We start from the raw sequence: 104713 nt of genomic DNA, 5'->3' as shown, positions 1-104713 counted from the left end.
GGACTCATGGGGTGGACTCACACAACAGTGCCTTCCAAATCACAGGGAGGTTTTTTAGAGTGACCGCTTGTGCACTGTCAAAAATGAGGACGTGACTTCGCACAAAATGTGCATTTGGTAATTTATACGTACATATAGATGCAAAATTGCTGAAGATTTAAATAGAAGTGCAATACATCTCGCCATAGTGGGAAGACTGTGGCCAGGTGAGCTTTGTGCAGACTCACATTGCTGTCCAGCTGCTAATGGCTAATGGGCAGCTTCAAGGCTCCTCCTGCTTTCCTTTTTTGGGCTCTTTACCTTTTAAAGTAGGCTTGCCTTGGACAGCTCTTAAAACAGCAAACTGTCCTTTGACAGCCCTTCAAAGGGAGGAATGTCTTCTGCTGAGAGTTGGGCACATGGCCACTCAGAGGTTTGCCAAACCCATCTTAGCCCATATCTCACTGGCTGTTGGGCCTGCCCTACTGCCTGTATTTATCTGGCTCTCCAACCAAAGATAACCTGAAAACATTCCCTTACAGTAGTTTTGGAGGATAAATTATAAAAAATCTACCGTTGGCTTGTTTAGGCCTGACTTCTTGCCTGCAAAACTGGGAAGGCAAGGGAGGGGGGAATGTTTCTTAAAGTACCCGGAGAGGAGCAGAGAATGTCAAAAGTTTGCATAATAACTAATTAACTGCACAGGGAGGACAATTAAAAACAATTGGGAAATTGTTAGTGACCTGCTAAGTGTTCCAAAACATAAGAGTGCCATTAGATGTGCTGTACAGTTCTCACTACATATGAAGCACATGGGAAGATGAATTGTCATTGCATTGTTGCATGTATTTATTGTCAAAATAATAATAATAATAATTTTTTATTTATACCCCGCCCTCCCCAGCCAAGGCCGGGCTCAGAGCGGCTTACAAGCAATAATAAAAACAAGGTTGCAGTTTCACGCAACCTTTTTTGGTGCTTGGGAAGAAATGGTTGCTATTTCTGTGTGTTAATGTCCCACAGGTGACGATGCAAAATATGACCTCCTTTTTTACCTGTTGTGGCAAAATTTTAAAAAACCAGTTGAGTTGTCAGTTTAGGGGTAGGAAAAGATGTTAGAGTTACATATAGCCTTGAGGTGTTCATAAGCTTCTCGAGGGTGAGGGGTGTCTTCTGTTATAGACCCATTAGGGCAGGAGTGGGGAACTGGATCTGTCTGGCTTGCCACATCTCCCTCACCACCACAGGCCAAGTTTGACAAGTCAGTCACCTGACATCATTGCCCCATGTGGGCAAGGGCACATTGCTTTACAAACCCCCAACAAAAAGTGGATTGTCAAGGCTTGCAAAGTGCCCTGCATGGGACTTTTCAGGTATTCCGATCAACTACAGTCCCCCTTTTAGCCCACCTGCATCTTTTTACCTGCCCCACACTTGATGTCCTATATGCTTACTTGTGTAGGGCCAATATGTGGCTTAACCAAAACAGCCTTGCAGGCCAAATGGAGAGGGCTGTCAGAGCCCTAATGATTAGGGAGTGTCTCTCAGTTATAGTCACATGGAACCTTTTTGAGCCTGATGGTGATCTCTCACTGGATCAGCTCAAATGGCAATATGTTTAGTACACTTGGAGAGAGAATCCTACTTGGGCAGACTTCTACTTGTTGCCAGCCTTCTCATAATAGTCACAGAAGCTTTTGCTGAGCTGCTTTCACAATCTTTGCTGCCATATTAATGGAGGAATACACAGCAACCTTCTTACAGGAATGCACTAGTATATAGGCTCTCAGGAATCAAAAGGAAAATATTTCACTAGCCTGTATCCTTTGCTGTTCTTCCCCATCCCTTCAATCTTCTTTGGTTTCGCAGAAATTGTCTGATGTTTCCGGTGATGATTCGACATCTCTGGAGACACGCTTCATGACCGTCTTGTGTACGCAGAGCTACCCCCAGCTCCGGAGAGGTAAATAGGGAGGGAGTGGTGTGTTTGTTGAATGTTGTGGAGCCCGTGCCTAGATGCAGACTCATTGACCTGACCTTTCTCAGGCCGTGTTATTGTAGTTTGGAAAAGGGCAACTATTACCTCCTCAGGGGCTTTGAAGGAAAGAGGCTGCTGATGCAATTGTTGTGCTACAAAAAAGAAAGAAAGAAATTCTCCTTTAGCTCAAGAACACCTGCTCCTCTGATGGAATTCAGGGTTAGGAGGTTTGTTTCCCTAACTGTACTTTTCTGTAGAACATCTTGATATTTGATACTTCCCTGTGGCAGCACCTAATCGCCCTTGAACATACTTGACCTTGCCTAACACACTGTAGAAGTGGACTAAGGGCATAGCAGTTTTATGACCCTGCTGTTGCCAGTCCCATTCCTCACTGAGGACAGTTGGCTAGTTCCCTAGCTTAGCTTTTAGGTCATTCCAACGCCGTAGAGGGTTCTGATTTCTTATTCTCTACCTTCAATCCTTGTAGTCTTCCAGGAGTTCGTTAAGATGACGAACCATGACGTGGCACATGCCATCAACAAGCGGATGTCTGGAGATGTGCGCGACGTCTTTTTAGCCATTGGTGAGTGTCTCTTGCACGGGCATAAAAGAAAGAGGCTTGTGCTTTCCTTGCACATTGAGTGTGGACTTCAGCAAACCTTGCCCTGCCGAACTTGCTCTTGCAACTAGTCCACCTCGACAGTCAACCAAATTTTTATAATATTCCTGAGATGAAGAAAGCTGGCCTTGGTTAAATTTCCTGTTGTATTCCACTTGCAAAGAAATGTGTGGGGTGGTAATTGTAATTTTATGTTGTGAACTGCCCTGAGATCTATGGGTATAGGCCGTATACAAATTTAATAAATATAATAAAAATAAAGTATTTCACAGAATTCAGCTATTCCGGTGAATGGTATTAATGTCTAAGAGAGGCTATATGGGCGACCTATTATGTATCCAGTGGGGACTTAGCTGTTGGCCTGTTGGGGAAGGAGTGGTAGGTGGAATGCCTCCTAACCAGCTGGGATCTTACGTTGGTGCACTATGCACCTTTCCCAACATTTGTCTGCATGTTTTCAGTCTTTATTTGTACAGCTTTGAGAGCTAGAAACTTGCTATTGGTGATTGCTGTGCAGATTTCAAACACCTTCGGCTGAGACTTGGCTGTTAGATAGAATCAGTGAATAGGATCTCACTGACACCGTAACCCTTGGCATGGCTCAGCAGTATGTCATATAGGTCTTAGAGGCTTCAAGCACTATCTCTCTTTATCAGCGATTTTCTGCTTGGTTGCAGTATGTTGATTCCCTCAGGCTGGCTGACCTGCCTGCTATCTTGTTCTCCTGAACAGACTTTTAAAAATGTACCTTCACCAAGACTAACAGGAAATGGCTGCCACCCGCTGCGAGCTTTGCCACCACTGAGCTTGAATGTGGCTTCTTCAATGGCTGCTTCTCTAGTCATCTTGTAGCATGTCAGTGGGCCTGTTGAATTCACTGCAGACCCAGAGATCCCCTCCAGTGGTGTCCAGAGAAGGACGCTGGATAGACAAGAAGCCTGGAGAACAGTCATGAGAGAAGCAACACCTGCTGGATGCATTGCCCCTTGCTGCATAGTTAAAACATTTTGCAACATCCTTGCACACTTAAATTTTGCAATTCCCTCACAGAGCAGGAAGTGGCTACCCAACCATCCATATGGCTTTCCTCCTACTGCAAACAACAGAATCATGTGCAGTTTTTCAAAAAATATCTATGGCTTTTTTCTTTAATGGAGATGAGGCAACCACACTATACATTTAGAGCCCTCTGCTTGCAAACTTGGGCTCTAGAAACCTACATCCATCTGTGATTGACCCAGACAGCAAACATGAACCATTTCTCCCACCCTGTCAACCAAATCTGGACATTCAATACAGTAATTGGGGGGGGGGTGCTTTCCAAGAGCTGTCTTTTCCTCTCCACTCCTTTCTTTCTACACACAAACTAAAAATGCAACTTGAGACACCGTAGCTCTTTAAAAACATGGGTGTGGGGGTTGACTGAGATGGGGCTTCCTGTACAATGTTTTTATGTTGCACTGCTCTTTCTTTCAAGTGCGGAGTGTCAAGAACAAGCAAGCTTTCTTTGCCGACAAGCTGTACAAGTCCATGAAGGTAAAAACTACACTCCCTTTGCTGTTTTGACTCTCACCAGGGAAGGGAAGGCTAGATCAGTAGCTTTTTAATTACGATAATAATCATCTGATTGCAAAGTAGGAGCTTGGGGTGGTTTCCTGAACAGGCCTGCATTTGAGAAGGCCAGGGATGGCTAATTCCTGCTTGTGATTCACTGAAACAACCAGGAGGCCCCTTCAGCAAATAGTGTGTTGCTTGAGTGAAGGGAGTCAATTTGGAGAATTTGGAAGTGAAACAGATGCAGCAGTGAGAGTCACAGTGCTCAAGGCTTGCATCGTTCTCCCATTTCAAATATAGAGCTTTGCTCCAAAGAGGTTGAGTGGGGTGGCAGCAACAACTGAGTGAACCAGCTACCTGGTATGTGCCCAGCACCAGCTCATCACTCAGTGCTGATGTGCATTAGCAGAACAGATCATGAAGCTCCCATTCTACCATCTGCCAAGTATCACTGTAAACAAAAGCACTCTACCTCTGGTTGATAGAGCTTGTTGCCACCTTTTCAAAATATTTTGCTGATAGCAATGTGCGGGAAAGTCCCCTCACTTCCTGCCCTTGCTCTCTCTTTTAAAAAATAAATAAATTCTCACTGGTTTTTTGATCTCCCAAGGGTGCTGGCACAGACGACCGAACTCTTATCAGGATTATTGTCTCAAGGAGTGAAATTGATCTGCTCAACATCCGGCGTGAATTTTGGGATATTTATGACAAATCTCTCTATCACATGATCGAGGTAATGAGAGGTTCTGGCTTTTGCCAGCACAAATGTGCCTGTTTGTGTGCAGTGAGCTGTGCTGACCTTTATGATTTGTTTCATGTACATCTTTGACTGGTTGTACTCACAGCAGCCTGTTCATACCAGGTGAATGTTCCACCCAAGCATAGGTGGCAAAAAGAATGTGCAGTCATAGTAAGACTACTTCACACCATTAGAATTTCCTCCATAGAGATGTGTCTTCCTGTAAGAACAACCGTAGACTAAAATTTGACGCGTATGGGCATATGTGCTTTACCACGATAGCATCTAATCAGACAGCTGCTATGAGTAGCAGGTGCCTGATCAATGTACTTGTACACTTCCAAAATTACCTGGGCTTTTTCCTAGACAGAGAATGAGCAAAACTGTAACCTTCAAAAGCAGCCCTTCAGGTTTCTTTGAAGAATAACTCATCAGCAAACGACACTAAGGAGATGCTAAAGGAAATATAACATCCACATTAAGAAATGATAGCATTTTATTCTATCTTAATAGTTATGGCTTATGCTAAAGAGTCCTAGTAGTTTGAGGCTTCTCCGGCACAAAGTAATGATAGTTAAATCCATTTAAAGGCTGCAGTGTAGATACATCAAAAGACACATGTTGGAATTGCCTTAAAAAGATCATTTTTAAGTTTCTGTATCCTCTGATTTACCAGTGAGGCTGATCACTTTCTGGTTTTCATTTTGTCTTCCTTTCTTTTTGCAGAAGGACACCTCTGGAGATTACTGCAAAGCCTTGCTAGCCATTTGTGGGGAAGAAAAGTAACCAGCAGGTGACTCTTGTGGAAGCTCGTCCTCATGTCTGTGCCGGCGTCACTCACATATGTGTAGCCTAGATATATCACTGTTGCTTTTAGAAGCATCAGGGGATGCTTTGGATCCACTGAGAAGATTCACATTGGCTGGGAGGGGGGGAAGATATTGCAGAAGAGCTGAACACTGCAAACAATAAAGACCACGGGGGATTGCTCAGTCCAGTGGTGGGGGAGTTGTCTAAACTGGTGCAAAACTAAGTAATGTACACAAGTCCAATGAAGTAGCACTGTTATAGGTATTTTAAACCAAAGAAATAAAATGTTACACGTTGCTGGCCACCGGAAGGCTCTGGTCTGCTTTTCCCCTCTTCTGTTGTAAGAAGAGAATATGTAAACAAGAGACACTGATTCTCAGTAAGGTGCTGGGCGTGCAAAAAGCTCTCACATAGTTCCTATGTAGCAGTTCACAACTGTGTAGTCACAAGTGGTGACCCTCTCTTGAGTTAGGCAGCTGCCTGACACAACACAAAATGAATGATATTTGGGGTCTAGTGGACTTCAGAGAAACTTGGAGGCAATATGGCTCTTCTCTGCTTTTGAGTCTCCAAAGCTTAGTGTGGCAGAGGTGAGACCTGACCTGTCTCCTAAGCCTGGAGAAAAGAAGAGCTCCGCCCCCATCAGCTTGCATTGAGCCAGTTGGTATGTTTCAGTTTCTCGTTTTTTCATTCTTTTTCCACATTTCCATATCACTTTTTTTAAAAAAAATCACCAAGTCCTCATGAAAATTCATCAGCATCTTTGTGAGAATTAAGAAGACTTGATTATTATTGTTATTTTTAGTGCCTCTCCAGTTAGATTTTGTGTGTCAGGTAGGGCCGGGGAATAATAGTGACAGACCCTCACAGAATTGTCGTCATAAATAAGAACTCTATATTTTACATACCCACATTTAAACGGTTGCTTTTAATGAGGCCGTTCTAAGCACCAGTAAACATATTTTGCTTGTGTGAATTCAGTTCACCCAAGCAAGTAGCTGGCAGGGCTCTCATTTAGCAACAAGATAAGCATGATATTCAAGTTACTCAATAAAACAGCAAATGTATAGGAGCTTTCCAAAGCTAGGAAGAGTCAACAAAGAGGCTTGTAAGTGGCTTGCTGATTATTTTATCTGGCCTGAGGCCCAGCTGTAGAATCACTCACAACATGACCTCAGTTTCTACCAGAAACCATAAGCTTGAAATATTTGATCTTGCACATGAGGATTTTCCCCAAGCTGCATGCATAATAATATATTCAGCTCATCCTTATCCATTCCCGGTTTTCATTTGGGCAGAAGGCTTTAGAAAAGTTACTTAAGACCACGTGAAGGCCCAATGTGGAATACTTTTGTTTGTGAAGGCCTCTAAATCTGCTTGCAAGAACAACGGGGGGATCACAGGCCTCTCACTGAACTAAGGGGGCTTGAAGCATGGGCCAAGATGGTCTCTCGCTCACTTCTTCCTCAGCTTCCTAGACTAAGGTGGTCCAGAAAGGGGACCATACACCACTCTCCTCCCAAATACCACTCCCTCCCCATTTTATCCTCACAGCAACTCTTTGAGGTGGGTTACGCTGAAAGACCATGACTGGCTCACAGTCAACAACTTAGCTCCATGGCAGTGTGGAGATTTGAACCTGGGTCTCCCTAGCCCAAATTTGACGCACTTAACTTAAGAGACACATGGTGCTGAATTTGTGGAGAGCTAAAAATGTTGTCATTTTGATACATCCATCTTGATCGTATCCTGCTGTTGAATAAAAGGTTTGTTCCAATTGTCTGTTCCTCACACAGCTTTTCTCCCTCAGCTAAGCTCCGATATGAGAAGAGTCTTGTGTAGGAGAGAAATAACAGCAAGGGGCTACAGAGGGAAGATAACGAAGGGGAAAGGGTCTGCATTCCTCACCCACATGCCTATTTTGTTGCTAAAATGTGACCACCTCTAAGCTCCTCACCTCTATAATTGGGCCCTTTCTATATTATTTCACATGGATCTGCTGCCGGACCCTTCGCTCTCATTGTAAGCGGTTGTCGTTGATGTCAAAAGTGACAACTGGGGTTATTGCTCATGACTTCCCCAAATTGTGATCTGCCCATGGCTTTCTCAGCAGTGGCCCTGTTGCTTTGGAGGTACAGTCTCAAACCCTTGCAAAGTTGAATAGGACTTTTAAGACTACCTCCTTTCAGTGCCTGGGTTTTCAGGTTGCTCTGTTGCCTTATTAATTAGATTATGCAATGATTTTTATTTTTAAAAAAAATTGTAAAAATTTTAGTTACTGTAGAATTTATTTTGTGGAGAATATTTCTCGGGAAGCGGGGTATACATTTATTAAATAAACTTTTCAAATCCGTTGTTCTCAGAATGGACCGTTTCCTGCAACAAAGGGGCCCCACAGTGATCCATGAGGAATAAAGGCCTCTCCCACTCACTCAGTCACAGCACGTTTGAATCTAAAGATGTTTAAATATGGAAACTAATTTCTTGCAACATACTGGGAAGGACCACCTAACAGCTGCATATAGAACTGCTTTAGGGACCACATCTGAGCTGTAGGTTGCCAGCTGGCCGTCTCTGAGTTAGAAATGGAGCAATATTTTTTTTCTACCCCCATCCCTATCAAATATGAATTGAGGTGTGGTGAAAACATGTTGCTCCTAAGGAGTGTTTTGGAAAGGGTTGTGTGTGCAAGAAAAGCAAAGCTGACAATCCACATTTTAACATTCAAAGGGCCCTGCCCTGAAGAAAATATCAATGCTCCCCTATAGTGAGGTGCCAGTTCCTCTTTCCTGGTTGTACCTCCTCTAGTCCCTTCTTTTCCCCAACTCCTACCTCTGCTAAGGGCTGTGCTGTGTTGAAGCGACACAACAGGAAATAATGTGTTAGTGTTTAGGAGAAATGAGGACAGCAAATAATGCATTTTAAGGAAGGCAAGGGAAAACTGAAGTCATGAGAAAAACAATACCCTAAATAGTTCCCACAGGAAAAACCACCATTGCTAAAGGTTACAGGTTCACAATTGCATTCAGCTGCGTTGCATGTTCTCATTTCAAATTGGGCAGCCCAGAGAAAACTTCCAGGAAAAGCTAAATTATTATTTGTGTGTTGCAACATTTAAAACAAAACAAAAAACCTCCACCAACTATAATTCTTCTCTTCATGCTGCATCCAGATGTCTGGAGCATATCCTCCCTGATTCAGCGGGCAACAATATTTCACATCAGTTTTGCCACTAGCAGACTCTAGAAGGAATGTTTGCTATGGGGCAGGAATGGGGAAGCTGCCACCCTCCATATGGTGTTGGACAACAACTCCACCCCCGCCACCCTTAGGCCAAGTTTGCTGGGATTGGAAACTGATTTACCAGAGGAAGAAATAGCTGGAACCAGTGCTCCCCCCCCCCCCCAAAAAAAAATGTTTAGGGGTACTCTCATTTTCCTACTCATTGAAATACTGCCCCTCAATGAGGCCAAACTTATATTCCCTCCAGAAAAAAAAGCACTGGGCCTGGGACATAGGTAAACCAGTGACACTCTTGGAACTTGGGTGTTGCAAAAGTACTTCCAAGGTTGCAGGATACGGCATATCCTTTTAAGTATATGCTAGTCACGCTTTCTGGTTTCTCTTCCTCCTCACCTGTCTCGAGTTCTGCCATCATCTGTATCAATCTGTAAATATCAGCTCTGATGAGAAAAACTTGGGAGTTATCTTAGCATCTTCTTATTTGATGAGAGCAAACAAAACATATAATCCTCACAAGATAACGTCATCTTTGCACAGGAGCCGAAACATAGCAAAGATACGCATTGTTTTGGAATCTTACTACAAGAGTTGTCACCTAGTCATGCCGGGGGTGGGAGGGGGGGAGTTCAAATGCTATTTTTAAGGTGTTCAAGACACATATCTTGCCTGTAGGGTTTTACTATGTATGAACCTGCTCACCCTGGCAAATGCATTCCAGCCACTGAATATACCTGCTCAGCCCAGAGGGTTTCATCTTTCATGCCTTGATGATACCAAGCATTAGGTCACAAAGAAGCCAGATTCTGAAGGTGTGTGAGCTGAGCCATATTAGCAAGTTGAATTCGATTAGAAAGAAAGAGATTGTCAGGAGGCAGCATGTTCTAGCTAATAAGTATTTAGATGGCGTGGGGGAGAAGTTAGGGCTCCTGTGCCTTTAATGCTTCTGTAGAAGAAATGGGAACTTCATCTGGGGTTGCTCCCATGACAAATAGCACCGGCTGAAATTCCCTCTCCTGTACAGCTGTTCAAGGTCCTTCTCCATTCCTTTTACCTGGCCCCTCTAATAATGGCTGCTGCATGCACACCCTACATTTAAAGTATCGCGATTCCTCCAAAGAAGCATGAGATTCACACCCTAATGCACAAATAAAAATTATAAAAAAATCCTTCTGAAAATCTACTTTGGATGCTAAAAATGACTTTTAATTTATCTACAGGGTGGTGCAATACCCAAGCCAATAGACTTTTGGTTACATGGATTAATTTAAGAAGTCCAGAACACACTTTTTTAAACGAAGAAGAAGAAGATCTGTGTAGGCCCAAACCTTCTTTTCTGGTTAATTTGAATTCTGTCATGTCATGAACCACATCCCAAGATTCCTAGGTGCATCAGGAAGCACCCATAGAGTCATAGAATAGTTGAGCTGGAAGAGACCACAAGGATCATCTAGTTCAAACCTCTGCAATGCAGGAATCTTTCACCCATTTTGCATACAAAACAGGCGCACTCAATTGGCTTGCCATGCACTGCTTGTGGGTCATCATCTGCAAGCCTTTCAGGCCTATACCATGCAGATTGATAAACATTTTAATAGGCCCTAAATCGGGGTGTAGAACCTCCCCACATCCTGTCCTAATAAATACAGTAAAAGAAGTTGAGATGCAAAGCCAGTGAGGGATGGTGCCTGAGGACAGAAGGCGTGGCTAGGGGAAGTCATGGTGGGCCAAATCAGACCCCCATCCATTAAGTTCCATACCCCTTCCTTAAGTTGAGCATGGGGTGTCCTAATCAGTAACTAAACCTGTGCAATTTTAAAAAACAGCATGATACTATAGGGAGACATTGCAATAGAGAGCTGGCTTATACTGAATCAGGCTATTCCTATCTGCTCCAGTTGGCAATAATTCCATGAGATATTTGGCAGATAGATGCCTTGTCCAGTTCTGCTGTCTGAAACACTTTTACCTGGAAATGTCAGTGGTTGAAATGGGGACCATTTTCTGCCACCCAGCTATGTCCCCACGATGTCATGATGGCAACACAAGCCTCTATGCCTGACTGTGCAAGTATTGAGGGTTTGGGAGCTGATGAATTTTCTCAAGGCCTATGTTTCTCCAGAAAATGTGAGTAAGGTTTCCTGCAGAAATGCCCAAATGGAATGGTTCATCTGTGGTAGCCATAAGCTTTTGCATAGATGGTTCCTCTCAAGTGGGTCTGGTAGTGATGTTGCCTTTAGTGCTTTAGGTTCTGATTTCCCCATTCTTCTCCTTCCTTGGACTTCTAATACTGCTTTCGCCTACCTCAGTGGTACTCTTTTCATTCCCCTGGGCCACTAGACCACCTTCTATAAGTTCACAAGAATCAGTTGTATTGGGCCTGTTCAGAATGCACTCAGGTTAACCCAAGTACATGATTTGCATATCTCTGTGTTCTGGAAATCCCCTTCTCTTGACCAAAACTTCCTCCCTAGGCTCAGAAGGCGTCATCATTTTGTTTCACTGCTTTCTTTCAGACCAGAGCAACCAAACAGAGCAAACTGAAGGGGTAAACAAAACCCACTCCTGATGTGAACTGGCAGGCAGTGCAAACAGCTTCCTTCTTGACTTTGTGGGTTCAGCCCCTTTTTAGTTACCTAACATCCATCCTGTTGCGCAGAAGACAGCTTTTCTTTCCAAAATCAAACTGATTACGAAGGATGTTAATGCTTCATTCCATAGTGGTGGTGATAGCATTATGGCAAATTTGTGCCACCTTTTGAGTTCTGAATTTCTCCCTATATATAATAAAAATGTAAGACTGTCATCACGCAAGCCCCATTGGAGGATTTCTAGTGCCACATCACAATCCTGGAGTTGCATAAAGTCAGGGCGGAATTGGGGAGCAAATGCGAAGGCAGGTTATACTACAGCAGTGAGTATAACCTGCATGAGATTGAGAAGGGAGATTGAGAAGGGAGAAGGGAGATTGAGAAGGCATGAGATTGAGAAGGGAGAAACACTGAGAGGGGGAAAGTGGTGGTTATAAAAGTTTGAGTAAAGTAGGAATGGACAAAACTCAGAAGAAAATGACAATTGTAAGCAAAGACATAGGTTTGAAATAAAGTACTTTGGAATACATCAGGGATCTGCATCCTTCATCCTTCACATGAGGCAACTGAGGATGAAAACCTATATTTGTAATGAACTGCACCATTTTGAAGGGAGTAAAATTTTCCTTTTACAATCATATATTTTAATCTTATATTTTGCGTTTTATTTAATTCACCATTACATTTATATCCTGCCTTTTCCTTCAAGAAACCCAAGGGGGCAGATATGATTCTCCCTGTCTCCATTTTATCCTTACGACGACGATCCTGTGATGCAGGTTAGGCTAAGAGACAGTGAGCAGCCCTAGGTCACCCAGAAAGCATTGTGCCATTTTATGTTTCAGCAGTATGCACCACCTTGATAGGTAAGTGGAATGTGGCGGCGTCTTGACCTGCCACCTGAAGTGCACACATTGCCCTGTTCTTCCTGCCTGCTCCTTTTACCTCAGAGCTGTTAGGCACAACACTGTCTGACATTGAGAAATAGGAGCCAATGAAAAGGTCAAACAACGTAGCTTTCCCCCACTGCTTTCAGAGACAGAGCTAGACACACGCCTCAGTGCTTCCTTATAACCTACCAGGAACAGGTCTCGGTTAATTCTGACAGACCAGATAACTGAGAGCTCTGTGCTGGTTACATCAGAGCATTCACCCAATCTGGCCTGCTGTGGTGTGTGTGTGTGTGTCCAACAACTGGTGTTTCCAATCTGCCTCTGGCACCATAGAGAAGTTGCAAGGCTGCATTCAGACTGCACTTTATTCCATTTCCCCATTGTTTCCTTATCCAATAATTTTGTATTTTATGTGATCTTTCCCGCAACGTAAAAGCCACTTCTGGGAATCTAGTGGAAGTTTAGTGCTCAGAACTGCTTCCAGAAAAGAAAAGAAAAAGATCTGTTTGCCTGGAGTTTTGCCCAGTAATTGCCCCCGTTTCCATGGATCATGCCATGTGATGAAATTGGGGGCTGTATACCACAGCTGTCATGAACTGGTTGGACACAGAGGAGTGGTGGGTGGAAGCAGCTGGGGAACCACAAAAGAAACTTCAGAGTCCAAGGAGTGGTGATGGGACAACAATGAGAGGGGGAAGAGTGGGAAGAGGAGGTGTCAGAATCTGAAGGGGTAACAGGGCTCAGTGAGTTAGGAAAGTCTATGACCGAGAGAAGTCCAGAACCAGAGGCAGGGAAGCTGAAGCAGAAGAGTGGGAGGGAGGGAGACCAAGAGGCAGAGATGAGCCAGGCTAGTAAAGATGCATGGGTGTCTCCACCTCCTGTCACAACAAAGTCCCCTCCCCCTAATTCCCAGGAGCAGGAGAGGAATGAGATGAGTGCAGCAAAGATGGGCTGCACACAGGCACAGTCTCCAGTTCCTTGTAAGAAGCCCTGGAGAGGAGGAGTCATGTCCAATGGCATCTGCTGCTGTGCCGTTGGTGGCAAATGAAGCTTAGCAGGACAAGGCAGCATGTTCATCAAAAAGCCACAATTCCATAATGCGGAATAGAAGGAATGTTAGCAACCAGGACAGAAGTGCTAGCATTATAACCAGGAAAGCTAATGTAATAATGCCCATGTCTGAATGCATAGAAAGGTGTGGGTAGCCAGTGTAGGCCCTCCGTATGTTGTAAATCTACATCATCCATGACCATGCTGGCTGGGGCTGAATTTTAGTTTTCAGCATTGGGGGGGTGGGTACTGCTGAGCTAAAGCAGAGTGGGTGCCACTGCCTTCATTGTTGTCCCCCTGCCACTCAGGGGTACACCAAGGCTTCTGCATACCACACAATGGATTGGTAAAAGGGCTGGGTGTTGTGAGTGGTGTCCTGTAAACATTGCCCTGTATAGACCATTGCCCTGGTAAAGGCATATGTAAGTAAGGTTGGTCCCAAGGACATTTTTCTATATGACGCTAAAACCACCTTTAGGTCTCCCTTGTGCTATTTGTGTTCCTGTCTGACCTTTCTTAATCTGGGAGAGAAAGCTGAAAAAGAAGACAGGAGAAGGCACCTTTTATCATATGTGGTGGAAATGTAAGGCAGTAAAAGAATTTTGGGAAATGATATATGATGAGTTGAAAAAATGTTTAAAATAACATTTCCTAAAAAACCTGAAGCTTTCTTTTTAGGAATTCTAGGTGCCAAAATCCCAAGAGATCATAAAAAACCAGGTTGCGCAGATGTTATTGGCCCAGAGATGGAAGGAAGATAAAGTCCCTACCAGAGAAGAATGGCAGATCAAGTTGATGGGTTATGCTGAAATGGCTAAAACGACTGGAAGAATCAGAAAGACCAAAATTTTAATAAGCAATGGGGAAAATTTATAACTTATTTTAAAGACCATTGTAAACAGTTAAAATCCTTAGTAGGACTGGAATACCACTTGTAGTTTAATGGTGAATTTTGGATACAATGGAGAGATAAAAGATTTGGATTATTATGAAAGATGCGAGAGGAAATTATTAATAACAGGATGCACAAAGGGGAGAAGGAAAGTCCAAGAGATTCCTTGGGATCTTGTTTTAATGTTGTATGTTGGACATGTGACTGTAAAATTTTAATCTGAAAAACCAAATAAACAAATTTTTAAAAAAGAAAAAGAAGACAGGCATTTGTGGGTAAATCTGTCCAGCTAATAATTTCTCAGAGGCTGGAAGCATCTGTAGCAACGTGGTATACGTGCACATGTGTGTGGAAAACTGACATGCACACAGAAATACCTCTGCAATATGTTCACTGCTGAAAAGAAGTTTACTCTGGATTGTGCATATATAGTGTGGCCTGCGTTGCAGTGTCAAAGAAGGCACACGTACCCCAAAATGAGGACAAAAATAGACACAAATCTGCACATGCTACTTCATATGTGCACTTGCACATTTAGAAAACATTTCCGTAATTTAAATAGAAAAGCGGCCTATCTGCCTTTTCAATTTGCTGTCCAGGTGCTAACCATTGATGAGCATCTTCAAGGCTCCTGCTCTCCCTTCTTATATGCTTTTTAAAAATAGACTTCAGTAGGCCAGCCCTTCAAACAGAGAATGATTTCAAAGACTGATTTCCTGATAGCCCTTTCAAAGAGAGCAGTGCCACCTGTAAAGGTTGACACACATGGCCACCCTAGCTATAAAGCAATACTGCTGTGTTATCCACCAGCAGACTTTGTGCTGTAAAGCAAAGAGGTGGAACCTCTTGAAGTTGTTGGACCTATTAGCCATGCTGTCTGGGGAGCTGATGGGAGCTGCAGTCCAACCACATGTGGAGGATCAAGCTTCCCCAGGAGATCTGAACATACCTGGGTTGCTGTCTACACTCTACCAGCACTGCTCCTAAGCTTAATCTTCAGACACTGGCTGCAAAAGGTAGATCCTGGTTATGTGAGTTGAATGCCGAGCCAATGTCCCTACTTTTCTCACAGAAAACAAAGACTATATTTGCTGTGATTTGACAGAGGCCAAAGACTGTAACAGCAGAAAAATCATTTAATTATGAGAAGCCTCCTCTAAGACCAGAGATGCAAAGGGGTGGGGGACAAATGGGATTTCCCCCCTTCCTTTTTCCACCCTTCCTAGCACCCATTTTTTATGACCCTTCATTTCATGGATTTCCATTTTTCCCAATTGCCATCTGTCAGCCACATGGAATGACGGCAGACTACAGGTCAGGTGGCAACCCTGGAGCCTCAGGCCCACAAATGCTTGTGGCTTGGACTCATCTGCGACTGGATCTCTGAACTTCTTTTTTAAAGCAGCAACAGGCTTTTGATTAGCGGCCCTGAGGAAGGGTTTGATCCTTTCTCTTCCTGCCATTTCCATGACATAAATCCTTCCCCTATTTTCTCCACTGGGAGGCTTGATGGCATTATCCCACACTGTCTAGGGCATTTCCCCATCACTTTCCTTATCACAAAGTCTGGTCTTTGGGGGAAGTGGGGCTTTTTTGTGTGTAAGACCTCCCTATCAGCTGTAACGGAGAAACCTGGATTTGCTGGCATGTGATTGAATCTCACCCCTCAAATATTTGCAGTCTGGATGCACCCTCAGTCATGGATCTCCCGTGTCGCATTGTAATGTTAACAAATTTAAAATGGTAGTTATTTCTATATTCCAAAGGATTTGGAATACCTGGTTACAGAGGCCTATCAATCATGCAGACTTTCCCCAGGAACAACAAAACAGCTTTGTGGTTAGAATACGTAGCCCTTTAAGGAATGTGGCATGGAATAATAGTCTTTCCAAAACTGAATCACATTTTTCCTCAGTGAATTATTCACTGAATGGTGACGTACTTCAGCATACCCCTCTGGGCTAGAGGGGAGCCCTTTAAATTACTTTTGGATCCTCTTCAAAAACCACCGAAGAAGAGCTGTCTATGGCCTCCGCTGGGGAATTCCCCATCTCCTAAGCTAAAAGTAAGCTTAGGCGTGCCTTCTTCCTCACATTCGATTAAAGCACCCCGAAAGGATCTTTTGGACCCCCCTCTCTTACTTATCTGAGTGAGTAGTCAAAGAAGACATTTTAACTCCTTATTTTGGACATTGTGGGAGTTTGGGAGGGGGTTACGTAGCTTGTGGTATATAGCTCAGAATTTGATCACAAGAAGCTGACATCTCTCTCTGCTCCCTGCTGGCTCCCCACTCCCAGCTCGTGAGCTAGAAGAACGTATACTGTTGGTTCTGTGCCTCTGACCTAGTATAGGAAACACATCATATGAGAGTCCATGTTTATAGAACAGACTATCTGGAAGGTGGTGAAATGTCCTTCATTTGAGGTTTTAAAGCAAAGGTTGGGTGTCCGTCTCTCATGGATGCTTTAGTTGAGATTCCTGCATTGTAGGTGACCATCGGGGTACCTTCCGACTCTACAGTTCTGTGATTCTGTGATTCTATGAACAAACCAATGTTTATTTGAGCAGCCTTGGTGATGTCAAACTGGCCAGCTGGTCAGCTAAAGAGAAGGGGTTTTTTGTCTACTTTTCCTATGGCACAAGCATGGGGAGTAAAAAGAGAATCTTGATAATCACTGGGTTGGAATAAAAGGAAGAGATGAGAAGAGATTTACTGGTGGGTCTAAAAAACACTCTTGGCTCTGAGAAGTGCAAGAGGAACTCATTAATTCATGTCTCATGGTTGAAGGCTCCCCAAACAGGAGCTTGACCTACCTGCATAGCTTCCAGCCCATGCTTTTAAGATCTGCCCTCTTCATGCAGCCATTGGTGGAAGGTAGTCAAAATCCTACATCAAGCTTCTTGGTAATGTCCCTCACCTATAGCACTGTCCTTCCTGACTGAGATTTGGTTGTCTTTTCACATTCGTAATGTTAACGGTGTTCTCGAAGCTACAAACATGAGTCTGACCAAACTGCGTGAGGCAGTGGAAGACAGGAGTGCCTGGCGTGTTCTGGTCCATGGGGTCACGAAGAGTCGGACACGACTAAACAACTAAACAACAACAACAAATGTTAACATAAAATATATTCAGCTCAGCAGTAGTTGCCTACACTTTTCAGTATAATTTATTATCCTCTGAATTGTATTTTAAAGTTTGCTACCGGTCAGAATTTCTGTTACTGTTTTATGATATTTGTATATCGTTTTAAGATTGCTATGATATGTCCTGCACTCTGGCAAGAAGGGAAGGGTAAAAGAATTGTGCAGGGAACCTACCCACACCAGCATCAATCCAGCACTGAACATTATTAATGATAAGCAACATCTCCTGCTCTGAGAGGAAAAGAGGATCCAAATGGCAGAGAAGAACTGACAGCAGTTCTTGGCCAAGAGGACCGACTCCTCTTCCTCCTGCTATTTCCATTGACCAGGTTGTGTATGTATGAGAAAAAGCTGCTTGCTATACAGTTCTGAGGTTGATTTTCTAATATAAGTACTATACCGTTTTTCAAAAACCCAACACGAGAACCACGCCCCATTTCTCACCACCATTTTTCATGACTTCTCTCTCATCCATGCATATAATTTAGAAGCTGGGTGCTCCTCAGGTGACCAGATGCCATGCAGAGGGCAGGGCTCCTGCACCTCCAACAGGTTGTGCAAATGAGGAAAGTTCTTTGGACACCACTTTCCCAATCCCTGCACCACATGATAAAGCAGCACTGCCAAAATTCCTTCTTCTATGCAACTCTTAAATGTGCAGAAGCTCCCTTCTCTCTGCGGCCAGGCAGATTTTTTTTAAAAAAGAGACAATGGCCAGCAGATCATCTACGCCCCGCCCCACCCCCAGCTACATCTGGTTGCAATGCTGCTTTTGGACCGGGGCTAATGAAAACCTTGCTCCAAAGATAAAGTGTGTCTGGGGCACTGTTTAGTTGACAGCATGGAAAGGCAGCCCTGCCAAGCCTGTAAGAACCAGCTTATTACACCTGTTATAGGCCTAGATAAATACCCTTGCAGCAAGGCTCACCCCCCCCCCCCAAGGGCACCCCCATTTTATTTCATGCTCGTTTTGGAGGAGGGATCCTGTGGAATCTGGAAGCTTACTTGAGTTCATTTTTAGCCACTAGTGTAGTATAAACACTGACAACTGGGAAACACTGGTCTGCGAGAACAGTCTTTACCAAAGGTGTCATGGGCTTTGAAGACGCTCGAACTCAGGAAAAAAGCGAGAAACACGCTAAGAGGAAGGCACGTTTGGCAAACCCTCATTGTGATCAACTCCCGCCTGGAAACCTATGACCCCACTGTGGAAGGACGTGAGGATCTAGAACTTATGGACTCACTGTTAAAACTGTGTTTATAGCAGCTTACTCGGCAACGAGTGGTGGCCCTCTTGCTCTGCAATTCCTCTAAAAAAATCGAAGAAAAATCTCAAGACTTCTTTCACTGGGCCAAGGAAAGCTTTGTTTTTAAAAAGGAAACGGACTATTTTATATAGAGAGCTTCCATCGAATCCCCCGACCACCACCTGGGGGAAGGACAGGCAATTGCACAGCTTGCTCATTAATTATTATTATTTATTTCCGCACCGTTTCTATTTTTAAGGGGGGGGGGAATCACAAAGCAGTTTACAACCTGCATTAAAACATCCAAAAATAAAATAAAAAATCCAGAAGAAAACATTGCATAAGAAAGTCAAATATAAGAGAAAGCCCGTTCCACTCCTAAGTCAGCAACCTACGGGATCAGGCTAGAAAGCGACCTGCCTAGCAGTTGCCCTGGTCGGCGATGCCAGCTAAGCTCGCCCGCGCGGGCTTTCCCCTCGCCCCGCCGCTTCCTTTCTTGGGCTGGCGGCTCCCTTCGCTCTCTTGAGGTTTTTCGAGACGCCGTCCGTGCGCGCGGGGGCGGTTGGGAGGAAGCAGCTCGCTGATTAGCCGCTCGGCTTATCAATCACGCGCCGGGGAAATTCCAGAGGGGCGGTCCTTCTGACTCACGCTTCCTTCCTCAGGAGAGAGAGAGAGAGAGGAAGCGGAGCGCGAGGGGGAGGGCGGGGGGAAAGGGGAGATGCCCGCGGCTCAGAGCCCACTAGATCCGGGAGCTGATTGGGTCCCTGTCGCAGGATCTCCCGCAGGTAGGATCGGGGCACCCATTACCCCAAGCCAGCCTCCTTTCTCCTTTCCTACGGGGAAAGAAATGCCCCCCCTTCCTTGTCCCTGTGGGGATAGAAGGGATGCTTTACGCTTAAAGTCGGAGGGGATGGATGCTTAGCAACGGGCTTGTGGTGTTTTCTTGGGAGGGGGGCGACCAAATGGTGCGCCTCCTCTTCCACGGTTCCTTGTGCCCCAGAACTCCGGTCCTGGAAAAGCAAATGAAAATAAGGTCAGCCCACCTTAAGAACGGAGACCCCGCTCCCTAAAGCGGGGAGGTGTCAGGGGTTGAAGTTCTGTAAAAGTTGAGACCCCGTTTCTCCCAGTGCCTGGTGGGTTCTGTGTTCCGTGAGAGGAGTCCTTTGCAACGTTCACAACAGGACGCAGGCACAAGTGGCTGGTGCAAGGTTTCACAAACGCACCTGTGCGCTGTGTGTATCTCCTTTGGAGTTATCAACAGGGAACCTGTCACACACTCCATAGTGCTGGATAACAAACGCGATTTATAGCTGAGGGGTTTATTGCCCCTGTTTTGTTGAATTAACTGAAGGGTTTCTTTATTTCAAAGCTCTCTACAGTGGCAGTAACAGAATGCTCAGGTCATGTTCGCATAGTGATTGTTAAAGGAGGTCAGATCCAGGGTCGGATTTAGGTTTGATGAGGCCCTAAGCTACTGAAGCTAATGGGGCCCTTTAGAAGTCCAGCTGTCTTTTGTCAGCAACAAATTGTCGCTGTTTTTTGTGTTGAATATATGCTATATATGGTAATTTATGGACCTAATAGGTATCTAAAGCCATTTGCACATAACAAAATATGTATTTTATCGAAGTAATTGTTGAACTGAAATACAATTAAGTAGTATGTTAATAGTGAAATACAATTAAGAAGAAATATATTAATGGTGAAATAACTATTAAGCTCTAACTTAAAATGATTTTTTATTCATAACAAACAATCATGCAAACACATTGGCATTGGGCAATAACAAAAGTTCCTTTAGAAACACAATTTTCAAAGACTCATAATCTAGTCTCTAGAAACTTGCTATAATATGAAATAATAGGTGTAAATATATGATGCAAACTACTAATAATTATAAATAGCAGAATGTAGGCACCCTATATATAGAAATGAGCAAACCAGTGATATTTTAGGGAGCAGGCTAGCAGGCGGGGCCCATTACTTACATCATAGGAGCCTACACAACACAAAACACTGTTGCTGTATGTAGGTTTTATTTTGTTTGTTTTTTATCTCATATTTAGGATATGTACATCCAGTTCCCCCCCCCTTTAAATTTCTTGGGGTGGGGGCCCAAGAGTGTGGGGCCCTAAGCTATAGCTTGTTTAGCTTATATGCAAATCCGGCACTGGTCATATCTTTTGCTTTAATGAGGCTACAATCTTCTATATGGGAGGTAAGCACCATTGGATTCAGTTGGATTAACCTCTCAGCCTTGGGTTGTGCTGAGAAAAACATGTTCAGGTTTAAAGATTGTTCCAGACTGCGATTCCACATAAATAAGTAAAATTATTTACTGATTTACTGTGTTGCTCGTGGCTGAACATATGCATTATGTTATTAACGCATTTTTAGTCTGTCCTTAATGAAGGCATAGGCACATCAATATAAGCACTGAAATACAATGCTATGCAACAAAGACCTGTTATTATAAGATTTAAAAATACCACTGGATAGCTCATGTGGTTAGAGCATAGTGCTGATAACCACTGGTGTGCAGTGACATTTTTCATCAGGGCCAGAGGCACCCGCTTGTGAGGGCGATGGAGGGGGCAGGGTGACGTCGTGCACGTGGCCATCACATCCACCCCCCCCCCCAAGCTGGGCAAAAGCTTCCTGGGCTTTGGGAATGAGGTGACAGACTTTAATATTTTAATTTACTCGGGACATTTAAGGGACTAACCTAGTTCCCCTAGTCAACTGACCACATGCTACTGCTGATAACCATGGTTGCAGGTTCAATCCCCACATGGGACAGCTTCATATTCCTGCATTGTAGGGGGTTGGACTAGATGATCCTCATGATCCCTTCCATTGTAGAATTGAAATCTATGAACACGAAGAAAACATGATTAGGACTACAGTACACATGGGACGCAGGTGGTGCTGTGGGTTAAACCACAGAGCCTAGGGCTTGCCGATCAGAAGATCGGCGGTTCGAATCCCCGCGATGGGCTGAGCTCCTATTGCTTGGTCCCAGCTCCTGCCAACCTAGCAGTCTGAAAGCATGTCAAAGTGCAAGTAGATAAATAGGTACCGCTCCGTCGGGAAGGTAAACAGCATTTCCGTGCGCTGCTCTGGTTCGCCAGAAGCTGCTTAGTCATGCTGGCCACAGGACCCGGAAGCCGTACACCGGCTCCCTCGGCCAATAAAGCGAGATGAGCGCCGCAGCCCCAGAGTCGGTCACTACTGGACCTAATGGTCAGGGGTCCCTTTACCTTTACACTGTTGCATTACTCGTATAAACCAAATATGTTCTTCATAGAGTTGACTAGCTGTATTACGACTTAGAAACACCAAGACCCTGATCAAACAGATATGTTTTCAATGCTCAACCATACCTCTAAGGGGGGCATTCCAAAGGGTGTGTGTGTCACCATGGCCACATAACTAATAACACCTGATGCGGACAGAAGGAAGGACCTCCTTTGAAGATCTCAATGCACGGGGAGGTGCTGATTCAAATATTTAAGTCCCGGCTTATGACACCTAGGGCCCAATCCTGTTCATGTAGCCTCCACTGATTGCAGTGGAGCTTACTCACAAATAAATGTGATTAGGATTGTAGTCTTAACTTCATGTATTTATTTCTGTCCTACCCTACTCCCCAGGAGCTCTGGCTGATATGCAGAGTGTTGTACAATCTTGTCTTCTCAGCACTTCTATGAGGTAGGCTAGACTGAAAGATAGTGGCTACCTAGTGAGCTTCTTGGGTGAGCAGGGAATTGAAGCCAACACTACAGCTATCACGCTACTCTGGCTTTTTATATCACTTTTGTCTTCTTCAGCTACTTTTCTTTTTCAAAATAGTGAAAGGAGGTATTATCCATGTTTTGCAGTTGGGGAAAATGAAGCCAAGGTTTAGTGGTTTCACTTTGTACATGATAGTGACTCTAAAGCGGCAGGTCTATGCATGCTTATTTGAGTAAATGCTCCTGTGTGACTTATGTCTGGATAAACATGCATGAAATTGGATTGCAACCTTGCAAGCCCAAATAACGACACATGGTTCATTGTCAGTAACTTTAAATGAAACAGGAATTAAAAGAAAAGGAGTGTTGTTAATGTATGCCTGGTTCCAAACAATATCTTTCTACCCTTGAGAAAGAGTAGGCAGGCCCTTCTAATTTTTTTCACTATGAACTGGCTAGTTGACTGATGAAAAAATAAAGGATAAATAAAGGATAGAAATGATTCTCACCAGCTATTTGCCCTAATTCCAATAGCTGATACATGCTGAGGTATTTTGGCCAGCAGAATTTGTAAATGTTAAAAAAGTTAGATGCCCCCATAGTGTCTACACTCCTTTTCTAATTGCTACTGAAATACATCAAAATGGAATAAAGGTATTTCCACTTAAACCTTTCCAATGAGAAATTTGCTGAAGTGGTCTTCCAGCAGGGCACAAAGCACATTTTGTAAATAACTGCATATTCTGCGTATTGTGAATGGATATTTAGCTGTTTTTTTATAGACCATTAAAAACAAACAAACCCATAGATCAGTTGTGTACCAATGTGAAGGTGATACAGAATTGCAGTGTGCAGAAAGTAGCAACTCAGAAAATGCCTTTACAAATATCTGCTAACATTTTGCTTATTAATCTAATATTATTCTGTTTATAAAATAGAAGCTGTTTTTGTGGATGTGTTTGCTTCAGTTCTGGAACATAGAACCAGTTGTTTCTTCCTATAGATCTTTAGCAATATGAGCAATCTCAGGGACACACATTCCCCCAAGCTATGTATGTTCTTGGCACATGTTGTACAGATGACCAAATGCTACCACAGTAATAATGGAATACTATGTTGAAATTCTGGTGATGAGTAAGCAATCCCAAGGATGGCATTATTAGATTACATATGTCAATGTTGTTAGTCTCCTCCAGTGATGCTGTTGGTTGTGTGAATTACCTAGCCTTCCCAAACTTGAATGGTTTGGTATTCCTGCATTCTTTTCAGGTAATCAGAATGTTACATAAGTAGTTAACTCTGGTCATGTAGCAGATGGAATTTTGACTATTGAATTATGTATCTGTACTTTCTTGTAAGGAAAGCTGACTTCATGGTTTCTCCTCTTGCGAATGAAATCATATTGGAAGGCTTCACTTCAAGGTAGCATTCTGATGGAGATATCCTGAGTTTCTAAGCTGTAGCATTCATGAAGGTAAAACCCAGCTTTGTTACATGCAGTCATGTGCTTAGTGAACCCAAGAGAAGAGGGAAGTGTGTTATTGTTGCTTCTAGGCTCTTGTCAGTAATAGCTATTGTCTTGGAGCCTTTTTCATCAGTTTCTCAATGAATATATGTGTAGAATATATGTGAAGCTCATGTGATTCTAAGTGATGTATATAATATTTAGTGACTTCAGAAAGTCTAATATGGGGGTGGTAGTGTTTAAATGGTTAATTGAAGATTATTTTGCCTGCAGCAAACTTGGAGGATCTATATTGACAATTACCACCAGAATTTGTATATTGCAAGTTGCATAGAGTTGGAGAGGGGTAAATGTGTTGCTTATAAATGTGCAAAGAGAGGTGCTAATTTTAATATCATTATGGTGTGTTTGATAAGTTGATCAGAACTTGTGGTCTTGCTGGCTGTTTCTATTCTGTTTGACACAAAAAGGATTGGGTACATGACAGGCTCTTTTTCTTTTCCCCATGTGGTTTTCTGTTTGAAGGTGAAGGTTTAGAGTAGGCCTGGAGGGAACCTATGCCCCTCCAGATGTTGCTGAACTGCTACTGCCATCTTCACTGACCATTCGCCATGCTTGCTGGGACTGATGTGGGTTATAGTTCAGGAACATCTGGAGAGCCACAATTTCCGCATTCTGGTTTAGAATCCATTGCATCGGGACCTAAACTTTGGGAAAGTGCTTAATGCAATTTTGTGTTTCTCTCTCTGTGACATTTTTCTGAACTTCATATTCTATTAGGGATGTCTGATAAACAAAATTCTAAAGCCAAGAAACTGGGATAGAAAAACTAGGGGCCAAATGTCTTTTGGGACATGAGTTGTGGGCGCCAAAACAGAATGTCTAGTCGCCATGGGGGGGGGGGCAGCAACACTTTTTATTTATTATTTTGATAAGCATTAACTAATACACAAATCACATAAATAACACATTGTTGACACATTGTTAATATCACATCTTAGCAGAAATTGTTAATACATGTTTAATTTGGTGTTTGCATTAAAAACATTGGTACCAAACTTTAGTTTTCAAAACACTCTACTCTTTATTGTTAAACTCCTTTACATATTGTCTATCCTTAACATATACTCCGAGGCTTCAAAGCACATACATTTCAGTAATCCTTGAGTGTTAGCCAGGCACAAAAAATGGCATCCAGACTTTTTGAGGTGCTCCCAAATGGAGAATATTTAGGCGCAAAATGCGCCTGGCACCCTGCTAATTTCGAACCCGGCAGCCAAGGGAAGCTGCAGTTCCTATTGAAAGTTTGTGAATGTGTTTCTCTCTAACTACCATCTCTTTAGTAAAATTAAAATTGTTCTCTGTATTGCATTTTGCGCTCTCTCTGTGTAAATAGAAGAATCGCTTTAGTTTTTCATGATCTATTGTTACCAGATGGAACAGAGATGAGTTGCAAGTTTAATTCTAAAAAGTTTTGACAGGTCCTGGCCACATTTGATGCTCTGAAGCACATGGAGTTTTGCTATGCTTGTGTGCGTAGGCATGTGGGTTTTTCAATGCAAAGGTCAGTGTACAGTGTGCCTTCTTTCAGGTTGAGCAAGGCATGACTTGTGGGTGGAAGGAAGCATGTTGCCAACTGCTGCAGTTGCATCCAAATATCAGCATACTATATCTTTGCCAGCATAAGTTGGAGCAACGTTGATCCATCTTCCATTATTTTTAACACACGTACCCAGCCTCATGCACTTTTTAGCCTCATCCTTTCCTCACTCCCTTCATTGACCCTCTTGTGATTTTGTTTTCTATACCTAAGTGTTAGTATGAATGTCAGAAAACTGCAACCCTGTCGGACTTGCAAAAAAAAATTTAGACCTGCATTTAAGGTGGTTGTTGTTGTTTTAATTGCGAGCTTCTTTGAAAGTCTTCAGATGAATAAAAATAAAGTGTGAAAACAAAATAACCTTCAAAGCAGCAGTGACACATCTTGAATTTAAAGCAAATAGGGTACTAAAATTTTTAAAAATCTGAAAGAAAATAGTAATAAGACCTGGGCAAATGAAAATACTTAAAATACATAGGGGTCAACACTAGGCAAGCCTTATTTGGGAGCACATTCCACAGCTGAGATGCTGTCATAGAAAGCGTATTCTTAATTTTATTAAGCATTTTTAATATCCTGCCTTTCCAACAAAATATTGCTGATGGTAACTGAAAAGAAAATTTGTACTAGTGCAAGCAATGTTTTCCTATATATGCCTACTCAGGAGTAAGTTCCACAGAGTTTGTTCCCAGGTAAGTAGGTGTAAGATAGCAGTCTAAAACACTCCATATAAATTACACACAGAGACAGAGAGAGAGAACTGTTCAAAGATGTACAATTATTTAAGTCCCTCTCCTGAAAACCTATTGATTTGATTTTCTACCAGTTAGTATTTTGTGCATCTGCTTGCCATTCCACAGTGTCATCACAGAGGAGATATTTGTCCATATCTTGTACACACAGGTGCATAAAAAGTGTACCCCCCCCCAAAAAAAATATAGAGGTTTAGTTACCAGATGCAGATTTTATGAAGATTTGGTTGACTGATCCATTCGCACTCACACATGAATGAATTGACTAAGGCTGTACACCTGTGCACACATATCTGGGAATAAGCCTCATTAAACAGAGTAAACATGCATAGGGTTGCATTTCTGTGTGGATTGTAGCCAGAGTTTCTTTATACCAGTTGAAATGCCTTTCATCTGAGGAGTACTGGTTTGTCAACCAGGATTTATTTGGATTTGTGCATTAACACTTCAATCTTGAGTTTTCTCTACACCAGCGTTTTCCAGCCTTTTCAGCTTGGTGATGCATGGGTTCAAATTTACCCATCAACTTATTGTCAGATGAATTTTGGAGCTTAGGTCTCTGGCAGCCAACAGTTTCATTCATTTTAACTGTAGGTTTGCCTGTTCTTGAGACATCCAAGCAAAAATTTACTTAACATGGAATTTGTTAAAATATTTATAGTTATTTACTATTTTGTTTATAGGAATGTAAGAGTTCCAACCACCAATTTGCAGGATATTGCTTCATAAGCTGTTTTAAAAAAAATAAAAATGAATACAGCTGCACAAGCAGTGTTAGATGTAACAAACTTCAACTCACCCTTGGTTTAACTGTTAATTAACTTGGCGGTAGATTCAATGATGGCTCACCATGGGATCCTTGTGCAGGGAGTGTTACAGCTCGCTTCTGGTGCTCAGGTTCCAAAGGCCGTGGTGATCACTCAGGGCTCCTCCTTGTGTGAGCACTTTGTGGCGGGCCATCACTGCTAGCAGTTCCCAAGGGCTTTTTTGAGCTTTTCCATCATTTTGTTACAGGTGTCAAAGCAGCCTTATGATATACCAACTGAGCAAAAGAGTTGTAAGGGGTATTAATTGTATCAGTTAAGTATTACACGCGGGTGGCGCTGTGGGTAAAACCTCAGTGCCTAGGGATTGCTGATCGTAAGGTCGGCGGTTCGAATCCCCGCGGCGGGGTGAGCGCCCGTCATTTGGTCCCAGCTCCTGCCCACCTAGCAGTTTGAAAGCACCCCTAAGTGCAAGTAGATAAATAGGTACCGCTTTATAGCGGGAAGGTAAACGGCGTTTCCGTGTGCGGCACTGGTGCTGGCTCGGCAGCTGCAGCTTCGTCACACTGGCCACGTGACCCGGAAGTGTCTTCGGACAGCGCTGGCTCCTGGCCTCTTAAGTGAGATGAGCGCGCAACCCTAGAGTCGGACACGACTGGCCCGTATGGGCAGGGGTACCTTTAAGTATTACAAGCCATAGTTATTTTGGGTTTGCTTATAAAGCATGTGACCCATTTGCGCAGGGTTTATGACCTGCAGGTTGGGAAATGCTGTTCTAGATTATACTTGTATATCCAGTTCGTTACCAAAACAGATACAATTGTTTCAGCCTTGGGGCCTGTAAACACTTCCAGTGGAACAATCCTGTGTAATGATGCTAGGCTCCATCTTACGTCAGTGCCAGCCAGCATAGCCAATTGGGGATGGTGAGTGCTAGAGTTCCTGATGTATGCAAGCAACTTTTTTTTTTTTTGCTACTTAAAGGGAATGTGATGGGAATGTAGAACTCTCTGTATGGAGATTTTCTCCATTCTCTAGCACAGCATGAACAAGTTCTTCTGGTCTACAAAAGCCAGATACTCTCTGTTGCATATGCATGAGTATCACTTACTGGCCCATTCTATGTCAACATACAACTGACGCCCGAAAAGACAAAGTTCATGGGAGGACAGATTTAGCAACAGTGGAATCTAGAACAAGAAGGTTGGGTGGCAGGAAAGCATTAAGAAGCCCAGCTCATGCTGTAGCAATGTATGTGTGCTGTCCATTGGGAACCTGTTGAAAACCTCTCACTCATTGGTTCGTCTCTGAGTAATGCAATGACTACAGTAGTTTCTCATGTGTTCAAGGTGTTTCTGCTCTCCACTTCTCATATTCCAAAGATTTTCTGGGATAGCTAATTTAGGATGGAACCTAACCACTAAGAATGAAGACCAAACCCCCCCCCCCACACACACACACTTCATTTGTGAACAGGATGGACATGTGAATGCTGGCTCCATCACAAATCAGCATAGAGATTGTCTGTACAAGTGTTGTTTTTTTAAAAAAGGGAAACCCCGTTTTCTCTCCTGATGTGACTTATTATTAGTCTTCAACAAATTAATCTGGCTCCTGTGGATATTGTGGTCATGGTCATAGCTTATCCTGTCTCCAGAAAGGTAGATTAATGATGTAAATTACATTCTTCTTCAAATGTAGTCACCCAAATGGCCAAATACCTAGATTGAAGTTGACCGTCCTTGTGACTGGGGTGCTGTGGACTCTTATTGGTTATTCTGTTTTCTATATTATACTGCCCATTTTCTTTCCTTTATTATTTTAATATAATACGTATAATATATATTAAAGTGTTTAGAGGGCACTGTTCATCTAAATGAAGTGTGAGTGCAAGGATTACCACTAGCACAAGCGGAGTTTCCCCGCCTCCCCCTCTGTCATCCCCAAATCCTCTGTGGAAGGTTGGGGGGAAACTCAGAACAGATTTAAGGGGGGATGGGAGGGAGAGGAGGAGAACAATCCACTGTGTAAAGTGAAGTCCTTGCGTTGATGGAATGTATGTTGAAAACAACCCATGAGGTTCAAAAACCAATATAAAACAAAATACATAATTCCCAATTATGCAACCGTCAGGGACAAGAATTTATAGGCACCCAGTACACCTCACCCCTCCTCAAAAACCTGGGCAAAGGGTTGTTTGACAGTGGAATGGACTACCTCAAAAGGTGATGGACTCGCCTTCATTGGAGGTCTTTAGATAGAGGGTGGCTGGCCATCTGTCAGGGATTCTTCAGTTGTGATTCCTGCATTCAGCAGGTTGTACTAAATGACCCTTGGGTTTCTTCCAACTCTGCAATTTTGCTTTTCTTCCGCTACTGAAATAGAAGCAATGGCATGGTGAGGTTTTGCAAAGGTGTAAGGCTGCCACAGAGAGAGCCTCCCTGTGGGGCCCCAGACTATGATTCTCATTAGGTGTGGAGACCACCAGCAGAATATCTTTTGTAGATCTTAAAATTCAGGCAGGTTGGTATGGGAGGAGGCGTTCCTTCAGTATTTTGGGCCTGGGTCCTTTAGGGCTTCAAAAGCCAGAATCAGCACCCTAAATTGGGCCCAGAAGGCAGTCAGAACAATTGTCTGAGAATTGACATTGTATGTGAAGTCCCCAAGGCAATAGCTAGGGCCCTGCACCAGTTACCAATTCTGGACTGTTGTCAGGGTCAACCCCATGGGGAGTGGTTCCACCCTGCCCCGCCCCCCCCCCCCCGAATTGGCTACAACATACATTCAGATTCGGCAGAGATTAATGTTCCTTGCTCCTGGGGGGGGGGTGCTTGTGCATTGTGTGATCAGCACGTTCAGAGACCTACACACACCACTTTTCTCAATCAGCTTCCTGTCAGCTGCTAGCGATTCTCCAGAAATAGACACTGTACTCATGTGTCACCTGGTGAGCCAGTGACTCTGTCTCACTGCTTTGATAAGCTTTCTGCTTCATTGTCAGCTGGGCCTGAATTGTCAGGCTTTGTTTGACCTTGACCTGCTTTCAGAGTGGGTGCCCGGTGGATTAAAAGTGCCGAAAAAATATGTCATATGCCAATGAGATAAATGCAGAGAGGCAAAGAGAGGGGTGTGTGTTTCTTGTGCCATTAGTTCTTGCCATTTCCTAAAGCATGCAAAACTTCTCAAACTGCAGGAGGGTCACCAGCTGCAAGTATTTTTATTTATTCCTTTTCTTTGTTACATTTATATCCTACCTTTCCCCTAAGGAGCTCAAGATGGTGTTCGCAGTTCTCCGCCTCCACATTTTATGCTCAAAACAACCCAGTGAAGAAGCTTAGGATGAGAGGCAGTGACTGGCCCAAGGTCATCCTGTGAGCTTCATGGCTCAGTGAGGATTCGAACTCTGGTCTCCCAAGTCCTGGTCTGACACTGTAACCATTACACCACACTGGCTTGCTGACTAAGGCAAGCATCACAGAGAATTGAATAGGCTTTTCATTTCCAGCCTCTCTTAAAAGAGGTTCCCCACCCCTTGGCATTGCTCTACAATATGTTGCCCAAATTGCCTGTAGAGTGTTTAATGCACTGCTTCCAGGGAGATGAATTTTTGGGCAAGTTATGAAAGCTACACTTATTTTAATGAAGTGTAAATCTTCCTGTGGTTGGTCAAGGCTTAAAACACACACACACTCCAGATACATGCCAGAGGATCTGTGCAGCTGAATGCCAAACACATTTTGCTAACTTCCAAAATAGCTGCTACTTGACATACTTGCATGTAATTTCTCGGTCTGTATTTATGCATAAGATTTGGGGGGGGGGGGCAACAAGAGAGAGTGCACTCCAAGAGAGTGAAGCACAAAAGTGAAATTTGTGACAAGGCTCCAAAAATGCAATTATGGTCTGGCGTGCTCTGGGATTTCTTGTTTTTGAGTTCTTCATCTTTTGCTTTGCTTAAAATTGGTTGTAGCCAACAATACTGTCCCTTTTAGTTTGAGGAATTCGTTTGCGCATTGGAGCTTCCTATCTCTCCCCTTCCTATCTGTTCTGGGAGTTCCCATAATCTTCCAGAGCAGATTTGTGGGGATATGCAGAGAAAGGAGAGGGAGGGGAAGTTCTGTTGTGGAGGCGCAAGTCCTAATGCAGAAGTGAGGAACCTTTGTGACCAGATCTTTATATTCTCCATCCCCATGGGAGTAGCTAGGATTTTCTGACTATTTCTATTTTTAGTTAAGTAGAAACTACTTAACTAAACTACTCCTGCTATGCCCCTGTCCACCCCTATGGGCCAGTGTTGACAGCAGGAGGGGCCACCATGTATCTGCTTGCCCTCCTGCAAACTGTATGGGCTTCAGTCAAACCTGGACTACCTGTGACCCACTAGGCCAAATGCAGCTGACCAGCCATGTTATGGAGGCTCAATCAACCTGCCATTGCCCAGGGCTGTAAAAACTGGAAAGTTGACAAGGATGTGGCAAAGCTGGTGGGCTACCTTACTAGAAGGGCTGTAGCTCAGTAGTAGAGCATCTGCTTTGCATGCAGTTGGTCCCATGTTCAATCCTGGGGTGTTGAGGTAGGACTGGGAGAGAGCCCTGCCTGAAACCCTGGAGAACCACTGCCAGTCAGTGGAGAAAATACTGAGCTAGATGGATCAATAATCTGAATTGATGTAAGGCAGTTTCCTGTGCCCAGCTTGGTATGTCCCCAGTTATGGGATCCTGGCCTAAAGAGATCTTTGCTCTTTTTCCAAGGATCCTCGTCGTTCTCTTCCTAGTTGCATGTGTCCTTTCCCCACCCCATCAAGTTCTGGGCCACCGCAGAGGCAATGGTGCTACATGTGCAAACTAAGGTCAAACATAAGGGAAATGTATTGGAAGAAGGATTTTTCTTCTCCTGTTCCAGTTCTCCCCATTCCTCCGAAACATTCCCTTGGAAGTCTTTCTTGTAAAAGACGTGGTGGTTTCCTTCAGGGGAAACTCCCTACATTAATTCATGGCAAATGAGAAGTTTGGAAACCAAAGGCGTTTAACAGCAGCCTGGAGTCATTCAACCCCCTGTGCACTGCCTTAAATCATCTTGCGTTCTTGTGGCTTTTGCGTTGGGGGGGGGGACACGTCTGTGTTTTTGTATAGAGGGAAAGAAAGAGATCTTAAATATATTGTTGTGACCATTGTGTGGGGGAAATGCTGTCCCCCGTCCTGGCTTTTGCACAGCTGATAGATAAATATAATTTGTTAATGAGTCGTTGATGACTGAAAAAGTGATTTTGGAATTGGAATGTAGCCTACAAAGACAGAAGTCTGAGCAAGGAGAGGGGTGTGTCCCAGGGACATGTTGTCGCTTTTGTGAAAATTGGGGCATCCCTAAATATGAGTATTGACTACCCAGGTACTTGTGTGTTTGTAAATCTGCTGATAGCATGAAAAACACCCTCGTCATAAAAAATGGCCCCTACAGAAACTACCTCTGAAGTATTTCCTACCACTTAGTGGAAGGATGAGATAATATATTTGCTAAGAGCTTGCGGGGGGGGGGGGGTGTCGCATGACCTTGAACAGTGCAGGGAGAATGCTTAACAATTGTTGTGTCTCTGCGTTTTCACGTGCAAGCAATGTTCATTGAAAGAACTGGGACTCGTGTGCATATGAGTTTAGAGACAGGAGGCAACTCACTTTTGTAACTAGGTGCCCAGATCATAAATAAATAGGAGTTACTCAGTTTTTACTTGGTGTGTCAGGAGAACTGTTAGTATCATGAGAAATGGAAACTTCCTTGAAAGAGCCATGCTCAGATGGAAAACATTTATGACAATGTTTTCTCACCTAGCTTTTTAAGAACCTTCCTTTGTGGGAAGAAAAAACCCCCATGTTCCTAACCATCAGGCATTTAATTGCTGTTCTGGTCCTGGATTATGCCAGGTTTCAACCCTTGGCTGGAAAATCCCCAGCATTCCTGACAGGCAGGTTGTGTAAACTGGGAAACACCTCCAGAGATGAGACCTTGCAGGCTTTTGTTGTGCAGTAGCGGTTGCCTGCTCTGCCGCTTTCTTGCAGCTGGAGGGTGCCATCTGTCTGTCTTTTCTTTGACACAGGTTGTGTGGCAAAGCATTTTCTGCAAGTTGGTTGCCTTTGAAGGATAAAAAGGATGGTTTTGTGCTAAGAAGACAGACCTATAGTGATTGAGAACGCTAGACCTAAACACTTGCGTGCTGCCTGAGGAGTTGCTGCTGCTGTTATCACCTTCCCCCTCCTCCTTTTGCCTCCCTCCCTCCTCCTCCTCCCTCTGCTGTCACCTTCTCTAATTTGGGGTACCTTTGAGACCCCTTCTTTGAGTGATGCTTTGTGACTGAGCTGGCTATGGAGAGAGCCTTCATTACTGCCATGTTGCCTGATTGATGGCAAATCACTCTGATACCTCACTCTGTTTAAAAGGACCCCTTCCTCTGAGGGAGGACTGGTGGACTGGGACAACCCTGTTAGGAACAACAGGTTAGCTGAATCCTGCCTTTGGAGGTATTGGCAAAGTTGAGTTCCTTGAGTCCTGTCAGGGAAAAAGTCAGGGTATAACTAAATACAGTTGACTCCCCATTTATGTGGGGGTTACGTTCCAGACCTCTGCATGCATCAGTGAAACCATGTGAAATGGGGAGTCGCTTGTATCAGCTCAGCTAACACATGGGGAAGAAGCACGCGCAGAAGTACGGCTTGCACAGCTGAGCCATGCCACATTCTCTTTGGGCTCCCGGGAGGGTCTCCTTGCATGTCAGGAGGACTCTCCAGGGTGCTCCCCGTTTTTGGGATCCACTTCTGGGTTCCCGGCACCACGCAGGTGTGTGGTTGCGCACACAAAGAGTGTGTGTAAATAGGAAGTCGCCTGCAACTAAATAACTAAATAACAGTAGTACTGAATTGTAGTCAACTTCATTGTTCACCCCGACTCCAGATAACTTGCAAGTAAGTTAGATAGCACCAGTTCCAAAGTCCTGTGTGGGACCTATCCAATTATTTTTTAACCACTGAATGATCCCTGTGAAAGCATGTCACATTACCCATTTCTGCAAAATCATGAGGGACTTTTCTCAAAAGTTTTTTGGAAGTCCAAATATTGTTCCTTGAGGTGATCTGATATCTAAATATAGTTGTGTTTCAAAGGGTTAAGATGAGTAAACTGATTCTTTCTCAACAAGGCTTATTCTGCTCTGTGTTTTCATTATTCTTGTTTTTAGCAATGCTTTCTACCAATGCAGCCTCCAGGAGGAGCTAAAGTGGTAGAGAACATTGTTAAAATCAAGAAGAAGAGCAGGGCACAACTCGCTTAAGTCAGAGGTGGACCTGCAGTCCTCCAGATTTTTGATTCCAAATTCCACCATTGGCCACACTGGCTACGGGTAATGATAGTTGTCATTGTGGCCTGCAAGATGGCCTGGAAGGCCATTGATTAGCCTCCCTCTGCTGCCCTAAATAAGCAAACATATCTTACAGAACTGGTGCTAGTGCGTGTAACACGAGGACTGGAAACTTTATTTAAAAACAAACAAACACCAAAATTCTCTGGAATCCAGGACTCATGGCCTGCACCTGCCACAATTGAGTGATTTGATTATTTCCATAGTCAGAATGCACAAAATTGCTGATATGGGGCAGGGTGACGGGAGTTCTAATGAACTATAGTGTATGGCAGAGGGGTTTATGCAGATCATGAATGGGGGGGGGGGAATAGTACTTTTATATGTATATGGAAATGCTTGCGTCATTGAATTTAATGTCATGGGTCTGTGAAATCCCTCAGAGCAGTTAACTCCTGACTCCTCCACCCCCGCACATCTGATCAGTAGTTTGTTCTTTCTTGTTGACTAGGCAACTAACGGCTTATTCATTGGTTCTAATTGTTTGTATTTCACTTTGAAAAATACAAATCAAGCTGGCTTATGAGTGAAATCAAACTGCGATAATAAAGTTGCAATAAGTTAATACTGGAAACTCATCCCTCCCGTGAGGCAGATGGTGTCCATCGCCCCATATTGCGGGAATGAATTTTGTAAGGTGAGTGTGGGTTATGTGAGGAAGAACTGAACGTTGCTTTCTTCTGAATCTGATGCCAGCCACATTGGGTGAATCAGGAAAAGGGGAATCTCTTCTGCCAGCAGTATCTACTTTGTGGGTGGATGGTCACCAATGGATTTCACCCATGGTGTCATGTGTCTTTCAAGATAGTATATACACACACATATATATTTACACAGTATACTCCATCAGGATACACACGCTGCAAGCATTTTCATTTCTGCACATAGAATTGTAAGGAAACAAACAAAAAACCCCACAAAGCTAAAGCTGAAGGAGATTTGGGGTCTTCCAATTTTTTTAACTGTGTCAGCTTTCTAGAAGCAACCTATATATATACTGAGACGCAACAGGCTGACACCTTTGAAATAGTTCAACAAGTTGACTAACCGTTCTAAAGATACTTTGTAACAAGTCCCTGCAGAGATAGTATTTATGTTTTTATGCCAATACAGTATCTTTAAATCGGGACATTCCCAGTGCAAACGATAGCAATCTGCGTTCGGGAGGGACTATTACCCTTCTCATTTATCTAGAGACTAGAGATGAAGCATACTAATTCACCTCAAGTCCATAAGCAGAAATGTGATGATGCTTTTAAATAATGAAATGTAGCCTTGCAAATAAATTACGAAGTCCTGTACAGAACCCAGTAGTCAATCACACTATAAAGTTCGTTATTTTGTGAGCTTTTGTTGGGTCTCACAGCAGTATCTTTTTACTCTTTCCCTGAAGCTAAAGGAAAAAAAGCTCTAACTTTAAAACATTGATTTGCAGGAAAAGCCCTTCTCACTTTTAGGAGGAGAGAAGGCATCTTTCTTGAACTAATTTATTGTGCTGTCAACTTGGACGGTTTAAAAGGAGATTAGAGACGTTCATGGAGTTTTTGGTCATCAATGGCTGCTTGTCATGATGGATATATATTTCCTCCCAGGTAGGCTTCCCAGAGGAATCATTGGCTGCTATAGGGAACAGGCAGCTGGTCTAGCACTGCTCTTATTATGTATCTACATACCCTTGAATGTGTTAATGATGAAGACAGTGGCAGGCTTGTAACACTCCTATTGAGGACTGTTTCCTGCCTCCACATTGTGTGTTGCTTTAATTTCTACTTCACCTGCTGTGCTCTGTATTCATGGACTGCAGCAATCCTATCCTCTGATTTGAAAATCAGGAGGCTCTTTGTTCATTGGGTCAAAACAGCACAGGGAAAATAATTTTTTCCCAACAATGGCTTGTCAAAAGTTCAAAATATGCCTTGGCATCTGCAGTGCGTAGAAGCTATGCATTCTGAATTGAGAAATGAATCACAGTTGTCCTAGGAGAAGAGATTTCACAGAATCTTAACGATGGAAGGGACTTCAGATGTCCTTATCTGTTGCTCTAGCATCTTTGATAGGTGCTCATCCAGCTTCTGCATAAAAACGCCAACAAAAGGGTATGCATTGTTTTCCATGTGGGATGTGATACATAAGTAGCAGTCAAGTACAACATTCCTTGTTTTCCTAGAGGGGACATAGAGGGGAATGTTTGGTCCAGCCAGTTGAAAACTTCCTGTTTCCTCCTGGCTGGGACATACTTCCTTTGCATGTGACTAGAGATAGGCGTGACCTTACCTGTCCAGGTAACAAAAAGGCAAGGCACACAGTACTCTCTCTCTTTTTGACTTCCTCCATCGTTGGAGCAGCTTTTTAGCTAGCCAACAGAGGACACTCGGATTATCCCCATATGGAATAGCTCCACATGTATATACTTTGTAACTAAGCCTGCCTTCAGGGTTCCAACTGTGAACAGGATGTGAGTAAACTACTTTTATATACTTTACACAAGATTGTGGCGAGTTTATTCTTTTAAGAGGGATGTAAGGGAACTTACCAGGAACCTAATAGTGAGAGGCTTACACAAGCCTGCAACCAACTACCCACTGTGTGTTTAAAGGAGGAGTGTGAAACTCTGCTAAGTAAAGAAACTTGCTAGCACAAGTTAGGAAGGATATTAATAAACATTATATCCTCTCCTGCTTCCCTGAACATTCCCACATTCCAGCTTGTGTCAGTGCCCATGGGGCATTTCAAGGTGGATAAAATTCCAGGTGGTAGCCCTATCCATACCTTGAACTGGGGTAAAAGAGGAGCATGATCACCCAGCAAACTCTAGAAATGCCAGTGACCCTCAGGGATCATAATCTTAGTGACTTAGTGCATCCATACTGGACATTTAGAGCAGTGTTTCCCAACCTTGTGCCTCCAGCTGTTTTTGAACTACAACTCCCATCATCCCTGACTAGCAAGACCAGTGGCAAGGGATGATGGGAATTGTAGTCCAAAAACAGCTGGAGGCACAAGGTTGGGAAACACTGATTTAGAGCATTCTTACATGGTTCCCCCCAAAGAATCCTGGGAACTATAAAGGTGTTGGGCATTGTTAGGAGACCCTCACAGTGCTACAATTCCCTTCAACTATAGTTCCCAGGATTCTTTAGGAGAAGCCATGCCTTTTGAAGTGGCACGAGAGTGCTTTGAATGTATTGTGTGGATGTGACCAGTGTGGCACCAGATGGGGACCCTACATTTCTGGATGAGGAGTAGGGTGCTGCCTTTCCCTGATTCTGCCTTTATCAGCTTAAAATGATAGTGCATTTGTCAGTGTATTTGTGGATCCTTGAATAGTGTTTTTGTTTTAAGAAATAGTATTTAAATGTACTTACCCCTCCTTTCTGTTCCCGTACTGATAATTTAATAGATATGTATATTATTCAGCATCAGCAAGCCTGTTCTAGTTTCAGACACTTTCACTGGTCTGTTATCTATTTATGACACTTTCTTTCACACGGTTTGAACTGAAGTAAGGTTTATATCAGCACACTAAATATCCCGGAGCTGTTCCTGCATCATTCAAGAAGAATGTGTGTGCACTTTTTAATGACGCCTGCTGACCTAGTTCTGTTCTCTGTTGACCCAGAGTGCAGTAAACTAGCTGAACTCTCATTAGTTTGGTGCGTGATGAGCATCGTTAAATGATGCAGGATTAAATTTTGCAGCACAAGATGTGCATAGGGAGTTGAACACTCTGTGCATTAGATCTGAATGTTCCATCACTTTGGGCATTTTTCTCCCCAACCTAGTCAACTTGTGCTAATGGAGTAGATGTATTCATTCGTTTGTTTGTTTGTTTGTTTGTTTGTTCATTTTTGCTTGAAAACTGAGATGTATGAACCAGAGTAAAATACTAGGTCAAGTGGGCAGGCATATACACCAAGAATCAGTAAGCAGGGTGCCTCTGAGCACATATTCAGACTGGGCATTAGTATTGCAGTACCAAAACCAAGTTTATACATTCTCTCTCACAAAAAACCCAGTCCTGGTTTTCTCCCAAATGTTCTTTATCGGCAACCTAATTTGAAAATAAAAGGCCTTTTAGCTGGTTGTTTCTGTCATTAGAAAAGTTAGAAACCCTTAAATCTACTGCAAGGCACCCACAGCCTTACTGGTGGATCTCATTTTACCTCTGTGTGTGTGTTTCATAATGGATTGCTACCTCCTATATTCTTCCTTAACTACACCATCTCATTCAAATAGCGATCTGGTAGTGAATGTGATGACATCACAAAGCAAATCAGATTTGGCTACATGCCAATGCTGATTATGGCAAACCAGTTACATTGTTGTCGTTCTAAACCCCCGTCTCACCTGGAGTATCATTTGAGTGTATATCAGAGAGCACATTTAGGCATGCATCCTTTGGAGAGTATAGATAGATTATCCACAATCAGGTGAATGGCCTGTGAATAGAAAGGCAGGGGAGCACAACCCTATTGGTTCTTCTTGCTCTCTCAATAGCACTTGATATCATTGACCATGATGTTCAACCTGTTTTGGCTGAGAGTAGGTTTGCAGTTTGGGTGCGCTTTTAGATTCACTTCTGTCTCTACCAGTCCAGATGATTTTGCTGCCACTGTGCCATTCCTCAACAGGCATAGTCTGGTTACAGTGTTCCATAGTCTGGTAATACTTGGGGCTGCCCTTGAAGATTACTCAGAAGTTCAATTAGTTCAGAATTTGGCTGCCAGAATTTTAACTGGTTATTATTATTATTATTATTATTATTATTATTATTATTATTATTCCCAAATACTTGCAAGAATGCTTCTTCCACCATACCAGCCTTCCTGTGTTGAGATCTTCAACAGGAGTTCATCTTTAAGTGGTAGTGTGCTCTGTAATAAGAAATGAGAGGTATTTGAATGCCTTCCCATAAAAGGTACGCCTGGCTCCTACTTTGCAATCTTTTCAGCGCTAGGTTAAGACATTTGTATTTACCATGGCGTTTTAATTTGTATACTCACTCAGCCTGCTTTTGTCCTTTTTATCTGCTGCTTAAAAAAATATGTTATGGCTGCACAGTGTTAGTGGTTTTTTTTATTTGGTTTTAATTTTATTACTCTGGTTTGTTGTACAATGCCCTGAAATCTGTTTTTATTAAGGATGGTATAGAAATATGTTAATTAAATTGTATATCCCAGCTCTTTTTTATTTCCCCCCCTTTTTCTTTTTGCTGTGGTGTTTCCATAAAATCACAGACTCTTGGAGTTGGAAGGGACTCCAGGGGTCATCTAGTCCAACCTCCTGCAATGCAGGAATCCTAGCTAAAGCATCCATGAGAGATGGCCATCCAACCTCTGCTTAAAAAGCTTTTGTTTTGCAGAAATGGAGAAATTTGCTCTGGCAGTCAGGGTGCCAGTCCTTTCTCTACAAACACAAGCATAATGAAAGAACAGTGCTCAGCAGAGTATCATAAGGATCATATTTTGCTGTCATCTTATGCATATAGACCACTCCCAATATTTCAAGTCTTGGCTAAGATTGATGTCTCCGTTAGGACTAATTATTGGTTAAAGCCGGTTCAGACAGGGTTCAGGAAGAGCAGGGGAACTGGGGCAAAGGAAGGCAAGAGGATATACACTTGCACCACCTGATCATGATCCCTTAACCAAGGTTAAAAATAATGGGAGCCTTATATCAGTCATGGAAGTTGTAGCCTCTGACCAAGTCCACCCAATCTGGAAAACCCCTGAAGTCCCAGTAACAGATGAACACTATTATCTCCCCCTTCTGTTAAATCCCTCTGGTTGTTCTAGCGTTCTTAAAGGATTTACACTGGGGATGCTAACCACCTGTTCCATTGTTTCAGGCACAGCTACCAGGAAACTGGAGTATTAAGCTGCACCCATGGAAGGAAAGGGGCCTTATCGTATCTATGACCCGGGTGGGGGAACGGAAAAGGGAGCAACTGCTGCCTTTGAACGGCTGGTGGAGGAAAATACCCGGCTGAAGGAGAAGATGCAGGGAATTAAGTCTCTAGGTAACGGTGAGGATGACATGGAAGCGGAAAAGCAAAAGTTACTCATTGTTGCTGTTTCCAGAATGCCCAGGTCTGCGACAAACTTCAAAGAAGCCGCTTTCTTGTGTACTTAGCAGGAAACCTCTAAAACCTCTGTGGCACCATAGAGGCATAGTTGAGCTTCCATTGGGGATAGCCTACTAGTTTCACTGGTGGTGAGCATTAAAGGCCAAGTCTGTGATTTGGACTTGCTGCCCCTTGTGTGCTAAAGTCATTCTGGGGGTGTTCTCTGTGTTATTGCTGTGGCTCAAAAGGCCTTTGCCTCTTGTCTGCACGTTGTTCAAGAGACGTCCCAGGTGATGACTTACTGGCATTGCTCACACGTGGGCTGTGTGTGGGATATGGACCTTTTAAAATATTGTGACAGCCAGTGGAAGATCTTAAGGGTTTTCAGTAACGCTGAACATCGTAAGTGTGAAAATTGTACACAGGTCCCGGATGTAGTAGCATCACGTGAAGAATCTTTTACTGTTTGCCGTCTGAGAACATAATCGTTTTCAGAGGCTGAGAAACAGTCCTGAATATGTCAATGGGTTCCAACTCAGCAGCGTTTCATTCCACAGATGCACCTCTCTGTAGATAGGGTTTTGAATTGGAGGTATATATTAGGAATTTATTTACTTCTATTAAAGTTTTTAGTTTTTTTAAAGGGGTAGTTCATATTACCTAGCCTAAAGGAGAATTCTTTGTGCCTCCACAAGCTTTCACCAATGCATATTAAACATTCATTGCTCTTTATTCCAAAGCCTTTTAAAATGAGATCTTGATAGCGATACATTTCTTAGCAAGCCCAATATACTGGCATAAAATTTGAGCTTTGCACGTGTGTGGCTGAGGTGCTCGCCAATAAGTAGACAAGGCAAAACATTGCAGTTCAGCTGACTACTTTTTCCTACAGTTGGGAATATCTCCATGCTCGTGCCTGCTCCCTAATCCATGCAAAAAATTATGTGGCTGCTATATACATCATTCACAGTTCCATCCCTGCCCCCCATGGCACAGAGATCCTCTCTGTGTAGTAAAAGTACTGTGTATAAAGCAGTCATTTGAACTGAAATGCAGTGGAGTTAGGCTAGAATTGCTGGAGTTCCGATAACTATGCTGAATGTGCTGCTGTAAAGAAAGAACCTGCAAATACAAAGGAGTGTTAAATCGTGCCCTTGTTGTTTTGCCAGGGGATCTATTGGAAGAGTCTCAGTTAGAAGCCTCCAGGCTGCGTCAGAAAGTGGAGGACCTAGTGAAGGACAACGAAATGCTAAGGTCCACCTCCTCTCTTGACAAACTTGCGGAAATGGCAGGTATGAGCATCAAAGGACCAACTGTTTAGCATGTCCCAGTAACACTGTTCTTTGGCAGACCTAGATTTTCACTGTGTGTGTGTGTGTGTGTGTGTGTGTGTGTGTGTTGCATTTAAGGGAATTGCAAGCTGGAAGGAAGAGGAATAAGCCTCCAGTGCTGCTGTCGGCTGTCTTGCATTAAGTGTAAAAATCCCTTTCAAAAAATACACATGCTGATATCACTGGGCCATCTATGCAGCCAACCTGTGTCTTCAGGTCTACAGCCTGAATCTGTGTCACTTCAGTTCCTAGGGGTGTTCGGCTTGTGCAATAGACTTCACAGTAGAACTTGCACCTCTCCTCTCCCCTGCAGCCCCCCGTGCACATTCAAAATCTTCTGCAGCGGGTTGTGGAACCCACCAGAGCAGATTCTGTGGATGCTTGGCGAGAGGAGAGGAAGGGGAGGTTCCGTTGTGTGGGTAGAACTCCATTCGCATGGTTTTAGCTACAGCCCAGCCTCCTTGGATTGAATCAGTCCTGTCTTGTTGCATGCTACTTTCTGGGCAGGTTATGCATATGCAAAAATAAACCGAACAGCCTTTAGACGGTGGAACTTGAGGGAAGTTTTGGCCGTGCTTTTTGCTCATGTTCACTGCTCTTCCCCTCCCTGAGAAAAACATGAAATCAAATGACCAGTAACCAAAGGTTTTGAATACGTTTTTGCTTCTGCAGCAAAACTCTTCCTTCCACACCCCTGCCCTGAAACACTTTTTTTCTTCTTTGAAGGCTGTGTGGTTTAGGGGGCAGCTCACTGCCTACACTTTTGCACGCAGAAGGTCCCAGGAATAATCCTTTCCATCTTCAGGCAGGTGATGGGGCAGGACCTCATTCTGTCTGAGACCCTGGAGAAGTGCTGCTAGTCAGAGTAGACAGTAGAGGGCTAGGTAGACACATATGCCTTGGTTTGAGCCAGCTTCCTAGACACCCCCTGTCCCGGTGTGTTTTCTTTTTGGGTCTCAAAAAAATCATGAGTGCTTCCAGGTGACTGATTTTATTGAGCATTCATTCCTGTTTGTTGGTGGGGAGGTCCATCTACTGGGGGAGAGTGGGTTTGTTGTGCAAAACCTCCCCTCCAACTGTAATTGCACAACCTGGGTTTACTGTCTGTGATTGAGTCCCACCTGATACTAGCAAAGTCTGGGCGTAAATATGTGCATGCCACACACATTGCGCACATACCCCCAATTCAGGGCGAGGTCAGCTGCCTTGGGTGGTAGAATTTTTCATACCAAAGAGCAGCCAATGGTCAACTACTTTATTTATTTGTTTAGACCATTATTGGGGGTGCTACTTAGAGGGAGCTTACTGGTTGGGACTTAGTGGGAGTCTTGCAGTGTACCTGGGATCACATGTTTGATAGATCTGAGTGTGAAAGCCCTGAGAGCAGCCTCCTTTGACCTTAGAAAAGGTGACTGTCATTCTGATATGCACCATATCTTTCTGATATGGCACACTCTCACCTTCATCAACCTGTTGCTGCCTGGAGCTAATGAAACTTGTAGTCCAAAACATCTGCAGTGTGCCAGGTTGGCAAAGGCTGATGCAGTGCACTTTAAAAAAAGGTGACTGTTCTGTTCTCCCACCTACCACCCCTCTTGAGAACTAGATGGGCTTCAAATGGAAAAGCTGAGGGGTGATTTTTGATCTTTCAGTATTACCGTATGCTGAGCCCAGGAGGAAAGAGGGAAATTCCAGCTGACACTCATCAAAGGCCATTTATACACATTTGCATCGCACACCAAACATTGCCGCCTCTGTGCCCCCAGAGACCAGCTACTGGTTCTTGCACGGGGAAGGTGGGGCTTGACGGGGGAGTGTGTGTGTAATTTGTGCACTCAAAACAAGATGGAAAAGGGCAAGTACTGTTCCTTGTAGACTCTCTGGTGTGTGTTTTTAAATTGGTTATAAAATGGATTTGTTTTAGGCAAGTAATAGCTGCTACCAGCCCTCCTGCTCTTGAAGCTGTTTCCTGTTAATGCAGAATGGAAGATCTCTATCCTGCCTAGCAACCTGTTTTCTCCTTTCCCCAACTTTCCCTTTACTTCTTTGTACTTTTGCTGCTGTTTCTGTTGGCAGAGTTGGATCTCTGCGGTGAGAAATGTTCACTTGCTTCTTTTCTCTTTTTCCCCCAGGAGGAATCCCAGATCTTTGCTCTTCCTCAGAGGTTCCAGGTGAAGATCAGAAGGAGATGGATAAACCCACACAGAAGCCACCCAGCAGTGTAAGAAATCAGACTTTAAATAGTCAAGGCTACATAAAAATAATAATAATGATGATGATTAAAGCTGCAAGCCCTGTTGGGCAGACACAGGAATAAGTCCCAATGAATTCAGCGGCAAGTATTTCCGAGTATGTATAGAACTAGGCTGCGGGAATGCTAAACACATTGTAAAGGCAGTGAGGGGAATGATATCAGAATGACTACTCAGGTTTGAGGACTCTGGCATTTTAGTCTGTCCATGTAACTGGAAGGAAGTTTCTGAACTAGTAGAATGCTGCATAGCACTTTTAATGAGCCACATGCTCTACAGTAAAGTTGATCATCTCAACTACTTTGGGAGGTGCTTTCTATTTTTCAGAACTGGAGCTGAAAGAGCACTCTCTTTTAATCCGCCCTGTGATAGTCATTGAGGTCCAAGGCTGGTGCTTTTATTCCTGACCCAAGCTACATCTATTTAAGTCTTGCGAGGCTGCAGGGAGAGTCCATTCTGTGGTTCAGTGTCTGATCCCAAACTGCCTGGCTTTGTTGAGTGCCACTTAACTACAAAGAGATGTCTCTTAGATTGTTTCTGAGAGGTAGCTGCCTTATGCCGTTGGCATATCTTGTTCACCATGGCCTACACTGATGCCAGCAGCTCTCCAGGGCTTCAGGAAACAACTTTTCTGAGCCCTTCCTGCAGACACCAGGGATTGAACCCGGGATCTTTTGCATGTGAGGCAAATCCTCTGCCGCCAAGCTCCAGCCCTTCCCATAAAACTTTTGTAGTTTTGAATACTGCATTATTTGAGAAAACATGTAGCCCTGTTTCATTCTGTATCACGGACAGTTACAGATTGCTGTGGTTTCTAATAGTTATTAGGTAGATTTAGATCTCGCTACGCCTCCAGTTTGGTGTGTAAGATGCTATCTTCCTTTCCCGCATGACCTTTTTAGATCAAAGAAATAAGCAACATTTGGAAACAGCTCCATCCAGTCCCACTCCCCTCTGACTTTGAACACATTGCCTCTTGCTGACAGAGTTGGAGCCCACAGAGGGTCACTGAGAAACATTAGAGAGTTATTGGTGCACTCAGAGAAACCCAGAGATTTGCAGAACCACAAACAAACAAACAAAACAAAAAAGCAAACAAAACTGCAAAGGAGCCCAGCAAAGACTAGATTGACCTCCAGGAGCTTAGGAAAGTTGAGGATTAGGTGGGAAAGACTTAACAGAAAAGCAAAGACCTGCTTGAACCCTTGACAGCCTATATTATCATGGAGGAAGGCATAATTGGACCAGTGTATATGAAGGTCTATTCAACCTTACCAGACCCAGGACCCACTTTTGATCCAAACATGCATTTGGGGACCCATTTCTTAATCTTTTATTGCATATTTGCATAGCGGTGGTGCTTCCTGTTGCAACTTTTCTTGGATCAGGCAGCAACCCACCTTTTGAAGATCAGCATGTTGAGAGGTGAGGATTTATGGCAATAGTTTGTTGCAGGTTTTTTGCTTTTTTATCCTGTTTCTAAGTAAGCAGGACACCATATATTTGTTTGTTTGTTTTTTAAACACATTCATTAGACAGCGGGGGAACCCAAATTACTCATTTAATCCCTACTCTGTTTTTTTCCTGTAAGGGGCCCATTGGAATTTGGGGTATATAACTCTACATTAATTCATTTTCTCTACAGGGATCTTCATCTGAGTTTGAAATCGTTGGAGCTGAAGATAAAAGGTCTTCCCAAGGAAGCCCCGGGAAATCGGTATGTTAATCCAAACAGCTTGTTTAGATTGAGACACAAAAGGGGGGGGAAATGTTTTATGGGTCGTGTCGTCTTGGAAGTTCCTTTGTTACCTTTTTGTGTGTGCGTTTAGTTCTGATGTATTTTTTTCATACAATCTCCTTGTGCGGTTTGATAGCTCAGAGACAGGGAAATATAGAGGTCTCCAGAAGATGAAAGCTAAACTAGTCAGCAGGTTTTATTGAGCAGTTGAACTATTTTATATTGCATTTCACAGAGTAATTTAAGCAAAAGAAAAGAAAGAACAAAGGTATCTGCCGTGAGCTACTCGCAGTCTTCTTTTTTTCACATGGAGAAAACATCAGGAGAAAGAAAGAGGTGCTGAGGAAGAAACGACAAGGGGTGCTCAGTCACTGGAATATTTCCCCTCCCCATGTCGTGGTCTTGAACTGGAAGCAGCAATGAGTTGCTGTAATCTGTAGCCACGGATCTTGTGGCGCAGAAGGGGTGCTCAATCCTTTTGCTGTGGACCTTTCCTTTCACAAAACCCTCAGTTTCCTTATGCCCCAGTATGATTATATCCATACCCCTCTTTTTTCCTCCTTCATAGAGCTAAAATCAGCTGGGAAGTTATAGATGCTGGGGAAATTGATACTGGAAAGAAAGAGAGAGCTGCTCCCTCTTTGTAGAACTTTCTGCTCCAGGTTGCTGCTTCTGCAACTGAGTGCAGTATGTGTAAAAAAGGTAAAGGGACCCTGGACCATTAGGTCCAGTCGTGGCCGACTCTGGGGTTGTGGCGCTCATCTCGCTTTATTGGCCGAGGGAGCCAGCGTACAGCTTCCGGGTCATGTGGCCAGCATGACTAAGCCGCTTCTGGCAAACCAGAGCAGCGCACAGAAACGCCGTTTACCTTCCCGCCGGAGCGGTACCTATTTATCTACTTGCACTTTGACATGCTTTCGAACTGCTAGGTTGGCAGGAGCAGGGACCGAGCAACGGGAGCTCACCCCGTTGTGGGGATGCAAACCACTGACCTTCTGATTGGCAAGTCCTAGGCTCTGTGGCTTAACCCACAGCACCACCCGCATCCCGCAATCTGTGTAGTTTGCCCCTAAATAGGTGATTGTTTCAGGACCTGACTTGGGCCACCAGCTGAGTTTCCTTGCGCTGGTGCGCTGCCACTCACAGAGGCTGTAACCGCACAAACCAGGCACGTGCCGCAGTTTTTTCATTTGGCCTCTTTCCCAGAACAAGCTGATGGGAACTCTCCTACTGAGAAGTGAGAAGCGTAATCTGAAAGTGCTGCTGTCAAGAGGCTTCTCTCTCCCCCCCCCCTTTCTTGCTCACATATGCAAAGCTGTGTGGTGGCCAGCTACTTCCTTCTCCTCAGTGAGATGTGCAGGCTCACAGGCTTGGGCAGCCAGCCAACAGGATGGCAGAGAACTCCGCTTATATCCAGACAGCACTTCTCAGGAAAGGGGCTGGGAAAAAACCCAAGTGATGAAATGAAACTGACTGGAGCAATCTAGCGAATCCTTCTAGGTCACGTGAACCAGTGTAATGTCGGCGGTGGTTTTAGTACCTGCTTTAAATAGCACCCCTGCCTCTCTGAAAGTTTTACAATCTTTTAATGCAGTGAATGAGAGCTCTCACTTCACCTTCATAAGCAAGTTGCTCTGGAGATCTGACAGATATCTCTGGATTTGGCTATCTGTTCGCTTCTCAAGCCTATCTTCTTAAATAGGAATGCTCTCCCCAGGGAAGTTCGCCTGGTGCCTTCATTATACACCTTTAGGCGCCAGGCGAAAACGTTCCTTTTTAACCAGACTTTGGTTGATTCGATTGACATCCTATGCCCTTTTAAAATGGGGGTGGGGTGGTGGTTTTTTTATCTTGATTATATATATTGTGGTTTTATATTTTGGTTATGTTCTGTGAACCACTCTAAGACCTCCGGGTATAGGGCGGTATATAAATTCAATAAATAAATAAATCGATACATGAAAATATTTTGTTAAAACATTAGCCCGCAAACAATTTGCCTTGTTCATTTGTGGTGGTGAGTTGCCCCCATCCTGTCACATCAACCCAGCTTGAAATTGGATCTGGCCAGTGGTAGAAGAAGGTATACATTGCTGTCCAAACCAGTGCTAACCATGAGGGAGAAAAGAGACTCTTCCTCCAGAGAAATACTTTTAAATAGCTGTTTCTTAGCAAGAATCAGACCCTCTTTCCCTAGCCAGTGACTTCTGTTCCCGAGCCAAGTGCCTCCTCCTCGATCTTGCCCATGACTTTCCTAGGGCTATTACGCAGAGCGAAGGGGGAATCCTAACTCAATTATTTTAAAGCTGTCGCAGAACAAGTCCCTTCGTGCGTTGCTCTTGAGCCAGCATGGGCGAGGCACAAGAAACAGAAGGTTAAAAGAAACAACTCTTACATAAAAAGTATGTCCTTTAAAAAAAAAGATTTGGAGAAGGTGTGGAACAGGCCCAGCATCAGTGCTTGAGGAACTAGGTGGGGCAAACAGCCATGCATATTTAAGGCACACACAATGGGGGTGGTTGTTGTAATGTCAACAGCTTGGCTTGCTGTTAGTTGCCTGTAGTAACTGCTTCCTAGGCTTTGCAGTAAGTTAAAGAGCCTTTCCCCCAGATAAGTTGGCATTGTGTCAGCCAATGTGGCTCCTGCCACATCTCCAGGCTGGTGTGGTTAGGCGGCTGTGAGCGGCTCTCTTTCAAGAGGCAGCCATGCTTGGCTGCTGGCAGAAACAGCAGCTGGTGAACTCTGGTACATCACAAAGCTTTATGAATTCTTCTGACAACCGGTAAAAGTTGTGATGCCCCAAAAGGTGCACCGTCTGCCTTAGGCTGCGCAGTTCTGTGCCACTTGTGATGTTATTACATTGGATCTATAATGTTTAATCTGAGCATAAATTGTGTTATGAATGTCCATTGGACGTTCTCCGGATCTGACTGTCCCAAGGTAAAAGGTATCCCAGGTTTTGTGAGCAGGAAGCACAAGCAGAAACCAGTGCATACAACCGGAAGAGCTGTGACTGCAAAAATGGCACCAAGCTTGTCGTGCAATATGGTATTACTGAAATGAATTCATGGGGAGGTGTAGAAGCAATTGATGGGAAGTATAGAAACTTTAGAGAACTTAAGGGGAAAGCATCTAGACCTTGAGCAGTCTGGGAGATTGATTCACAAGCAGTTTCTACTACAGTCAAACCTCGGTTCCCGAATGGCTCCGTTTTTTAACATTTCGGCTCCCGAACACCGGAAACCCAGAAGTAAATGCTCCGGTTTTCGACACGGCTTTTGCTTGAGAGCAGGAAGCTCTTGCAGCCAATCGGAAGCTGCATCTCGGTTGTCGAACGTTTCGGAAGTCAAACGGGCTTCTGGAACAGATTATGCTCAACAACCAAGGTTTGACAGTACTGCTACTGCTCCCAAATGAGACTGAAGCTTTAATATTAACTAGGATACTACAAGTAGCATCTGAAACTTTTTCCTAGATATTTGGGATAGCTGTTGCCATCAGAGTAAGATAGTGCAAGGTCTTTTGCTTCTTGAAAAAGGCTTTTGCCAGTACACCCAATGGGCAGGGACGACTGGCCGTGGTGTAGTCAGAGAGCCGTATTCCAGCAACACCTGCAGGGCGCTGGTTTTCCCCATCCCTGCTTTGGGAGACTGGTTGGAACCTGCCCAGAGTACAGTTGTCTTCCTTGGTGTAACTTCTATTGAACTAGAAACAGATGAGGCAATAAAGATCTGGCACCAAAGACACACTATGATTCCTGTGTGTATTTCCCTTATGAGTCAGCAGCAACAGAGATGGACAAAGTCTCTTGCAAGACTGGGGTTTTTCATTTTGTGGACCAAGTTCATAGGGGCATGTTCACGGAGAGGCGGAGAGGATGAGTCAGCTCATGAGTCCTGGGTGAAAGCTGCTCTTTCCCTGCCTTTTACCTTCAAGGATTCCTTTCTGATGGGCTGCCTGCAAGGTGACTCTTTGAGCTGGCATGCAGCCTGATCTGGCCATGCTTGCTACATCTACGCAGGGTGACATCCCTTTCCTGACCTGGATTGCTTGGCTGTGAATGGTGGCTTTCGTCTCCGAGGCAACCGAGTAACTAATCAGCCATAACAACCCAGACCAGGTTAGTGCTTCACTATGCCCAGCTCAACCACGTCAGGGAGGAGGGTGTGGCTCTGCGGCTGCCTGTCAAGGGAAGGTGTGCCATAAACCCAGGGCCTCGTATAAAGCGGGTGCATTTCAGTTGTAGAGCTTCTGACAGAGGGACACATGTGCCGCCAGCACTTTGGAATCGAAACCAATTGGAACTGAACAGCAAGAGGTAGGAGTGAGAGAGGTGGGGAAAGGGGGAGCGAAGTTAAGGTGGAAGTGGTGGTCCAAGTTGCAGGAGTGTTTTTCTTCATTAAAGGTAAAGGGATCCCTGACCATTAGGTCCAGTCGTAGCCAACTCTGGGATTGCGGCGCTCATCTCGCTTTATTGGCCGAGGGAGCCGGCATACAGCTTCCGGGTCATATGGCCAGCATGACTAAGCTGCTTCTGGCGAACCAGAGCAGCGCACGGAAACGCCATTTACCTTCCCGCTGGAGCAGTACTTATTTATCTACTTGCACATTTTGACGTGCTTTCGAACTGCTAGGTTGGCAGGAGCAGAGACTGAGCAACGGGAGCTCACCCCGTCGCGGGGATTTGAACCGCCAACCTTCTGATCAGCAAGTGCTAGGCTCTGTGGTGCCACCCGCATCCCTATTTTTCTTCATTAGCAGTGTGGAAATTACAGAGAATGGAATGAATAGAATCCTTATTCAGAGGTACTTGCTAGAGAGTAAAGAGTTGTGCTCAGCTTTTTGTTGTTATTCATTGCTTGTCAAGTTTTTGCCTGCGCTTGTGGAAGGGCCAAAGCACCTGCTTTGCATGCAGAAGGTTCAACCCCTGGCATCTCTGGGTAGGACTGGAAGAGAACCCTGCCTGAAATCCTCAGTCGGTCTGTGAGGGCAATGCTCAAGTAAAGGGACCAATGATTTGACTTGGTATAAGGCAGGTCTGATGAGTTGGTTCCTAGGAGTGTCTCTGTTTCCAGTCTCCTTGTGGGAGACAGAACATTTCTGAATGCCAGTTGCTGGAATCCTTAAGAGGGGAGAGTACTCTTTTGCTCAGGCTTCCCACGGGCATCTGGTTGGCTACTGTGAGAACAGGACGCTGGACTAGATGGGCCATTGGCTTGATTCAGCCTCTTCTTATGTAAGCTACCGCACTGTCTTCCCAGGATGCCACATGCCATAATTCCAAGTATACAGACCAAAGACATGCTGCCTTGCTCAGTGGTGAAGGAAAGACACCAAGTACATCATCAGAGACACTTTATTTATCATTCATTCATTCGTCCTTCGTATATTTAGTATGAAAAATGAGCTCTGAAACTGAGTGCTGGGGAGCCCAGCCACAAATCAAGCTCAGAAGATATGCCAGAGTCTCCTGTCCTTAAAGTGCGTGGTAGGGCGGGGAGGGGGGGGGACCCAAGTCTGTAGACTTCTGCTGCAGAGTTCAAGCACCCCTGGAGTTCTCCTACATTACATGCTGGCTGTTTTCTGTGTTGAAGTGTCAAAGGAATTTTTCAGCGCTCCCAAAACGGCTGTCAGGAACTTGGTCCAAATTGGTTTAAAGTCCTTTAGAAGTTAAATTAGTTGCAACTGGGGAAAAAACTGAGAGGGGGTTATTTTTAGGTACTACTTTTAGGTGGCATTAGAAGCTTGGAAGCAAACTAGTTCTGGCAATCCTTTTTTTTTTTTTTTTTACTGGCAAGGTCACCTTAAAATATTTAGCAGTCTGAGGTGAAGGGATAATGGCACATACACAACTGGACTAGCAGTTGAATTTTTCTTCAGTGCCAGCAATGAGGGGATGTCCTACTCTGCGCCTAAGGGTAGCAGGCACTAAACTATTAAGTGAGCACACAGCTCTGTCCTTCAAAGAGAAGAACAGCCAGGGGGGTCATCCACTTCTGTTCTTAGCATCTGCCGCCTGAGGCGGTAATCTTACTTCGCCTTAATAGGAGGGCGGGCTCCATTTGCTGCTTACAGCTAAGGTGCCTTCAGGTGGAATTTTCAGCAATAATAGAGACAGGGCAAAGGTGAAAGGGGCATGGGTAATGCAATGAGTTCTTCTGGAAGTGCAGAATACCACAGACAAGGGCAAGTGCCTGAAAGACACTGGATCTCTCTAGAATCATCTCTCATGCTGGGCCTCAAGGACTAAATACTGACCTTGGTGTTTTAGCCCAACTTATGTTCCCTTTGAGGAATCGGAGTTGGGCATTGAATTATGCTTAGAGTGCTGTTGAACACTTAGACCATGAAATGAGAGCAGTTTTGTACTGTTCACACTCCTGGTCAACCCACCTTAAAAAAAGAGAGAGGAATTTATTATTATTTTGTAAGTGGAAGATCTGCAGACAACGGCAACCCAAAGGACCAAGGGATTGGAGAAGCTGAAGTGTTTGGGGAAGGGCTGTGGCTCAGTGGCAAAGCATTTGGCTTCCATGCAAAAAGTCCCAGGTTCATTCCTGGCATCTCCCAAGTAGGGTTGACAGAGACTCCTGCCTGAAGTCATGGAGAGACACAGCCAGGGGGCTGACTTGGTATAAGGCAGCTTTCTACGTTTTTTGTTTTAGAAAAAAACACCACAAGGTTGCCTGGGCAGTTGAGTGGGACTGTGAGGAGGGGAAGTCTCCTCTTCCCTCCCATGCCATCTTGTCCACCCCCCACTCTGCCATTGAAGCATAGGGGCAGCTTCAGGGTGAGATTTTCAGAGGGAAAATACCTTATCCAGGAGAAGCAAACCGTGCCAACCCCAACACGGGGACTCTATTCAGCCTGCTTACTTTGTAGCTGGTATTTCTTGAAATAAGTCCAGAGTAACTCATCCGGAGACAAAAGTGTTGCCAACTCTAGGCCTCGGATGAAGGAAGGAAAAGATGGCAAGCTGCTTTTCTGAGCCTGCCTAAACGTAGCCCTTATTTGCCCTCCTCCCAGATTACAATGTTTCTGCGCCTCCGTATCTTTTGCAGGACATTGAGCCACTTCAGAACGAGGACGGCAACCTGATGCTGCACCTCCAGCGCTTGGAGAACACGCTGAGTCTCTTTGCTGAGGAGTCGGACAAAACGCAGCTCTTTGCCCACCTGGGGCGCATGGCTCTGGAGTTCAACCGGCTGGCCTCCAAGGTGCACAAGAACGAGCAGAGAACATCCATCCTTCAGGTTCGAAGGCTGCTGGTAGATGTGCATAGTTCATTTTGCTTTTCGGTTTTCATGAACAACTGTCTTGGCTTCCTCTCTTCTCTTCTCTCCCCCCACCCCACCCCAGATCCCAATGAGTGGCCAAAACACATGCGCCTGGCCTTTCTCCCATGTAAACATTACACTTCCATGTGCCCCATCACTACCTAAATGCACTTACTGTGGCGGGGGGCAGGAATGTGATGCACCTACCCACAACACTTTCCTCCCGCAAAAATAATTTTTATTTCTGACAGTACGAGCTGTTTGACTCCCTTGGAAGATGGTGAACTGTCCTTCATTGGAGGTTTTAAAGCAGAGGTTGAATGGCCATCTCTCAGGGATTCTTTAGCTATCATTCCGGCATTGCAGGGTTCCCTTCCAACGCTACAATTCTATGATTCTATTCTATACAATGTACTGCTTCTGGAGCAATACAAGGCACCAGACATGCCCACGCCTTCCACCCATTACACCCATCCATTACAACAAAAGTGCAACTCAGTACAGTGGTGCCTCGCAAGACGAAATTAATTCGTTCTGCGAGTTTTTTCGTCCTGCGAATTTTTCGTCTTGCGAAGCACCACTGTACAGCAACATGAGTTGCTATGAGTTAACACCGCAAACTTGCAAGACGTTTTCGTCTTGCGAAGCAAGCCCATAGGGAAATTCGTCTTGTGAAGCAACTCAAAAAACCAAAAACCCTTTCGTCGAGCGAGTTTTTCGTCTTGCAAGGCATTCGTCTTGCGAGGTACCACTGTACAAGTAAGCTCAATATACATTTCAGATAAATAATAATAATAATAATAATAATTTTATTATTTATACCCTGCCCGTCTGGCTGGGTTTCCCCAGCAGATAAAAGCAAAACAGGAGATCAGGATACAAGTAAGCAGAAGGACTCAGGTGGCGCTGTGGGTTAAACCACAGAGCCTAGGACTTGCCGATCAGAAGGTCGACAGTTCGAATCCCTGCTCAGTCTCTGCTCCTGCCAACCTAGCAGTTCGAAAGCACGTCAAAGTGCAAGTAGATAAATAGGTACTGCTCCGGCGGGAAGGTAAACGGTGTTTCCGTGCGCTGCTCTGGTTCGCCAGAAGTGGCTTAGTCATGCTGGCCACATGACCCGGAAGCTGTCTGTGGACAAACGCCGGCTCCCTCGGCCTATAGAGCGAGATGAGCACGCAACCCCAGAGTCGGTCACGACTGGACCTAATGGTCAAGTGTCCTTTTTTAAGCAGAAGAAAGAACTTAAGATCAGCTATTGCACCAACCAAGAAATATTAAAAGCCCCATAGCTGTTTTGGCCCTGTCATTTTATCACATTTTAATTTCTCCTTCCAGGGCTATTTCTTTGCCTTTCTTTTCACTCACTCCCCCCTTTAAAAACAACAACAACATGTGGCCAGCATTATCACTCCCATGTGATGGATGTTGAACCACGCCTGGGAAATAGCAGCAGCTGTGCAGTGTGTTTGCAGCTGAGCTGAGTCTTTAACTGGGAACTTCTAGATCACAGTTCCACCTTTAACCACTACTGTACTGATAGCAACAATTAAGCCCCATTGAATATGTGTGTTTCCAGTCACGTTGCCACCAGACTTTGCGTTCAAGTCCTCTGGCACACTGTTGGCCTCATAAAGGTTCCTGACCACCGTTCGCAATGTTGCCGATGGGGGAAACACTGGCATTTCTGAATGAAGCTTCGCTTTAGTTTTTCTTCCGTCATCTCTTCATCCCTTTCCAACTAGGAAGGGAAACTTTGAGGATATGACACACCCTTAGTAAGGCATCAGACACCCCCCACAACCTTTCAGGTCATAAACGCACCACTAAAAGACTTTTCCCTGGGGCAAGCCATTGTGCAATTGGCCATTTAAAGGGTGATTTATACTTTGTGTCAGTAAATTAAACGAGGGAAGTCCTCAAGAGGAAGGAGAATTGCGTTTTTTTTTTTTTTAAATTCCCTGGCAGTGATGCCCAGAAGTGCGTCCTTCTACGGGTCAAACTGAACAGGATGTTATTCCGTGTCATTTGGCATTGCACAGTTTACAAAACACCATGACAAATAACCAGCATGCTGGGGCCGGGGGGGGGGGGGGGGAGAGAGACTGTCATATGGGGATCTGGAGGACTTTAACCCTTTTGTCCCAGTCAGTCCCAAAGAGGTGCAAATACAGGCTGCCTCTAATCCTGACTAAAGTGGCTGATATTCTTTGCACCTACTGTTTGCGACTTTCACCCCATTGCGAATAGCAGGTGTGGAGGGCAGGGCAACAGGGGCTGCCTCTGATCAGAACCGTGATGGGGCAGAGGTTTAAAGTCTCCTGTGATCCCAATCCATCTCCCCATACCCGTAGTAACTATTAGGTAAAGGTAAAGGTACCCCTGCCCGTACAGGCCAGTCTTGACAGACTCTAGGGTTGTGCGCCCATCTCACTTAAGAGGCCGGGGGCCAGCGCTGTCCGGAGACACTTTCCGGGTCACGTGGCCAGCGTGACAAAGCTGCATCTGGCGAGCCAGCGCAGCACACGGAAACACCGTTTACCTTCCCGCCGGTAAGCGGTCCCTATTTATCTACTTGCACCCGGGGGTGCTTTCGAACTGCTAGGTTGGCAGGCGCTGGGACCGAGCAACGGGAGCACACCCCGCCACGGGGATTCGAACCGCCGACCTTTCAATCGGCAAGCCCTAGGCGCTGAGGCTTTTACCCACAGCGCCACCCGCGTCTCAGGTAGTAACTATTAGTTCCCCCCCAAAAAAGTCATCCAAGGTCCACGTGAATAATACCCTGTTTACTTTGGCCCTGTAGTTTTAATAGGCAGATATAATTCCTGCTTTCTTATTCCCATCTTTCCTCAACATTAGAGAGAACCAGAATAGTTACAGTGTCATACCAAGGCTATGTAGGTGCAAATTTTCCTCACTGGATGAGCTTGAACCAGGGGCCATCTCTCAACCTAACCTGGCTCCCAGGGTTGTTGTGAGGATAAAATGGTGGGGGAGACCAAGTCTCTGTCCTGAGTTCCTTAAAGGAAAGGTGGGATATAAATAGCAAGGAAGACGGGGTGGAATATAGCTTTGGCATTCATGTCGAAATCTGAGAAAAGGGTTCATGGGGTTGGGGACTAGGAAATTCAAATTTCAGCATCGACAGCTAGCCAAGAGCAGGTGGCCAATTGCCAGAAGCTGTTTAGTGAATTTATGACCAAGAAAATGGCCCTTGGCTAATAGGATATAACTCTTTCCACTGCTGATGCTTCTTGTACCCCTCCCCCATTTTTTTTTATACAGGCCTTGTGTGAGGAGCTGCGGAACGAGAATGAGGAGCTGAGGGCAAAGTTGGAGAAGGAACTAGAGCAAAGGAACCAGGTTTCAGAGAAGCTGAGGTGAGGGCATGTCAGGTGGGAAAGGAGAATACAGTCATGCTGGGCAGAGCAGTGATCTAGGCGTTTTCATTGTGTATCTGTGTGTGATGACACTGAAGTTAATATTGGAAGCCTGAAGCTGGTGGAAACTGGCCCCTGTCCCTTGCCTTGCCCTGCTCTGCTCCTAGGGAGTTTTCTTAAGGCCCATCAAACTGTACAGCCACCCTGTGCAAGCATTCAAGAGCCCAAAAGAAACTTCCAGTCCTGGATTTGAGAGGGGAGTGCAGTTATGGCAGAGAACACCGGTGCTTAGAAAGTTCATTTTAGAAAAGGAATTAATTCTAGTTCATCCCTTGCAAAAAAACCTAATTCCATTCCAGTTCATTTCACAGTTCGCTTGTGATGGTGCTTGGCAGATATTTTTCAGCCTTCAGAATTTTGCAAGCTGTCCTGCTAAAGTATAAAATACACTGCAAGAACAACAGAACATGCAAGCATTTTATTTTTCCCAACAGTTCTGATCTTTAAGCTTTAAACAGCAGCATCACTTTTCAGATAGGTAAAAATGGCAAATGTAGTGGCCATGATTACGGAGTTATGTGCAATGAAACACATGTGCGCACACACATATATAATTAAAATGATTTTAAAATCTCCCAAATTTCACTGCAAAGGAAATTTAATTCATGTTCAGTTGACCCAGAACTACTTTCAGGTGTAATTCGGAGATTTATTTTTTTAAAAAAAAATTGGTAAATTAGTTAATCTGAATAGTTCATTCCAAGCACTGGGAGTCCAACCCACCTTGCAGCAAGGAACAGAGGGAGTGGAGCCACTCCCTGAAAAGTAACAACAGTGGTGGGAAATCCCAGAGAAGGATAAGGGGAATTTCCTTGCATTGGGTGGCACAGGGTGAACCTTGGGAAAGAGACCCTAATACCTTGGTGCTGCCCTTTTTTCCCCAATAAGTAATCCCCCAAAACACTCTGCAAGTGTTTGTCTGAGCAAGCCCCATCCTCAAGTTGCTATGTAGTGCAACCGTCTGAAGTGCATTGGACGGAATGTACTTAGAAGCATGACTGAGATTCCTGATAAAGTCTGGTTCCCTATTTGCACAGAGGCCTCTAAGTGCCTTCAGTCGAACCTGCATAGCAGCCTCCTTCAAGCCATGAAGGTCTAAAAGGAGCAAGTGGAATTGGGAACATGGATGCAGCAGGATTTGCATGCATGCCCCTGCCCCTCCACACACTTTGAACACCCCTGGGCTCAGGCAAACACCTGCAGAGGGCTAAAGATTCAGCCTTTCCCTAGCCTGAAGATCATGAAGTCCTTTGGCCTTTTAAGACCCAGCCAGCAGTTCCCTAGAGACAGCAGACACTGGTGTCCTGATTGCTTTGGCTGGGGAAGACCCAAGCTTCTCTGAATAGCTCAGCTTTCACCTTCTTGATATTTCCAGTGAAAAGAGCTTGGTCTTCGTAGATGAGATGCTGCCCTCTAGAGGACCTGCCTGATTGTGACTTCCATGCGCTCTGAGCTGTTCTCCATCATGGTCTATAACGGCAGAGCTGGCCCTCAGGAAAGAAATCTTGTCCTGAAGTCTTGTTCTGCATCACATTCTGTTGCTGAGGGGGTGCAAGCTTTAGAATGTAAAAGACTTTGACACCAGGAAAACCTCCCCGTAAAATCTAGCCACCATACCAAGCAAAAATTCAGAACAAATATAGAAGTCTTGCATTTCAAACTTCAGGGGCAACTGTCCTCTTTTTAATTTACTTGCAGATCTTAGTAAAGAAGAAACTTTACCAGGTTCCATGGGGATGTAGACGCTGTATTGATTTGAACACTGCCATTGTTAACATAAAAGTGAACTAAGAGGCTCATTTTTTCCCCTTCAAAGGTTATGTTACTTTAGAGTAATGAGATCCTCATTGCCACTGAAAGACCCTTAACTGGTGGTATGTAACCAGGGAGGGCAGCCTTAGCAGGATCTGCCTGGCAAGCCAAACAGGACAGGTGGCTGGGGCTGCCCACCTGTCAATCACATGCCATCCTTATGACATCACATGGTTGACAAGTGGGCCTGGCCTTGCGCTCTGATCTCACAGGTTTAAAAGGGAAGTGGGTGGAGACTCAGAAAGCCTTTTCCAAGTCGTCTCCTGCTTCCCTTTGCAGTCCCTTTAAGATAGGAACCTAGAGTTTTTAAGGCAGGCCTATCATAAGTAACACTGAGCCACTTGTCTCAGGGGGCAGAGGGGCAGCCAAGCAAGCAGCCCCCTGCACATACTCCCGCCAGTGTGTCAGAATAAGTGAGCCCTTTTGCCAGACACTCTCGTGCCATTTGAGGTTCAGTTGCTGGCAGCTGCATGGCTGGGCACTGTGGCGAACCTTTTCAAGACTTGGGAGCAGGTTCACCGTGGCGTTTACAGTAAGTGTCAGCCCTGGCACACACCATGGGGCAGAGGGGCTCTGCCAGGCCTCAGCTGGCAAAATGTCTTTGGTCAGCTCCAGCCAGAAGAATGATTTCTCTTCCCTGATGCTCGTTTTGCTAATATTATTCCTTCCCAATGTAGGTGTGAGAATCTGGAGCTCAGGAAGATGGTGATGATGGGCAGCAAAGAAGGAGTCAAGGCAGAAGGCGTAGAATGTGCTGGACTGCAACAGGTGGGAGGCTTTTCCCTATGAAACAGAGATGGAGAACCTGAGGCCCTCCAGAAGTTGTTGAATTGCAGCTGCCATCATCCCTGACCCTTGGCATTTTGCCTGGGGATGAGGAGAATTGGAGTCCAACCACATCTGGAGATTCCCCAGCCCTGCTATAAAACCAGATAGTCTGTTCATCTTGCCCCGCTACCCTGGGCCTGATCTTGCAGGATAACTGTTCAAGAGCGCAGAACTGGAGTGGAGTGGCTGTTGGACTTCCTGCTCCAGCCACTTGAAGGCTTAAGAACTGCCTCTCCCCCACCCGCCACCCCCGCATGCATGCATTAAACATGACAGTAAAACCACCCTGGTTGTTATTTGCCTTTCCAATGCATATTGGATCATGGTTGTTGTGGGAGAAAATAGGCCTTACTGTTCAGTGCTTTGGATGCTGGCTTTGGGAGGGAGAAGCATGGGTGCTGCTCTTGAATCGCGAGCTGCTTCCTATGATTGGCTTAGCCGCTTCTCATGACCTTTTTGTGTGTCAACATTTCAGAAGGGGGCTGCAGAGGAGAAAGCCATGGGGAAAAGCATGTTGGGGTCAAGTGAGAAGAAAGTGAAGATCCTCGAGCACCAACGCAACGAGGTAAGCAGGACGCCTGCCCCAAGTGACCCAAGGCCAGAGGAGAGCTAGGCACATTTATTATTTTAAGTGTTGCATCTCCTGCCCCTTAAATGCACAATTTCCTGAGGCAACTCACAACTGTAACGAGTCACAATACTGCCCCAGCAAGCGGAGAACCCACAAACCACAAGGCAGGGCAGTGTTGGATCATGTTGAAAGTGTCAGAGCAAAGAGCAGTGCTTTCATTCCCACCCCTCACCCCTGGAGAGGTGGGCAGCAGGGAAGCCTTGGAAATGAACCAGAGAAGGGCATTCCAAAAGCAAGGCTCTCTGGGGAAGAGCCACACATCTTGCAGGGTTCAAGCCCTGGCATCTCTAGGTAGGGCAAGGAGAGACCCCTGTCTGAAAGCATGGAGGACCAATCGTTGTAGACCAGGCATAGGCAAACTCGGCCCTCCAGATGTTTTGGGACTACAACTCATCCCTAGCTAACAGGACCAGTGGTCAGGGATGATGGGAGTTGTAGTCCCAAAACAGCTGGAGGGCCGAGTTTGCCTATGTCTGGTGTAGACTATACTGAGCTCCGTGAACCATTGGTCTGGCTTCCTACATTCTGCCACAACCCAAAAGGCGCTGTTGCCAGTTACTTGCCTCACTTGAGAAGATAGGGATAGCCTGATGAGGACCTCTGAAGACGGTCTTAAATGTCAGGCCGATTCATGTTGGGAATAGACAGTGCTTCCCATATCTCCAGGAACTTGACATCTGTCCGCCCCCCCCCCTTTCCTTGGAAACATTGAGATCTGATTCATACCCTCGACATATTGAGTGAACTGCTGCTCCATGATGTTGTCATGTGGTCTAAACTGTGATCCCACAATGGTAGCCTGCATTAGCAGCAGGGTCGGGTGCCTTTTTCTGTTTAGCCCAGGATTGTCTGCTGACAATGGCTCTCTGGGGTCTTCTGCTGAGATCTTCCCTTTTCACATTGCATCACCTTTTTAAACTGGAGATGCCAGGTGGGATGGAGCTGCAACAGTAGCATCCTGGCAGCAGCATCGCTGCCATGTGTCCAGAAGAGGTGGCAAGGTTGGGGCTGCATTGGTGCAGCAATGGAGCCAGTCCAGTGCCGCTGCTGCTCAGCTCCAAATCTACCACTGTCACTCCACTCCTGCTGCCTCCGATAAGCAGCAGCAGGTCTGCTGCTAGGCATTTATTATTGCAGGAAAGCTGCTCCTGCTGTTCAAGAGAGGCCCAAGGTCAACCAGCTTTGGGTGCTATCAGGTTTGGCAATCTATGCAGAGCCTGAAGGAGGCTATTCCTGTAAGAGAGTTGCTGGACAGACTAGAAAGTGCTGGCAAGATAGTGCTTTGGCTACATCAGTAGGGAATTGAGATTCTGTCCTTTGATAACTCTGTACCTTTCCTTCTAGCTGCTGGAGGTAAATAAGCAGTGGGATCATCATTTCCGGTCCATGAAGCAGCAGTACGAGCAGAAGGTAATAGCAGGGTACCAAATGCCTTGCACAAATGAAGTTTTATAGGTGACAGTTATTTCACATAATACGACACCCAGAGAACTTTGCGTTTCTCTCATATGCCTTGTCGGAGGGGAAGAATGTTAACAGGCATGTTGCTAGAGGGAAAGCTAGGTCTCTCTATGGCACTGACTTTTTCTCTCTGGCTTTAATGCTTTTTATGATAAATGTTTGTCTGCCATCTTACTGGCCTGCATCGATGCACCAAATTCAACTTATGGTTAACTGCCAAGAACAATCAGATTGTTGTTGTCTGCCATCTCTTAATCTCATTACTTCGGTTAGCTTGGCTTGTGCTAAATGCCAGATTTTATTTACCCATTCCTTACGTGTTGTGATCCTAGAACTTTTCCCATTTTTAGCTATAACAATCTGAGCAGCTGTTAATAAACCAAAGATCATTACCTATTGAGTGGGCATGTTTTCATGATAGATTTCCAGTTGAACTGGTTTTAATTCCAATAAAAATTCATAACCAGTTGTCCTCTCAATAACTCTTTTAATTTGACTTCAAAACATTGGAATACCAGGGCAAGGCCTCTAGAGGGTGTGTGTGTGTGTGTGTGTGTGTGTGTGTGTGTGTGTTGTCTGAGATGTCCCATTTTATCAGCATTTTTATTCTCATTGCTCTATAGTATTCTCATACAGTCAGACAAGAGATACTGCATATTTTTAAAAGTTTACAGTATTTCTAGCTGTGTTCTGCGGTTTGTTTCATGTTTCATGTCATCTTCCCCTCCTGGCAGATAACAGATCTACGGCAGAAGCTTGCTGACTCCCAGAAAGCCCTGGGGGAGCTGGAGGCAGAACGAGAGCAGAAGCAGAGGGATTTTGACCGTAAGCTCCTGCTGGCTAAATCCAAGATTGAAGAGGAGGAGGTGAGTCTGATAAGAGGTCCGACACTCCCTGGAAATGCATCAGCACCCACCGTGGCCAATAGTCAGGGATGATGGGAGTTGTAGTCCCACTCACAAGTTCTGCATCCCTGTTATAAAAGATGAGACCAAAGATACTGAGCATGGGATACTGAGCCTGTCTAGTGTGAAGGTAGATGAGCTAGATAGTATATTTGACCAGAGAGGATAGGACATGGGTTAGAGGGATGGACAGGCAGTTTGAATTATGATGGCAAAGCTATAGCCACTTGCATTTGTTGAGATTTCAGCAGGCTACCCAGTTATAGACAATTAGTCAGTGGCAGGTGTGGGGAACTTTTGGCCCTCCAGATGTTGCTGAACTACAACGCCCATAATCCCTTGGCCATTGACCATGCTTTCTGGGGCTGATGGGAGTTGTAGTATAGCAACACCTTGTCTGTGACAGTATGTTCTCAAGAAGGTAAAGGAATCTGCAAGGCAGGAGCCTGAAATTTATTTTTAAAATCTCCCAATTCTCATTCATTTTATTTCATTTCCAGTTCTTCTACTTCTGGTTTTGAGGCAGGGAGGGAGGGTGGTAGAATGAGGATCTGTGGTCCTAAGGTATACGGCTGTCTTGACTTGTATGACTTTGTCTTTCTCAGGCAGAAAAGGAGAGACTTGCCAGTGAGGTGAAAGACCTAAAACAGAGGGTGAAATTCCTTCAGGATCAGTTGGCTCCAGTCACCAGGCAAAGGGAGTACCAGGAGAAGGAGATTTTACGGCTTAATAAGGTGGGTAATATACTTCTGCTTCTCTGTAGCCATGCCAGTTTTTCCTACCCCAGGTTATGAGCTTTCCTGGACAGTAAAATAGCCTTAAATCTCTTACAATATCTGCAAACATATTGTTTACTGATGCTAAGCTGCTGTGGAGAAAAGACCATTTTAACTGTCCTCTCTGTTCCTGACTCTCCTCAGGCCTTAGAAGAGGCCCTGAACGTTCAAGCCTCTGCTCCTTCCCCTTCGGCCTTCAACAGCCCCATTGAACCTGGAGCATCTGTCCGGCATCAGGAGGTGGTGACCCAGAATGAGCTCCTAAAGCAACAGGTATGGCAGGCTTCCATGAAACTAGGACTCCCCTTGGCTTGACACCATTTGTGAGCACAAAAGTTATTTCCAGAAAACACAGTGTTCCTTTTGCCTCCTAAGCTTGTGCCTCCCAGGCTGGGGCAACCCAGTTAGATGGGCAGGGTACAATGTTGTTGTTGTTGTTAACGTCTTTGAAGTTGGGCTCAAAACACGGTTGTGCCCATTGCCTTTTCCTGACATCAGCGTTGGGACACTTGGCGCTTGCCATACATTGGGATTGTATCTCTGTGAACCAAGGACTTCACTGCCTCTTGTTCCCTGCCAGGTGAAGATTTTTGAGGAGGACTTTCAGCGGGAGCGGAGCGACAGAGAAAGGATGAACGAGGAGAAGGAGGAGCTGAAGCAGCAGCTGGATAAGCTTCAGAAGCAGTTGGTGCTCACCAACAGCCAGGTAGGAACCCAGAAGGCACATTCTGGTTTCAAAAAGGAAGCTGTGCAATGAAGGGGATGACAATTAAGCCACTCTGAAATCCCAGCCTGCTGACTGATCCAGCTGCCCTGTGCTTTCCAAAATCCAAAAGACTGCTACAGAGCCTTTCTATCCACCATTAGTTTCATCTCCCATGTTCCCTCCCCCCACATCAGTGTCCTTTTTGGGCACTTCCACTTCTCTCTCCCCCCTGTCTTTATCAGCCTGCTTCCCATTGCCTTCTCCTAGGCCTAGCTGTGATCTTCAGGGGGATCCCTTCTATATCCTGCATTGCTGCACTAAGACTGTCCGCCTTCTCCCAGAGGGTAGCCAGGAGAACAAAGAGGCAAAATCTCACAAAGCGAAGGCATCTTCTGGAAGTTCTTCAGAATCGGGATGCAGTTCACAAGCCATAGTTCAGTCACTTCACTCCTATATCAGGGCTGGGGAACCTGTGGCCCTCCAGGTGTTGCTGAGCCACAGCACCCGTCATCCCTACCCATTGATCATGCTGGCAGGGACTGATGGGAGTCCAGCGGTGTCATGGAGAGCCACAGGTTCCCCATCCCTGCTCCACAGGTTGCTCACATCTGCTGCCTGTTTTATCCTTAAGGGAAAAGAGATAATTGTGTCATTTGTTTTGGAAGGAGAGGGGGAAGAGGCATGCCAGTAAGCAAAGACAAGGTGTGTTCAAGTAAGATTGGGTAGTTGCTCCCTCAGCCAGAAGTGGTTCTTGCTGTCTAGCTTGTCCGTCGAAATCTAGTATGGCCTCTTACTTCCCTCAGTCATGCGACCTCACTGGACCTTTGTAAGAGTATGCTGGGGCAACCTCTCCTTATATCCACGCAGAGGCCTAGAGCCAAAGAACTGTGTTATGTGCTGCCTTTTGTGCTCCACGAGGGCACCCAGATTTGGAGGGAGCTCAGCAGCTCTAGCAGATTTGAGCAGAATGTTTGCATTTAATTTGCCTGGCCTCCTTCCCAGCGTGCAGTTGACCGGGAATCCTTTAGCTCCCCGCTTACCTGTGGCCTTCTCTCTCCCTGCCAGATGCAGATTTTTAAAGAGGACTATCGTAAAGAGAAGGAAGAGAAGGACAAGTTCAAGAAGCTGCTCAAGCAGCACAAACAGGTACAGAACGCCATGCTAGGAAAAGCATTGTGCTGAAAGATATGACTGCTCAGGCAATACCAAATTTAGGTCACAGCCAGTTGAACTGCTAGGTGGACTGTTCAGAGGAGCTGGGAGCTGGGGGCACTGTTATACAGTGGTTCTACTCCTTTCTCCTGGGCTGTGTCCAGAAAGTGGTGTTGGGGGATGAGTGTTCAGACCCCTGAGCTCTCACTCTCCTCTCCCCCATGCTTTTTAATATCTATATGAAGCCGCTAGAAGAGATCATTGGGGTTTGGGCTGGGTGTTCATCAGTATGCAGATGACCTCCAGCTCTACCTCTCTTTTAAATCAGAACCAGTGAAGGCAGTGAATGTCCTGTGTGAGTGCCTGGAGGATGGATGGTGGCTAACAGATTGTGGTTGAATCCTGAAAAGACAGAAGTACTGTTTTGGGGGGACAGGGGGCGGGCGGGTGTGGGGGACTCCCTGGTCTTGAATGGGGTAACTGTGCCCCTGAAGGACCAGGTGCATAGCCTGGGAGTCATTTTGGACTCACAGGTGTCCATGGAGGCGCAGGTTAATTCTGTGTCCAGGGCGGCTGTCTACCAGCTCCACCTGGTACGCAGGCTGAGACTCTACCTGCCCACAGACTGTCTCATCAGAGTGGTGCATGCTCTAGTTATCTCCCGCTTGAACTACTGCAATTCGCTCTCCATGGGGCTACCTTTGAAGGTGACCCGGAAACTGCAATTAATCCAGAATGCGGCAGCTAGACTGGTGACTGGGAGTGGCCGCCGGGACCATTTAACACCGGTCCTGAGAGATCTGCATTGGCTCCCAGTACGTTTCCGAGCACAATTCAAAGTGTTGATGCTGACCTTTAAAGTCCTAAACGGCCTCGGTCCTGTATACCTGAAGGAGCATCTCCACCCCCATTGTTCAGCCCGGACACTGAGATCCAGCGACGAGGGCCTTTTGGCGGTTCCCTCATTGCGAGAAGTGAGGTTACAGGGAACCAGACAGAGGGCCTGTCAGTAGTTGTGCCCGCCCTGTGGAACACCCTCCCATCAGATGTCAAGGAAATAAGCAGCTATCCTATTTTTAAAAGACATATGAAGGCAGCCCTGTTTAGGGAAGTTTTTAATATTTAATGCTGAATTGTTTTTAACACTTGATTGGGAGCTGCCCAGAGTGGCTGGGGAAACTCAGCCAGATGGGCGGGGTATAAATAATAAATTCTTCACCCAACTTTGACATGTGGCTCAGATTCCAATCACTTGTATAATTTTTTGGTAGCTTCCTTAGGGCCAGTTTGTACTAGGGATCAATGAATGAATCGGGTCACTTTTGCATGTGTTCACCCACAAGTCCATTCTGTCCCAAGTTAATCTGAATAACCAACTTGGATGACCTAAAAAGAGGATTAGACAAATTCATGGAGAATTAAGCTTTCAGTGGCTACTAGCCACGATGGCTATGCTCTGCTTTCATGGTTGGAAGCAGTAATGTTTCCAGTTTCTGGGAACTGCCAGAGGGGAGACCGCTCTTGTGTTGGGGTCCTGCTTACGGGTTTCCAACAAGCATCGGGTTGGCCACTGTGAGAGCAGGATGCTGGACCAGATGGCCAAGTGGCCTCTTCTTATGATATTCTCTTTGCCATGACGCACCCATAAATTATTTCCATACATTGTGGATGTTTTCCAGTCAAATTGAACCCTAATTGGGCGAAAGGTGTGAAACTTCTAGCCCCAAACTGGATATTACCTATTTTTTTACATAATTGTTTTTCTTTCAGGGAAAGCAACCAATTACCAATGCCATTGTGGCTGATAATTTTACCAGGGTCCTAGGTCTCTCTCTCTCTCTCTCTCTCTCTCTCTCTCTCTCTCTCTCTCTCTCTCTCTCTCTCTCACACACACACACACACACACACACACAGAGAGAGAGGGAGAGGGGGGGGGAGGGAGGGAGGGAGGAGGGGAGGGAGAGAGATCTATCTCTTTAATCCACCCCAGCTGGTAAGGACTGGTTCTGCCCCACAGACTATAGGGCATGATATCCCATTAAATTGACAGTGTCAGAGTTGTCTGTAGATGGCTTTCTGTTTACCTATCCAGGGAGATCAAAATTGCTTCTACATGTAGGTCCAGATTAGATCTGAGTCATTTTTCTCTTACTATCCACTGCTTTTATTTAAAAGGTAACTCCTTTTTCTCAGCCTACGCTTACTTTTTCCTCCTGGCAACAGTGAGATCAAAATACAGTGAAGGGGGCATAGTGTTCCTTCAGTCAGCCCAGGATGAAATGTCCCTGGATGAAAAGTACAGGATAACCTCCCTCCTATTGGTGCCCAAATATTCCAGTAGTAAATCATTAGCCTTGTGTATGGCTTATCTGTGTTTGCATCATTCTCAGCCTCCTGCTTTCTCACTTACAGCATTCTGGTGACAGGCTTCATCCAGAGCCGCAGCCAGGACCGGTGGCCCCAGTCTGCCCCATGTACCAGTTCCAGTGCCCCACTCCAGTCCAGCCCCACATGTATCATGGTTATGAGGAGTGGCAGCAGATCCGTTACCCACCAGCGGCAATGCCAAATGAGCGTCCTCCGGTTCAGAACTACCATCGATTCCCTCCTGTGAGTTAACTAAATCAGAAGGCATCAGGGCTGTGAAAAAAGGCAGCTGGGAACTGGAGGCTATAAGTATAAAGCCATCCATTGCCTCGTTAAAAAATAAATGAAGATCAGAGTCTCAGGATTGTGCCAGATTCTGTGCAAAACTCCAGGTGTAAGCGAATGCCCAGAACGAGCAGCTCTACTTCTCCCGTTTTCCAAAATCTGAAATTGTTGGCTTTGCCTACCAGAATCTGTGCTCAAAATTTTGTTGCATGGCCTGATTCTTTCTTTAGTTATAGAATTCATATTAAGTTCTTCCTCTTGAAGGAATCCAGGGCATGTTCACCCCAGAATGAACGGTTCTGCTTAGCCTATTGCCAGTGGGGCCATTCAGTTTGGAGAAGCAAAGTTTCCATTTTGAAGCACGCATTAGCGGTGTGCCATGTTTATGCTTGTTTATTTATGTCTTGCTCACTTTAGCCTGAATATACCTGGTATCCACCATGTGTTATTTCACAAAATCAGAACGCACAAGCGCCAGATGGTGGGAAACAACTCCCCAAGGAATCGGGTAAGAAAGAGGTTCAAACTTCTTTGGTGAAATTCCCGAGAGCTATTGTGAATGCTGCTTTTCCTCCTCTCCTCGAAGGGTCTTCTTATCTGCTGTGATAACAGTTCAGAAACGTTTGGCTGCTCCACATGGTAGATCATTTCCATTGCATGGAAATGCCATCACTAGCACCTGACATAGGTGGCTTTGTGGTGACATGCCAATTTGCCACACAAAACTGGGGAGGTTCACTCTACGGCAGCCACACCCTGTGTGCTGTGAGGGCGCTGTTTCAAGCTGCCTTCGCCTGCCTATCCTAACACACAAACGGGCCCTGAATAAATAGGAGGAAAGGAGGTGCAAATCTTTGCTTGAAGGTGCAAATCTTTTTCATGCCTGAAAGGTCACATGAGTTTCTGATGCATGCGATTCACAGAGATCTAACTGGTCTTCAAGTTCATGGAAAACTTGCGCCTCAGTGTTTCAAGGAGCCAGAGGTGTGTGTCTTTGGGCCTCCCTAGCTCTCCCTTCACCTAGCCCTCAACATTTTGTAACTGTGCTGATGACCCGCCAAAAACTGGTGGCCCCTGTACTAAACCACAGTTTAGTGTGTTGTGCAGATGCGGCTGAAATATACTAAATGTCATTGGCCAGATTTTAAATATCCACCGGGCATTTGGCTATGGAGTTCTCAGCAGTTGCTGTTGGTGAGGATTGGGATGGTGGATTCAGTTCAGCTCAAATCTCTGTGAGCTGAACATAATAGTATATTGTTGACCAAAGACCTGTCTGCCACTTTTTGTAATATTTGTGTGTTTTTGTCTTTCAGACCCTACAGGCCTTGGGTTACCTAAAAACCAAAGGCCCGCCTAACTCTATGGCCATGTGCAAGAGCATAAGAAATGGAGTTGTGATATACGCATGTGAGTCTGCATGTACAGATAAAAGCCTCCTTGTGCTCCCGGACACTATTCACATTTATCTGTGTACATGGAATACATGTACACTTGGATGCTTGAGCTAACAGCAGCTTTAGCAGGAATTTCTGAAGACGTATGGAAGATACTGCCAAGGAGTGACAGTGGCCCAGTGTTACGGGGAAAACCACTGGAAATAACTACCTGGGTCTCCCTCTCACTCACACTCAGCATTTGGATGAATAACTCTTTCTGACCTCAAGGATTCAACAGCCATGGATCTGCTATCAGATTCCAGTGGCAAACACTGGCAGCCCTGTGTCAACAGAACCTATATCTAGCTGATTCCCCCTGTGATGTGACAGCTTTACATTTACAGCATCTGAATTTGGTGTCAGCGGAAACATTCTATGTGCAAAATGACTTTTGCAGAGCAGCTGTTGTGGTCAATGCCTGGACAGGTTACAGACACTGAATTTTTGCAAGGGGGTAGGGAGAAGGAGAAATCCAATCCCTGTATAGTGTATAGGAAGTAAAATATACTTTCCCCATGCTGAATATATTTTTTTTAATTTGCATGTCAAATCCAGTGGTTTAGCCCAAGGAAACATTCTGCTTCCACTGAGTTGTGCTGTTCAGCGTGGTTAAAACTAGTATTTGTTTGTGTATTGCGCCACACACTCAGTTTATGCATAGACCTTAATTTACCCTCCTCTTAGCATCTGCAGCTTCCTGCATTGTTTTCCTGAGCCTGAAACTCTGTCCCTGTCCCTTTTGGATCCCACAGTATGAAATCGAACCCATTAGTCTCAATGTAAATGTGGTCTGCAAACAGGCTAGCAGGTGTTGCTGCACAGCTTCTCTCTCTCAACTCTTGAAGACAGCTTGCTGCTTCCAGTCTGATCTAGCAAGGCAGTTTTTAAATGATTCCTGATGGACTGGATGTGTTAACGAGAATAGCTAATCTTTGGCTGCAATCCACTTTCCTTGGCGTAAGTCCACTTGAGGCCAGTGGGATTCACTCCAGAATAAGGTTGTGCTGTAAATGTGGTAGTTTAGTTTAAAAAACGAAGAAGAGTTGCACTCCTGGTGCAGGGCAATAGTGACCAGCAAAGGCTTTTGAGGAATATGTGTTGCATAAAATCAAAGTTTAAAAACTCTGCTATAAGTGGTACTTCTGATGTTACCACTGTTTTACATGAGTCGGAAGGAATCACAGCTGTGTGACCACCGATTGCATGTGTTGTGGTCAGCTGTGTTACTTTTAAAAGAGCATTGATGGTATAATGAAACAGCTTGGATGCAATTGGGGCTCCGCTTTCTATAGGCATTCTGCACACTGGCTCGATGTACGGTTTCTTCCCCAATCTCCTCCCTCCTCCTCGCACAGAGGTTGGTTTCTCCAACAAAGCAGCAGCATGCTTGTGGAAGTGGAGAGGCTTCATATTAAGATGGGAGGGACCTTAGAATGTGCATGAATGAAAGATGAAATACAGGGAAGGGATGGCTGTTGCTTTTTAAGAGACAAATTAATTATGAGGGTGCACCATACGGTGAATAGGTAGGATGAAAAAGAAAATAAGTGCATATAGAAAGTGGCTGAGTCAGAGTGTGCAAAGACTTTGGTCAGTAAGGTTTCCACTGTTCACTGTTCCTCAGCATGATAATCCCTAAGGAAACAAAGGTGCCCTTTATTTTGACATTTCTGTAAAACCTACACTTGTTTCAACCACAGATTGCTTTAAAAAAAACTGTTTTGAAATGCTAATCCAGCTAACCTAATTGTCATAAACATTTCTTTCAAAGTGTGCTATGCAAGAGGTGGTACAAATGGCTTGTTACATGCTGCTGTAATAACTGGAATACTCCAATGTAGGGGTGTACCAGGGGTTGGCCAGGTTGGCTCTCGCCAAGGGTGCCAGCCCAGGGTGGCACCAAAATCGTGCCCCTCCACTCTGGCTCTCTGCCCATCGGCACGCTCTCTGGGCTGCCACTCCACTGCTTTGGGTGGCTGGACGAGGTGCACAGACTGCTCTGGGCACCTCTGCAGGTCCCCGTTGTGAGCTTGGAGGGAAGAAAGACATGAGTTGCAAGAGGAGCGAAAAGGAAGGAAGCAGAAGAGGAAGCAGTGAGTGGAGGGTGGAAGAAAGGCAGGTAGGCAAACAGAGGGATCAGTGGAGGAGGTGGTGGTAGGGAGGCTGAGCAAAGCGGACTCGACCCTGATGGCCGCAAAGGAAGTCAATAGTGGAGCGTGAAAGGCAAACTCTTTGAGTTTCTGGTCCATGGTATCTCCTGGCTTCAGAGGTGCCGGGAACTTAGGTATGCCTCTGCTCAAATGGTTAATGCCTGGGCTCATTTGAAACTAGAATTGGATGTTTACAAATAGTCAGCGATCAAACTCTGCAGGGAAAACTCTTTCCTTGGGAAGTAACCATAAAGGGTGGTCCTTTTTTCTTGTCCTCACAGAGGGAAAGAATAACAATTTACAAAATGTTACATTACAAGATCAATGCATACCACCCCAAACATAGATGTTATGGCGGGGGCACTTGTAACCCCCCTTTTCTTTCTGTCATAGGAAAGAAAGAGGTGAAGGAAAGCCTGATTAGAATTTACTGTACACATCACTCTAAATAGTAACACCTAGTATTTTTGCTTGCCGCTCCTCCTATTGTATAAATGTTAGAGACATTTTGTTTCGGCAAAATGATATTAATTATATATATTAATTTTATTCTATTCCTAATAAAGTGTGATTTCCCCCCATGTGATCTACAGTCCCTGGAGTGTTATGTCGAAGTGAAATGTGTCTTTGTGCTATCTGGTGCTATTTATTAGATGCCTTTTGGATTGCCATAAATGAAAAGAGGATGAGTGTCAGGGCTTTGGATATTTCCCTTCATCACCTGTAAGAAATAATTCACTGCACAGCATAGATGGGGAGCCAGTAGTCCTCTGGATGTTGGACCCATTAGCACCAACCAATATGGGCTATGGGATCAGGGATGATGGGAGTTGTAGTTCAGCCACTGGTTAGCTACCCCTGATCCACAGTGCAAAAAGTGAAAGAGAAGATCCAAGTTGTGTGTGTGTTGTGTGCTTGTGTATTTTATCTTCTCTTTGAATCTATATTTGCATGAAGTGAACACCAAGGGGAAACTGCCTGAACCAGGGCAACTGGATACAGAATGGATTCAGGATATCAGATTCTAATGCTATCACACAGTTTTGCAGTGGGAAAACTGGTTTCTTTTCTTTAACAGGGGCAGTTTTTAGTATGATAACACAGAGCAAAAAAGGATGAGCTCTAACCAGAAACCCCTTCTGTTCCGTTTTCACCTAAATAGCAAACTCATTAGGTTGCCTTAAGCAAGCCTCTCTCTATATATGAGAAGAAGATTACCGACTCAGCTTAGAGTTGTCATAAAGGATCATTGTGTGAATGGCTTTCGTACCCTCTAAAGACACTCTATAAATTGGGGTGCCTAACCTGTATCCCTCCAAATGCTGCTGAACCACAGTTCCCATAATCCCTGAGCACTGTCAGTGCTGCCTGGGATGGATGTGGAGGGTCTTGGCTTAGTGAGAATGCTAGTGGCAGTATAGACAAGCTCTCATTTTGTTGAGACTGTAACCTAGCTAGAGGATCCAAATTCTCCAAGGAACACACATCTTGTATTGCCACCAGATCTGCACCCTTGCTTAAAGGAGAGTCTCTCACAAGTTGCATTGAGTGCTTGCTGTTTTTTAATATTATTAGGCAGGTTTTCATACACAGGGTGGGTGTGGAAGCAAAAGAGGCTAGGATCGTGGGGCTGATCAGAAGGACTGCATCTCTGCAAAGGTGAGTTGTGGGGCAGCACGAATGCACTAGAAGAGCTGCTCCACTGTCCCTTCGCAGCCTTGGGCTAGGTCCACCCTTTGGGAGCTTTCAGACCCAACCTTCATACTGATGCATCATCTTGACCCCAGATCCCTCTCTCCTGTCATCCACACTCGGAGGAGGCAATGCCATCTTTGAGAAACTTCAGTCAACATAACCTCTTGGCCTGGGAGGGTCTGTTCAGCTTGCTGTGGAAGGGAGGCGGTCTGTGCCTTATCCAGAGCTGTCCAAAATGTGGATCCCATTTATTAGCAAAAGATCTGCCCATCCCTAACAGGAGCAGTGTGAGTTGGGTTCTTATAGCACAGGGTTGCAAATAAAGATCTCTGAGACCTGATAGTGATGTGAACCAGAGGCAACCAATATGGTGTTTTCTAGATCTTGTTGGGATATGACTCCTATCATTCTTGACCATTAGCCATGCCTGATAGGACAAATGGAAGTTTTAGTCCCAACAAGAGCTGGAGAGCACCATGTTGGCTGCCCTGGTGGAAGCACTAGTCTGTGAAAGCTTATGCCACCATAAATTGGCATAATTGAGTTCTATAGATAGAAGTGAGTGTGGCTTGACTTATAAAGCCTGATGGCTAGACTGCTGAATATATATTTGCATATAAATATGTTAACAAAGAGTGGGGAAAGAGGTCCCTCTCATACTTTGAATGTAGTATCAAAACCAAAAGACTACTTTGTGTGTTGTAATATACAGTGATACCTTGGTTCTTAAATGCCTTGGTTCTCAAACGCCGAAAACCCGGAAGTGTTCTGGTTTTCGAACAATTTTTGGAAGCCGAACATCCGATGCGGCTGTCAGCTATTGTTTCCAGGGCACCTGCACCAATCAGAAGCAGAGCCTTTCTTTTCGAACATTTCGGAAGTCAAGCAGACTTCTGGAATGGATTAAGTTTGGCGCTTTGTTTTTGCTATTTATTTTGCGTTTTTGTTTTTGAGGCTTTTTTGGTTTATTTGGTTTGTGACTGTGTGGAACCCAGTTCAGCTATTTCAGCTATTGATTGATTGATTGATTGATTGATTGTGTGACTACGGAAATGGATAAAAGCCCCCCATCCAAACAATGACTAGCATCAGTGCAGGTAAAATCATAATAATAATAATAATTTTTATCACCTACAATACTGTCTTACTTATTTTATAGTACAGTAATTGATTATTGCTTTCATTTTATGAATCAGTGGTCTCGTTAGATAGTAAAATGCACATTAAATTACTGTTTTAGGGGTTGTTTTTAAAAGTCTGGAACGGATTAATCCATCTTGCATTACTTTCTGTGGGAAAGCGCGCCTTTGGAATGGACTTCCGGAGCAGATAAGGTTTAAGAACCAAGGTACCGGAAGACTGGAGTAAATTTACGGACTATTTGAAAAGTATTTGTGAAGACCAGACGACGTTTGTAGGTTTGCAAGAAGTTCTATGAGGAGTATTATTGGAAGTATTACAAAAATAGATAAGGGAAAGGATAATTTGTTAAGAGACTTAAAGGCAATATAAAGTTAAGAAATATATAAGAAGTGAACAAAACGGTGGATTATCAGAGGTGCTGATGGAAGTCAAAAAAGATGGTATAAGTGATAAGTTTCGTGGTAAATTTTATAATTTATATGTTAAAATCAATAAAAATTATTATTAAAAAAAGAGAACCAAGGTACCACTGTACTCAGCTTTGATCACAGAATTGTAGAGTTGGAAGGGACCCCAAGGGTCGTCTTCGTCAACCTCCCTGCAATGCTACCAATGTGCTATGGTGGGCTCAAAGTTGGAGTGATGGCAGGGAGAGATCCCACTTACAACATGGTGGGAGCGAAGCCTAGAGAGGGACTGGAAAGCTGAGGCCCACTTCCTCTTCCAAAGTGTGTTTGGAAAAACAGGTCAGTCGAGGAAGGGTTGAAGTCTGATTTTGAATAAACTAGTCCATATTTAACATTATATCTTAACCTTTTGCTTTTGGTCAAAGGAAGTTCAGTTCCTTTTTCTGTGATTTGAGGATAAAATGTCTGGTTCTGGATAAAGCAACAGGTCTCCCCACCTCCACCCCTCCCATCTTATTTCTCTACATCTACATGACCTCTAGCCCATTGACAGGTTCTGCTGCTCTCTCATGTATTTCAGGATGTCGCTCTTCACAGTGCCAATGTTGGTCCTGTGTGCCCACCTCATCACAGGCTTCCCGTCCGGACCAACCAAAAACTTCTCAAAGTTCCACTTGATATCGTGGACCTTCAGCGGTTCCCAAAAAAGTCTCTTGGGGTCACCAAAGCTTTCTAAAGGAGGCGGGCAGGAGTTCTACCAGAGAGAGAAAGAAAAGCATTATTTACTTTTCTGTTGTTAGAAATGGAGGCAATTTGAGAGAAGTATAAAAACAAGCTTTTCGTCATTGCTCTAGTGGTGTAGGGGAGATGTAGGCAGCTGTGAACAGGAAGAGAGGAGCCTGAAATGTACTTCCTGACAGCAACATTTGAGCCTAATAAACTACCCTATCTGCATGTGGGTAATGATGCTGCAACCTGTTTTGTTCTTAAATGAATACCAGTCAGGAGGGAAGAAGGTGCTTAACCCCTCCTCACCAGCTGCTTTTCTGTTTAAAATTTCTCCCCCTCCCCAGCTGCTTTTTTCCCCTCTGCCACGTTCCACATAGGTGCTTGCCTATCTAAAAACTTGTAATTTTCTTGGCAGCCTCACCCCTGGCATTTGCTTAAAGAGAACTTACTTTCTCGGATCCCGAGTTACATTTCCATTAATGGGATTGCCATGATCTATTTATGGGAGGGAACTGTGTCCATTGGAGACCCACACTGGCAGAAGGCACTTCTCTCTGATTTCCCCTTATGGGCCCCTGCTCCATCTCTTAAGCTCTTTTATAGGAGACCCCAGTCCTGATTATAAGAACCCTGCTGAATCAGGCCAAAGGCAATTCAGCATCCTTGTTCTCACAGTGGTCAACCGTTGGAGCAGATTTAGTGGGGGCACGAGGGGAAAGGAATAAATTGGTTAGAAATGCCCCCCTGTCTCTCAGTGAGAGCATCATCGGAGCGTAGTTCTGTTTGGGGAATCCTTGGCTCCAAGCTATTTCCCTTAACATCTTCATGAGCCAGGATGAGAGGTGGTAGAGGTTCAAAGGAGCCGATACAAACCTTCAAGAAGGTGTAGATTCTCTGTTCTTTATCCCCATTCACATCTCCTTTCTGAAAGAGCTGGAAATTTGGGACAAAACCTCCTCCAGGCCTGACGTATCTGGAACAGAAGGAGCAAGTTTAACCAGCTCTTTCGCAGAGAGGCTGCAACAAGGAAAAGTTTCTACACTGTTCAGAGGACAGCCTCCTGGCCCCTGCTCAGAATCTATTAGGCACAGTCCCTGCTGCCCAACCGTAAATATCCTTTCCATTCCCTGCTCTCAGGCAATCACTATTTCCAGGGAAGTGTAGGTAAGTTCCCTAGAGATTAAAGAGTCTGTTGCCTGCCCCCACCTTCTGGCCAGAAGGAGAAGAGAAGTGAAAATTAGCAATACATGCATGTGAGTCTGCTCTGGGGTACATGGTAGAGCCACAGGAGAAGGAGATAGTGAGCAACTGTAAGCACTAAAGGACAAGAGGCTTTCTAAATTAGCCTGTTGTGCAATGTAGAGTTACCTGGCATAACCATCAGGTCATGCAGTAGGTGTACTCACCTCAGTCCTGGAAGGATTTCTGCATTCGTGCCAGGTTCTTGTTTTCCAAATTGATTGCATGGGAAACCTAGGACAACCAGTCCATGATTTCGCAGCTCATTCTGTAGTGCATTCAGTTCTGCAACATAATCACCAACAGAGCAAAATCCCAATTCAGACTCTAATTGAATTGCCACAGTCCTTGCATTCCGCTGCAATTTCAGCTACAACCTGTACCCCAAATACCTGCCATTTGAGGATCACACTTCTGATGGTGACAGCTTATGCCACAATAAAAAATGGTTACCATTTAAGGTGCCAAAGGAATTAATACAATCGGCTATCCCTCTAGAAGTCACCTGCAGGACTTAGCTCAACAAAAAACTTGGCTCAAAGCATACTTATGTGATGGAGCCATCCTGAAGTCAACAAGAGGCAGCTTGGCATCTCTGAACATTGCGTTGTGCAGATGAACCTCCAAGAATGGTCCATTTGGTCCACCATGCTGTTCTCACAGTCGCCAACCAGATGCCCGTGAGAACTGGGCAAGCAGGACCAATGCACAATAACTCTCTCCCCTCCTGATGCTTCTGGCGGCTAGTATTCAGAAGGCAGTATCGCTGCTGACCATCAAGACAGAACACCGCCATCATGACTAGTAGCTACTGATAGCCTCCTCCTCCATCAATTTGCCCGATCCTCTTTTAAAGCATCCAGGTTGGTGGCAATCGCTGCATAAATTAACGATGCGCTGCCTGGAGGAGTAATGTATCTGTCCTGAATCTCCCAAGGGAAAGGCAAATCTGCCTAAGTGTAGATATGCCTGGACTGAGCCTCGGAACCTGTGCTTAGGCCAGATCTCATCAGCTGCACGTGACACAATAATAAAGAGGAAAGTATCACAGAACAGAGATGATCCCTACCAAATAATGTTAGCTAATCTTCATGCTTCTGGGCTTAAGAGGTTTTCTCAGTTTCTGACATTGCTGGAAGTCTAGTGCCTCCCATCAAAGGTATCCACTACTAGGGCACGTGCTGCTAGCTAGGCTTCTCTTCCTAGCTGAGAATCTTACCAAGATACTGCATTGTGAGTCCTCAGTAGGTGGCCACATTGACAAAGAGGACCATCCTCCCCGAGTACTGCTGGAAAGGGATGTACTCATCACCGTTTATGGTGAGAGCCCCATAGTCGTAGATTGTTCCTGATTTCGTGTTGTAGCAGTCCACCTGGAGGGAAACAAGAGAGACTCTACCTGAAGAAGGATAAGGAGGTGAAAGAAGGTACTCTGGAATGCAGATCTGCACCAGGGCTTTTCTAAGAGCTGCTTTGACAGCTCATATACATTTCCACAAGTGTACCTGGATGCCCATACCATGGAAGGAGATCGGACCACAACAGGGGAGGGGGACCTCAGGCCAAATGTTCCATGCAGGTCTTTTTACCAGGCCTTCGGGACTCTACTGGCCTTGCTTGCCTGGCTAAACTGTGCCCCAGAATTCTGAAAACAACTCTCGATTGCCTGGCTAGAGAGGGATGTGTGAGCATGTGCAGAACGCAGCCTACTGTGCAAAGATTATATTTGTTGCTCCTCCCACTTTTGGCTCTTGCCCTGCTCTCCTCTGGCATGTGGCCTCTGGCAAATTGCCCAGAAGAGAATGCAGCCTGAGGTGGCCAAAGATTCCCTACCTCTAGAGTAGTACAAGAACCAGTAATCCCACACAGTCTAAATGGGTGGCAGTGAGCTCTTCAGTGACTTCCAGCTTTACAATACAAAATATTGCAGGGCTGACAACAGCACCTCTGTCTGCAGGGACTCGGGAACATCAGGGCTGGCCCAGATTTCCCCTGTGCATGGAGGAGAGTCTGCCTGTGTCTGCCCCTTCCCAAGCTCAGTGAATGCACGGTGGCAGGGTGCATGGCTCTGGTGCAAATGCCCAGTGTGTCTGGATGCTCCTGATGTAGTGATAAGAGAAGCCATCCCTGCTGAACTCCCTTCTTCTTCAGAGCTGGCAAAAAGGCACAGGAGCATCTTCCAAGCAGAGGTGTTGACAAACCTATGAATGTATTTAGAGGAAGTGTCTAATGAAAGCTGAAATAAATACAGTAGGGTGGGCACACCCTTCTGGTGCTGAAAATATACTCCATCCTCAGCGGTGAGGAAGGGAAGAGCTAAAGTTTAGTGGTAGAACACCTGTTTTGCAGGTCCTGGGCTCACTTCCTGGCATCTCTGAGTAGGGCTGGGTAAAATCCTGGCCTGAAACTCTCGAAAGCTGTGCTGCCAGTCATACCTGCCCACTCCCTGGGTGCCCGAGCACCCACAAAATTTCCCATGAAGGGGAAGGGCACCCACAAATTTCAGTGCCAGGGCCATGCACGCTGCATGACAGCCATGGCTCTGGGCACCCAAGCTGGTACTCCTGCTGCCAGTCAATACTGGTCTGGACCGATATAAAGCAACGTCCTATGACAGAGCAGTTTATAATTGGTGACTGAAGAACTGCCCCCACCACTTAGCTCTTGATGGTCACCTAGAAACACATGGTTACTAGGCTCTGATCGGTACACTTCATCATTTGCTCTGAACTTCTGGTTCACTGCAGGAGAGAGGAAATCTATTTGCGTCAGAAGCCACAGATCAAGCACTGCTAAAGCTGTTTTGCTTTTCCAGTTTGCAGGGACAGCTGCTGGATGACAGAGACAGGTCCCCTTTACTGCAGGCCAACCCAGATTTGTTCCTGTTCGAAGTTTTGTTCCAAGTCAAATCCTGGATTACAGCCGTGGGATAGGAAGGGGAATGTTAACTGTGGAGGGGGATTAACACTTGTGTACGTCTTTTGGCTCTAAACAAACCAAAGGCACGTCGCACAAAAAATACTAATCGAAGACACAGAACAAGAGGAGCCAGTTTCTGAGACCAGTTATTAAGCAGCGGTAGAAGGTACAAGGGTAAAAATAGCATTGGCCAGCAAACCCACAAAAGATGGACAAACATTTCAACCGTTGTAAACAGCTGAAATACCACGGGAATGAAAAGCTTGGAGAAGCACTGTCATTTCCTTGGCTTTTAAAGATAGCCTTGAGAGGGCAGGGGTATATGCAAGCATTTGGCGAGCCGTTTCTCCATCAAATGCTGTGGATTGCAAATCCCATCAGTCAGCACAGTAGATTGCTGTAACGGGAACAGGACAGGAACAGTCTACTTAGGCTAGATGTATTTGTGACTGGGAGCAACAGGTTTGGAAGCCCTTCTCTTTCCTTCCCATAATAAAAGTGACGGCGACATTGTACCTCTGCAGCACCATCCAATGTGTTTGCTCTGCCGGAATCCAATGCAGCCTGTCTCCTAGCAAGTATGCTTGGCATGTGCCCCAATGGGCATCTTGTACAGCAGGCATGAGGCAACTTTGGCCCTGCAGTTGCTAATGGACTGCAACTTCCATTGGCCTTGATACTGGCCGGGGTTGATGGGAGATGTAGTCCAGCAACATCTGGAGAGCCAAAGTCTCCCCATCCCGCCTCACAGCTGCTGTTCTGGAGAGAAATGGAAACATACAATTGTGGAGTTGGAAGGGACCCCGAGGGTCATCTAGTCCAACCCCCTGCAATGCTGGAATATTTTGCTTATGGGGCTTGAACCCACAACTCTGAGATTAAGAGTCTCGTGCTCTACCAGCTGAGCTAGGAATGGTGATTTAATATTTCCACACCACTTGTTTTTGCACTTAGGTAATGCTTCCCCTCCATCTTTCTGTGACCCACACAAGTTGGTCTTGTGCATTGGTGCAGGTATGAGCAGAAACTGCTTTAAATGGACCAGCAACAAAGTGGCAATTGTGCTTCCCTTTTTTAAGGCAGATTATATGTGGCTTTCTTATTCATAATAAGATGTCACTGAGGTTTCTCTCACATCTCTGCCACACTATCTGCCTGTGCAGGTAGCCCTGGGAGTAAACAAGTCACATGGGACCTATCCTATCTTGCCTAACCTTGTCCTTTGGACTGATGACATTGGTGCACGAGTCACATCCATCTCCCGTGCTTTAGACAGCAGCTCCCCCTTTCCCTGCTCGAGATTAAAGTTCCATGCTACAGAGGATCTGCCTGACCTGAAGCACTATATCTCCGGGTTCCTCTCCTGCCCTAGGAGGGATTCAGACATCAGAGGAGATGGGGGTGAGATTCGCACTGGGTCCTTTGCAACCACAGTATCATTTATCATCGCAGCTATTCTGTGAGGTTGATCTTCTGAGTTCCACAATAAGACAAATGGGTATTTATAGCATTCCTGGCAAGAACCTAAGGATGTAAGAAGGACCCTACTGGATTGGACAAAGGACCATGGCTCCGTGTCAGGGCACCTGCTGTATCATGAAGAAGGTCTCTGGTTCAATCCCTGGCATCTCCAGGTAGAATAAAATAATTTTATTATTTGTACCCCACCCATCTGATCGGGTTGGGAACACACACACACACAACCGCATCTGAAATTCTGGAGATCTGCTACCAGTCAGAGGAGACAGTACTGAACTAGATGGACCAGTGGTCGAACTCAGTATTAGGCCCCTAGGTTTATGCTCCTCTGGCCCATCTAGTCCAGCATTCTGTTTTCGTGGTGGGCAGTCTGCTGCCTTTGAGAATGCCACAATCGGACCGTGAACCTCCATAGCACTCTCCTGTTCATGTCCTTCAGCGACTGGCATTCAGACGCATGCTGCCTCTGATACTGGACATCAGATATAGCCGTCGTAACTAGTAGTCACTGATAGGGTCAGCCTCTGTGGAGGTGTCTTATCGTTTAAAGCGCTTGCCCAGCAGCATCCAGGTCAAAATTTACAAGATCATCCTGATATAATCATCCTGGAAAATGTGAAATTTCTGTTCAGAAACTAGCTTAGCGAGACAGAGAAACAGCCTGCCAGCTCACATACCTGGGAAGAAGGGGGACAGCGCAGGGACAGGCTGATCATAAAATGCGCTCCATTCCTTTCACCACTTGATAAGAAGCAGCGAGTTTACATGGCTAAAAGTAGCACTCCCTTTGTCCTCTGACAATGCCCACAATAATATAGGCTCAAATACGTACCCTGATCTAGATACAGAATTTCAAAGGCATTGTGGGAGAGGAGCTGAATATAAACTGGGACCTGCCATTCTGCCCATAATTTTGTGGTATGGAATCTCTGGTCCCTATGCAGGCCAGATCAGGTTGGTTCCCACTGGCTGCAGATTCATAAGGGGTGCTTGATTGTGCAGAGAGCATTATGTTATATAAATCACTAGGCAGCTTTTCCTCGTCCTCACCAAACCCTGCTGTCTGATACTGCATGGTTTCAAACCAGAATACAAGAGCTGTCAGATCCCAGGTTATCTTCCTGTTTGAGCACCCATTGAATGGTACTGCAATATCTTACCTTCTGTTGTTCCTGTCCCAGATTTGGCTGAATTAAGCCAGCTAAGAGCAAGGGCAAAATCCACGTGTCCTTATGTCTGCCCCTCATGGTTGTGGCAGCCACGGGGACAAGGGGGGTAAGCACCCTCCCTTTGCCTCCCCAGAGGGCTACTGCTTGCCGCAGGTGTCTCGCTCTGTCTCCGCCACTCAAACACGTTAGCACCTTCCAGCAAAAATGCTGCGATAAATAGGGTGAAGCAGAACGCTTCTGGCCAATCATGGAACAGCAAGGACTTGTGGGCTGCTCCTGCAAATATTAACCATGTAGGCTCTGAACTCGAGAATTCCTCACAGATTGGTGTGCCATATGCTGTTTTAGGGGTGAGCTCACGTAAAATCCATCTTAGAGAGAATGTCAGTGACCAGAATTTGGACTAGAGAGAAGATTCAAGAATATAACATGTCCCCTGTTATCTGCTGGGAATTGTAGCTCTGTGACACACAAACCGCAGCTCCCAGGATAATTTGGGAAGCACATAGATAAAGCTCTTAGGCTAAAATTCTACATCCACTTATCTGGAAGTAGCCTTGAACTCAGTAGAATTTACTTATGAGTAGGTATGCACAGGCCAGTTAATATCTCTGTATGTTCTTTTCTGCATTTAATGTCATTCTGGCTGACCTCCCTGCTCACAATTCATCTAATGATTTTGAAGATTTTGTACACTGTTCTCTTCCTAATGTTGCTATTTGCAATATGATTGATTCAAAATGGTATGAATGAAGATGAATGAATAGATTTTGTGGATCGCTGTGAGCTCCTTGCAAAGGTTACCAAATAGACAAGCCCGTGGATGACTATCTTAAATAAACATGAACTTAAAAGTGTGAGATGTGAAAGCAACATTTCTTGGAAGAAGACAGGGCAGTTGTGCCCATTTGCCCAGAAGCAGCCTGAGGTGGGACTGGAACACGATGGAAAAGGCCTTGCAATCTTGGTAAAGCTCAGTTGGTTAGAGCTTGGTGCTGATAACGCCAAGGTTACAGGTTCAATCCCCGTATGGGACAGCTGCATATTCCTGCATTGCAGGGGGCTGGATCCGATGATCTTCAGGGTCCCTTCCAACTCTGCAATTCTATGACTCTATGAAGTGAAAGCAGTCTCTACAGATGACACGTCAGTCTAAAAGACTGAGCAGAGAGAACAGGAACTTGGGCTTGGGAGCGTGCAGGCAGCCAATGTTACTGGAATAGAATTGGTGTGATATGATCTTTTCACCTCGGTCCTGCCACCAGCTGGGCAGCCAAGTTCCACACTAATTGAAGCTTGACATAATAGTCCAGTCTTGAAAATCCAGCTCAGATTGCTGCAGCCAAGATATCCCTGTTCAAATAATTAATATGTTCGGATTACATAGTAGTTGGGCCACCCAGCAACATAAGCTGGTTGAAGGCACACTGTTCTACTGAGTCAACCTGTACCTTAAGCAATGTGAATGGCTTACCCTCTAGCAATCCCTATAGGGCTGGGGCAACCCCAGAAGCAGTCACAGCTTCTGTCTTGATCCAGGGGCGCCCCAATTTCTCCTGGCCAGCAGATGGGGGCTGCGAAAGCAACTCCTGGGGTGACAGCAGCAGCAGCATTAGGAAGGAGGCATGAGGGCTCCTTCTCAAAGCCTACTTAGCATTTACTAGGCTTTTGGGAAGAAATGGCAGCCTGCTATTTCTCTCTCTCTCACACACACACACACACTCACACACACTGCACAGGAAAAGCGAGACCTTAACCTGTGGTGGCATATTATCAATATCAGTGCTTTTTTTCTGGGGGGGAGACGCAGGGGGACGCATACTCCTAAACATTTTGTGAATCTAAGTTTGGCCTCATTGAGGGGTAGTATTTCAATATGAGTAGGAAAATGAGAGTACCCCTAAACATTTTAAGAAAAAAGCACTGATCAGTATGGTGTGTTTCTTTGTTTTTGGCCCCCCCCCCCATATTATTAGCCAGAAAAAAACAGATACAGTGGTACCTCGGGTTAAGTACTTAATTCATTCCGGAGGTCCGTACTTAACCTGAAACTGTTCTTAACCTGAAGCACCACTTTAGCTAATGGGGCCTCCCACTGCCGTTGCGCCACCAGAGCACGATTTCTGTTCTCATCCTGAAGCAAAGTTCTTAACCTGAAGCACTATTTCTGGGTTAGCGGAGTATGTAACCTGAAGCGTATGTAACCCGAGGTACCACTGTACTGCCTTGGCCTGTGGATCAATGGAAGAGAGGTGGATCGCAGAGTAAATGGACACAGCAGATGGACTAGATTTCAGCAAAGTGTAATTTGGTGGGGCAATTCAACCAGTAGCTTTTGATAAGAGAATATCATATCAAAAGGTTATAAGTTTGATGTGTTGGGGCTTAACCTTTAAAGTCCTGAACACAAGCTTGGCATCCAAATACATAAAGGAGTGTCTCTTTCCAGATCCCTTTCCTTGTGACTTAAGGTGTTGTCAAGTGTTTCCATGGGTTGTGGTGGTGCATTTTTAGTAGAATGGAAGGAGAAACTGGTAATAGTAGTCTGGTGACTGAGAGGGAGATACACAATTCCACATTGGATGCTTTGTTCTCTTGAATAGAGAGGGGGCAATTCTGAGCTTGCCAACTTTGGTGGTGAACTTGAGACGTCATGTGTGCATCTTAAATCCTGCATACAATTGCATAATGTACATACCGCTCAACCGTCCTGGTTTAAGCGAGACATCCCGGAATTACAGAAGCCATTCCGGGTTCTGATTGGATCCCAGAATGTCCTGTTTTTTGGTCCAGCACTCTGGCATGAATCAGCTGGCTTGTGCCAGAGACCAGGACAAAAAGGAGCCCGTTTTTTGGTCTCAATTTCTGGTGCAAGTCAGCTGGCTCTTTCAAGAGCTTGGGACCAAAAAGACTAGCAATCTGATTTGCCTCATCTGGATGCTGGAGGTATGAATGTGTTCCATGGTGTGCCAAGTGGTGGTGTGTGTGTGGTCTCCATAAGAATTTTTCAAGTTTCCAAATACAGTGGTACCTCGGGTTAAGAACTTAATTCGTTCTGGAGGTCCGTTCTTAACCTGAAGCACTACTTTAGTTAATGGTGCCTCCCGCTGCTGCTGCGCCGCCAGAGCACGATTTCTGTTCTCATCCTGAAGCAAAGTTCTTAACCCGAGGTACTATTTCTGGATTAGCGGAGTCTGTAACCTGAAGCATATGTAACCTGAAGCGTATGTAACCCGAGTACCACTGTATGCCAAAATTTCAGATTAATTCATTACAGATTGCCACTGATCACAGCTAGTTAACAGGTGTTGAAAATTGACACAGTGATCCTTTTTATTCCAATTTTCAACAGACGTATCATATATTTCTTTCCACCTTTTGTGAAAACTACCAAGACACTTCAGGGTGTGTTTTTCAAGGAAGGCAATCGTGCCTTAGTTTGGTGGAGTTCTGAGCAGCGATTCAAATGCTCTTCAGGTTTTCATACCCAACTGAAGTCAACTGGCAGTGACAGCATATACCCAGATCAAATGGTGAAGCAAGAATTTTGATAAGGTCCACAATGTTATCAGAGAACCACCTTGTAGATGCTGTGAGCAATGCTGAAATATATGTGAAATATAACCATGTTGTGCAGAGCCCCAATGAATTTGAAGACTTGCAAAACTCATTTAGGCCTAATTCTAGATTTATCTCCACCCCCCCACCCCCCGCTGAGTTCTTTACAAGTAACACTAAGACTAAGGAGGAGGAGGAAGAACCTGATTGGCTGTACCACCCCCTGAACTGATTGTAAATAAAAAGTCAGGCAGATGGGGCTTGCTGGGGGCAGAATGAGGTGGTCAGGGCAGGACCCCATTTGCAGGAAAGGGTTAGCCTCCCCTGCTCTCTACGTGGATGTTTTCTAGATCAGTGACACAGGCACTGTGGAACCAGAGAGCATTTCAGGAACAAAGTGTACCTTTCAAAGGGTTCATAGTTTAATCCTGCTGTAGTCCTGCCAAATCTTTTCGGCAAATTGATTAATGATTTTCAGGTCAAACAGCCTGCCTATTTATGAGACTTCACCCATTCCCTGCTTTGTCTTTGAGTCATCTTCATCTCAAGAATTTCAGTTTTTAATTGAGGTTTCTCAAGCAATCACCTTGGCTATTACAAAAAGATAAGCATATGCTAAAGCTGAACTATTGAAATCAAAATTTTCTCTTGAGAAAACCATCTTCTCAAGATATATATTTTATTTTAGTAGTTCTTCTAGTTAGGTAATGTGAAAAATGTCAACTGAGAGCCAAGGAAGTTTAAAAATTACAGAACAGGGGAGAAATATAAAAATCTGCTGGAAAGGAAAACACCTTTATGGCTATCTCCTTTATGGCTATTACAATTAAGAGAATCAATATGAATAGACAGTGAACAACTAACAGGGAATTGCTGTACTTTACAGAGGAGGAACCTAAACTGAAATCAATGGAAAGTGTAAGGAGCCATGTTACAGACTGGTTACAATATCATCAGTTACATGAAATGTTTAAAATAGACAGGAAAAAATGGTACTTTGGACCAAAGTTCTCAATTCGAAAAAGAACTAACTTCTACAAAACAAAGAAAAACTTTTATCTAAAATGTACATTCTGTTATTAGATTGGGAAACAAAGATGAGCTTGTCAAAACTTCTATGGCACATAGGGCAATAGATATAGGACATAATATAGATTTTAATCTCTGGGGAAACTCTCTGGAAAAGCTATATGAAATTTACAGCATGTTATTATTTGAAGGAGAACTACCTGAAAATGATTGACAGATGGTAATTAACTCTATGTAGGCTTGCTAAGATGTTTAAAACTGAATCAGATAAGTGCAGTAGATGTAATGAGGTTGAGGGAATGTTTTTTCATATGTGGTGGGCCTGTAAAAGGGTAAAAGAGTATTGGAAAAGAATCCATAATGAATTGGAAAAAATGTCCCGCCCCCCCCCCCCAAAAAAAACCCCAGAGTCCTTTCTCTTGGGGATAATTCAGATGGAAATTTCCAGGTGTCAAGAAAGGTTATTTATGTATGCAACTACTGCAGCCCATGTTTTGTTTGCCCAAAAATGGACACCGAGTGAGGTCCCAACTAAAGAAGAATGGCAACTTAAGCTGAGAGAATATGCGCCGCTTGCAGACATAACATATAGAATAAGATGAAGAACATATGTTTAGAGAAGACTGGGGAAAAATTGTGTACACTTGAAAAAGTTGGCAGCTTTAAGATAAATTCAACAGTGTAAATAAGTTTTGATGGCTGTAATAATGGAATACTGAACAGTTTAGTTTATGTAAAATATGCAGGGATTTATGATATGTAAAATGAACCATGGGAAGAGAAGAAGGGAAGTCATTCCCAAGCCAGGCCAGCACTTCCTGACTCAGGGGAGGAGGCAGGAGGGTTGCAGGATCCTGTCAGAGCTTCACGCCTCCTTCCCAAAGCCTAGGAAGCTGAATGCAGAGGAACAGAAGGCAACTTCATGTGCTGGAAAGAGGCAGAGAGGGTGATTTGGATGTTGCCAAGTGGGGTGAACCCTTTGTCCCTGTTTTCTGTCCCAGATTCTGCTCCTCTTGAAAAGGCCTGAGATGCTCCTCCCAGACTCAAGGGCAGCTTCAAAGGACATGGGAAGACATCATGGTGCCCGTTTGGGGGAGGTCGGCAGGAGCAGCGCAGGGCTGGGATCAGCCTGCCCAGAACATCCTCAGGAAGACTCCTTGTTGCAGGGACGGAGGGAGGGAGGGGCTGCTTATATCCAATTAGACATATACATAATCTTCTTTGGCGATCACTTGTACTGAGTAAGATTGTCTTCCATAAACACGGTTTTAACAATGAGTCTGTAAGTGACTGTGGAGGCCAATTCTGGATCCGCACTCCTTCCACAGTGGGGACTTTGGTTCCTGGGTAGGAGTTGATCACAGTGTGGATTTGCCAAGCGTGCCTTCCTCTTAGAATGTTTCTCCCTTGCGTCCTGAGTGTGTCTTCAAAGCCCATGACACCTTTGGTAAAGGCTGTTCTCCAACTGGACCACTCGCAGGCCAGTGTTTCCCAGTTGTCGGTGTTTATACTACATTTTTAAATTTGCCTTGAGACAGTCTTTAAACCTCTTTTGTTGACCACCAGCATTATGCTTTCCATTTTTAAGTTCGGAATAGAGTAGTTGCTTTGGAAGACAATCATCAGGCATCCGCACAACATGACCAGTCCAACGAAGTTGGTGTTGAAGAATCATTGCTTCAACACTGGAGATCTTTGCTTCATCCAGTACACTGATATTAGTTCGCCAGTCTTCCCAAGTGATGTGTAAGATTTTTCGGAGACACCGTTGATGGAATCTTTCGAGAAGTTGGAGATGGCGTTTGTAAGTGGTCCATGTTTCACAAGCATACAGTAAGGTTGGTAGTACAATAGCTTTGTAAACAAACATTTTGGTTTCCCAGCAAATATCCTGGTCCTCAAACACTCTGCACTTCAATCAGGAGAAAGCTGCACTCACAGAGCTCAGGCGATGCTGGATTTCGGCATCAGTGTGGAAAGATAACTGCCTAGGTAGGAGAAGTGATCAACATTTTCCAATTTTAGGCAAGGCTTAGGCAGGGAGAGAGGGAGGGGCTGCTTATATCCAATTAGATATATACATAATACAGCATAGCAGCTTAGATTATTAGGGCTTCTCTGTGCTCTGTTGATGAAAAAGATCACTTTCCATTTTTCAATAGTATTTAATCACTGCTGCATTCCCCTGAGGACTGGCTGCTTTGTGAGAAATGTGAGAAATGTTCATCAGAAACAAATTAGAAGTCTGTTTCGTCGGCCAGTCGTGCATGTGGGTGTATATACTCTTTGTATATACAGTACATTGTTTCCCAGTTTTATCCAATTATTGTCTTATGGAGAACTGTCGTGACAGTTCCATTGGCATGGAAATCTGTTCCTTCTACACAGGGGGTTCATATGGGTGAACAGGCCCTCATAGGGATGCAGGTGGCGCTGTGGTCTAATCCACTGAGCCTCTTGGGCTTGCCGATCAGAAGGTTGGCAGTTCTAATCCCCACGATGGAGTGAGCTCCTGTTGCTCGGTCTCAGCTCCTCCCAACCTAGCAGTTCGAAAGCACAACAGTGCAAGTAGATAAATGGGTACCACTCCGGCTGGAAGGTAAACTGCATTTCCGTGCGCTCCGGTTTCCATCACTGTGTCCTGTTGCAGCAGAAGCAATTTAGTCATGCTGGCCACATGACCTGGAAAGCTGTCTGTGGACAAACGCTAGCTCCCTCGGCCTGAAAGCGAGAAGAGCGCCGCAACCCCATAGTCGCCTTTGACTGGACTTAACCATCCTGGGGTCCTTTACCTTTTTTTTAACCTTAATATGGAATACCTCGTAAATTAAGGAATATGAAGGATTTGCTAACCACTACAACCACACTCAACAACAAAAGCCATCCAGAAATAGATCGGATGTGATTTCGGATGACTCAAGAATAGTTGCACTGTAGCCAAGGGCTTTGGATGCTCAGGACATATTTGGAATAATAATATAATAATAATTTATTATTTATACCCCACCCATCTGGCTGGGTTTCCCCAGCCACTCTGGGCGGCTTCCAACAGAATATTAAAATACAATAGTCTATTAAACATTAAAAGCTTCCCTAAACAGGGCTGCCTTAAAATGTCTTCTAAAAGTCTTGCTTTCAGTCTACTTGGAAGTTGACAAACATTTGTGAAGGAAGAAGAAGGCGTGTAGATCTGTCTTTGCAGTAATGTGAATTAGGAAGGAACAGAAGTACCGGTAGGCCTTGATCACAACGATGCTTTGTGAGAGGGATGTTAATCTGGAGCCTGGTCAAGGCTTTGTAGGGAATTAAGAAGGAAGGCTGTTCCTCCTTTCCCATTTGGACTAATCTTTCTCTGGTTGCATAGTGAGGGAGATTAAACTGATGTCCTGTTTTGATGAAACGCACTACTATCTAGGTTGTTGTTCTATGTGCATCAGGAGATTAGTATTAAAAACAACGAAGAGATTTATTCTAGTTATCTCTCTTGTTATCAGCTAGCAAGCCCCACTCCCTGATCCACTTTGCATGCAAAGACAAGCACATTAATCTGAATTTTCATTCTAAGCATCCAGTGAGCCTGGCTAAATTCCACTAAATCCAATAAAAATCCCATTTTCTGGGGTTCTGGAATAAAACTCTAGGAACAAATCTTTAGTTATCTGAAGGAACAACCTATTCGAAGGCAGAGAGTCATGGTGGGTAGACAGTAGGTGAAGAACAAATTTAAAATATGCAGTTAACATTTCAATTAAAAGCAGCAAAAAAGCAACCCCCCACCCCACTGTTTTTACCAGCAATGTTGAGAGCAAGGACAAATTAAATATGCAGAGAGCTTTACAGATTTCAGATATGCTAACATGTAAACAGAAATTAGAACTGATATCTGCAGGGTTGGTAAATATCTTCACTTCTGGAAAAGTTAGCAACACGATGAACATAACCTGCAAAATGTACTGGATTCTGCAGTTAGGTTTGTAAGAGTCATACATTCATTCTAAAGCTATGGATGTGCCCTTTTTAAAAGGTAGCATAAAAGGCCTTTCTCCAGCATTTGTCTTTCAATTATGGGTTTTGTGCCAAAGCACACAGAGCAATTAGCACTATCATGTTCTCTCCATATGGATTATAGACAAGTAAGATAAGTTAGCCCACACAATCATTTAGCGTGAAACAGAAAACTCCATTTGCATTAACTTCCAGCAAGTTTTAAGTTACTCAGATAGAAATGTGATATACTGTACTGTTGTGTGATGTGCGTGACGAACCAGGCTCTAAGTGGCTTTGCTAGGTGAACTGTTGTGATAACAAAAGCAAGCTGGCATCCCAGAATATGTAATCTCTCAAAGGAGAGTTTAATCTGCTGAACAGCACCTGGTGTAAGATCCTAGCTGTGTTCTTGGCAGCTACTATATATGCTGGCAGTAGTAAGCTCTATTTTATAAGTGGGCTTGCTCCTATAACCTTTTCTTCCCCAATAACTCCTGTTGAGAAAGAAGGATTATAGGAGGTGTGCTTTGCTGGCAGGAGGGCTGGCCCTGCCATTAGACACAGTGAGGCAATCGGCTCAGGTGGCAGATACTGAGGGCTGTGGTGGGAGATCCCCTGGCTATTGCTCTGAAGCTTCCTGCCCATTCTCCTCTGTTTGATATCAGGGCTGTGTCGGTCACACTGCCAGTCATGCAGACCCTCCAAGGTGGAATTTGCACCCATATAAAAAAATGCTTTGAAAATGCATTTTGAATTTATTTATTTTTTTGAAAAATACATTGAATTTGGCATAGCTCGCTATCACCATCTAGTGTCGCATTTGCACTTTACAACACATTTAAAATGTTTTATTTGCAGCTGTGTAGCTGTCCCTATTTTCCAGGGACAGTCCCAGATTTACAGAAGCTGTTCCAGTTTCTGATTTTATCCCAGAATGTCTCGCTTTTCCTTAGAACATCCCTATTTTCATTGGAGAAATGCTGTAGGGTGTGGTAAGACACCCCTATTTTCATTGGAGGGCGTGGAGTTATTCAACCCCTGAGCCAAGAAGATAAATAACTATACAACCTTTATACAACATCTGGAGACAGCCCTGTATAGGGAAGGTTTTTAATGTTTAATGTTCTATTATGTTATATAAAAACATAATTGGAAGCCGCCTATTATGGAATAGGACATCCCTATTTTCATCAGAGAAATGTTGGAGGATATGGCACAACTAGCCTGCTGCCTTCAGGTGCAATGGAGGGCTGATCAATGGTCAGCCCAGTCAGCTTCTGTACAGGAATATATATATTTATGAAAAAAGTTCAATTCCTATCAGTACTGTGGAAGTCTGGAAGACAGAGTAACGTAGAATGTTTACCTTATACCAAGCCAAGACAGCAGTTCATCTTGCTCAGAACTGTCTACCCCAACTGGCAGCACCTCTCCACCATTTCAGAGCAGGGTCTCTCCCATCCCTGCCTGGAGATGCTGGGCAAAACAGATGTTCTGCCACTGAGCCACAGTTCTTCTTTTTGCTAGAAAGAGATGGGGCTGCTCTGTTGTCTCCGCAGCCTGAGCCTGCAGAGCACAGTAGTTAATCTTGAGTCTTTGGCGGGATCTATACTCACTCTTGGGACGCGGGTGGCACTGTGGGTAAAACCTCAGCGCCTAGGGCTTGCCGATCGCATGGTCGGCGGTTCGAATCCCCGCGGCGGGGTGAGCTCCCGTCTTTCGGTCCCAGCTCCTGCCCACCTAGCAGTTCGAAAGCACTCCTAAGTGCAAGTAGATAAATAGGTACCGCTTTATAGCGGGAAGGTAAACGGCGTTTCCGTGTGCTGTGCTGGTGCTGGCTCGCCAGAGCAGCTTTGTCACGCTGGCCACGTGACCCTGAAGTGTCTGCAGACAGCGCTGGCTCCCGGCCTCTTAAGTGAGATGAGCGCACAACCCTAGAGTCAGACACGGCTGGCCCATACGGGCAGGGGTACCTTTACCTTTATACTCACTCTTTAAGAGTTGTTGGAACGATATTTTTTGATATTGTTCTAAAATGTCAAGGCATTTGGTTTCTTGTTCGTAACATTTCCTTTTCTACAATGTCTACCCACTTATTTGATGGGGAGAGCTCTGCATCGCCCTCTGGTGTCTCATTTTAATAACGTATTACTAACTATTTACAGTACAGTGGTACCTCAGGTTAAGTACTTAATTCGTTCCGGAGGTCCGTACTTAACCTGAAACTGTTCTTAACCTGAAGCACCACTTTAGCTAATGGGGCCTCCCACTGCTGCTGCGCCACGAAAGCCTGATTTCTGTTCGCATCCTGAAGCAAAGTTCTTAACCTGAAGCGGAGTCTGTAACCTGAAGCGTATGTAACCTGAAGCATATGTAACCTGAGGTACCACTGTAAAGCTATTTGAAGCTGAGGCTCCAATACTTTGGCCACCTCATGAGAAGAGAAGACTCCCTGGAAAAGACCCTGATGTTGGGAAAGATTGAGGGCACAAGGAGAAGGGGATGACAGAGGACGAGATGGTTGGACAGTGTTCTCAAAGCTACTAACATGAGTCTGACCAAACTGCGGGAGGCAGTGGAAGACAGGAGTGCTCTGGTCCATGGGGTCACGAAGAGTCAGACACGACTATGCTTTTTCACTCCAGATCTTTACAGTCCCATAGAACCAAGTAAAGAATACTCTTTACTTCAAGTAGTAGAACTCCAAAATTGCACTTATTTATGGCTAAAGCGCTGGGGGCAGAATGGCTGAGCGCCCTAAGGGAACAGGAAACACCCAAACTTTCCTAAAATTGTGAAGCAAGCAGCATTGTACAGACTGGTTTTATAACACAGCACATTGTACACATCAGCTATCTGTGTAAACTTTGTACATTTCAGGGAGTTTTCTCTTTCAGGCAGAGGTTGGCCAGGTTTTGATGACATCAACTCGTCATTCCCAAATCCTAACAAATCTATGTTGTCTCAGTTGCTGAATTTCCTGACGCTGGCGGAGAAAAGACCAGTGAGCAGCCTCGATGACAAACACACGATCAGCCAAAGTGTCTATACACAGAGAGTAGATGAAGACGGTTTACAGGAAACATTTTTCAAGTCATGTGGGGAAGAGATGACAAAGCAGATTCTGAACTGTTTAATGATAAACCAGAATGCAATCCAGAGGAGGGGGGAAAGGAAGGTTGCTAATATAAAAGGGACTGTCCCATTTTGCAAGGTAGCGTGGGGAATTTTGCAAGCAAATAAACTTAGGTAAAAACCCCTTCGTTTATTTATTTAAATATGTCAGCAGGGTTAATACAGAGGGGGAAAACAGCATTCAAGATCCTTTGGCCTCTCAGATGTCCCCAAAACTGCTCCTCTTCTGCCCTCAAAAATAGACTGACCGCCAACACCCCTTCTGTAGCAGAGCTCAGGGCCAGTGGCCAATGGCAGAAGTTGGATTTTTGACTTTAAAAATTAAGTTTAATAGTGCCAATAAAGAGATTGTGCAGTTGCACAAACACTACAGTCCATCATATTCAATTTTATTTTGATGCTTTTGTTATTGAAAGCAACGGTCAATATATACCATATTTCACTGAGAGCAAAAGCTACTCTCCAAGTGAGGAGAACTGGAGTCAAAGAATTTTGTGAACATAAAAAAGCCCTGCTGGACCAGACCAAGCACCAGTTCTCCAAAGGCCTATGGGAAGCCCACAAGCAAAGCATACTCTCCCCCCTTGTTATTCCCAACAGCTGATGCTAGAAGCCACTGACAGCCTTGTCCTCCATAAATTTTTAGGATGGTACTAGGGACAGAAAGAGCATCTAGTGTGATTTTTGGCACCAGGGCAGAAATACCCAGTTCAAAGAGTTCTGCCCATATTGCATAAAGTATGGTCCCTCAAAAGCAGAAAAAAGACACGAACAAATAGACCTTGAGGCATTGGCCGTGTATTAGAACATATGACAGCAAGCCAAACTCTTAGCACAAGCAAAGACAGGAGGGAAAATCCCAGACGCACCAGCCATTTCACATGGGAGAGAATGAGTAAGATCCTACACTTCTGTCTATAACTACCGTATTTTTTGCCCTATAAGACGCACTTTTTCCCCTCCAAAAATGAGGGGAAATGTGTGTGCGTCCTATGGGGCGAATACAGGCTTTCGCTGAAGCCTGGAGAGCGAGGGGGGTCGGTGCACACCGACCCCTCTCGCTCTCCAGGCTTCAGGAAGCTATCCACTAGCCGTGGGAGACCCAACTCTCCCAGGGCTAGCGGAGAGCTTGCCTGCACCAGGAAGCTTGGGGTGCGCTGAGCTCCGCACACCCCAAGCTTCGGGATTAGCGCAGCGCTCCACTAGCCGTGGGAGAGCCGCGCGGCTCTCCCACGGCTAGCGGAGACCTTGCCGGCACCCAGAAGCTTGGGGCGTGCTGAGCTCAGCACGCCCCAAGCTTCGGGCTTAGCGCAGCGCACCTGGGGGAAAATAAATTCCCCCCCCTTTATTTCCCCCCAAAAAAACTAGGTGCGTCCTATGGGCCAGTGCGTCCTATGGGGCGAAAAATACGGTAACTGCCAGCAAAACCTAGAGTTTACTGCAGATAGGGCTGGAAGGATATGCCAATTTCTGTCCTCTCAGTTTCTTATTTTTCCAATCTTATATTCAGTTCCTCACATTTCTGCAGAAAACTGCAGGTTGTTTTTTTGTAAAGAACCATGAAAATTCATCAGCATTTTAGTGCCAATTTCTCCTAATAAATATGTCTGTCTGTCTGTCTGTCTGTCTGTCTGTCTGTCTGTCTATCTTCTTCTTCTTCTTTGACAATCACTCGTGGCCAAGTAAGATTGTCTTCCATAAACATGGTTTTTAAAGTGAGTCCATAAGCAACTGTGGAGGCCAATTCTGGATCCACACGTCCTTCCACAGTGGGGACATTGGTTTCTGGGACAGGGGGGGAGTTGATCATGGTGTGGATTTGCCAAGTGTGCCTTCCTCTTAGCACATGTCTCCCTTGCATCCTGAGTTTGAGTGTCTTCAAAGCCCATGACACCTTTGGTGAAGGCTGTTCTCCAATTGGAGCGCTCGCAGGCAAGTGTTTCCCAATGGTTGGTGTTTATACTACATTTTTAAAGATTTGTCTGTATGCAAATATGTCTGCACTGTATGCAGTTTTGACTAATGCGAACATTTTGCAAGCAATTTTACCCAATATTTATGCGTTTTTTAAAACATTGTTTGGAGAACTGCATCACAAGCTTGGGATATAAGGACAGATTTCAAAAGCGGGCTGTGTTTCAGTTTGGTTGTCATATTGTTTCAGAAAGTGTGAATTAGACAGGTTTGCCTTTAAATGTGGACTGAATCAAATTTCTCCCCCAGCCCTAACTACATTCTATCTAGTTTGTACTGCCTGCTTGCTCTAGAGCAGGGTTTCCCAAACACTGGTCTCTAGCTGTTTTTGGCCTACAATTCCAATTGGTCCTGCAAGCGAGGGAAGGGCTTCCAATGACAAGTGCAGGGACACGCATTTTTTGATGCTTCTTGGATCATCCAAATGTGATTTGGAGTCTCTTCTTCTTGCATGACATGATTCCCTTTAGTAAATAGTCAGGATTTTGCGTTTTGTCCTCTTTTGTTCAAGGTATTATAATCAGAGTGTTGTGTTGTAGAAAATATGCAAATGTGTGCTGACAAATGATTGTCAGCTGGGTCTGTCAGTCTTAGGCTCCTCAGACTGCACAAGAAGCAAACTGTGTATGTGTGCAAACACTGTATGTAATTATCTGCACATCCCACTTCTGCCAAAAAAACTACTGCAGTTCATAGAATTTGTCGGTTGCATGAGAATAAAAAGACTTGTAAGATTTGGACTTCAGTAGTGCAAATATTGAACTTCAGTAACACAAATACACACCCTTGTTTGCACTCAAATCCAACACCAGTAGACTTTATTCATTATTTTAACCACTCCCAATTTTGTTTTTGCATGTTGTTTTTGGCAATCTCACCAACGTCTGCAGACTCCAGAAATATCTGTACAGAGGAATATCTTTGGAGAGATATTTTCAGAACAGGAGCTCAATTTGTTATGGCTGTGTAATTTTTCTGCATATCTGTATACAGTACTCCAAACTTTCAAACAATACTGAAAACGAGTGAGTCAGAGCATTAACATATCATCAGCCAAACCCAGAGTGGAGGCAGCTGCTGGTGATATGACACAAACATTCAGACAAGTACATAACTCATGCTAATCAAGAAACATTTCTGCAGAAAAGATGACTAAAGATAGGCATAAACCATTGATGATGGGTCCCAGGGACTCTCAACTCTTTCTAACATTTGGACAGAAGCTAGTTAGAGGCCTTACCACTTAGACCTTCAGAGAGCATAGGAACTAATTTACTTTTCAGAACAGCTTCTGGCAGTTGACCTTTGAATGAGTTTTTTCTGCATCTTCTTATGTATGGTTGGGTGTTTGCTTCTTTTAACCATCTGTATCTTAGTGTGATTTGTAGGTTTAATATTTGTTGCATGCTGCCTTGGGTCTTGGAGAGTGGTCACAATATTTTAAAGAAAATAAATAAAAAATTAATGGGAAGCCCAATTTTATTATATGCTGTAGAACAACAAAAACAACAACAACAACAACAACAACAACTTATTATTTATACCCCCCCCCCAATCTGGCTGGGTTTCCTCAACCACTCTGGGCGGCTCCCAACAGAATACAGTATTAAAAACATGATAAAACATCAGTCATTAAAAACTTCCCTAAACAGGGCTGCCTTCAGATGTCTTCTAAATGTCATATAGTTGTTTATTTCCTTGACATCTGATGAGAGGGCATTCCACGGGGCGGGAACCTCACATCTCGCAGTGAGGGAACCGCCAGAAGGCCCTCGGAGCTGGACCTCAGTGTCTGGGCTGAGCAATGGAGGTGGAGACACTCCTTCAGGTATCGAGGGCCAAGGCCATTTAGGGCTTTAAAGGTCAACACCAACACTTTGAATTGTGCTCGGAAACGTACTGGGAGCCAATATAGGTCTTTCAGGACCGGTGTTATATGGTCTCAGCAGACACTCCCCAATCTAGCTGCTGCATTCTCCAGTCTAGCTGTCCAGTCTAGTATTCTTCTAGTCAATTACGGGGGGAAACCCAAAGGCAAATCCACCCAGTGCTGCCAGTGTGAGGATAGCTTCCGTCAAGGTCACTTCCCCACAGGGGGCTCCTAGCACAACCCAGTTATTGCTCTTCCATTGTAAGCTGCAAGCAGAAGGGCAAGCACCTTTGCATACCATCAGGACTACTGCACTTTTTCTTTGTGTCTCTCCCACTGTGTCCTGTCCAGACCAGTTGGCCTGAAATAGCAGTTGTGGGTGAGGCCATTTGCAGCTCAGCACACACAGTCACCATAACCCTTGTGGTGGGTGCCATCTTCATTTTTACATTTTAAGGCAATTTTAAAATTATCATTAAAGCAGTGTTCCAGCTTTTATTTGGAACAAAATAGAAGTATAGTGGTTTAACACCACACTGCTATTATGCTGTAACGCTATACTGTACTGTGTTGTAGCTGTCATGAATTGGCAGAACAATGGGGAGGAGGAAGAGGATCCCGGTGAGGGATTGCAGGGACGGGGACACACCGGGGCAAACAGGGGATGGGGAAAGAAGTATTCACAGGATGACAGAGGATAGTGAGGGGATGGGGGTCAATGCACAGGAACCAGAGCAGCAGATCCAGAGGGGCTCCTGTCTCCACAAACACAGCGGGCTCTGAGGGAGCAGCAGGAGGTGCGTTCCAGGAGGCTGAGGCAGGCAAGGGCCCACAGCCCAGCTCCCTAGATGGCCAGGTGAGGCTCACTAGCTCTGGGAAAAGGTGTGATTCCTCATCAAGCGCAGGTGCCGCAGTCAGCATGCAAAGTACAAAAGGGAAGCAGAGCTGAGGTGCTGTGTCTGCTCAACTGCCCATGTTCATGGATCTTGACTTGGATGCTCCTGGACCTGTGCTTTGGGTTTGCCTCTGAACTGTATCCTGACTGGTGGACTTCAGACTTGGCTACTTGGATTGACCCTGAATTGTGTTTCCTGACCTTTGGATGTGGGACTTGGTTTGTGTGGGCTGACCCTCATGACTTTGAACTTGGCATACTGACTTGCTGCCAGGTAGGCCAAGGGTTTAGGACAATAGCTGTCTTTCAGCATGGTCATAAAATGGCACCTATTGCTAATATTATCCTGAAAGTGTGGTGAGTTGTGATAGGTTCATTTTACAGTGGTACCTTGTTTTGAGTCCGGGATCCATTCCAGAGCCCCAGACGCTTGATGAAAAAGACGCTCGACAAACTGCCGCCCTGTGGTCACACATGGAGCGGTATGTGCTTCTGCGCATGCGCGAGCAGCAAACCCAGAAGTAACCCGTTCCAGTACTTCCTGGTTTGCTGTGGACGTCCGCCGAAATGGATGCTGGACAGGGCAGACTTATACAGAGGTACCACTGTCTTGATGTATCACTGACCATGTGTAGCACTGAAGCAGTGTTTCTCAAACAGTGGACTGGGATCCACCGGTGGCCCACTTTCAGATGGGCCTCATTGCCTCTTCAATTGTCATCTCTCCCCTTAACCCACGACATTTCGGTTGGATCAGTGTGAGCACCAGCAACTGCTTGCACGCTGAGAAAGGTGGCTGGGGGAAGGAGGGAAGGAAGGTCTCCTTCCTGTGTGGGGAAAGGGCCACAGAGGAAGAAAATTAGAAAGTGAGATAAAAGGTTGTGATGGCTGTGGTGCAAGTTGCTGGGGATCACAAGTGTGGAGAGTGATGTTCCTTTCATGTCCTGCTTATGGTCTTCCCATAGGCATCTCGTTGGCCACTGTGAGAATAAAAGGTGGGACTAGATGAGTCTTTGGCCTGATCTAACCTGTTCTTAATGAAGTATAGAAACTCCAGACAAAACACCTTCTATGGAAGCACTCCAAGTGGAGCATACGTTAAATCCATCAAAGGCATAATATGAATATCAGGCCGTCTCAGAGATGTTTCATGCTGCCTAAATTGCTTCCAAGAAATGTGCAGTTCCTCTTGTGTTACGAGAAATCCCAGGTCTTTTTGCATAAACCACTTCCAGTCCACGATGTTGAAATGTTTATGCTATTAGACTAGGGGGACCCCTTCCCAGAGCAAAAGAAAGGCCAAAGCTGACTTGGCTCAGCTTGAGCAATCACAGCTCTAAACAGTGTATAAATACAATCTGTTATTGAGGCTAAAAGGCCTCCAGGAAACAATACCGTTGCTTCCCTTTGGACATGGTTCAGCCGTTGCGCTTAACTTACTTAAAACCCTTGACAGGGATTCAAAGATTCTGAACCAATTTTGTCTTTAAATAGCTAGGAAGGAAAGGGACTGGACCTGTGATCCAAAGCAGTTAGTGTGGCAGCAAAACCACCAATTGTGCAGCCAAATCTGCCTTAATGTGGCAGTTTTCTCTGCTGCAGCTCAAATTCTTGAGGGCAGCCCCTTCTGTATACACACCATACATTTAAAGCACCCTCCCAAGAATCCTTAACAAAATACACCTCACTGGATTATTTGGGGAGGGGATGTGCTTTAAACATATGCTGTGTGAGAATGCTACAGAGAAAAAGCCCAGCTCTAGCAAATACAGTGGTACCTCGGGTTACAGACGCTTCAGGTTATGGACGCTTCAGGTTACAGACTCCGCTAACCCAGAAATAGTACCTCGGGTTAAGAACTTTGCTTCAGGATGAGAACAGAAATCGTGCTCCGGCGGCGTGGCGGCAGCAGGAGGCCCCATTAGCTAAAGTGGTGCTTCAGGCTAAGAACAGTTTCAGGTTAAGAACGAACCTCCAGAACGAATTAAGTTCTTAACCCGAGGTACCACTGTATACTGTATTTTTACTTTGGCTCATGGCCCTCCCGCTGTAATGACAAGAAAAATGAAATGAAGTTCATGGGTTATATGTGACTAGCTGCCACTGAACTCAGTTGGACTTACTTCTGAGTAAACAGCTTTAGGACAGTGCTTCAATGCCAAAATTTCAAATTATCCTCTCCCAAGAAGAATCCTCCTTAAAAATGAAGGGTTTTGGGGGGCGGGAAAGGAAGTTGAGAGGGAAAGTCAAAACCACAATAACTTCACAAATATGCCTACAGGGTGTGTGAGACCTGGCGGTGAGTGAGAAAGAGGGATCTTGGGATTGTAGTAGCTTTTAAAGGGAGGTTGTAGACAAATTCCTGGAGGATAAAATGACTAGCCATTGTGGCCACGTATTGGAAGCAGCAAATATCCATATACCCATTGCTGGGAATTGCAAGGTGGGAGACTGCTTGTGTCCTGTGTCCAGGCTTCCTATAGGCAACTGGTTGGCTACTGTGAAAACAGGGTGCTAGACCACATGGGCATAGCTCGTCTCATGATCTGAACGCCCATGTATTCAAGTAAGCTGCTTAAATGTTGCCACCACCCAAACATTTCCCTTTGGCTTAGCAAGACCTCACGATGCCAGCTCTGATCCTAAAGGTCCTGTTCCTTCCTTCTCCAAATGTATTGGGGCATTTACAACAGGATTTAGAGTCCCACAGTTGGCAGGGAACCCATCTACTATCTTTAAATGGCATTCAGGAAACATGGGCTATAGATGTTGACTTTGGCTGGCTTCTCACCACAACCTTAGTAGTGGTGTGATACAAGTAATCTGACATGTGAATTTCTCTTATATAAAGACAATCACCACTATACTTACAATGCAGGCAACTGATACGGCAGGCGAAGGAGGCAGGTTGAAAGGTATTACAGTCCTTCGGGTACATGGACAATTCAGGCAAACAAATTCCTATCCAGACCCCTGTAACCAGAATATAAACCCATTCCAATATAAAAAAAGATTTGAGCCTTTATCTGTCAAAACTGCCATCCCTTGTACAGTGGTACCTCGTGTTAAGTACTTAATTCGTTCCGGAGGTCTGTTCTTAACCTGAAACTGTTCTTAACCTGAAGCACCACTTTAGCTAATGGGGCCTCCCGCTGCCGCTGCAAGATTTCTGTTCTCATCCTGAAGCAACCTCCTTAACCCGAGGTAATATTTCTGGGTTAGCGGAGTCTGTAACCTGAAGCGTATGTAACCTGAGGTACCACTGTACACCCATTCTGCAATCTTGTCTATTTCTGCTAGCTCAAGATATTGGATCAACCATTCACAGACAGCAGGGAGCTTCATAGCCCTGTACCATTTTTGCCGCTACCATCAAATTCCCTATCAACAATTTCCCCAAATCAGGGATGCCTACATGTATCACATTAAATAAGAGCATAAAAGGCTCAAAGGCAGTTCATGATACTGCAAAGGGATCATACCTGACTTAATTATGTTGTTTCCAAATGTTGAAATGATCATGTCTCAGTCTGGCTAATCATCCAATAGCATTTAGAAATTTGTAGAGCTGCACTTTGCCTGTAAAATGATAAGTGAAAACTTCATTTCCTGGAACAACGGGTAATTGGCCATTTACCTTCATTTCACCTCTGACTTTCTGTTCTAATTACTCGACTGGAAACACTAGACTAATAGGCATGATGGATTAAGAGCCATTGGTTACCATTTCTGTCTCATGTCTGACGCCTGTAGGTACAACCTATTATTTGGGCTTCGGCATGCTGTTTGCCTGTTTGAAATGGGAGAAGCAGACCAGAGACTGTGTAGAATTTGGGGGTGTGAGTTTCAAGCTTGTGGATATTTTCTCATATACCGTAATTTCCAGAAAGGAATTGAAAACAAAACTGCCAATATCATAGCACTACCATATTACCTATGGCGCAACTGCATTTGGAATACTGTGTTCTGGTCACCTCACTTCCCAAAGGATACTGTAGAACTGGAAAATATTTAGCAAAGGCTGGAGCACAGGCGTAGGAAGGTCATGTGGTACACGGTGCGGAAAATTTCTTGTCACCACTGGAGAAACTTCCCTATGAGAAAATATTACATTTCTGGCTTTATAATTTGAGGGGAGGGAGATAGCATGTAAGATGGGACACGACAGAGGTCTTTTTCTCCCTCTGTCATAATTCTAGAACCCAGGACCATCCAATGAAGCTGAAGGCTTTGAAATGCAGGACAGCGGGTAGTACTTCTTCACACAGCGTACAGTTAAACTGTGGAACTCACTGCCACAGGAGGCCGCAATACCCTCTGCTGCTAGACAATATCCATTATGTAGGGATGGTGTGATGGAATAGTTATCATGAAGTGGGGCTTGAAGGAGGGTAATATTTGGTTGAGCACTGCATTTTTTTTGGTTGTGTGGAAGCTCTGGTTTCCTTTGGAGAATTCCTGCAGTTACCTAGGATGTCCACTAGATGGTTGGATTGGATAAGAGCAGTTTATGATGGTATATAGTATATACAGATCTCTCTCTCTCTGTTTTACTCCTTCATGTCTGAAGGATGGATATGAATGCTAAGTGCTCACTGTGATCAGACTAGAACTCTGCAACCAGGACTGGCTAAACAACACAGCGTCTAGTCCTGCTCTCTTTTCACATCGCACATGCTTTTTTAACTCCTGTGCTGACGTCCCTGATGTGTCTTTTGCAGTCTCTACAAACAGAGACCCTCTTTCTTTCTTTCTTTCTTTCTTTCTTTCTTTCTTTTTTAAATAATATTTTTTATTAACTTTTAGCATACAAAAATTTTAAAGACATACCACACAAATTATTATACATATGTCCTTGTTTGGACTTCCTTCAGCATCTCTGATAGCCTTCCGTCTTGATTATTTCTCCTGCAATTCTTAACGTAATATTGCCTTTTCTAGCAAATCATTTCTCCCTTTCCATTTTTACAATATATTTCTTAAATTACTCCTCACAGAACTTCTTGTAGTCCTACAAACATAATCTGATCATCACAAATACTTTTCAAGATACTCAGTAAATTTAGTCCAGTCTTTGGTAAACCTCTGGTCTCGCCGGTCTCGGATCCTTCCTGTTAGCTTGTCTAATTCTGCGTAGTCCATCAATTTCATCCTCCATTCTTCTAATGTTGGTGGTTCTTCTTGCTTCCATTTTTGGGCCAATCATATTCTTGCTGCTGTTACTGCATATAAAAACAACTTACAATCTTTCCTGTTTGTATCATTTCCAACAATGCCTAAAAGAAATGCTGCCGGTTTTTTAATAAAAGTGTATTTCAACATTTTTTTCAACTCATTATATATCATCTCCCAGAAGCATTTCACCTTTTTACATTCCCACCACATATGATAAAATAATCCTTCTTTTTCTTTACATTTCCAACATTTATTATTGACTTTATACATTTTTGCTAACTTAACTGGTGTGATGTACCATCTATACATCATCTTCATCACGTTTTCTTTTAATGTATTGCATGCAGTAAATCTCAAACCTTATTTCCAGACCCTATTTCTTCTTTTGACCCTGATAACACAATTAGCTAAGGCACCAACGTTTTTAGCTTTGTTAAAACATGAATTTCATTCCACTGCACCTAAATATATTCCTGTGGTGTCTACTCCTCTCTACTTCAGATTTTTTTTTATTTGCATGCTGCTCTTTTCAGAGGGCAGTTTAACAACATAATCAAGGAGGTAAGAATACATAAAATCCATAAAGTAGCACTCTATGCGCTGGCAGCTAAGAAGATCAGGAGGAAGGAACTAGATGAAATACCAGTTAACTGCAAAGGGGATTCGGATATTTAATTTGGCACATCTTACCTGAGAATCTTCTGCTATTCTATTCTATTTAATGCAACAAATAATTTTAGTAGCCGTGACCATGGTTTTATTGTATGTGTGGTGCCCAATGATTTTTATGGTTATTGTTGTTGTTTTTGTTGTCCTTCTGAATGATGCCATGGCCTATGGCTAGTGCAATAAAAGTTTAATTGGAAAACATAAAATCCATAAAATAACAGTCAATTAAGAATGCACTAATGCATCTTCTTGTCCAGCTGCTTGACGCTTTAAACAAATGAGGCCAGACACATTTCTTTTAAAAAAAATATTAGATTTTACATTTTAGTATTCAACACATTTATCATATAAACAAAGAAGATAGAAATTAAAACAAAACTCCCCCCCCACCCCTTGACGTCCCTCAACTTCCCCTCCTGGTTCTTTGACAATTTGTTACTTCTGCTTAAGGCCAGGCACATCTCCACAGGGAGAGATTTCTGCACGCAAGCACCCACCTCTGACTGAAATAGCTCTGTCCCAGGCCCTCACTCAAGGGCCACTAGGAGGAGCTCATCTGATGACGTTA

The 104713-nt window shown here is 44.7% G+C and overlaps 3 protein-coding genes across 7 annotated transcripts in view; 2 read left to right on the top strand and 1 right to left on the bottom strand.

Moving 5' to 3' along the window:
• LOC114591363 (annexin A6) overlaps positions 1-5986 on the top strand; it is a 21532-nt gene extending 15546 nt beyond the window's left edge. The window contains exons 5-9 of the mRNA XM_077923490.1: positions 1762-1942; positions 2448-2543; positions 4057-4115; positions 4744-4866; positions 5599-5986. Of these exons, the coding sequence (XP_077779616.1) occupies positions 1762-1942; positions 2448-2543; positions 4057-4115; positions 4744-4866; positions 5599-5658 (519 nt within the window). The 3' untranslated portion in view covers positions 5659-5986. The remainder of the gene's footprint in view (positions 1-1761; positions 1943-2447; positions 2544-4056; positions 4116-4743; positions 4867-5598) is intronic.
• Positions 5987-19368: 13382 nt separating this feature from the next.
• On the top strand, positions 19369-71659 carry TNIP1 (TNFAIP3 interacting protein 1). 5 transcript variants are annotated; one of them, XM_028718296.2, is made up of 18 exons: positions 19369-19524; positions 40308-40478; positions 41693-41815; positions 43987-44075; positions 45752-45823; positions 52906-53112; positions 56407-56501; positions 59051-59141; positions 59677-59766; positions 61177-61242; positions 62028-62159; positions 62804-62932; positions 63119-63247; positions 63555-63680; positions 64746-64826; positions 67245-67442; positions 67902-67992; positions 68801-71659. In XM_028718296.2, the coding sequence occupies exons 2-18, from the start codon at positions 40346-40348 to the stop codon at positions 68842-68844; spliced, it is 1896 nt and encodes a 631-aa protein (XP_028574129.2). In that variant the 5' UTR covers positions 19369-19524; positions 40308-40345; the 3' UTR covers positions 68845-71659. The 5 variants fall into 5 exon arrangements, with proteins under 5 accessions (XP_028574129.2, XP_028574130.2, XP_028574128.2 ...); XM_028718297.2 differs by having other exon boundaries at positions 40308-40484; positions 52906-53097; XM_028718295.2 differs by having other exon boundaries at positions 40308-40484.
• A 2702-nt stretch (positions 71660-74361) lies between these two features.
• GPX3 (glutathione peroxidase 3) lies at positions 74362-82052 on the bottom strand. Its single transcript, XM_028718294.2, has 5 exons — positions 81845-82052; positions 77506-77659; positions 76454-76571; positions 75921-76020; positions 74362-75072 (listed from the first exon to the last, which is right to left on the bottom strand). Exons 1-5 carry the CDS (start codon positions 81929-81931, stop codon positions 74857-74859), a joined length of 675 nt encoding a protein of 224 aa, XP_028574127.2. The 5' UTR covers positions 81932-82052; the 3' UTR covers positions 74362-74856.
• Positions 82053-104713: the final 22661 nt, after the last annotated feature.

Source organism: Podarcis muralis, chromosome 2, assembly GCF_964188315.1.
Source record: "Podarcis muralis chromosome 2, rPodMur119.hap1.1, whole genome shotgun sequence".
Lineage (NCBI taxonomy): Eukaryota > Metazoa > Chordata > Lepidosauria > Squamata > Lacertidae > Podarcis > Podarcis muralis.
Note: the sequence above shows the minus strand (reverse complement) of the source record. Positions and strands in the feature narration are given on the sequence as shown.

What these genes read in the sequence shown, in the direction of transcription:
- TNIP1 (XM_028718295.2), top strand. Translation starts at nt 40,346, where the DNA reads ATGGAAGGAAAGGGGCCTTATCGTATCTATGACCCGGGTGGGGGAACG. An exon ending in AATTAAGTCTCTAGGTAACG is followed by an intron (nt 40,485 to 41,692) that starts GTGAGGATGACA and finishes TTGTTTTGCCAG; the next exon opens with GGGATCTATTGGAAGAGTCT. An exon ending in ACTACCATCGATTCCCTCCT is followed by an intron (nt 67,443 to 67,901) that starts GTGAGTTAACTA and finishes TGCTCACTTTAG; the next exon opens with CCTGAATATACCTGGTATCC.